This window comes from Melanerpes formicivorus, unplaced genomic scaffold (assembly GCF_026170545.1).
Source record: "Melanerpes formicivorus ecotype bairdi unplaced genomic scaffold, bMelFor1.0.p_v2 SCAF_83, whole genome shotgun sequence".
Classification (NCBI taxonomy): Eukaryota; Metazoa; Chordata; class Aves; order Piciformes; family Picidae; genus Melanerpes; species Melanerpes formicivorus.
This window is the reverse complement of record NW_027142435.1, coordinates 58,190-197,090: the sequence shown is the minus strand read 5'-3', so window position 1 is coordinate 197,090 and position 138,901 is coordinate 58,190. Positions and strand designations below refer to the sequence as shown.

General features: G+C 43.9%; 8 protein-coding genes and 2 long non-coding RNA genes across 23 annotated transcripts in view; 7 read left to right on the top strand and 3 right to left on the bottom strand.

The window, feature by feature from the left end:
* The window catches only part of LOC137454731 (uncharacterized), a 10,967-nt gene extending 5,035 nt beyond the window's left edge, over positions 1–5,932 (top strand). Inside the window, exons 2-3 of the long non-coding RNA XR_010990676.1 lie at positions 982–4,396; positions 5,845–5,932. This is a non-coding gene — a long non-coding RNA (uncharacterized lncRNA). The remainder of the gene's footprint in view (positions 1–981; positions 4,397–5,844) is intronic.
* Positions 4,437–9,473, bottom strand: TMEM38A (transmembrane protein 38A). Its single transcript, XM_068164950.1, has 6 exons — positions 9,282–9,473; positions 8,474–8,630; positions 7,760–7,944; positions 6,993–7,080; positions 6,771–6,888; positions 4,437–6,463 (listed from the first exon to the last, which is right to left on the bottom strand). Exons 1-6 carry the CDS (start codon positions 9,403–9,405, stop codon positions 6,239–6,241), a joined length of 897 nt encoding a protein of 298 aa, XP_068021051.1. The 5' UTR covers positions 9,406–9,473; the 3' UTR covers positions 4,437–6,238.
* Positions 9,474–9,512: 39 nt separating this feature from the next.
* On the top strand, positions 9,513–11,917 carry SMIM7 (small integral membrane protein 7). The gene is made up of 5 exons (XM_068164952.1): positions 9,513–9,730; positions 9,813–9,854; positions 9,949–10,001; positions 10,659–10,749; positions 11,290–11,917. The coding sequence occupies exons 1-5, from the start codon at positions 9,705–9,707 to the stop codon at positions 11,303–11,305; spliced, it is 228 nt and encodes a 75-aa protein (XP_068021053.1). The 5' UTR covers positions 9,513–9,704; the 3' UTR covers positions 11,306–11,917.
* Positions 11,918–13,573: 1,656 nt separating this feature from the next.
* MED26 (mediator complex subunit 26) lies at positions 13,574–35,659 on the top strand. Of its 3 annotated transcripts, none has more exons than XM_068164768.1 (3): positions 13,574–13,903; positions 31,750–31,824; positions 32,830–35,659. In XM_068164768.1, the coding sequence occupies exons 1-3, from the start codon at positions 13,829–13,831 to the stop codon at positions 34,522–34,524; spliced, it is 1,845 nt and encodes a 614-aa protein (XP_068020869.1). In that variant the 5' UTR covers positions 13,574–13,828; the 3' UTR covers positions 34,525–35,659. The 3 variants fall into 3 exon arrangements, with proteins under 3 accessions (XP_068020869.1, XP_068020871.1, XP_068020870.1); XM_068164770.1 differs by lacking the exon at positions 13,574–13,903 and adding an exon at positions 20,213–20,690; XM_068164769.1 differs by lacking the exon at positions 13,574–13,903 and adding an exon at positions 21,266–22,587.
* Positions 35,660–37,845: 2,186 nt separating this feature from the next.
* Positions 37,846–46,358, top strand: SLC35E1 (solute carrier family 35 member E1). 2 transcript variants are annotated; one of them, XM_068164771.1, is made up of 6 exons: positions 37,850–38,361; positions 38,854–38,924; positions 39,319–39,456; positions 40,116–40,241; positions 40,706–40,951; positions 41,534–46,358. In XM_068164771.1, the coding sequence occupies exons 1-6, from the start codon at positions 37,959–37,961 to the stop codon at positions 41,765–41,767; spliced, it is 1,218 nt and encodes a 405-aa protein (XP_068020872.1). In that variant the 5' UTR covers positions 37,850–37,958; the 3' UTR covers positions 41,768–46,358. The 2 variants fall into 2 exon arrangements, with proteins under 2 accessions (XP_068020873.1, XP_068020872.1); XM_068164772.1 differs by lacking the exon at positions 39,319–39,456 and having other exon boundaries at positions 37,846–38,361.
* Positions 46,359–47,547: 1,189 nt separating this feature from the next.
* Positions 47,548–59,418, top strand: CHERP (calcium homeostasis endoplasmic reticulum protein). Of its 3 annotated transcripts, none has more exons than XM_068164926.1 (18): positions 47,548–47,632; positions 47,738–47,911; positions 48,463–48,644; positions 48,909–49,046; positions 49,257–49,408; positions 49,761–49,872; positions 50,209–50,298; positions 50,840–51,074; positions 51,407–51,582; positions 51,987–52,383; positions 54,257–54,495; positions 55,323–55,456; positions 55,750–55,836; positions 56,119–56,268; positions 56,372–56,488; positions 56,948–57,042; positions 57,372–57,557; positions 58,721–59,418. In XM_068164926.1, exons 1-18 carry the CDS (start codon positions 47,608–47,610, stop codon positions 58,723–58,725), a joined length of 2,694 nt encoding a protein of 897 aa, XP_068021027.1. In that variant the 5' UTR covers positions 47,548–47,607; the 3' UTR covers positions 58,726–59,418. The 3 variants fall into 3 exon arrangements, with proteins under 3 accessions (XP_068021027.1, XP_068021025.1, XP_068021026.1); XM_068164924.1 differs by lacking the exon at positions 58,721–59,418 and adding an exon at positions 58,297–58,710; XM_068164925.1 differs by lacking the exon at positions 58,721–59,418 and having other exon boundaries at positions 57,372–57,565.
* Positions 56,464–66,172, bottom strand: CUNH19orf44 (chromosome unknown C19orf44 homolog). Its single transcript, XM_068164927.1, has 9 exons — positions 66,043–66,172; positions 65,137–65,773; positions 64,070–64,445; positions 63,431–63,507; positions 62,621–63,092; positions 60,789–60,884; positions 60,492–60,658; positions 59,875–60,032; positions 56,464–56,999 (listed from the first exon to the last, which is right to left on the bottom strand). Exons 2-8 carry the CDS (start codon positions 65,635–65,637, stop codon positions 59,946–59,948), a joined length of 1,776 nt encoding a protein of 591 aa, XP_068021028.1. The 5' UTR covers positions 65,638–65,773; positions 66,043–66,172; the 3' UTR covers positions 56,464–56,999; positions 59,875–59,945.
* Positions 66,173–66,432: 260 nt separating this feature from the next.
* On the top strand, positions 66,433–67,432 carry LOC137454722 (uncharacterized). 2 transcript variants are annotated; one of them, XR_010990674.1, is made up of 3 exons: positions 66,433–66,510; positions 66,808–66,899; positions 67,038–67,432. It is a non-coding gene; the product is annotated as an uncharacterized lncRNA (long non-coding RNA). The 2 variants fall into 2 exon arrangements; XR_010990675.1 differs by having other exon boundaries at positions 67,027–67,432.
* A 1,369-nt stretch (positions 67,433–68,801) lies between these two features.
* EPS15L1 (epidermal growth factor receptor pathway substrate 15 like 1) lies at positions 68,802–117,194 on the top strand. 8 transcript variants are annotated; one of them, XM_068164916.1, is made up of 26 exons: positions 68,802–68,846; positions 73,297–73,342; positions 73,569–73,654; positions 74,005–74,052; positions 75,146–75,241; positions 77,223–77,285; positions 78,155–78,280; positions 79,493–79,552; positions 79,883–80,119; positions 80,936–81,093; positions 81,542–81,698; positions 82,588–82,650; positions 84,141–84,226; positions 84,919–84,991; positions 85,390–85,551; positions 86,367–86,564; positions 86,802–86,966; positions 88,027–88,153; positions 88,288–88,338; positions 88,701–88,837; positions 90,359–90,419; positions 90,791–90,873; positions 92,094–92,226; positions 102,307–102,512; positions 107,321–107,441; positions 115,511–117,192. In XM_068164916.1, the coding sequence occupies exons 1-26, from the start codon at positions 68,817–68,819 to the stop codon at positions 115,636–115,638; spliced, it is 2,901 nt and encodes a 966-aa protein (XP_068021017.1). In that variant the 5' UTR covers positions 68,802–68,816; the 3' UTR covers positions 115,639–117,192. The 8 variants fall into 8 exon arrangements, with proteins under 8 accessions (XP_068021017.1, XP_068021018.1, XP_068021019.1 ...); XM_068164917.1 differs by lacking the exon at positions 88,288–88,338 and having other exon boundaries at positions 115,511–117,194; XM_068164918.1 differs by lacking the exon at positions 82,588–82,650.
* Positions 117,195–118,348: 1,154 nt separating this feature from the next.
* Positions 118,349–120,762, bottom strand: KLF2 (KLF transcription factor 2). The gene is made up of 3 exons (XM_068164928.1): positions 120,649–120,762; positions 119,623–120,514; positions 118,349–119,233 (listed from the first exon to the last, which is right to left on the bottom strand). Exons 1-3 carry the CDS (start codon positions 120,721–120,723, stop codon positions 119,058–119,060), a joined length of 1,143 nt encoding a protein of 380 aa, XP_068021029.1. The 5' UTR covers positions 120,724–120,762; the 3' UTR covers positions 118,349–119,057.
* Between the last annotated feature and the right edge of the window lie 18,139 nt (positions 120,763–138,901).

Below are 138,901 nucleotides of genomic sequence, written 5' to 3'. Positions count from 1 at the left end.
TCCAGTGCCTCCTTCTAGGGTGCTGATTGTGCTGCCTCCGGGGTGTGTACAACTGAGGTGCCTCTCTTCACTCATCTGGGCTGTCTGGAAAGAGTGGGCTCTGTTCTAGCACCACACAGGCCTGGCAGCACCAGTGTCAGCCATGGTTCAGGCACTCTCAGCCATTTCAAGCATGATTTTTAATTCCCAGGGCATTTGCCCTGGCACTATTTGCCCTTTGTCAGGCTGTGCAAGAGTGAATTTACTAAAAGGCATTTGAACTGTGCACAGTAAACACTTGCTGCATTATGGCTGTGCTTGGAGTGGGGCATCATCCCTTCCAGAGAAGCATGGGTGAAATGTAGAAAGAAAATGCTGAAGATGTATTAAAAACCAGCACTGAGGTAGAAATCAGAGAGACTGAAGAAAAAGGCTTCCTGAGGGGTACTACAGCTAGCAGCAGAACCCCAGCAGCAAGCTGTTTGGCTGTTGCTCCTGGGTTTGAGTCTTAGGGTGCAGGACAACCTCCATGACCCACCTGTTTACCCCCCCGTGCTGAGGGGGCTCTCTCTCTGCTGCTGCACTGCTCACCCCATTGTTGAGCTCAAAGGCAGGAAACTGAGCTGTCAATAAAGAACAAACAGAAAATTAAAATCATTGCCCAAATGCCCTTGGAATGCAGAGGGAGAGGAGGTAACTGGTGCAAATATCTCAGCACAGGCCCTGACACACTCGGTGTCTCCACCTCACCTTCTCAGAGCATGCTTTCAGCACCTCTCCTCCACACTGCTCTGCTCTCCAGCACCGGCAGCGTGTTGCTGTTTCAGTCTGTGCTCAGTACAGTTTTTTCCTGAAGAAATACTGCTTTCTCCACATCCTGCAGAAGCAGGGATGGTGCTGCACCAGCTGAGCAGATTCAGTGCCTTGGAAACAGTTTCTGCTTCCCCACTTTCTCACAGAAGACCATAATCTCTTACTTGTGTAGCTTTTTGCCTTTTCCAGGAAACTGAATGGGGCATATCAGAGACAAACAGTATCGGCCAGAGCAGCTGCTGTGTTCTGTTTCTCTCATGAGATGGAATTTAAGAGGCTGGTGTCTATTCTTGTCTGTATTCCTTTTGCATACGGAGCAATAATTAGAGAAAAATGGGGTATGTGTCTTTATGGGCTCCTTTTTCAGACACTGCTTGATTAATCCCCACACTCACCCAGCCAAGTAAGAAGAGATTAACCAACATCCTAATCTATCATAAATCAAATAGGGAGATGAGGCATTTTACCTCCAGAAGCAAACACTGCAGAGAGCCTACATTAGGGTTTAGCCTACATTATTCTAAAGCTAATTTAAGTCAACATTAGGACTCTAAAAATCATGGATTTTGGACTGTTTTTCAAGGCACTGCATCTGTGCTATGTTACAGGCATCTCACACACTACACGTACCTGTCGTTATTACTGATCACACCAATTCTTGTCACTAACCCAGGAGGTTTAGCTCACTTTCTGACTCAAGCAGTTGGTGGCAGTGAGACCAGAAGTCCCCATCTAGCAGATCTGTTTTTGGAAAGTCAGGATCTGCCAGCTCCAGTTGGGAAGCTTCAGGGGCTGAGATAATTGGAAAAGCAGCACCTTGCTTTCTTCAGGAATGCAGCAGGTGTGTTACAGTTTCTGCTGAGCTTTCTGTGATTTGCAAATCAAACCCAAATCTTTTCCAGGGACATTCTGGATTTCCTCAGGCTACAAAAATATTCAAGCCTCTAAACATAGCAGACCTGTTTTCCTGCATTCCACGGCTATAGCCCTACCTGTACCCTGAAGCTAAGATGAAATCACTATCTCACACTAACTCTTCCTTCCACAAGCTCTCTGAAAAATTCCCTCCCCCAGTTCTTTTTTGGAACACACAGGAGACAGATAAGGATCAGGATAAAAAAATCTTAGAAATGGTACTTCTTCTAGGGATAATGTGTGAAAGATGCAAATACAGAAGTGTAAAAGAGTCTGGGCTCCAAGATACTCACTACCAACATCTTTTTGTCAAAAATGTCGTCACAGAGGTGAAGCAAATAGCAGCTGTGAGTCATGAAGGCTCTGTGGGCTCTGGCATGACAGGGAACTTGTTTTCCCACTGTCTGTCTGTTCCATGAGCCATTGTCCCCCCATCAGCTTGCTCACAGACTGCTGCCTTCACAGACCACATGAGAGCAGGATTAAACTCTTAGCTGGGAGGTAATTTTGTGGGTGCTTAACAAGGAAGAACCACACTGATGTCTGATGAAATTCCTTTCCTTACAGTGGATAGGCATGCAGGACAAACCAGATGTCCTTGGGGCCAAGTAAGAGCATCCTGAACAGGCCTCTGCGTGCAGTGACTGTCTCAGTTTTATTAGCAACAGCCTGTGTCCTCCAGTAGTTTGCTTGTCAGTGTCCTGTCTTCCTGGTAAGAGCTGAAAGCAGCTTATGCTAAATCCAAATTATCTTGGTGAGCTTTCTAGAAGATCTTTTATAAGTGTATATTCTGAGAGAATATAAGTGTATGTATCTTGAGAGAAAACTCTTTGCTGCAGCAAAAAGCTGCACCAAGCGATGCCCACCTTACCGTCCATGTAATCCTCTGTTGTACGTCTCACATTCGCCAGTTAGGTCCCTCAAACAATGGCACAGAAACCATAGACAGTTACAGCTAAGGGCCCAAATAAAGATGTGCTGCTGTGAAAATCATAAAGCTCTGGTTTTTCATGCTCCTCTGTGTCCTACGTGCTCTTTGCGCTGACACTCGGCACTGACCTAGTGCTTTCTGCCTTTAAGGCAGCACACAGCCACACAAGAGGCAGTAGGAAGAAGTAGCAGGCATTTGGCAGCTAATCAATCACCTGGCAAGTGTTAAAAGGAGCAACTTGCCTGTTGCTCGGGAGATGCCAGGTAACATCCATCTTTATTCTCTGGGTCTTTCTGCTTTGCTGGATTATATAATTTGTTTATTCTTTGGACAAAATGTGGAAGAATGTACCTACTGCAATTAAGAATGAAAGGAAAAGGGGAAAAGGAGCACTTTTGCTCAGGCTTTGTGCCTCGTGTACTGGCTTTGCCTTTTCTCATGCTGGCTTTTTAATACACAAGTTCTTTCCTTTTGCCCCCTGGTTTTTTACTTTAGTTAATTTACTGTGAAAAATTCAGGGTTTTCCCCTTCAAATACAGAGCTTTCCCTCTGAAGCTGATCTGCCATGCTGAAAAGCTGTAGACTCTGGGTTTAGCTCATTCCATGTAGCAGAAAAGGGAAATCTTGTTGCTCAACAAGAAATGCTGAAAGCAGCAATTGAAACACTTTGCTTTTTCCATCCTGCAGCCAGGGCCCCTTGGAGGATTAAACCTGTTGCTAAATTTAGCCGCCTCTCACTAGAGTTTGTGTCAGGAGTTATCCGATCAGGACATCTTTGGAGGGAATGACGTCTGTCCCGTGAAGTCTAAGCCCTGTCGGGCTCCTCTCCTGCTCTGGCGCAGCAGAGCTCAAAGCCGGGAGCACTCTGCAGGGCCAGCACAGCCTGGGACTCTGCACACGTTGCAGTGTTCTCCAATGCACTTGAAACAGCCCTGCACCAACCTGAGTGTTACTGTTCTGTTCAGGTCCTGAGATAATGCTGAGGAGAGCAGAAGGCTTAAACCATGTGAAGCGTGCTAGTGCTTTTCACTGGTGTTTTCACGTGGTGTGTATGAGGCTTACACTGACCCTGTGCCATTCCTTGGGTCATACAAGACTTTAAATCCTACACTCCAAGGCAACTTATCGAGTTCTCTGAGGAATTAAGGGCTATTAATAAACATTTTAAGAGAGTTAGATCTGGGGGGAGACAAGGGAAACCCTTCAGAAAAACAGACCTTTGCAGGTCCATATTTGGTGAGCCAGGTACCCTAGAATCACAGAATCTCAGTGTAGTGGGGGTTGGAAGTGACCTCTGGAGATCACCCAGTCCAACCCGCTGCTCCAGCAGGGCACCCACAGCAGCTTGCCCAGGATCACAATGTCTGGGTGGGGGCATTATATGGGCTTCATACTGAACCTCCATGTAAATCTGCTAGAACTGTGTGTGTGCGTGGCTGTATCTGCAGGTGTACAGTCTCCTCTCACAGGTGAATGTCATTTTTGCCCATCTAGTGACAAAGGAAAGATAAAATCAACTGCTACAAACACCACAGGAAGTTAGTTTCCTTATTTCCCTCCCTGAAATTTTGGTCTAACTGGACACTAATGCTACAAATAGAAGAAAAGCAATGGAGCTTTCACCGTATTACTTCATTTTTAACATGTTCAGGTGTACTTGTAGGATGTATCAAAGTCTGATCTCTTTTCAGTTGGAATCCTTTTGACATCGGGTCAAGGAGACGTTAAGCAGTTCGAGGAGTGTGGCCTCTGGGACTGGTGAGAGCAAAAGAAACACATTTCCTCAAGTGCCAGTGGCCAGAGTCACTTCACAATTTTTATTTGTTCACAGCTTTTGTAAAACAAGACTCCCCTTGAATCAGACCTCATAAAACACTGATTGTTGCCTGCATGCTAGTGATACATCAGGTTTCAGTAGACCAGTGTCTGCAAACCTAGAGAGCTAACTTGTCAGGAAGAATTCCTCTTTTTTACCAAAGGGGAGTGAAACTCACAAAATTAAGGCACTGTCAAAACCCAAACCAAAGCATTTGACCTTTTGCACTGGCTTTCATCTGGTTGTAGACAAGAATTTCTTTTAATTAACCTTCATTTTTAGTTTTGAACAGGGAAATACATACACACAGAGAACACTTTTCTTAAGTCCTCCTATTTATATTCCCAGTTGCAAGATGATATCAGCAAACCTTGCTGCTAGGGATGGCAACATGCTGCTTAACTGAACACCACATCCCTATGCACACCATTCTCACCACAGTGATCCAGCCCTTGGATGAGGACACTTATAAGAACAAATCAGCTTCAAACTACTCTAAAAGGCAGTATTCACAAAGCAGCACATGGACAGACTGACAGACTCCTCCCTGAGCCATGCAAGGCATTTCAGATTCTTCACACATTGGGCACAAGCTGCTTTCACAGAGCAGTACTTCAGCCACAAGGGACATACAGAAGATAATCAATATCCTCAGCTGGTGTGGTTTTGTCAGTCCTTTAAAAAGAGTCTTAATCAGCTGGCGTGAAATCACTTCTTCAGCCTTTCTATCTTAAGAGTATAGGAAATGTTCCAGCAAGAGCATTCAGGCTGTCCTTCAGCACACCAACAGCACTCCTTCAAGCACGCACCAGCATGTAGCTATGGCCACAGACCACACTTAGAAATATCCAATTCTCTACATAAAGATGCTGCCTTTTAAAAAAGCCAGTTCCAGGTCCACGAATTCAGTGCCCTGGCAATTATAAATAAATAGTAATAAATACTTATACTCACACCCCTTTCCTGTATCCCACAGAACTGCAAACAAATCAGAACCATGCTTGTTCTGTAGTTAACTATGATCAAATCTGAGGTGGAACACACCAAGTGACAATATGCAGCAATGCTACGCAACAGTTCATAGGAGTAACAGCACCAATACACAGCACGTGGAGCATTTCACAGCATCAAACCTCTTGTAGACACAAACTTAAGAAAGTGACAATGTTCTATCCATTCAGGATCAGAGGAAACTTTGAAAGAAGCAGGAGTTTGGCCAGGACGCCAGAGCTGCTATCCTTATTGCATACAAAATGTCGCATTAACTGGAGATATGGCAGATGTGGGAGCTAGGATAAATGAGATCAGGCTCATGTGAGACTTTAATTTCCTCAAGTATGAAACCAAATTTCCACAGTGATTGTGTCTTACCAGTTTGTTGTTTTGGTAGGGCTCAAAAAGGTCGATGAAAACTCAAAGGAACTTCAGCCCTGCAGGAGCACAAACTTGGCTCCATTCAGAAATAAACATAGTGGAAGATTTTGCATCAACTGAAAATGCTGCATTGTAACCACTGACAGCTTGGAAACTGGCACCCACTTATCATTCTGGCACAGAACAGCAGATCCCTGGAAACGTGATCAGAATAGAGAAACAGAGACCAAGAAGCAAGCAGAAGCACATCGAGCACAAATGAAATTCAGAGACTGCCTGACAATGTCCTGGCTTCCACCTCTCCTCTGGAGTCTGACAGAGAAGGACTGGAGGATAAAGAAGGTCACAGGTGGCTTTGAGACTCAGCTCTGGAAGAAGTTTCGTGGCCTATTTACCGTGTGTTTGCTTTTTTATTCAGCTTTTTTTGCTTTCCGTTTCCTTGTGCCTTCATTTAGCTCCTCTTTTGACTTTGCAGGAGGAGGTGGAGGATGGGAAACCTCATGGGAGGGCCCATGGTGATGATCATGATGGTGACTAGTGTGTCCACTGGAAACAGAGCCAAAGAAAACCGGGCAGAGGAAGTTTTCCACTGGAGCAAAAGGTGAGGCGTGAGAATGAGTTGCCGTCATGAAAACCTGCCAGGCAACAGTGAATACTTACAGTTAAAGAGCACACACACCAGCCATGAAATACCAACTATAAGGAGCACTCTACTTACTCCAGATAAAAGCCCCTATTGCTTCATGACTCAAGGCTGTATCATAAATATCTTCTACCATAGTGCCTACGTGATGTAAATTTTAGCCTGCAATTTCCAGAGCAGATCTGTCATGGCGTGTACAGCCAATACCTCAGTGCTAGCTCAGGAAGGTGAACATCTCTGGGTTTTACGTATGTGCCCTTCCTCTGGTTTTGTTAGCAACAAACCTGCTGTAAACTTACTTTGCAGACTATCATGAACATTGTGAAAAAGAAGATGAGGTTGGCTTCAGAGATAGGGAGCCAGTGAGTTTGTTGCAGGGTGAAGAGAATTGTGCCATACAGACTGGCCTTTGTAGGGCTAGAAGAGAAATAAAAACCTGTTTTAGGAGGTTTGTATCCTTTCCTGAACGGTTCTTTATTTTCCACCCTGGGTCTGACAGAATTTGCAGGCTCTGTACTTACAAGGACATATGAAGAATTTCATTTGTTTCTGGCTTCCAGACCCCACGCAGTAGCTGCTCAAAGTTAGACATCAAGGCAACACCAGAACCTGTGAAATAGTCAACATGAGCAGCTAGAATTGCCACAGCAGCAAAGAGCTCTGCTGCCTTTTCTGAACGCCCAAGAGGCAAGGATAACCTAAGCAAAACAAAAGGTCAGGACAGTCTTCCCAAATTTCAAAACACTTTCTAGACTTCCTATAAAGTGCAAGGAAAGGGAATTTGCCTCTGTTCCATTTACTGGTGCTCTAATACTTGCTCAACCCAAAAGCAAAAGGAAACCTGACTGGGCTGTTCCAACACAGACAGAACCTCCCTGGAAAGGGACAGGTGAGCCAGAGACAAGAGCATCGGGAAAACAGAATCACAGAATGGTTTGTGCTGGAAGGTATCTTGAAGATCATCCAGTTCCAACCCTCTCCCATGGGCAGAGACACCTTCCAGTAGACCATGTTGCTCAAAATCCCCAAATTTTGCACCTGTATTTCATACTGACTGCAGCTCTTCACACCTCCATTAAAGTTAGATGATGATTCAACTGCTAACCGTGCTGCAAGCATGAATAAAAACCTGGGGAACTTGACTGAAACCAGCTGACCACATCCACTGACCAGCCCACTGGTCAGCACTGAGTGACATATTCACCACAGGCTTCACCCGCAGATTCTCCCATCCCTCCCCACAGGGCTGGGTGCCTCCCTGCCACATTAAAAATATCTGTCATTTCACCTTTGACCCATCCAGTAGCCATCATGATGAACCACCCATGGTGGTAAAGGTGATGAGCATGGTGGACTCCGGCAGCAATTTTGCGAACTCTGACCACCTCCTTCATTGCCACAAAGATGAGTTTCATAGGCAGAAAGCTCACACACTTGTAGAAGAGGTTCATGGGACAGAAGAATATCAAATACCTGGAACAAAACCACAAAGAGTTTAAGGACACGTTTGTTTGTCCTGACCTGGGACATAGAGAGGATTTATTAAGAGTCCTGTGGTTAGTTATGTCAGGGAGAGGGAAATGATAGTTCTGTCAGTCTAAACCATATATAACCATGAGGAAATTAACTGTGGAATAACTGTAGTTAAGTTGTGCACATTACACTAACACAAATGCCCCCAATCTCCAGCATGTACCACTCCTCTGCTAAATGTGGTATCGATGCAGGGCATGGTACTCGTGTGGTTTGGCCATAGTTCAGCTGCAACAGCTATGAATAGAATGCCCAGCTGGTGGACTGGACCAGCATTAGACAACTGCTCAGAGAAACTCGATCTAGGAATACAGAAGACTGCAAGACTCTGCCCCCTCCCCTCGTTTCCCCCAGTTAATCCACACATGATAATTCATACACGTGTGTCACACCAGCAGAAGACCTCCCTTCACACCAGGTGGCTTCATAAGCAGCCAGCAGCGTCTCAGGTGAAGGGCAAAAGACTCACCAGACTGCGGTGGCCAGGATGACACTGGAGTTATTGCTGAAGTAACCAATGGGTGGTTCTCCAAGTAACAGATCAGCAAGTATGTAACTTCCAAAGCAGTGGAGCATGGCACAAAGCCAGGAGGCAAAAGGGCTCTTACGAGACATCTCCACGGCTCCTGTGAAGCAAATGCTCCATGAGAAGATGGATTCAGCAAATAAGCAGAATCTTTAAGACCATGTAAGAAAGAAGCTTATGGTGGATGTTCTTCAGGAAAATCGGCCAAAGGAAGGTGCCTGTAAAGCAAATACATGCTCTGAAATCTGGACAAGTACTAGAGATTGCCCAGAAATGGCCTGTGTGATCACAACTCGTTTCCAGTGCACTGAGTCGTTAGAAGTTAAGAATTGGTTAAGAGTTCCTCCTGCATCTGCTGCTACTTACTGCAATGGTGGGGGACAACTTTTCCTTTGAAATCATTGTCCTGAGATAGCAGCAACGAAGTAGCTGCACCTAAATGTTTGAATGTGGTTGAATCTAATCTTAAACAAAACTCAAAGTTAGTTTTCCAAAAAGGAGTGAGGAGATCTTGATTTTCTGGTTTTGTATTTGGACACAAGTGTCAGAGCTCCGAGCAGCGGCGCAGTGAGGCTTCGGGCCACACTGGCTGCGAGTACAGCCCAGGGCGACCTGCGCAGGCACCAAATGTCACCTCTGTGCCTGCAGAAACACGACAAGCGCCGCAGCTGCTCCCCGCGCAACAGCCCGGGGCCGGCGCCCGGCCCTCCCCGGCCCCCGCTGACGGCTCCGGGCGCGGGGCGCTGCTCACCTGGCTCATACTTGAGGTACAGGACGGAGACGATGAAGTAGGCTGTGTCGAAGAGCGGGAAGATGGGCAGGGCGGCGAAGGCGGCCGCCAGTTCCCCGAGCTGCAGGGCTCCCGCCAGCTCCATGGCAGCCGCCCGCCGCCGTCCTCCGCCGGTCGCCTCCCCTCTGGCCCCGCCCCCGCAGGGCCGGTCACGGGGTGTGGCCTGGCGCCCAGCCGGGCTGTGACGGTGTGGGAGGCGTGGCCGGCGCAGCCCAGGCCTGCGGGGCGGGTTCGTTCTCCCGCGGCGCTGCGCGGTCGCTGTCCGGGCACGGAGGAGACCCTCACCCCTGCCCCGGTGCCGCACCCGGGGCGCGCCGGCACCGCGCCGCTGCGAGCAGTACCCGTCCGTCCGCCCTTTCCGCTTCCGCCTCCGGAGCCGCCGCCATGATCGGGGATCTGCTGCTCTGCGGGTAGCGGGGCCGGGGCCTGGGGACGCGGCCTGGGGCCGGGGCCGGGGGACGCGGCCTGACGCGCTGTTTGTCTCTCTCGCAGGACGCTGCTGGTGAACGCTGGTGCCGTGCTCAACTTCAGGCTGTGAGCGGTGGGAAGGGCGGAGAGCAGGGGGGCGCCGGGGGTGGGGGGAGCGACCGGAGCTCATGCGCTGTGTGTGTCCCTCCCTTACCCACAGGAGGAAGAGGAACACGGAGGGATTCGGCGAGGAGTCGAGGGAGCCCACGACCGGTATCGGGAGCCGCAGAGCGGGGTCTGGGCACAGCCAGCCTGTGTCCTTGCCCCTGGGCTGCCTAAATTTGCTGGCTAAAGCATTTTCAAGGCGCCAAAGTACAATAACCCAAATCTGTATGGATGTGAATTACTCTGGGGATGGAATAACTGGTTTACTAAACTGGAACCTAAAATTTTCCTTGATGATGCTGATATACAGGCATTGCAGCCCAAACTATTGATCCCAAATTAGTGGTTTGAGAAGAAATGCAAAAAAGGCACATTTCCTTCTGCAGTTTTGACTGTAGTTGCCTGTGCTGTGGAGGCAATGCTCTGCTAACAGCCTGATTCTCGTTTTGGTGTGTACCTGCACTGCTCCTTCCTATCTCTGCTTCCTGCTTAGAAGTCACAGGAAATTGCCACAAAATGTGTCCTTTCCTTTTTAATAGCATGATCATTTCATATCAGTTACTGTTTTCCCATCTGCCCGTAGTAGGGATGCCCTGAATGCAGCATGGATCTTTTACTTAAAACTTCAACTTTCAGGCTGTTGTTCTCTGACCTATTTGGTTCTTTTTCCTCTGTCTGTTGCTTAAGTTTTTCCAGTAGTGTTGAAAATGTGACTTGCCAGTGTATTGGGTATTTTTGACATCAAAGGTTTCTTCTGGTTTTTAGGTGATAATATCAGGGAGTTCTTGCTGAGTCTCAGATACTTTCGAATCTTCATTGCCTTGTGGAACATCTTCATGATGTTCTGCATGATCGTGTAAGTAGCATCGTGTCGCTGCACCAGTCTGCTGGAAGCTGGATGTTGGGATTTTTCGTGATGTGTATTTCTTTTCAGATCTCTTTCCCGCTGTCTTCTGCCATAATGTGTTTTCATTTCACTTATTTCAATCTTCAAAGAGGTGCTGGTTGACCTCACACAGTTTTTGCTAATGTGGGCACCTGTTGTGCATGAAAACCTCTTCTGTCAGTGTGAGTCATTCAGCCTTAGAGCATTCCTTGTGGTGGGTTGCTGAGAAAACATCATTAGACACTTTGGTTTGACTTGCGGGATGTTTTCATTTTAGGGTAGGAAACCCCCAATTATTAGAATGGAATCCGCCCTGAGAAGCCTCTGGAAACCAGAGGGTTTACTTCTGGTAGGCAGGCAGGCTTCATCCTTTTGTGTAGTTGTATGGTGTGATGTATGGGGGAGCAAAGCTGAGGCCAGGGGTGCACTGGTGGGCTGGAGGGGTGTGGGCATCTCTGCTCACAGCACTACCCAATTCTCACCTGCTTTTTTTCCTGTTGTATCTGCCAGGATATTTGGATCTTGAAAGTCATCCACAAACATGCCTATCACCATGGAAGAGACACTTGGCTGTAAACATAACTTTTCTATAGAGTAGAAGATTACAATGCTTTCAAAACACAGCCCTGGGACCGTGGCCTGTTCTGCGGTGCAAGCTTCTATCGTGCTCCAGGGACGGAAGACATCCATCCTCTTCAGACAGTTGTGTCATCATCTGGTGCACACTGAGTCACTTGCTGCTGAGGGGATAGAGCCTTTAGGCCCCCAAGCCCAAATCCTCAAAGTAAGATTATTTCAACTTTCCTGAAAGAAAGAGTACTTCAAGTTGTTTTGCTAGGCTTAGAGCACAGTGCCCAGCACACAGAATAGAATTGGAGCATGACTGAAGAGCAGTCTTAAAGCTCTGTGTTGTTGGTCCCTCCCAACTCTGATGTCTCTGCTATCACCATCCTCTAGGAAACCTGGAAGTTGCACTTTGTGATTCTGATTTTTATAAAGCTGAGCAAAGAATTGGTGTAACTCCACACTGTTCCATTTAGTTTTGTTGGAGAACTAGAAACAGATGATCAAATGGAATTCTCATCTTTTGCTGTTATTCCAAGAAAGTGCTTTTTAAATTAAAATTTCAGAGAATTGGTTTTGTGTTGGTTTGTTGGTTTGTTTTTTTTTTTTTTCCTAAGCAATATTTAGGGCATTTTGGATAGGAAACATAGCAAAAATAATTATGTAAGGCAATGCTAAGGAATAGTTTTGGAATGATTTTGGATTTGGTTGAATAAAGTTGTTCTATTTAAGGCTAAAATGTTTATTAGATGCCACATTCATTCTGTTACAAGAGAAATCAATTCAGTGTAGGGGGGTTTTGAGACATTTGAGCTAGGCTTGTAATTGTGTCTGGCTGTTTGAATTTTGTTTATGCTCACTTAGTCTCTTTTCACCAGCACAGTGCTGGGTGTCTTTCACATCAAATGAAACCATTAGTGGAATTTCCTTGGCCTCAATTTTCTTAGCTGACTGTTGAGGAGGAGAGATGCCTCACTCAAATGATTGAGGGTAGCTTTTAGCAAAGACCTTGAATTTTATTTGGATGCTATCAAGCCAACCCCAAATCTCCCTGCCAGGGTAAAGGGGAGGGGTGGAAATAGCCACCACCAGCTGTGCATAACCCATGAGAAGCCCCATGACTTGTCACCACGGTGCTCAGGCTTGGCTTCAGACTTGAGGATTTTGTTGGGAAAAATGGCTGATGCTGTGTGGATCCAAGTCTGCTTTCTGAGCAACACTGAACACAGCAAAAGAAACAGGATGATCAAGCTCTACTGATACAGAAATAATGAGTATTTTATCACTCTTAGGTAGATGATGTGGCTTGCAGCATGCTGTCACCTCAAGATTACAATTGCCCAAAATAATAAAAGTTGTGATGCAGCTGCCAAGCAGGTGCTTTGAAAAGGGTTAGTTTTGAGCTATTCTTAAAGGCTGTGGAAGGTTTAAATGCTAGGCTGGTCATTTGGCCAGGGTGATGTAGGAAACCTTTTGCCTTGTTACAGCTGCTTAGGTACCCAGTCCCTTTTGTCATTCTAAGCTTATCAAAACCTTCTTGGTATTTGTAGTTTCCTCTGAATCAAGGGAATAAGAAATGTGACAAGGTAAGTATGTCTGTACCAAGAACCATTTATTCATGTTGTGTAAGATTAGCCCTTTCCAGGTAATGCCCAGAAGTATCTTTATCCAAAAACACTGAGGTGAGGTCCTGCTGCTCGGCAAAGGCCTCCCGGGCTGCCCCTTTGTCCCACAACTCGGGCTTTTCACAAAAAGACGCCGGTACCTTCCTGCGGGCCTGGGGCAAGGCACCACTGCCTTCCGTCCATGCAATCTGAGTCGCGATGGTTTATTTCCGATACTTATTTTCTCAGACCTTCTCTGCCCACGAGGTTCGGTCCCACCAGCCGTCCCGGACCGCCCCTCACCCGGACCGCCCCTCACCCAGACTGCCCCACAGCAGCGCTGGTGGCCGGCAGCAGCCGGAGCGCTCGGGGTGCTGGCACTCGGCGGGGACGCAGGACTCGGTGCTCTCCCCGCCGGACCAGGCTCCGGGGCTCCGTGCTCTCTCCCGAGTGCTGCGCCCGCCGCCCCGCTCAGCGTTCACCACACCCCCTCAGCGCAGGTGCGTCCTGGCTGAGCCAAGTGCGCAGGCGCGCTCCGGGCCCGCTGGTGCGTTTGCCGTGACGTCAGTGTGCGGCGTGACGTCAGGGGCGCGCCACTCGCTACGGCGTCGGGCGTGTCCCAGGGTGCCCTGCGCGGGGCTGGCTCCTACCCACAGTTGAGTTTGGCCCCGAGCGGAACGGTCGGGCCTGGCCCGGTGGCGCGGTCGTGGTTTCCAACGCGCCCCTTTTCGACCACCGCCGTCCCCGCCCCGCGGGGAGCGAACATGCGACTCCGGCTCCCAGAAGAGGCCGCCGCCGGCGAGTGAGGAGCCGCCGCCCCGGCCCGGCCTGGCCGCGCCGCCCGCCCGCCCCGGCCGCAGCCGCCCCGCTTCGCCCAGGCAATGACAGCGGCTCCGGCCCCCTCCCCGCAGCAGATCAGGGACCGGCTGCTGCAGGCCATCGACCCGCAGAGCAACGTGAGTACGGCCCGCCGGGCCCCAAGGCTCCCGTACCGGTAGTGCGGGGACGCGGGCCGCCGCCGCGGCACCCCCCCCGTAACTAACTACCCGCCCGGGACACTCGTCTCGCCGTCCCCCGTCGCTGTCTGAGGGGCCGCTGGGGCCACGCGTCCGCCGCCGTCTCACCTCCCGCCGGGAGCGCAGCTGCGGCCGGGCTCTTTCTCGGGCACCGGAGGCCTCCGCTACGGGCGGTAGCGGGGAGCTTCTCGGTGTCCTGCCCACCCGGGGTCCCAGCGCCAACGGTGCTTCGCCGCCCGCTCCCCGGAGTTGGGACCGCGGGGCCCGTCCGGCGGTGGCATTCGAGGCTTATCCCTTCTTGCCAGGGGACTGTGTCCGCCCCCTCGCCGCGCCGCCTCCCGCCGCCGCACGGCACCCAGGGTCCCGGTTAGCGCTGCCCGGCCATGCGGTGTGCGGCCCGGCGGCCTCCCGACGCCAGGCCGCGGCTCGGGCGCGGCCTGCAGGGGGCTCTGGGCCGGGCTCCGCCGCAGCTTGCTGGGACCTTCCGGGGCGCCCACCTGTTCCTCGGCCTCTGGGGCCGCCTCTAGCCCTGCCGTGGGGTAGGTACCTCGGATTCTGTGGACGCCAGGAGGGCTTCGACGGTGGCCTCAGGGCTCTGGGGCTGCTCCAGCAGTGAGCAGCCTCGGTCTTTGCTGTTACCCTTTTCTGTGGTACGCTAATGAGCTTATCTGCTGCCTCTGCGATGCAGTGTAAGCACAGAAGTTGGCGTGTATTTCTCCTCAATGTGGAAATGGCACTTACCTGAAACATCGTTTACTCCTTTTAAGCTTGCGGGGGGGAGGGGGTTTGGCACGTTAAAGCAGTTTTCTGCTTAGGTGTTTATTACTGTGAGAGGAGTGCAGAGCCTGCAATCTGTCAGCTTGTTCCATCTTAGACCAACAGTCACCACAGCAGGATGCAAAGGTGGGTTTGTCTTGGCCATCTGCAGTTTGTGGGACAGCTGTGGGCACCTCAGGCTGAACACACTTGTATGTGTGTTACTCCAGGAGGCTGGCAATGTGAAGTGGTGTTTTGATTCTATTAAGATTGTACCTGCTTCTGTCTGAAAAAGTGATCTTTTGTAATGGGCTTCTAATGAGGTCTTATATTAGCTAATAAAATTATTGCCACGTGGAAACATTCTGGAGTGGCATGTGTGTGACATGAGAAGTGAATAAAAAGCACCCTCACCTTGTAGCTTCTGTAGTAATCCCCGGTGGTGTACCTTTGTCATGAGCTGTGATTACACAGTCAGGTAACAGTAATGGCTTACAGTGGTAATTGTGAGCTTTTAGTGCCTAAGTTGTTTCAGTTTGTGCTATTTTAATGGCTGAAAGGTCAGTGTGCTTCATGGATTTTGTTTGCTGAATTCTCTTTGTGGCTTCAGATTTTTCACTGTGTTAGACCAAGTTTCAACCTATGTAAAAGAAATCACAGATCTGTTAGAATTTTATTAAACTTCAGAACTGTCAGTAGGAAGAGTTATCCTCATCCTGATGTTCCCTTGTAAAATGCTGTGGCTGTGCTGAATTAAGCCAGGAAATAGAACAGAATTAACCAGGTTGGAAAAGACCTTTGACATCATCGAGTCCAACCCATCACCCGACACCGTATGATCAACTAAACCATGGCACCAAGTGCCTCATCCAGTCTCCTCTTAAACACCTCCAGTGATGGTGACTCCATCACCTCCCTGGGCAGCACATCCCAATGGCCAATAAATGTGGTGGACGCTTTTTCTCTGCACATTAAAGTTACATTATGTTTTGAACCTGTCACAGTGGGGTTGTGATGAGGCGACCAGAAATAACCACACAGCTGCCAGAGCTCTGCTGAGCTTTCCACAGGTCGATAGTCTCATATGTTTAGGACTAATGTATGTTAGATTACAATTCTACATACTTGTCCAGGGCAAAAATTGGTGTCAGAAAAATCAGTTAATTGTTCAGAAATGCCTGCAGGCAGGTGGCTGTCTTCCATTGGAACCTTTTCTTGGAAGGAGAGCAGAAGTGGTGTAGTGGACAGTTGTGCCCACAGAGGTCTCAGACATTTCTGGGCTACTTGGCAAACTATCATACAACTACCTGTTGTGACACTTCCACAAAGAGAAGGAAAACTTACACCTTAGAGATGCTTAAAAGCAGGTTCTGCAGTGAGTTGCTTGGGCAGCTGTGTAAGCACATCACGTATCCCGATGCGTTCCTGCAGCACGAGCTGCTGTGCTCATGGCCGCTCACAGAAGACTCTGTCTGCTTTCTTCTGGCTTTTAGAATCTTCTGAAGAAAGTGGTTGCATCCAAAACTTAAAAGTATTCATTATTGTGGTGGACTTCCTTGTGATCAGGACAGACAAGTTTGAGGCCTGGATTTCACTCAGGCTTTTCAATATAATTGTCAGTGTGTGTTTCTGGAGAGGGTGAAAACTAGTGTTCCAAGTGTGTCAAAACTAGTCCACTTTAGTGAGGCTGAGGAAGTGGGATGATGTGATTCTTTGCAGTGCCTTGCTGCAGGGTGCTGTGAATTTAAGCTTCACTGATACATGTTCTAATACAAGCTGTGAATATTCATTGTGGTGTGGCTGTAAGGGTCTTTGTGGGACCTACAGTTCTTGATTAACTCTGAGCTCCTGCCTTAAACGAAACAAAGAGAACATTTCTCTAACCTGCATTGAGTTAAACTGGTCAAAATAATCTTGTCCCCAAGCTTTCAGAACCTGCTTGCTGTGAGAAGCCGTCTTCTGTGCTGTTCATCTTTGTTTGAACTGCTGGCTCCAGAAAGATGTTAGTTGTACACATGTGCTCAGTGCTTGAGCCTTCCCCCAGTAGCTGCTGCAGAATGTATTTATAACTTGGTTTCCCACACTTAGGTCAGAATTTACACAGGTAACCTCTATTTCAAAGGAGACCTACAAGAAATAAGCTATTTTTAAATCGTTGCCTCATCTTGGGAGCCCACTGGGATGTCTGGGATTGTATCTTCATTTATTCTTTTTTTTTCTCTGGAAAAACATATGGACAAGCTGCTTCTGCTGCAGGACTTCAGCACTAGCTATCAACATGATCTTCCTTCCAAAGCTAGTGTGTTAGGGAGGACATACCAAGACTTGTGCTGGAGTGAAGTAGGACTTCAATGGCATCACTCACAATGATGGCTGATTCAAGTCTGTTGTAGGAAAATCCTTTTCCTGGAAGAATCGTGTGGAAACGGTAAGTGGCAAAGGGTGTCCAAAACTTTACTGCAGCGGTTGCCTGAGGCCTTACAGAGGAGATATTCCTTGTTTCTGGGAGAGTGATGCTTTTCCCTTTGGATTCAGTGTGCTTAGAAACCTCCTCTTCCACCCAGCAGAACACCTTTACCTTGTTAGATTCTGCTCTGTGCTCTTTGGGGAATTTATTACCTGCTGTCAGGAATAGTGGGGCCTGTTTGGTTTTCCTGGTGTTTCCAACTGGCAAGAGTTAAGAGTTGTGCTTGAAATTAAATGGTTTCTCATACTGAACATGCAGCAATCTGTCCCTTATTGTAAATATTGGGCAGTAATTTAATTATTTGCCATTAATGGCTCTCCACACTGCAAACCCAGCTTTGGTTTGAGTAACAAGCCATAGTATGCTCACAGTGTGCTTGGAAGTGATTGTAAGTCAGGCTGCCATTCCTGCAGTATCTCATCCGGCCTTGCTGCTCAGACCTTCCAGAGAGGTCCATGGTCTGAACTATTAATGATAAATTGTTCCCTGTCTTAGTAAGCAGCGTGTTGGCTTGGGATGATCTACCAGTTAATGCCTGAGCTGCAGCTGAAGATGCTTCCGTGGCTGGTTTCTGTATTGACTGCTTTACCAAAGTCCTAGAAACAAAAGCCTGGATCAGCAATGGTAAATGTGCTTTTGAGAACTGGGTGTGAAACGGGTGCAGAGGTGTCAGATGCTGCCGTAGTAACAGAAAGGTAGAGAGTGGAGGACAACAGTGGTGATTCACTTCAGGAGGGTCTTGGTGACTTCCTTGGTTGCAGGGAACTGCTATGTGTGGGTGAAAGTAGACTGGGCATGGCTTTTGCTTTAACTTGATCCTTTTCTGTGAGGCCTTAATAAGCTTAGCAGTTTTGAGGAGGCTGCAGTGTGCAAGGCCTGGAGCCTGTAGTACCTCTCACCTTATTTCCTTATTGTAGGTTGTCTTGGTTCGAGCAGTGTCATGTTTTGTGCATCGAGGTTGTGCTTCAGGTATGTGGTGAAACATGCAGGTGGTCGTGGCATTTCTTGGTGTGTAGAGTCTGAAGTGTCGTCATTGAGTCAGTCCTGGCTTCCGTGTGAAGGTTTGGGCCTATTGCACTAAGTTGCATTGCATTCAGGTTCTTCATAAGTCTAAACACTCTTAAAAGAGGGTGGCTGCTGCTTTTGGTGCTCTGCCTTGTAAACTACTGGATACGCTTGCATTCATTTGCCAGATTGAGAGCGGTAGTGTAGTTGGTTTCTTGGCCTTCCTTTGGAGTTTTGCCATCCACCTCTTTCCAAAACAGCTTTTTTGGCTTGGTGGGAGTATATTCCAACAGTGCCTGTGGTGCTTACACAGGTACTGAGTTCTACCAGTCTGAATTAGCCCTAGTCTGGTTAATCCTGGACCTGTTCCTCTGTGAGAGGAGATGTAAAACTTTTCACATGCACAGTACCCCTCTGCAGGAGTGAGAACTTTACAATGGTTGAGGCTGCTTAGACGATTCTGAGCAAACAAAAGTAGCTGGTGTTTGGGTCAGAGCAAGGAAAATGCCAAAGTGCCTTTCTGTTGTTAATTCCTTGGGAAGGTTGTAGTGGTGATGGCAGGAGTCATTTGCTCCTAGCTGTAATCTGAGTGTTTGTTTCAGCAGCAGGGACAATTTCACTAACACCCACCTCTTATTCCTGCCGCACACCCATTTCGTCTGCTGCTGCAGCAGTTTGCAGGATCATTGGGTGAACTGAAGTGGGGAATTGATCAGGGTTTAAAGATAATGTATTTTATTTTTTTTTCCCCAAGTAGTTTTCATGTAGCTCGATTGCCTGATAAAACTTCTGGAGCTCCACAAACAGGTGTGTCACCAGAATTTGGTGGTAAAGTGTTTAAATACAGAAGGTAAGAGGTGGAGTATCGTTTGCTGGCTTCATTGTACTTCCCTGATGCCTTGTCAGGCTAGTATGGGACTATGTGCTTTGAGAGGAGAGTGGAGGCTTTATGGTTGGGGTTTGTTTGTGGAGGCATTATCCTCACTGTCACCTGTGTGGTTCGGGGGTGTCTGGGGATTGCTCCTGGGCTTGTGCTGATGCAGTATTGGGAGAGCTCAGCAGGTCTTCCTGGGTAAACTCTGGGAAACTTCATGGATAGCCAGGAGGATGCTCCTTGCTAGCTTTGCAGCTTGGAGAGTGTATCACCTTTCACTAAAGGCTGTATGTCTCATGTTCCAGACAGTCAAAAACTGAATTGATTTGGCTTAAACATGTACCAGCTGAAACTGCCAAGGGAGCCACACCCGCTAGGAGAGCTGCTGTGGTCCCTATCCAATTCCCCACCTAAAGCTGCACATTCCTGTTCCCTCTCTTGTGCCAGGCCAGCCAAGGAGCAAACCTGGCCAAACCCTACCTGGAAGGTGCCCTCTGGTGCCTCTTTCTATGCCCCGGCTCCTTATGGGCTTGGGGAGGTGGTGGTTTGGGCACAGAGCACTGTGTGGTGGGGAGAGGTGACAGTGTGGTAGTGACAGCCCCAAGTGGTACAAGCTCAAGCTACTGTGGAGCAGCTCCATCCATCCATCCCTTTGCCTGTCAGGTTGTTTCATTAAAGGGGATCAGATGTTTTTAATACAAGTGATAAAACTGTGCAGCAAGAAGCTGTCTGCACATGCTGCAGTGTGGAATCTTGTTGGGGAATGAACACTTGGAGTGCCAGAGGGAGGAAGTGCTGTGAGGTTTGAAATAACCCATCTCACACATTGAGATGAAGCCATTTACTGAAGGGAAGAACCAACTTTTTATGTATAGTTCTCCTGTCACAGATAATCTCCAACAGTCACCATGAGCCAGTGTGGAAAAGACACTGATGCAGGATGTGCAACCTGGCAGGAGAGCACTGCTGAAACAAACTTCCCAGAGAACAAAGCTCCTGAGCTGGGAGCAACCCAATCTGTCCTGTGGAAAACACAAAGCCTTTCAGCTCAGCCTGTGTTTCATGAGGCTGGGCTTAGGAGAGAAGCTCCAATCTGTCATTTGTTAGAGGTTTGTGCGGTGAGTTGAGGATGAGCCCAGCTTAGGTGTGTGTAAGAGATGAGTTGTTGCCTCTCTTGAAGATTTTTGCTGTGGCCAGATGACACAGCACTGTCATTCTGGCACCTTTGGCTCCCCATCAAAGTGGTTTCAGAACAGCCAAAGCACTCTGAGGAAGGGGAGCATTTTCCAGTTTCTTCAAGGAGCTGTTAAGGTTGACAAGTGGAGGTTTTTCTCAGGAACCACAAAAGTTTCAGGAAAGAAGGAATCTATTCTGCCTGCTCCAGAAATTTGGTGTTAATTAAGCAGCAATTCTTTTAACGCATCATTACTCCAATGTATTGGATTTGGAGTTCACATTAATGTCAGTATAATAAATACACCCCCCACCTCCCCATCTGTTTTGGCTGATAACGTTACTGCTATCTTGTCTCACCCATTTGGGGCTTGGTGATAACTTCCACACTCTGTGATGTGGTGTGTTATGGCCTCAGCCACTTGGTCCTTAGAGAAATACTGAAGGTAAAGGTAAGCACATCACATTCATTTTAATGGAGATGTAGGTTTGTTTATTCAGTCTTCTAACAGCTAAGTTATTCTTTCTGCTGGTAATTCATGCTTTCAATGTTTAGAACAATATTTAAGAGCCAGCATATTGCTTTAATTTGGGGCATAATCTGCTAAACTTCAGCGTGTCAGCGTTTTCTGGGGCATGGCTTTCACAGGGCAGTGATGTGTGCTTGAGTGGGATTGTGAATATCCAAGAAGACAATTTTCAGTGTGCCTGGTCAGTGGTGGAAATGTCTGTAGAGGAACCCCTGGAAGTAAAAGGTGATTAGTTTGGTTTTACTGAGCGGAGTGGTTTTCTAACATAGCAGCTGGGGAGGAGAGGAATCCTATGTCTGAGTCTGTCTCTGGTACTCAGCAACATACTCAGCTGGGCATATTCTGAAACTTGGTGCTGTAAAGATGGTTGTGCAGAGGTGGAAGGCTTGTCCGAGAGTGACAGCCAGCACTTTTGGAGCTGCTTTCTTACATGCTGTTCTCATGCAGAATCACCTTGCAGAGTATCATGATTCTACTGCAGGTCTAAACTGCTTCTTTTATTTAACGGAGTGTAGCGCTTGCAGAGAGAGAGCAGCATGGGCTTTTCCCAGAGTGCTGATGTGAACATGCAGCTTGCCTTCAGTGAGCAAACTTTCAGCACATCTCCAACACCAGCACTGGGTTTCTGTAATGTGAGCTGTCAGGGAGCAGAGCTCCTGGAACTGGGTAGCACAGTCAGCAGGCCACACTCCTTGTGCTGGGTGCATTAATTCCGTGGGAAGGAATGTGGAATTTTTAGGTCTCTCTAAGGTACCATCCTGAAAGTCCCAGAAATGCATGTGCCTGAATAGTACAGTTTGTCCGTGGAGAAATTGCAGTTGATTCTTGAACAGCATGGAGAGATGGAAAAGAGGACACAGGAGGTGATGTATATAAACATCTAAATGGTGGAAGTCATGAGGATGGAGCTGGGCTCTTCTCAGTGGTGGCCAGTGATACGACAAGGGGCAGCAGGCACATACTGGAATCCAGGAGGTTTCACTCGAATTTAAGGAGAAACTTACTTGGTGTGAGGGTGCTGGAGCCCTGGAGCAAGCTACCCAGAGAGGTTGTGGAGTCTCCTCCTCTGGAGACTCAAGCCCCACCTGGCCATTGTGATTCTGGGTAACCTGATCTAGGCATACCTGCACTAGCAGGGGGTTTGGACTAGCTGATCTGATGTCCCTTTCAACACTACCGTTCCATGATTCTGTGCTTCAAATGTATTTGCAAAGGGGTGCCTGCAGCTTGTGTGTTTGTGGGATAAGCAGGCTGGGCCTGACCGCATCGTGGAAGCTCTGTCACATGTGCAAGAGTGCCGGTCTGTCAAAACAAGCTACTGGGTTTTGACTTTGTGTAGTATTTTCTTCACTGGCTTTCAAAGGCTCCCAAGGGACTTGAGCACCACTGGGGCTTTCTTACATGGAAATCATGAAGTTTTCTGCTACCGGGTTAGAAATAACTAGTGCCAGGTGCAGCTTCCCCAGTGTTCTGTGTTTAAATAAAATGCTGATGAGAGACTGGGGTTTTTTTTTGTCCTCTTATGGCCATATTGGCCAATTTGTTCTGTAGTGGAGCTGGTCTTAAAGTAGCCCTCGAAGGAATAAGCCCCGAGATGAAAGGTGCTGTGCTTATCTCCTCTAGGGAAGGATGTGGCTTTTCTTCCAGACAAAGGTAGAACACTCTTGTTTCCAAGTAGCTGCTAATGATTGTGTCACCGAGTGGAATGGCCCAGCATTCTCGACTGATGATCAGAGGGGAGTCGTCCCCTTCCTGACAGGAGCTATTCTCTGAGAACTTGCACAGTCTTCAGAGAATGTGGGGATCTGTTTGGAAATGGGTGAGTTGCAGCAGCGTTTTATCTAGGATTTGGTGATCAGCAATTCTAGGGAATGGGTAAATGGATTGCCATTTTTTTTTTTTTGGTATGTTCATAAAACCTCTCTGTGGTATGTGCTGATGTGAATTCTTCTAGGAGCTGCTGTGCAGAGGTACAGTGACTTCTCCCAGACTTGCTATCTAAAACTTTCCCACTTGGTGAGAGTATTTTTCTCAGGTTTTGTGCAGAAGCATGCTGTGCTTCGGTTCTCCTGAGCAGTCACACAAGCATAGTGTGCTTCACTCTTGATGGATTCTGAAATTCCTCAATGCAGCATATTCAAGAGGCTCTTGCTTAACCTCCTTTATCATTTAAAGTACCGTCTAAGAAGCTTCCCTAGTGGGGCTGCTCCAGTTAGAAGTACACCAGTGCAGTGAAAGTTGGCTTAATTTTTCAAGAAAAGAGAGAAAAGCTAGTATTGTGATGACATTTAGTAGCCCTTTTCTGTATTACAGTCAGATATAAACAGCTCTAAGCAGATATTCCATGTGGTGAGTAACATATTTAAGAACTTCAGGAAGCTCTTGACCCCTTGAAGCTGTTCTCATCAAGTCCTTAAATGTGTGTTGCATAACTTTAAATCTCCACTAGTTCTCCGGAGTGCATTAAGATGAAGCAGGTGATTGCAGAATGATTCTGTCCGGGCAGTGCTTTTAAGGGTCATTCTCGTAGCCCAGCTGGGGGTCTGTGCTGGTTCTGTAACAGGTAGATAGTAACAGGGGTTAGGAGAAGTGGAAGCTGCCGTATGCCTGCTCTGCATGAACTCTGTGTTGGCTTTTCTTTGCCCCAGACAGCTGCAGTCAAAGCACAGACCTGTGGCTGAATGAATGAATCATTCCTTAGCCCCAAGCTAAATTAGAAGGGGCACATTTTAAGCCTGATTTTTTTTTTTTCTGTTCTGTGATGTTGTTGAAGACATTGGATGAATGTTTCTGTGGCTAATTTTGGTTTATTATGCTTCGTTTTGGTGGGATCATGCTGCGTTAGAAACGTGCTCAGGTGGTGGGATGTTGAGAGGCAAGTCAGTGTGAGGTGATTGAAATAATGCCACGAAGTGACTACAGAGCCTGAGTGGTGATGAGCTGCCTGTGAAGGCTGGGCCAGCCTTGGGCATCTCTCCTGCAGTCATGGTCACTGGGCTTGTGGGGCTGCAGGGGCCGGGGGCACGGCCAGTTTGTAAGTTTAGGATTTTTCAAGTCCTTTATAATACTAACTGCTTCATAATTGCCTATTTGTCATCTTTAAGAGAACATGTTTTAGGATTCCTGTTTTGGCCTAGGTAGAAATGGATGCTCTCTACAACTACCTGAAGGGAGGCTGTAGCTAGGTGGGGGTTGGTCTCTTCTCCCAGGCAACCGGCACCAGAACAAGAGGACACAGTCTCAAGATGTGCCAGGGGAAGTTTAGGCTGGAGGTGAGGAGAAAGTTCTTAACTGAGAGAGTCATTGGCCATTGGAATATGCTGCCCAGGGAGGTGGTGGAGTCACCGTCCCTGGAGGTGTTCAAGAGGGGATTGGATGTGGCACTTGGTGCCATGGTTTAGTTAGTCAGGAGGTCTTGGGTGACAGGTTGGACTTGATGATCTCTGAGAGCTTTTCCAACCTTATTGATTCTATGAATGTATTCCGCCTACTTGCTGCTCAGTATCTGTTCCCTAGGTGTTGATAAGAGGGACTTCAAGAAGCTATGTGGTCCCATCAGCTTCACTGAAGTAGCATCACTTGTATAAAGCAACTGCTTCAAGACTTGTTTAATCTGTTCTTCAACCTCTGTAGTGACCAAGGGAGCTACTGGAGGACTGACTTGAGTGCATTGGTAGCTCTCTGGTTCTGTCTTAAGGGGTTATCAATATTTGTCTTGTTACGAATGAGGCCAGTGAGCATGAAAGAGTCAATCACCCTTTTCTTCATTATGACTAATAGCTTGAAATAAGCCTTTGTATGAGTTTTATTTGTCTCTTCTATTTTGTTCAGCACTCTGTGAACTGAGGACTCAAACTTTTTTTTCTTGTTAACTGTGTTTTCCAAACATCTTATCACTGCTCTTCTCTGAACTCCTTTTTGTATACGTTCTTCCTGAGCTGTGGTGTCTGGAAGTGAACATGTAATTCCAGCAAGATTTGAGTCCTATACTATTCCTTATCAGCTGAGTGAAAAAACAAGACTGAAATTAGCTTGCTTGCAGTATGCTGTGTATGTACCAGTAAGGCTCTTCTGCCCTGCTGGGACAGTGACTTCCTGGCCCTGGGCAGCAGTACCCACTCCTCTCTTCTGTTACCTTGAATTTTTGCCACGCATTTTCCCAGTGCAGTCACATTTCACATAACTCACCTTCATTTCAACAATAAATGTTCCATGTTCCCCAGACAGATTTGGCCCAACTTCATGCTCTTTCTTTTTTTTTTTTTTGGGGGGGGGGAAGGTGGGATTGTGTTCTGTTCTGTTCTAAAAAAGTGTGGAGCATCACGTTGCAGTGAATCTTCTGCTTTGTGTACAATGAGGGGGAGGCACTACAGGTACAATTAGGATATTGCACAAAATGTTTAGTGACTGTTGAAGCTGACAGACAATTATTCACTCTGCTGTAAGAATGTCCTTCCAATTACTGATTAATAAATATGAATGGAGAAAAGTGTTACACTGTTGACTGTTCTCTTTGCCTTAAAGACCTTTTCCTGTAGTGCAAGGAGGCGTCCCTCTGTGTGCCACCACTGCTCTGTGAACTGATGTATTCTGCATCTGTCTTGTGTCCATGATCTGTGTTACTACCTCTTTTCTTTCTAATTGACTTCACCGAAGGATACTCCTTTCATTGGGGGTTTCCCCTGCGTTGTCCAGCTGAATCAAGGACCTCTGCCAGGGTGAGAAGTCTCCTTCGGAGTGGACCATGTAGGGAGGAGCTGAATGTTGATGGCATGAACCAACCGCTTGATTTGTGTCTCTGGGGTACCTGTCAGCACAAACTGTTTCTCCTGCTGGCAAGCTCCTCTTGTTCTCTCAGCTGATGTAGTCTCTCTGCACCTCCCCTCTGTGTGTACCTGCTGCCAGAAGGTGGCTGAGGGTGAAGTGTTGTCTCTTGCTCAAGTATTTCAGATCTGCCGATTTCTTCACAATGAGGAATTCTGTTGGAATCTGACCTTACTCTTGTGTGGTGAGACTGTTTTTGTCAAGTGTATGTGGGAGGGTATCTGGACGATGGTACTTTGCCATTCAGTGAAGCACAAATAAAATACATACTTTGTTTTGATTCCAAATCCAACTTGGAAACTAAGTCCAGAGGTAAGGATCAGCACCTGCTGTGCCCAGCCACCTCTCTGGCTGCTCTTGGCAGTCAAGGAGCATTTCTTCTACCTGTTGTTTTGCAGCACAAATCCCTGATCAGCTTTCAAACACAGACTCCAGGTGAATTTCTCTGCTGCAAAAGATACTCGGTGAATGACTTTCAAACAAATAATTGATACCTTCCTGTTTAAAGATCGGCTTTATTAAATACAATTAAAGGTCACCTCCACCTTTCAGAATGCCTTTTGTGTAGTAGTGAATATTTGAAGTCTGCAAACTGACTTCCATGTCTTCAGTAATGATGAACAAAGCAGCACATGGTCATCTTCTTGGTCTGTTGTTTCTGAGAACGGTATATCATGTAGCAAGTCCTGCGACAATGTCATGACACACCGAGAGGCAGGGTGAAGTGTTAGTAGATCAGTTGCAGGGGAACTGAACTAAATATCAGCAGGTTGTAACTTGAATTCTAAATGTTTGCATGTTTAGTCTGTCTATGAGAAAAGACATTGTGGCTGACTGTTGCTGATGAATATTGCTAGTATCTGATACCTACCGCAGCTCATGTGAGGTGCTAAATAAACACCAAACTGCTATGTTTTCATCACCATGTTTAAATAAAGCCTAATATGAAGAGCAACTTCTCTCCTCTTCTTATTCCACTTTTCAGGTTATTATGCAATGAAGTAGCCTTTTGGAGGGTCCAAACCCAGAAGTGTCCAAGGCAGTTGTACTGCCTTTGGAATGGCTCATGATGCTGCTGTTGCTGGACCTCCGTGGGAATCTGCTCTGCCTTGCTGGCAGTGTCAGCAATAGTGACTCGGAGCTGGAGTTTTCTTGAGCGTTAACCCGAACTACAGAGGGATAGCCTTGGCCCCTGGATATATGACAGTTTTTATAACTATCCAGTAAACTGCTGCTGTCCCTAGGGGTGGGGGGAAGTCAAGAAAACGGGTACAAATGATCCTGTGAGCCCTGGTACAGACCATCCTGTGGTTCTTACTGACTGCCAGCAGAAAACACCAGCTTGGCACTAGAGAGCTGGGTTTGTATCTGCAGATGGAAAGATCTATTTGGTCTTCCACAGTGGATCCATTTCTGTGCTTGCTCTTGTGAAATTGCTTTAATACCACAGGTGGGAAAAGGGTACAAAAGTATTTGAAATTGGCAAAATTATGAGTCTTCATGGGATGTTCTGAGGAAGTCAGTCGAGGTATGATGACAGGAGCATTCTCTCAAAGCTATTGTCTTTTGATCTGCATTGTCCATTTCCAAATGCCTATGAAGGAGTCAGATTGCTGATGATTGTAACTGCTGAGTTCAGGAGGATACCGGTGTTACACTTGGGTTTAGAAAAGCATCTGTAGTTAGTGACTCCAGACATACCCAGCCAAGTTAAATATTCTTTAGAAACTTCTAAAGCTGCAGATGTGACCCTTTGGATGATGATGCTGTGTCAAAAGATGTCTTTTATTGCTCTTCTATGAACTTTAGGTGTGAGAGAGTCAAGAAGATCCTTTCTAGCCAGAATCCCCTCAGATAGCAATCGGTATTGGGCATTTCATGGCAGTTTTGTTTGCAACCCTGCATCTCACTCCCAGATGCTTCCTTTACAAGGAAAGAGCTGCTGCTCCTTCTCCTATTCTAGGCCTGTACAACTGTCCCAGCAACATCATCCCTGCTAACTTGGATCTGGTTTGTCATCTCTCATAGTCTAATTGTGTGCATTTTAAAGAAACAACCCCAAAACCAAGAACAACAAATAAATTGCTTTATTCGAGTGACTGCAGTTGCATGTTTCTCTTAACACTTGGTTTGTAAGACAGCAGTATCTGAGAGACTGCTGCAGGTTGTCCTTTGTGGTGAGGCAGTCCTGAGAAAGAAAGAAAGGTGTTAGACTTGGAACTTTTGTGTTTTGTATCTGGACTGGTCTGAAAATAGAGACTCAAAGCATAACATTGGAGTGTGCTGGTCCAGCATAAACCACATTGCAGCAGGCTGGTGCTCACAGCCTTTCCTCACCCCTGGCATGTGGAAATAGTGATTGCAGCTCATGTGTAGATGCTGTTTTCAAATCTACAGGCCAAGGAGGCAGGCAATAGCTGGACGTTAAACCTCTCAAACACACTTCTTGTCCTTTTAAACACCCTGAACTTAGTAACTGAGTTGTTCTTGATTTGTAAAAGCTAAAATATCATTAAGATGGCAATCAAAAAAGGAAATTAGGCTGCTTGATCCTTTCCAGAGAGTTCAGAAACCCACATTTTTGTCCAAGGCAATAGCAAAAACATTTAGTGCTTAACTTGGCAAAGGTCTCTGATAGCAGTTGTAAGCTCCAGAGCATGGCCAAATGACTTAAGGAGACTTACATGAAATACATAAGATTTGTTTTCTATGACTGTCATTAGGGTTGCCTGGGAAGGATTACCAGAGATGACTCAAAGCAGATGTTCTCCAGTAAACTTTTGAGTGAATTAGTCTGCATGCCAGCCAATCTCCCCAATGTGGAAACAGCACTAGAGAGCTTCCATAGGGATTATTCTTAGCTGTTTTCTGCAAGCTCTTGGGGTTGCTTCATAAAGTCTTCTTTTGGGGTGATAGTAGCAGGTTGCAGTGTTAATAGACAAACAGAAACTTGAAATCGTGCAAGTTCTGAGACACTGACTTAGACTATTGTACTCCTGACCAGTGTCTGAAGAGAGCAAGAGCTGCCAAACTCCCGTGTCCTACTCTGCCTTGTTACTTTGCCTACCTGCCCTGTGGCAAATAAGCATTTTTAATAGCAGCCTTTGTGGGTGAATTCTTATTTCTGGTGCTGCTCAAAGTAGGATGATGTCCTGGAAGGTTTTGTAACTTCAGTCTGATATCAGTTATGTGACAATATGTTAATCTTATGAAACCAATAAAGATAAAGATACTGATGTGCTGCTGCTACTGAAATAGGTGTCATCATACTGAGTAAATGATATTTAAGGCATATTGGGGAGGTTATCTTGGTTTTGTCATAGTGCTTGACTATACCACAAGAAATGTCACATCTGCATTATTTTGAAATAGGTGAATATCATTTTCGTTATGAGCTGCTCATTACAGCAGTTTGGGTGAGGCATTTAGCCTGGAGAAGAGGAGACTCAAGGGTGACCTTATTGCTCTCTACAACTACCTGAAGGGGGGTTGTGGACAGGCAGAGGTTCGTCTCTTCTCCCAGGCAGCCAGCACCAGAACAAGAGGACACAGTCTCAGGCTGTGCCAGGGGAGGTTCAGGCTGGAGGTCAGGAGGAAGTTTTACACAGAGAGAGTGATTGCCCACTGGAATGGGCTGCCCGGGGGGGTGGTGGAGTCACCATCACTGGAGGTGTTCAGGAGGAGACTTGACAGGGTGCTTGGTTGCATGAGTTAGTTGATTAGGTGGTGGTGGATGATAGGTTGGACACGATGATCTTGAAGGTCTCTTCCAACCTGGTTTATTCTATTCTATTCCAGGGAAGCTCCACAGAACTCCTGGGAAAGAGTGGAGTTGTTGTACTTGCCTGGACATTGTACTTTATTTTTTAAGAACAGTGCTTCCTTGCAGGCCCAAAAGAAGGGAAGCAAAATGCGGAGGAGCTTGTTGCAGCTCATCTGGAGCACCAGCCTTGGTGCTTGTGGCGGTGGCTGCTTCAGCGCAGCAGCAGCTTTTCAATGGGTTACAAATGTGTGAAGCCTGAAAGGGATGTTTTGTGTTTTACCCAAAGCTGCGGGACTGGCGCAGACTCGGCAGTGTCAGGCAGCTTTCGCTGTCTGTATTTGGCACCGTGTGTCCCTCCAAGCAGGGAGCGAAGTAGCAGTTCATCAGTCCTGGAGCAGTTGGGTCCCTGGCAGGTGATTTAGCATTTGGGGGCATCCATCTCTGTGTGTTTGGGTGTATTGAACAAAGGCAATCCTGTTACTGGAAATCCCCTGACCACTTTCACCTTTCTGTAGGCCTGTGTGGGTATCGCTTTCCCCATCCTGACCTTCTGACAGGTTAATGATCTTTTTCTGCCATCAGTTTGTCATTTAAGTAACAAATATTTGGGGATTACCAGTAACTGCAAAAATAATTGTACCGATTATTGGTGTGTGCGACACACGGAGCCTCGTTGCACCCTGGCAATTCATAGGCTGAAGTACGTGTTGGGAAGGGGAGTATCGTGTTTTGCAAGTTTAAAAGTGTGTGTCTGGAAACTCCCAGAATTGAGCAGTAGCTATTGAGTGCTCTGGTTCTAGAAACAAACCAACCCACTGGTGTTGTGTGACTTAAATTGTGGTGCTAAATCACCCCTCCTAGGCACTAGAACAGCGTGAGAGTACAACAGAGAAAAGCAGCGCACTGAAGTGAAATAGAATTAAAGTATGTCAAAATATGTTACTGCTGCTTTATAGTTTAAGAAGAGTTTTAGCAGACATGACTGGATGGTAGAATTTTAAATATCTGTAGAGACATTGTAGTTCAGTGAAGAGAAGATCATGGCAAATTAATTCATCTTTGGTCTGAGGTTGGTTTGACTACCTGTAAGAGTTCCGATCATCCCCATCTAGACTTCGAACAACAGTTTGATAAAAGTAAATCTAAAAATGGAGCAGAGTTGTTTGTTGCTGGCAGCTTGATCCAAGTATTCCCAGTCTTAAGCAGTCTGGCTGTGGTGGAAGAAACGTTGTAAGTGCACAAGGTTTTCTGGAAGGAAGAGACTTGAGCTCCTGATTTTTCCTGCTGCATTTTATCAGAAGGGTAAAATTGACTGCAAAAGCAAGTTCTTATCCATGTGGGGCAGACTGTGGTGGGTAGGGTAGGGCTACCTGATTGTGCTTCTGAGAAGACTTTAGGATAATGTGGGATCTCTGCAGGGCTTCTTGCTCCAAGTTTTTTTCTCAGATGCAGTTCACGTCCAGTTGACTCATAAATGTAATTAAGCAATAAATGAGACTGTGATTCAAGTTTTCCTTTGCTTATCATTTAAATCTACATATAAAGGGGAATTAGAAATTCCTGCTTTTGGTGCTTGTTACACCAGGTAATGGAAACCTGGATCTCTGTGGTTAGGAGTTTCTCATAGGAGTCATTAAACCAGCCAGGCTTGTGCTTGACATCAACAGACTGTGTCGGCCGCCTTTGCGTGGCCCTTACTCGTGTGTATGGAAAGGCTGCAGTGAAGCCCATCAGGAAACCTGAGGCAGGTTTAGTGCCATGGGGCTTTCTGCAGCCACCTTGCACGTGAGGAAATGTAGTCCTAGAGCCATCGCTGCTGTGGAGGAGCTGTGGCCATAACCCTGCCTGGTCCAGTGATGGACTGAGGACACCTACTGGGCACAGCACTTGCTTCCTCCACTCTTGAACTCGGAGGAGTTCATTGCTGTGTGGGTGGGCTCTGATGTGTAGCAGTGGGGCCATCGATTCTTTGAACAAAGCTGTAGGGCAGTGACTTCTGTCAATCTGAAGCAGTTCCTAGGGGAATAAATGCAACTTTTGGCCTGTTGCTTTTCTTGGTCTACTTGGCACTCATTTTTCCAGTTTGGGTGCAGGACAGTAACATACCTTGGGGTAGGGGGTCTCAGAACTCTGCTGAGTCGTGCTGAGCTTTTTGCTAACATTTCTTTTAGTTTTACAGAAGAACGTTTGTTACAGCTTCTGCAGTTTCCAACTAGGTCAGTGGAGTGTCCTTGTCCCTATTTTTTGAACAATCAGCTCCCTAAAGCCAGACAGTGTGGTGACAATTTTGTGATTAATGCTTCCAGCAATTATAAAGTGGAAGGTCTTGAATCACATTTGATAACTTAAGACCTGTAGGTGAAACATAAAGTGACTTTGTTTTCCTTGTTGCAGATCCATAACATGGTGGCAGTGCTGGAAGTGATCTCCAGTCTGGAGAAATACCCCATTACCAAAGAGGCACTTGAGGTATGTCACCCTCTAAACATTCCTTTATTTCTGTCTGTATAAAAGGACTTCCTCTGCCTGATATCCATCAGAGCTTTTCTTGAAACAATAGATTGATTGCAAAGAGTTTGCAGTTAAGATATTCTTTTGTCCCTCTGGTGCTGCTGCTGCCATCTCACTGCAGGCACAGAGCTGCTTTCTGGTTTCAGATCAGCATTCTGTGCAGCACAGTTTCTGTTTGTGTGGGGCACTAAATTAATCATCACTTGCTATTGATGAATTCTGTTGCATTCATCAATGCTGCTCTGCTTGCTGAAGCACTGGTCACTTTTTTAGGTGCTTGGTGACCAAGCACCAAAGACTCCAAAATAAGAAAATAGTTCCTCTGTGTCTGTAAGATGAATTTTAAGCTCGATTAAGCAAGTTTCAGGGCCTGGTCTTGTTGTTGGGACGAGGTGTATCAGGTGCAGCCTCGCTGCATGCTCTCGGAAACAGCCTTAGGAAGCTTGTTTAAATCAGTCTTTTTTGCCCCTTCAAGGTACTGAGGAGTGAAGGGAGAGGAGAGGTGGAGGAAGGTAGGACATAGGCATGCCCTGGCTGGGCGGGGTTGTGAAACAGATTTTTGTCAGCGTGCTGCTGTGACTGACAAAGCTTCTGGAAGTTTTTTCCATCTTGCTTCTTTTTACGTATCTTACACTTTCATCATGTAACCTTTTCTGCTTTGGCTGTTATATTTCCTCTTGAATCTGAACTTATGTCTTTTTATTTAAGGTTCTTGCTGATTAAAGGAATTCCTTTCTGATTTTTTTTTGGTCACAATTCTGGTGCTTTAGCCAGGGAATAAAGACAGGGTGGCTCAAAACCTGCAGCAGGTTTCATATTGTGTGGCAGAACACTGGGCCAGCTGGCCTACTGCTAGTTCTTCTCTGGGTGTTTCCGAGGGCAAGCATTACGAAGCAGAAATGTGCCTCAAGAGTGTTGTTTACAGTGACACCTCTTTGTAAAATTACTTCCCTTTCCTTACAGGAAACGAGACTTGGGAGGCTTATCAATGAGGTGAGGAAGAAGACATCCAATGAAGAGCTTGCCAAACGTGCCAAGAAATTGCTGCGGAATTGGCAGAAGTTGATTGAACCTGTAACCCAGAATGACCCTGTGCCAAGAGGGCTGCCGAACCCGCCCGGCTCAGCCAACGGTGGTGCTCACAACTGCAAGCCAGAAGCGCAGCTGCCTGCTGTGGCTGGCTCAAAGCCGATCAGTGAACTGAAGAGCAGGAATGATATCCAGAAACTAAACTCTCCAAAACCAGAGAAACTGGGAAATCGGAAAAAGAAAGGTGAACACAGGGATGGGCATCAGGGCCCTCTTCCCCCAAAGATCTCCAAAGCTAGTCATGAAGTATTACAAAACTCTTCACCCCCTCCAACAAATGGAATTGGAGGTAGTCCTGAAAATTTTCCCAGTCCTGTAGACATAAATCTACATGCAGGGCCCGAGAGCAGCAGGACAGAACTCAGTGAAAACGATAAACACAATAAGATCCCAGTAAATGCTGTCAAACCTCACACCAGTTCTCCAGGACTTGTAAAACCTTCAAGCACTTCCTCATTATTAAAGACTGCAGTGCTTCAGCAGCATGATAAATTGGAAGAAACCACGGGCCTGCACCAACCGAAGAGTCCTCGCTGTTCCTCCTTTAGCCCCAGAAATGTCAGGCACGATACTTTTGCTCGGCAGCACACCACATACTCACCAAAGGATTCCATGCCTAGTCCATCTCAAAGGTCTCAGTTCTTGGATACCGCACAGGTGCCATCACCGCCACCATCCTTGATGCAACCATCAACACCTCCCATGCCAGCAAAGAGACTGGAGTTCTCTCAGCAATCAGTGCCTGAGGCATCTCAGCACTGGCAGGAACAGCAGGTACCTTCTGAAAGCCAGCACAGGCACACAGCAGGGACACTTCAACAGCACACATCTCCTGGCTGCAAAACCAGCTCCCATCCTGGGGAATCTCTTGTACCACACATGAGCTTTTCACAGGACACTTCAAAAGTGGACAGTGATGATGCTGCTTCAGGTTCTGACAGTAAAAAGAAGAAAAGGTACCGACCCAGAGACTATACAGTCAACTTGGATGGGCATATGACAGAAGGGGGTGTGAAACCAGTGAGGTTAAAAGAAAGAAAACTCACTTTTGATCACATGACAGGACAGATAAAACCTTTAACACAGAAAGATCCTTTGCAGGTAGAAATCCCTGCACTTACTGAACAGCACAGGACAGAAACAGAAAAGCAGGAGCAAAAACCCAACCTGCAAAGCCCCTTTGAACAAACGAACTGGAAAGAGTTATCCAGAAATGAAATCATTCAGTCATATTTAAACAGACAGAGTAGCTTGCTGTCCTCATCAGGAGTACAGACTCCAGGAGCTCACTACTTCATGTCTGAATATTTAAAGCAGGAGGAAAGCACTAGAAAAGAGGCTAGAAAGACTCATGTTCTAGCTCCTAACAGCAAACCTACAGACTTGCCTGGGGTCACAAGAGAGGTCACGAGTGATGACCTCGACAGGATACGTGAACATAACTGGCCAGGTGTGAACGGTTGTTATGACACACAGGGTAACTGGTATGATTGGACACAGTGCATATCCTTAGATCCACACGGGGATGATGGTAGATTGAACATCCTGCCTTACGTCTGCCTAGACTGAGTACAGTTGTGCTAAAAATGCTTTTACACCCGCAGTTAGCAGAGAGGGCAGACACCGTGCCACCTAACGCTGGAGAAAACAGCCTCCTGTCCTGGACACACAGGCCCAATGAGCAGAGGGTGTGAGGGAGCTGGTTCCTTACAGCTCTGTCCTTTCAATTCTCCTTTTGTGAAATGCTGCTACCAGTTTACTAACAATTGCAAAGGAAGGCATACGAAGGTTGATAAATTGAGTTCAAAACTCTATAGCGAGCCAGCTCTAAAAAGTGTTAGTCCCCAAGAAGTGAAGAGGATTTCCAGCACTTTCTGAATGCCAGAATCTGATTACAGGCAGGTACAGAGAAAATTGTGGAAGTTACCCTAAGAAAATATGCATCTATTTATTTGACTTGATTTGGGTTTTTATTTGGCAGTGAGATAATGGGAGAGACAACGTGCAAAACCTGTAGTTTTATTTGTATCACATCCCTGGACACGATTGTGTTTGTTTCCAAGTCAGGGGGTACGGAGGTTGGGGTTTAAACGGCAGGTGTTGCACTGCAGGCCGGGCCACCGGCTTCAGCTCAACATTCCATAGGCATCCACATCTTTTAGTCTGGTTTCAGTTTAAATCCAGTCTCTGAGAAATGCTGCAAAAACTAGATGTTTAACAATATTTTTTGATCCCACCAGCCAAGTATTTTTCCTTCCTTTTCCCTTTCTGCAAACTTCTAGAAAAACAAAACACAGAAGAAAAACAAAACAAACAACACAACAAAAAACCCCACCCCACAACCAAAAAAACCAACACAACACCCCCCAAAAAAAAAAAAACACACACAAAAAAAGAGCAAGAAAAATCACCTTTTCTAGAATCTAAATGTAACGAGGGTGCTACAAGTTTGTAACTGTACTGTGAGAGGGAAAAAGGAAGCCTGTTTGTATGCTGGAAGTATACTTGTTACCATTCCTTTAGATATTGTTTGCCTTATGGATATCCATCATAAACGCAATTTGCAAAAACAAAGAGCCTTAGTGAATGTACAGTACCTAGACTTCTGTGTTCTCGGGATGCAGAAGGGAGCAACTTTGCTATTTGGTCCTTTAAGTGGACACATTGTGATATAAATGTGGAAATAAAAAAAAATTTGCACAAACCAGTTTGTGAATTCTTTATACAGATCTGAGTTGTGTCAAGTTTTGCTTAGTTCAGACCAGCTGAGGGATTCCCAACCCCATTGGAGTGGCATGGGGGAGCCAGGTCCCATCTGACCCAGCAGGCAGCTGGCTCTTAGGGATACCCAAGATGTCTTCCAAGTGCGTTGGTACTTTTTCACTCACACAGGTTGGATTTATTACGTTTGGGGTTTTTTAACTCTGGTTGCATTCCAGAGTCTGGAGACTGATATAAACCAATTGCTGTTAATGTACCTCAGAGTCCAAAAGAGATCCTAGGTTGTCTTTTTTCCTCAGTAACTTTATAATATATTATTCCTAATTGTTCAGATGCTTTCTAAGGGAGTCTGGCTCAGCGTAGGAAGCGAAGGGTTTCTATTAACTGGAATTGTTTTAACATTTGGGACTGGTGGTTTTCCGCAGTCCCCAGCACTGGGCTTCTGTTCAGGGGAAGAGGGGAGGGGATGCAATACCAAAAATAGTTTCTAGGTTTAGTGATGTTAACTCTGTTAACCCATTTGTGCTGGATTTCACTTCGACACTGAAGAGCCTTGGCAGGAGTTCTCCTGCCTTTGAGAGCGGAGTCAAGCTCTTTGGTGAGGCTGTTCCTCACCAGCTATGTGTTAAGTTGGTTCATTTCCTGGAATACAGTTGGTTTGATTTAAGTCATTCCTGTTCAGACCTCCCGGTTTTGTGGTCTGACTGCTGTTGAAATGTGTGGGTGTCTCCAGTTCTTCACTGATGTCTATTTGCTTCTGCTGATGAAATCTGAGGTTGAAACCAGAAACGGTGGTTACCAAAAAATGTTGCCAAGTACATTTTCAGTTTACTCCCGTTTTGTCCTCCTGCGGCTGATGAAGTTGAGCAGTGTGGTTTACTGTCTCACAGCTCAGAGAGGTAGATTTGATGGTGGAGGACTGAAAAACTGCTCATTGGAACGTGCTTGGGGTTTGTTCATGTAAAAATATTGTGCATCTGATCTCTCCCTGCTCCTCCTCCTGCTTTCTCTGAATGGTCTGTGCCCTTCTGAGGGCAAGTTTCAGGAAATTACAAAGGGTTGCATTATGAACCCCTCTTACGTTTCTGATGCAATCAGTGGCCCCTGTGGACCACGCTCGGTGAGGTGATGCCCAAAGCAGATCACATCTAGTGCCAGGTCACAAACTGACCGTGCTGATGCTTGCCTTGCTTGAGGTAGCAGCAGGTACCAGAGCCAGCCCCTTCCCTGGTGGGACAAAATCCCCAAAGAAATTCATTCGACACAGGCTTTGAAGCTTGTTCATACCAAGTTTGTTTCTGCTGTAAAGGTCAACTCACTCGGATGTCTTCCAGGGTGAAAGGAGGCTTGACAATCTTTATTTCAGCATGCGAGTATAACCCATTCTGTGAGCAAAACCAAATGTGAATAAGTTTACAAGGTGGTATTTTTTTTGTCAATTTTGTAAACAAGTTCAAATGAAGTTTACCATGTGCGTATCTCCTGTGTACTCTCATTTTTGCATGAACTCAATTTCTCCGCTGCTGTTTTTTCCTATCTGCCTTGCCAAACTTATCTTTAATTCGTACTGTCCGTTCATGTCAGCGGGTGACATGCAAAGGCTCAGTGCACGTCTTCTGGGAGTCACCATTAGCTAAAGTGTGGGGGGTTTAGGGGTATATGAATGATGTAGAGGCTCCAGAACCTACTCCGGCTTGACAGGTGCTCCCTCAGCCGCATTGAGTTGGTATTGAAAGTCAGGAGCAGCTGTCCCGTTGCCTTTGAGTACGACCTTTGCTCGGTCGCTGCACCCACCGCCCTTTCGGTTTCCTGAGGCAGTCTGCAGTGGCTGCACCGTCATTATGGCACATCCTCTGCTTAGGAGCACGCCCGTCCTGTCCAGCCACAGCAGAAAAGAGGGCTTTGTGCGCCCGCGCTCTCTGCTGGGTGCTTTTAATCCCTCGCGCTCCCTCTGGGCCTCGACTCGTGCACCCCCAGCGAGCAGCGGTGCGGAGGGCTCGTGCCAAGGGAGCCGCGGCTTTGAGCCGCCTGGACAGCAGCCTCTGGGCTTGGCCTCTTCCCGCTCTGGCGGCGCGGATGCAATCCGTAACTGGGGGTTGTGGGGCGGGCGGCGCTGACGTCCCGCCGGCGGACCGGCGCGGCTCGGCCCGCGGCGGAAGTGACGCACAGGCACGGTGGCTCCTCCCGATTCCCGCAGGCAGTGAGGCGGCGGCTGCCCGCCCCAGGAAGCGACGTGTTGGCGGTGGTGACGTTTCGGTGGAGGCCGGGGGGCGCAGGGAGCTATGGCGGCCCCGCTGGCGGCGGCGGGCGGCGGCGGCAGCGTCGGGGGAGCGGCGTCGGGAGCGGTCGGGAGCGGGGGCCGGGGGCCGGCACTGCGGGAAGGGGCGCGGGTGTCGGCGCTGTGCCTGGCCTGGTACGGGCTGAGTGCCGGCGGGAACGTGGTGAACAAGCTGCTGCTCGGCGGCTTCCCGCGGCCCGTTACCGTTTCGCTTTTCCACATCCTGGGGCTGTGCGGGCTCCTGCCTCCGCTGCTGCGCGCTTGGAGAGTGCCGCCGGCGGGCCCGGCCCAGCTGCCGCCCCGCGCCTACCCTCGCTACATCCTGCCGCTCGCCTTCGGCAAGTACTTCGCCTCCGTCTCCGCGCACGTCTCTCTCTGGAGGGTTCCAGTTTCCTACGCGCACACAGGTGAGACCTAAGGGACGTGGGGGGCAGCCCCCGGTGTGGTGTACCGGTATCCGGTGCAGTGTCCTTATACCCAGTGTGTGCTCACGCTAGTGTCCAAGGTAGTGTCCTAGGGCCTAGCATTTGCTTGTACTGGTACCCAGTGTTTCCTCCTGCTGGCGTGACCTGAAGCCTGGTATGTGCTCATCTGGGTGCCCAGTGCAGTGGCTGGGCGCTAGGACATACTTGTACCTGCTGCAGTGACCAGAAGCCTGGTGTGTGCCCTGTGTGATGCCCAGCATGTGCTCGAATGCTGCCTGGTGCAGTGTCTCAGAGCACTGAGAATCTGTCCAGCACAGCGACAGGGAGGGGTGACCCAGCATGGACTGAGGTTGTGGCTTTGATGGGACCAGCTCTGAGCCCCTCCTCCACCCCCAGAACCCAGCCTCTGCTGATGGCAGTTCATGGAACCAGCCCAGGTTTGCATCCCCACTGATGTTTTCTTCCTGTTCTCAGTGAAGGCGACGATGCCGATCTGGGTGGTTCTGCTGTCACGGATCATCATGAAGGAGAAGCAGACAACCAAGGTGCGGACAGGTTTGCTGCGCTTTCTTCTCTCGCTGGTGTTTGTCGTGGGCTCAGGTGGCTAGGATCCAGAAAGCTCAGGCTCTGGCTGGCTGATTTTTCTAATTGAAACTAGGTTGTGGAGATTTTACAAGTTCCCTCTTATTTTATTGTCAACGTGAAGAAAATGTGTTTGTGCGCTGAGCAGAGTGATGCTCCCTGATACACTGCAGCTCTTACAGTGTGACTTGTAGTCACTGAATGTCCTCAGACTACAACAGTATGAAAGTTAGTCCCTGGTTTTGTTGCTTTACTCTTCCTTTTCTTTTCCTCCCCAGAGCGGTGGTTGAAATAAAACTCACTCAGCTGAAATGAAAGTTCAGAGACATAAGCTACTCCCCTTTGTTCCTCCTCTAGGTGTACTTGTCTCTGATCCCCATAATAACTGGTGTCCTGTTGGCCACTGTCACAGAACTGTCCTTTGACATGTGGGGGCTTGTCAGTGCGCTTGCTGCTACTCTGTGTTTTTCGCTTCAGAACATCTTCTCAAAGAAGGTAACAATTCTGCTGTTTGTAACGCTGATGAGTAGCACAATTCTTTAGCAGGGCAGTTAAATATTTTCCAGGGCATATACTTTTTTTTTTTTTTTTTTTTTTCCTTTTTTAAGGTGGCTTTCTAGCCAAGCCTAAAGTAAGGCTTGGTATTTTCCATGTCTGTTCTCTATGGCTCTTCCCATGTGTCAAAGCTCTTACACTGAAAATTGGACAGAACTCAGTGTTTATCCTGAACTTTTTCTTTACTCTTCAGCATGGATTTTTTTTGGTCCCCTGACAGTTTGATAGTGCTTAAATTTAACAGTTTATGTGAAAGCTCTCAATGTATCTTGTGTCAAAACCTTTCTCTCTAGTGAGTGAGTGAGTGGCACTGACAGGAGCAAACTTTAGAAGGGTATCTTGAATCCTTTCAGACTATTTTGTAACTAGTTTGCAGAACACTTTAAATGTACTCTTACCTTGTTAATAGGAAAAGGCACTGCTCAAGGTACCATTGTTTTTCCAATGGACATCTGTTTTCCTTCGGTTATCCTTATAAGAAATTCCTACTGTAGCAGTATTTATGGTTCTCAGAATTTATCTGTCATCTGTTACTGTTATGCGGCCCCCAAATTTCTGCAGCAGCTGAAGAGAATTGTTCCATAACCTTTGTTTGTCAGGTGTTAAGAGATTCCCGGATACACCACCTTCGGTTGCTGAACATTCTTGGGTGCCATGCTGTTTTCTTCATGATCCCCACCTGGGTTTTGGTAGATCTCTCATCCTTCTTAGTAGAGAATGACCTGGTAAGTATTGTGTTTGGGAAGCTGCTAGTGAGGAGGGGAAAAAAAAAAGGCACCTCCAGCCATACCAAAAAAGTAAACTGAAGTGTTTCAGTGTAGTTCCTCCTCAGCCTGGAAGGAACTGTTGTGAAACACCTGCAAGCTGTTTCACAAAACAAGTGCTGTGCTCACCTGTCTATCTTGCTGTGAGAATTCCTGTCGGCGTTTGGAGAGGGAGCACCAGTGGCAGCACAATCTTGGGAATTTTGAGCTGGAGGCAAGAGCAGGTGCACCCAGGATGTGTGTTACAAGTTCTCAGAGCTGATAGTTTAAAGATGTAACACGCTTGGGTGTCTCTTAAGAGTGAAGCTGCAGAGGTTTTGCCTACCCAGTAGCAGAAGTGACTCAAGCTGTGTCTGTGTTTCTTTGTCTCGTATCTGAAACATGAGATAGCTTTTTCTTTCTTGACGTGTTTGTCTTTATAACAGAGCACGATGTCTCACTGGCCCTGGACCTTGATGCTGCTTATAATCAGTGGATTCTGTAATTTTGCCCAGAATGTCATTGCCTTCAGTATCCTGAACCTGATCAGCCCACTCAGTTACTCTGTTGCAAACGCCACAAAAAGAATCATGGTTATCACCGTGTCCCTTATCATGCTTCGCAATCCGGTTACAAGCACCAATGTCCTTGGAATGATGACAGCAATCTTGGGGGTCTTCTTATATAATAAGGTAAGAACTTTGTTCATGAAACTCACTTGGAACAGTCCAGTAGCTTTGAATTATTGTCTGTACAAGAAGTTAATGCTTAGAACATAAACACGGAGGGCATTGCAGCCCTCTAACAAACATAAATCTTCAACCTAATGTTTTCTTGGAAAATGAAGATTGAGAAGTAACTCACCCAGATCTTGAGCAAAAGAGCAGCTTCCTGATTTGGCATTTGAGAGGAATGAGAGTTTTATATGAAGCCATTAATACTTGAAGACTCTAACAGGTATAGATGGTGGTGTAATGGTAAACTGTGTGCTGCTTCTTCATAAGGAAGACCATCTTTGGTGTGAGGGTGCTGGAGCCCTGCAGCAGGCTGTCAAGAGAGGCTGTGGCATCTCCTCCTCTGGAGAGCTTCCAACTCCACCTGGCCATTGTGACCCTGGGCAAGGTGCTGTGGGTGCCCTGCTCTTTAGCAGGGGGCTGGCCTGTGTGATCTCCAGAGGTCCCTTCCAACCCTCAGCATGCTGGGATTCTTTCTACCTGTGCCTGTTGGTAAGATGATAACGAACAAAAAAAATTCTTTCTTTTCTTCTTTCCTAGACAAAATACGATGCAAACCAAGAGGCAAAGAAGCAGCTCCTTCCAGTCACAACTGGAGACCTTGTGAATTTGGACCGGCACCGAAACACTCCTGAGAAGTCTCAGAACGGACTCACAGCATTTGCACAGCATGGAGACTACCAGCACAGCCGAACCAGCGTCTTAACAGACCACTTCCAGTACAATCGGCAGAACTATCCCACTGCCTACAACTTCAATCGTTTTGATATCTAGAGTCCTGGCAGGCAGGTATATAGACTGTGATACCCAAGTGTCCCCAGCATTACCAGAAACTTTTTAGTACATCCATGAATGTAAAGCCATTTATTGTACAGCTCTTGCGGAAGGGAAGATGCATGGGGAGGGGAAGCGGTACAGACCCTTGGCTTCTGCTGAGCAGGCTGTAGGTGTGAGCAGCTGGGGCCACCTCTGGAGCTTACTGCAGAGTGCAGCCCTTGTCCAGAGATCCTGGGGAAATGCCCCTACAAAACCACAGAGTGAAATACCTGCTGCACTGCTCCTCCTTTTCAGAGTCTGTCAACTGACTATTCTTTTGGCAGATCAGTTCTGGCCAGTATTTTGTTTCCACACTGGTAACATCACCTTTAATTTGTTCTTTCCTTTGTTTTAATGATAATTTCTTCTAATGAAACTTACAGAAACAAGTGAAATTTAAGGCATCCTTCTGGTCACCAGGATTTGTCTGTTGGAGGAGGATGACTTATATCAGTTGCAGATAGGTAGACCTGAATTTGTCTCCAGCAACTACAAAACTCCGTGTGGGTATCAACTGATTTGTGCCTATGCCTTCAGGTTATGATGACAGACCAGAAGTGTTGCTGAAAGAGCGGATGATGGGATGACTGATCTCATCAAGAAGCATACTTCAGGTGTAGAGAAATGGAATTCTCTAAGAACACTGATGTCCCAGTCACTGTAGATCACAAATGTGGCTTACAGTCATAATTGTTCTCTGAACAGTCCTGTAACTTCACTGTTGCTCTTCCTCAGCCATACAGAAAACGCCTCCACAAATAAAGTGTTTGGAATAATGTGATTATTTTTACCGGCTTCATGCCTGTTCTTAGAAAACTCTTCCGTTGCTTTCAGAATGGAATGGTTTCAGCTGTTTTCCTCTCCACTTCATGCATAAATTATTCTCTCTTTTATAATTCATGTATTATGAATGCACTGTTTTGAATAATCATGATCTCTAGTTGTTTCCCAGGTCTTACTTTTTTAGCTTCTGGTTGGGTTAAGTTTCTCAGTTCTTGCTGCTGGATTTGCTGGGTGCTGTGCAGCCTGACTTCTGCTTTCCACTGAAAGAAGTTAAACGTTGTGTCCTGCTCTGTTCCTGCAGCTCTCCCAGCGCAGAGGAAATTGTTCAGAAAATATGATTTGAATCGGCAGTAAATAGATAATTTCCGATCAAGAACTGGTTCTGTTAGTTAATTCTAGACAGGTTGGTGGTTGTGAGTCAGATACTGCATTTGTGCTCAAAGGAACAGAACCAACTGTGAATGTAGGTTCACTGAAGCAGGTGGTTATTGTCATTGCTCTAGCAAAATGAGATTTTGGAGGCCTTCTTAATAGAAGAGCTGTTGTACAGTGACACTTCCGATAGCTTGTTAGGTTTTCACTAGAGAGGTCTGATGCTGACATCAGTGACAAAATTTGGGGCTTGGTACTGAACCCTCCCTTCATTTATTTATTGCTTTAAAAATGACCAATGCAAGCTGATGGTTTGGCTACATTCTGGATGATAAATTCTTTTTAAGTGCAAAGTCAGCTGATCGTGCCCTTTTGGCTGACTGTGGACATAGTTCCACCACACAGTCCAAAAGAGGAAATGGTTCTTCTGAAACTTCACAGATGGGTTTAAATATGCTGCTAATGCTTGTAAACAGAACTTCTTTGGCTTGGTTGTAGTTGAAACTGTTCATGCTAGTTTAAAACCTGGGATTTTAGCTTAGAAACTCTAAATAAATTATTCTCTAGCCCAGGTTAACAGGATCATGAGGATTCTTGCAAGCATTCATGCAAGCATTCTTGCCGATTAAATTCCTTTTGCCTGTCCAGTTTTAACTGGTGTATAGTTGTTTCTTTTCAATATGGGAAAGTGCAAAATGTGTATTTCTGAGGCTTACTTCCCAATATTTAAGTGCTTTTACATACAGGGAAGAAAAGGATTGTCTGAACTTTGGGCTTGGATTAGGTTCTGGCTCTGCATAAGACTGATTTGAGGGTGAGATGTTTCTGCTCAGATTTTTAAGAGGGGCTGAAGTTCTCTGGCTGCTTTCAAAGGGAGCTGGCTGTGAACTCTTAGACTCCTGCAAAGGCTTTGTTGTGTTCTTTGTGCCTCAGATTTCCATTTAGAAAAAGGGGGTGATTCTTCCCTGATTTTTAGGGGGATGAAATGCCAGAAAGAAGTAGCAGTGGGAGCCCCAAGGATGTACAGCCATGCTGTGAATTCACCTGTACATGTTCTGCTGCTGTACCATCACCATACAACTTGAACTGTTACCTGAAATAAAGCTTTGCATGCTTTATTCACAGATAGAGGCTTTCTTAAATATATTCAGATGGTTTCCTTTTAAAGAACACAACCAGATCTTTTTTGAGACTGTTTTCAGAGAAAGCTTGCACTGCACACTTACTGTGGCAGGACTTTAGCTTGTTTTTTTCTGTCAAAAGAACAACAGCAGGTGAGGGCTTTCTGTTAAAGATACCTTGTCCCAAATTCCAGCCCATTCTCATAGTCTCACTGTCTCTGAAATGAAATCATTTGCAGAGCAAAAAGGGGCTGACCCAAAAGGAAGACACCATTCCTCTGGGGCCTAGAGAGTGAATCTTTTCCCTGGAGCCTGTCTGACAGTGTTCATGTTCTTCTAGTTCAGGTCTGTGGTCACCAGGGATCATTTTGTATGATAGAACATGTCATTGAAGCAGTGAATTGGTTACTGAGGTGGTTTTGCTGAGTCCTTAAGCAATATTGCCCACATTCAGGTAAAGGAAGCTCCTTATACTGTTGAAATACATATTTTAATGCTGGACCACTTGAGGTTTTGTTTGGCAAGGTGAAGAGTTTTTTCTAACATGGTTTGTAAATTACTGATGTGTACATAGGTCTGTAGAAAGAGTGGAATGTTGGAATAAGAAGAGCATCTCTAGAGAATCATGTGCAATGACCCTGTCACTAATCCAGGACAAGGGCTGGGTGGGCGTTCTAGTTTGGAGGAAGCTTTGAGAGTGCCACATGAGATGGTCACTCCAGAGGAATGGGATTCCTGTTTGCTGTGTGGGTGTGATGCTGGACGATGACACAGGCGGAAAGGATGCCATAAGCAGCGTTAGGACACTGGTTGCTGGTATCCTTAGAAATGTTTTCATCTCCATTGTGCATTTCTAACATTGCCTGTAAATACTTTACAAAACTAGGAAATGGATAGAACCGTTTCAAGGAAAAGACCTTGATGATCACCAATCCAACCATTCTCTACTCTTCCCAAACCAGTCCTAGATGTTTCTAGAAAGACCAGAGTCTCTCCGGCTGCTGAGCGTTTTCTGTTGGTAGCTCCACCAAATATCTGGTGCTCTTTGAAGATCCCTTAAATATTTGCCCTGCAGCTTCAATCTTACTACCCAGTAGTGATTAGAGCATTATTACCATCTGGTAAAATGTGTGAGTGTTTAAGATAACTGAATGCTAACCAAAACTGAGGCAACACTTGGGCCTTGTAGGTATACAGTGATTTGTAAAAGCAGCGTTGGGAATTTGAGGTCAACTCACAATGGTTCCTGAGGCTCAAGACCTTTTCTTTCGCCTGTGTATCCAAATCCACATTTTCCTGATGTAGCATTTTGCAGCAGAAGAAACTTCTGCCATGTAGCTCTTTGTGAAAAAGGTGCAATATAAATAAAGGGGAAGTTTTGTTTTTCTAAGGCTTCCATTTCTGAACCATGCTGTAAGTTGTGACAAGTAATTCTGAACTATCTTTGTGGTGATGATACAGGCTGGTAGCATTTGTTTGTGGTGAGATGACAAGTGTGTGATACAATCACACCATGAAGAGATACACAAGTGTACATTTGCAGGTGGATGTCACCAGCCCTTGTTTTATGGTGGTGTTGGGTTTGTTTAATGTTGGTACTCTAGAAATGGAGGTGACTATCAGTGGGTTTACCAGAACCACACTGCACTTACTGTATGAAATCTGGTGCTGAAACACATGAACATGTCTGTGTTGTTTTCCTGTTCTTTTTTCAACTGTGTCATTCTGATGTTGTGGCTCTTAACTTGGCCAGATCACCTGCGCTGCACCACTCCAGCCTCCATGCTACTGCCTGAGGATTCCTCAGGGGCTGACGGGAAGCAACCATTCCAGTGACTTTCAGCTACTGGGACTCCTTCCTAGCTCAAATAAACAGGTGTTCGGATTTGGTTTTGGCAGAGTTTTCTGTCAGGTAACTAGAGCCTTTGGGGCATTTTGTGGATAAATCATTGCTGTGTGCTGAGGAGAATGGCATGTGGACTCCAGCGTACAAACCTCTAACGTCTCTCTTGGGATGGAAAGCAGCAGCAGGACCTTTGGGAAGTTTAAGGATAAACTAAGATTTGAACTTAACCTGGTCTTCTGGGATCTGTGTTCATTTTCAGGACTGCCAAGTGATGTAGAATCACTCTTAGTGTCTGTGTTTGTTTGTTTTTTCATTTGTTATTTGGATATATGGAAACCTCCATCTTTCTGAGTTTTCATTCTGTAGTTATACAGAGGGGTCTTCAAGGTACATCTTGTTAAGAATAAAAAGTTCTGCCTTTTTGTGAGGATGCCTTTGAGTGTTATCTGTGTAAAGGAGATCTGGTAAAGTGTAATTTAAGGCCTGAAACGCGAGATAGTGATTATAGCTCCGAGTGAGCATTGGGATACTCAGGTTTGCTTTTGGCCTTATAATTCACAGACAATCACTCCCTTTGTAGATTGTTTTCCTAGAATAGTCAAGGACAGCAAAATAATTTGGACCCCACTTCGAATTTTGATGTTAAACTCTCATGTAAGTGGTCTTTCAAGTGTGATGAGGTTTTATGGGGTTTATTGAATTGCTTAAGTAGAGAGAGATGAACAATTTCTGCTATGCCTTGTATGTTGTGACTTGGATGTGAAACTCATCAGATCAGTACCTGCTTGTGAAGGAGTGCTTTCCTGAATCCAGCAGGTATGTAAATGTGGTGTAATTTGAATCCCATTTTGAAAAAGAATGGAGTTTCATTTGCAAAGGGAGAGTTAAGAAACAGAAATTACTTGAGTATTTTAACTGTATAATTACCTTTAACCAATTACCTTAAACCACTTCACTTAAAGGAAGCAACACTGCTTCAGTAATGCCCCTGCATACCATCTGCACTTCCTTCCTTCAACAGTTGTCGAGATTCCATTCCCTGCCTATTGAGCTTCCTACACATCCGTGTTCCTTTTTCCCCCCACGCCAAGGGCCTGCTCACCTTAAGTGCCACTGCAATGGCTTGTACCTCAGTATAAAACAGATGTTAAATGCCATGCTGTCTTTTAATGCTGTTAGAATTGCAGCTTCGAGGTGATGTTTTACACGTAAAGGAACCACATGCTTCTCCCAGGGGAGTGCTCTGGCGGGGCGGCTCAGCGCGCAGCGGGGAGCGGAGCTGAGGAGGAGGTCAGCATGAGAAGCAGCTTCTCCTTCAGGGGCTGCTGCAGGCCTCAGCTCCTCCAGCGGTGCTGGGGAAGGACAACTTACGAGCCGTGATGGCTCCTACCGCACTGAGAGAGCGGCCTGAGGTCTTTACACGGCCTGGCCCGGGCCTGCCGCCGGTTCCGGGTCTCCCCTCAGGATGCCTCGTCCCGATCGCCGCGCGCCGTAGGAGGAGGCAGCGGGGGGGGGGGGGGGCAGGGAGAGGATGAGAGAACGGCTGCACGTGCCCTGCGCCGCGCTCCGTCTCCATAGCGACGGGGCCGTAAAGCGCGGCCGCGCGTGTCGCCTGGCGTCCCGCGGCGCTTCCGGCCGGTGGGGCCTAGCGGCGGCGCCCCGTTGTCCGCGCAGCCATGGAGATGCCGCTGCCGCCCGACGGTGAGAGCAGCCCGGGTTGGGCCGGGAAGGGAGAGAAGGTTGTGGGGGAGAGCGGGGAGGCGGCGGTGGGACCGGCGGGGAGCTGACGGCGTTGCCTCTCCACAGACCAGGAGCTGCGGAATGTCATCGACAAGCTGGCGCAGTTCGTGGCGCGGAACGGGCCCGAGTTCGAGAAGATGACGATGGAGAAGCAGAAGGAGAACCCCAAATTCTCCTTCCTCTTTGGAGGCGACTTCTACGGCTATTACAAGTACAAGCTGGCCTTGGAGCAGCAGCAGCGTGAGTGGGGCCCGCGCCTTGTGCGGGGCCGGCACAGGGCCGCGGCGGGCTCTCTTCCCCTCCCCCGCGACCACTGGTTCCCGGCCCCGCTCAGCCCCGACTGGCAGAGCCACTTTTCTCCCTCCTGGCCTCGCTCTGACCCGCCAGCACTGATTTGCAGCCTCTTCCTGTCCTCTAAGTTTCAGGTAGTGGGCCCAGCGCAGCCTGCGGCTCTAAATGATTCCCCTGTTGCGGGTCTGGAGGTAGGCAGGGCTGCACCACAGGTGATAGGCGCACGACAAAGCCCAGCACCTGGAGGGCCCTCATGAATAAGGTGGTCCAGCACAGGAGCTCTGGGCCTTGACTTGTGTTGGAGTCACTACTTTCAAAGCGTGTGAAGAGTTGCTGATGCTCCTCTTCTGCACTGTCCCACCTTGGTGCACAGTTTTAATTTTGCTTAGGCAGTTACACAAGGAACGTGGGTCTGCTTTGGAATCATCACTGTTTTCTTGTATGTGGTGGTGGCAGATTTCTCTGTGAGGCTTACTTTGAAAGTTTGCTTTGTCTGATAGTGTTGTGCAAGCAAAGTCAAGACATTGAGGCTACTGCACAGATCCAGCCGCTGCCACAACCATCTCTCCCACCAGCTGCACCTATCCCAGCTCCTCAGGGTACTCCTTCCGTAGAAGAACTTATCCAGCAGAGTCAGTGGAACCTGCAGCAGCAGGAGCAGCATCTCCTTGCAATGAGACAGGTTGGTTTAAGATAAGCAGTCGCTGTCCAGTTTGAAGCCATGACACCTCCTCCTGTCACTCCAGGCCTTTGTAACAAGTCCCTCTCTAGCTCTCCTGTAGCCCCCTTCGAATACTGGAAGGCTGCTATATGTGGTCATGTTGCTTGTTAAAAGGTCTTTGAGTTAGCTACTGATGGCTAAGATAGCAGGGATAGAGAGTCTTAATTCTTCAAAAGAATGTTGGGTGAAACATAATGTTTTCTTTTTCATCCACCTGTTATCCAGGAACAAGTCACATCAGCAGTAGCCCTTGCTATTGAGCAACAAATGCAGAAAGTTTTGGAGGAAACCCAGTTAGATATGAATGAATTTGACAACTTGTTGCAGCCAATAATTGACACGTGCACGAAAGATGCAATTTCAGTAAGTGACCTGAATCTGAGCAATTCTTTTGTGATACTGTGGATTAAGGATAATTTGAATATTGAGGTTCTCTGTTGTGTCATGCAGTAGGTGAGATGGTAGCTGTGTCTTCAAAGCTTTCCTCCCCAACATTATTTCAGAGTTCTAGGAAGTCTGTGTGATGTGAACATGTTAGACTAACTTAAAATGTTTAAAATTTGCTTTTCTGAGGCTGGCAAGAACTGGATGTTTAGTAATGCCAAATCTCCTGCACACTGTGAGCTGATGGCCGGGCACCTGCGAAATCGCATAACGGCAGAAGGAGCCCACTTTGAGCTTCGCTTACATCTCATCTACCTAATCAATGATGTATTGCATCACTGGTATGAACTAAACTACGGATTTCAGTTTGTTTTGGTGAATTTGGTAAAGTCTCTCTCTGCTGGATACATTGTTAGTCTGGCTAGCCACTTTTTAATGTATTACTTTTTTAGCAGTTGCCTTAAAATGTACATAACTGGTAGAAAGAGAAGTGCATTAGCAATCAAATTCGGCTATTTCCTACTTTGTGTTTTTTCCCTCCAGATGAGGCTTTACAGTAAAAAATGGAAAGGGGGAAAAGTCTCCATTTTCTGAATCTGCTACTTTTAGTACAGTGGAAGTTGGGATGGACTGACTCTTAGGATGCCCTTAGCGAAAGGCAGTAACTGTTCTCTTCCCATTCCTTTTCCGAAGCCAGCGGAAGCAAGCGCGAGATCTTCTGGCTGCTTTGCAGAAGGTGGTTGTGCCTATTTACTGTACCAGTTTTCTAGCAGTGGAGGAGGATAAGCAACAGAAAATTGCCAGAGTGAGTATCTGGGTTAGGTTTAACAGTATACTTTGCTTTGTTAGGTTGGTGCTAGGCAAATTAACAAATAGGATGGAAGAGGAGTGCTGAGAATATTCTAGTGTGATTGTCTTCATGAAATCTCTTATAGTCTGTGTTTCAATTCATGCTTACACTAGAACTTACAAGCATTTAGGCTTTATTTAAAAGTTGTGATGGAGGCATTGGAATTTTCGGTGGTTGAAAGACAAGGGCTGAAATCCTGTGTCTTGACAAAGGTAGAGATATCAAAATGGTGTGCCTCAGTTTCTTTTTATTCCTCATTTCTCAAAGACTTTCTCTCTTGAATTTATGCAGCTTCTTCAACTATGGGAGAAAAATGGGTACTTTGATGAGTCAATTATACAGCAGCTACAGAGCCCAGCTCTTGGACTTGGCCAGTATCAGGTTAGCCACAAAAGAACTCTTATTTATGTAAATACTTTGAAAGCAAATTTAGGGAATGTTTTCCTTTTTTGAAAGGTAAATACTAACAAAAATAATGTGAAACAGTCTTGTGGTTCCAAACATTCAATAACCCAGCTGCTGGATTCCACCTGCAAAGTCTGCTTGGGTTTGTAATTGCTACAGCCGTGGCAGTGAGAATGAACATGTGGTGAAAGGGAAACCAAAGAAATTGTTGCTTTAAATTGGATACACTGAGCATAAAAATTGTGGCAGCAGGAACTATTTGTTTTTACATTAGTAATGAATGCTGTTCAGCTTCAGCTGTACTTGAAAGTTGGGTAGTAATGCAAGCAGTGGGTTCCAGCCTTCAGATAATCATTTAGAAATCTTCCCAGAGCTCCCTGTCTCATGGCTGGGTTCTGCCTGCAGGTCATCCTGCATTCTCAGGCATTTTTTGGGAGGGAGCTTCTGAATGAGCAGGGAGGATAATGGTGTTAGGTACAGTGTTAACTTGTTATTCTTCATTATCTCCTTTTCTCAGGCAAATTTGATCACTGAGTACGCAACAGTAGTACAGCCTGTACAAGTAGCCTTCCAACAGCAGATCCAGAACCTGAAAACTCAACACGAGGAGTTTGTAAACAGTTTAACACAGCAGCAACAGCAGCAAATACAAATTCCACCTCTAGAGAACGAGGTGAAATCAACACCCCCACCTCAAGCCCCCACAGCAGCACCAGCCTCTGCTCCACCATCTGCTCCGGTTACACAAGCAGGTACTAATGTGTTCAGGGGACCTGTGGAGAAACCAGTGGGTGGCAACACTGAGGTATTCTTGCTCCTTTTTCAGTAGAGAGGTGCCAGGTTATGCAGGCTTGGTTCAGGTGAAAGCCTGAAACTGTCTGGAGTCTTGCAGCTGGTGCAGTCTGATGCTCGAATGTAAAAATAAACAATGCTAAAGAGATCAGAAACCCTTTCTCCCGGCAACAGATTTCTGCAGAATGTTTACATACTGAATAGAATTAAGATGGAGCCTGTTGTAGGTGTGCTGGCATTTGATTAATCATATGTGAGCTGGATGCTTATAATGGTCCCCAATTTGTTCCAGATGATGGTAAATCCCAACTGCCTCTAGCTGGTTCTACAGACTATGACACAACAGGGTCTGGAGTGCAGGATTCTGCCTCTGGACCACGTGGCCCTGGATCTCATGATCAGATTCCTCCAAATAAACCACCCTGGTTTGACCAGCCTCACCCTGTTGCACCATGGGGCCAACAACAGGTAAGAAAACCAGTTCTGAAGCAAGATGTAGAGGGAGGTGGAGGCTCAGAATGACCATCTGGGTTGTGGCAGTGTGGTGAAAAACTGTTGAGAGTTACACATTCAGATTCAAATGCCAGGCTTTCTCATTCTGAGACAATTTAAAGTATAAATAATACGTCACTTTGTCAGCCGTCAGACTTTCCCTGTGAACAGGGAGAACAAGAAGTGCTGGTCTGAGTATAGAGCTGCTTGCTTCAGTAGCAGTTTGGCCTTTCCGGTCTTTTCTTTGAAGCTACAGCTGTTCAGACTTTGTGTTTGGAAAGTACTTTTCACTTGAGCATGCTGCTAACAGGCCAGATTTACTTTAAAACATAGCTTCTTTGTTTTTGTAGCCCAATGACCAATCTTCTCTTCACTGCTAGGGTCCACCTCACTGTCCTCCATGGAATAACAACCATGAAGGAATGTGGAATGAACAGAGAGATCAAGGCTGGAACAATCAGCGAGAGACACCTTGGAACAACCAGCCCGATCCTTCGTGGAACAACCAGTTTGAAGCACCATGGAACAACCAGCATGAGCAGCCTCCATGGGGTGGGGGTCAAAGGGAACCTCCATTTCGAATGCAGCGGCCACCTCACTTCAGAGGCCCATTTCCTCCACATCAGCAACATCCCCAATTCAACCAGCCCCCGCATCCGCATAATTTCAACCGCTTTCCACCTCGCTTCATGCAGGATGATTTTCCACCTCGCCATCCCTTTGAAAGGCCTCCTTATCCTCATCGTTTTGATTACCCCCAGGGGGATTTTCCTCAAGGTAAAGTGTGTACCAGGCCAGGTTTTCTTACCTTGCAATGCTGGTTGCCATTACAAAAATTCTTCAGTGCTTTGGGGTGACAGCTGTTTTGTGGTGGACTTTGTGGTTCTCCCAAGAAATGCTGAGGTTGGGGGCTTGGGCAGCACTGCTAACAGCACAGGATGAAGTCAGATGCTTGCTCGCTTTCCCTAATGGATGCGGGTAACAAGAAACTCTAATGCCAGCTCCAGTCAGCATCTCCACACACGCCCCTTTTGTGACTATTTCACTATAAAATAATAAGCTTGAAGGTGAGAAGTGGTGTTTGGTGTTTGCTTATAAATTCCATCTTCTGCACACCAGACCAGGGCTCTTCAGCTGTGCCCTCCACAGATGGAGGAAGTTAGAGGAAGGCAGGCTGGAAATATTTGGTGTGTATATACTCATCCAGGCTCTTCTTTTATTTTTACTGACAAGCTCTCTAAGTGTCTGCCTTAATGTTGTGTGGCTCGATGGTATGTGTTGAAACGATCCTCACCCCCAGTTCTTCTTCCTGTTTGATTTGCTCTCTTGCTGGAGCACAGGAATGTCTTGAGTGCAGCCAGCGCATCGCCTGCCTGGCCTTTGTGGCTCAGGTTCGGCTGTGAGCTCCCTGGTGCAGTCTGGTGTAGTTCTGCCCTGATGTAGTTTTGTGTTTCACATGCAGAAGTTATGACTATTTTGGAATGATCCTTATCAGTGCAAAGGACAAACCACTTACAAAAGCAGCTACGTTGTTGTGCAAGACTTTGATACTTCAAGCTTAAAAGATTCTGTGCCACAAATCTGACAAGCATTGAAAACCAATTAATAAGACCCTAGATATTTAGGACTGAGTTTAATTTTCTTCAGCAGAGATTGTTCTTTTTTTTTTCCCCACCCTTTGGATTTGTTGTTCGTTTAGGGTTTTTTAAGACTTGTGGCAGGGAGAACAACTTGTTGTCTTAGGGGAAATGAGGGTTTAAGCTCAGAAAAAAAGATGCTCCATTTTGGATTGTAGTGGTGATCTCAAACATCTGTTGTTCCCGGGAAAGTTGTTGGAAGAGACAATCTATTAAAAGAGATGTCTAAAATTAGGAAGTGCTGAAGCCATGCTGACACACTTGCTCAAGTTTTGATGAAGAGAACTTGGGTAGATTGGGCAGTGGCTATAATGGCTTTGCCTGGAAAAACTGTTGGTCCTGCTGCAGATGATGTTGATTTTCAGTCTTGCATTTTCCTCTGTGTAGTGCACTGAGTTCAGCAGGGCATCTTGGCATTGATGGCAGATGGCTCATCCATCAGTGATTAGGTGGATGTCATTCTCTTCTCTGTTTTAACAGGATATTATCTCTACCTCTTCTCAAAATACTTCTTTAAACAAAGTATTTTCTTGTCACCTACTCATGTGAGTTAATTCCTGCCATATTTATTTCTTTACATATGGTGATTTGGCATCGAGTCAGAACTACTTACAGGTCTCTGCTGAGATTCAATTGTGTATTTAGGCTGCAGAAGCAGATCCTATCAGTAGCTGCCCTGCTGCATCTGAAGCTTTTATTCGTGAGCATCTCTCTCTTGTGGTACCCTGTGACCATGGTATGGCCCAAAGTAAGCAGTGCCATAGAGTTTAAGTATCCTGATGTCTTCAAAGCAGCTGTTCTGGCCAGGGAGGGAGATGCACTGCAAGATACTTGTGACTGTGGACTTGTAGTAGCCAGTCTCTAGTTCTCCACTTGTGTTGCTTTTCTCTATCTGCAAGGCTCTGGGTGCCAGGATTTGGGTTTTAGGATGAACTCACTAATTGAAGTACATCTCTGATTTGCTTTCCTTTCTCTGTAGCTAAATAAAGTGTTTTAATCCTCCCACTCTGCAGAAATTGGACCTCCTCATCATCACCCTGGTCACAGATTGCCTCATCCTGGAATCAGTGAGCACCCTCCTTGGGGAGGGCCGCAGCACCCCGATTTTGGGCCTCCCCCGCACGGGTTTAACGGACAGCCTCCGCACATGCGGCGACAGGGCCCCCCTCACATGAACCACGACGATCCCAGCCTGGTGCCAAACGTTCCCTACTTCGACCTTCCTGCTGGACTGATGGCTCCACTTGTGAAAGTAAGTGCTTGCAATGAGCCCTGACTAGTAGGATTCAAAGATCAAAATAAAATATGAATAACAGGAATGGTCTTAACATGGACATTATAATTTCAAATCTTTCCATTCCTCAGCTTTCAGCAGAGGTTGTCACAGGGCACACAGGGGCAGGGTTAGGGGGGAGAAGGTAATGGAAGTGTTAACGTTTTCAAGGGTCGTGTCCTGAGGAAAGCTGTTTGATCTCACATATGTGAAAGACTAATCTACTCTTGAGAATCTTACCCATGGTAAGATCCCCATGGTTTTCAGGTGACCAGAGGGACCTTGCAGCTTTGATGGTGGTCACTGTGTACTACTTTTTGGTATTCAGAGTTCTTACAGAGATGTTTTGCAACATTAGTGTTACATATACAAGCAGAGAATGATAGAGAACAGGAACTGTCTCTGTCCCAGCATCTTTGGGGATATACATTTATACATTCTGTGTTTGAGGTGACCCTTCCATCTCAAACTTCTTGTCACTCTCAGCATGCACCAACTTTTGCCAGGCTTCCATCCAGCAAATTAGCACAAAAGTGGATAGATGAGATCTGCCTTTTATCTACCTGGGATCTGGTTAACACAGCAACCTGTGCAGTGCTGGCTTTTCTCAGAGAACTGATAATGATGGTGCTAGCACAAAAAGGCATTGAGTCAGCTACAGAATCTTTATTTCTGGAGGATTTTTCTTTTCGTAGTAGTGAAATGTGAGGTCCCTACAGAGTTAAAGGTGTGTTTTTTTCTCTTCAGGTAGCCCCTCCCCCCCCGCCCATGACACACGATACTAATGTAATTTTTGTTTCTGGCAGCTTGAAGATCATGAGTATAAACCTTTAGACCCTAAGGATATTCGTCTTCCACCCCCAATGCCCCCCAGTGAGAGACTACTGGCTGCAGTTGAGGCATTTTACAGTCCACCATCTCATGACAGGCCTAGAAACAGGTAAGACTAGGTAGAGCTGACAATATATGATAAAGAAAATCCCCTGAGAATCTCTCTGAAACCACAAAGTGTCTTTCTCTTCCTTCACCTGTGTCTTGGTTGTCTTAATGCTGAATTCAATGCTCTTGTATTTTAAACTGCACTGCTCTTTGATCTTAACATGGATACTTGCAAGATTTTTTTTTTCCTGGGCCCTTTGTTCCCTACAAAATCTAGTGGAAATCCTGAATGTCTCTGTTGATCTAAGTGAAGTTTTACAGATGTGGGCTCTGTGTGTGGTTGATTTGTTGCAGTGAAGGCTGGGAGCAGAATGGACTGTATGAGTTCTTCAGAGCTAAAATGAGAGCAAGGCGGAGGAAAGGTCAGGAGAAGAGAAATAGGTAAGAGATCCTGTCCTTCTGGTGTATGCTGGTTGTTTGGAAAGTGATAGGATTACCTGGGGCTAAATGGAGAGGAAAAGTCTGGTCAGCAACATGCTGATGGAATATCTGAGCTGGAATTTTTGTTATCTTTCAGGAAATAGTTTTTGCTGCACTCAGGTTTTCACTGGATTGCTGCAGAAATACAGTGCTTGTGTGTGATGCGAAGCTGATGAGAAGTGTGTACATTTGCCATGCTTCTCCCAGAAGTTTCAGGGGTGTGTCTCTGTTTTTTTTGTGCAGTGGGCCTTCTCGGTCTCGCAGCCGGTCCAAAAGCCGAGGGCGCTCGTCCTCCCGCTCCAACTCGCGGTCGTCAAAGTCATCTGGCTCCTATTCAAGGTCGCGCTCTCGGTCTTGCTCTCGGTCACGATCCTATTCACGCTCTCAGTCCAGGTAAGAGTGTAGTGGGTGGACTTCTGGGAACCGTGGCCAGCCAAGGAGCCTTGGGTGCTGCTCCGGTAGCTTGTCTGTCTGATCTCGTGCTTTCCCTCTGCAGAAGCCGGAGCAGGTCCCGCTCTTCTCACAGCCGCTCCCGATCACGCTCCCGATCGAGGTCAAAATCGTACTCGCCAGGAAGGCGGCGCCGATCCCGGTCTCGCAGCCCTACTCCTCCGTAAGCTTGTTTGGTTATTTCTCTTTTTACCTGGGTTTGGAGAAGTCCCAACAAGGGCCTTTCTCATCAGCTGGGTGTAATAAACATTTCAACGAACAGGAGAAAAGCAGAAGCAGAAATGATCGATATGTTCCGTGTGCTTCGAGCGAGAATATTGCTCTGTTGTGGTGGCTTTTTGTTGTGACAAAACACTGTGCAGCTCTGAAGGCTTTGTACGCCTTCCAAGGAAGCAGGAGGAGTCCTCTGGGTGCTGTGTAAGGAAACTGTAGTGTTTGATTTACCTTGTACTGAGAAGCAGGTAGAGGGCATTTCCATCACCTTTGTAACTCCACCATCTAGTAGCTTTACAAAATATTATTTAGCAGAGTGGACAGGATTGCATTGGATGTTAATGTTGAACAGAATATACCGTCAGAACATAATCACTTGTTCCTCAATTTGTTGTTTTTATTTCCTTAGCTCCTCTGCTGGCTTGGGCTCCAGTTCTGGGCCTGCTATCCCTGAATCAAGGCTGGGAGAAGAAAACAAAGGCCATCAAATGCTAGTGAAAATGGGTAGGATGCTGTTGTGGAATCTTGCTTGGGCCAGGAAAGAAAATCAGGCAGTACATTCTTTGAGACATTTAATTAATGCATATTCATAACTAGTTATTCTAAGGTCAGTGTGAAGTTACTCAGAGTACGTAGAACATGAAGCAATGTTGGTATTTGCCTTTCTGGGAAGGAAATGGAAGACAGGGTTGAGAGTTTGGCATCAGTGTAAATCAGCAGGGTTGGCTGGACAGGTTGGACTTGTGCTGTCTTTCCTCTTGCCCTCCTAGAAGTTATTAGGGGTGATGCCGATGTAACAGTTACAGGACTGTGCTGTCATGCCCTTTCTGCAGGGTGGAGTGGATCTGGTGGATTGGGAGCCAAGGAGCAAGGAATTCAGGATCCAATTAAAGGAGGGGATATCCGAGACAAATGGGATCAATATAAAGGAGTGGGAGTTGCATTAGATGACCCCTACGAAAACTACCGAAGGAATAAAAGTTACTCATTTATCGCACGCATGAAGGCCAGAGATGAATGTAAGTGAATGTTTCTGAGCAATTTAAAACGTGTGCAGCTTGATATTTACTTGTAGAGTGGAAACCCAAATCAAAAGACTGGTAACTCTTTAGTTCTTTCTGATGTAAGGGGTAGGATGAAAAATTGGTAAGTGGACGGGCTGTGATGAACAGGGCATCTTTTCATTTTGAGTTGTTTTGTAGTCGCATTTCTGAAACAGTAATTAATGAGCCTGTGTTGTGTCAGCCACTTCCTGGCTGCAAACCTAAAGCCTGCATCTTCTGAGTGTTACCCTCCAAAACCTAGGAACAATCCCAGAGGTAGCAGAGGGAGCCACACCACAAGAGGGCTGGTGGAATGAAATTAGACTGTGCCATCTGGCCCTGCCCAACTCTGAGTTCCCTACAAGTAGCTGTATTTTGCCAAAGCCAGAACTGCCATTAAACTCACTGCAGTGCAAGAAATGATTCAGAGAGAGTGGAGGTGCTGCTTCAGTGATGGAGACAATGACCCAAAAGATGGATTTTTGCAGAGTTTGTGTTCTGTAGAACTACACCTGCCAATGACTAAGGAAAAAAAATTGGCATGCTGAAGGGAAAGTCATTTCTGCCTGTGGCTGCAGTAGCTCTGTGCAAGGAAATACACTCAAATAAAACCCAAAAGGAAAAAGTCCTTATTAAAAGAGCTCACTCCATGAAACATCTCAGACAGCATAGGTCACTGCAGACTGTGTAAGAACTCTTTTCCCTATTGTTTCAGTGAAGCGTGAAACACAAGACCCTCCACCACCTGAATAACTCTCTGAAGAAAGATGTCTTGCATCTTCTACAAAATATTAAACTTGTATAAATCCGGATTAAAGTCTGGAGGAAGTGACAAATGAATCACATTTAGAACTGTGGTGAAAAAATGGAAAGCTAGGACACGTACTTCAACAGTTGGGGTTTAGTGTTTAACAAAGGGCAGTCGTTCCTCTGACATGTCTAGTGAGTTTAAGAACTTCCATTTATTTCCCAACATTTTAAAATTAATTACCAGTTTTCTACTAGAATTAAAGCCTATCCAAACTGTCCCTGGTGCAAGATTGTGATTTTGTGATCATTCATTCCTATGGTATACAGACATTATCTGATATGGTTGTGTATTCTCTAGTTCTATAATGTATGTTTATTTCTCTCAAAAGGTTAATTCTATTTGAAGTGGAGGGGTGCTGCCTTGGGATCAAGTCACACTGATGCTGAGCAGTGTATCCTAATGTCTAAAAGGGGAATGAAGCATCTAGTTCCAGTACAGGTGACCTATGAGCACTGTGCGAGCTTGTTAGAACCTACCATACAACTTGCGCCCCTACACACCAGCTGCTGCAGTCCCACCTCTGGTCAGAACACAAGGGTTCACTGCTCTAGCTTTTCACGCGCTCTAAGGGATGTTCAACGCTTTGTAACGGAAGACATTCTTTAAGCTTTTTATATTTTTGTATATACCCTTTAATAAAAGCTACTTAGACTTCAGTAGAAGAGAATAATTTTCTCTGCTCTGCAGGTTTCTAACAATGAAACATTCTCAGAAACTTCCTTTACACTAAATGAGAAACAAAACCCTTTTGTAACTGTTTCCAGAGACCACCAGCTAAAGATGTTAGACCCTGACACTGCATTCCACTCGAGGTCTGCGTGGTGGTAACCTCTTCCAGAGTCATTTGTTTGTATAGCAGAAGCCCTCTTAAACCCATCCAGTTACTATGGTGAAATATCAGTTTGTTCTAGATCTGCTGTAGCTGTGGAACTGTAACTGTCTGTGAATCAGCATACAACATCTGTATGTTACCATCTTGTGAATTTTGTTGTTTTGCCTTCCAATAAACACTTTTCTAGAAATAAATTGGTGGCTCGTACTTGGAAACAAATGGCTTCCCAGATGGTGTTTGTGCCTTGCAGCGAATTCATCTTAACTTTCCTGTGCTTGGTGTTCTAGTAAACTAACCAGGTTAATTATACACAAAATTGTTTAAATACAGCCTGCCCTGGTCTTCTGTTTACTATGATCACATTCCTTGGCTGCAGTAGTACAGAGACTTTGACTTCTACCATGATCACAGATGTGATCACAGATCGCACGATCTAAGTGATAAACATGCACACACCACTCTCCTTGTAGTAGGAAGTGGTTTCTTGGTTTCTGTATTGTTGAACACTGGCAGAGTCTGGCTGAAAAGTTTGTGCCTGGCCCTCTATCACGCACGTTGGTTACAAAATTCAGATACAGAAAATAAATTACGTATACTAAGATACATAGCACTTAAAAAAACTCTGTACTGGGAAAATCTGTAGTAACTACCTGTGCAGTTTGGATGGGTTTCTTCTTCTAGCTTGAGATCTGTAAATGGAAATTTGATTTAAAATCCAGAGTCAAGGCAGCTTTTCCTCCTGTGCTCTCCTACGTTCTTCACGTGTTTCCTTGACTGTCAGAGGTGCAGATCTGTGAGCCTTGATGTACTGCAAAAAGGGTTAATACATGACTTTCTTTATGTAGGTAAGTACTTTCAGGTATTCAATAATAATCTTCATGTCAGGACAGCTGCATTTTCCTATACTAGCCACAGAAACTGATACTCTGTCACTGGTTTGAGCACAGCAGCTCAAGTCTGTCAAAACTGTGGCTTCCAGGAAGACTTTACTCCTTTCTGTACTGTATAAACTCCTGACTTGTTACTAATACAGACACAAACATGACATGAGTCTATGAATCATAGAATCAATAAGGGTGGAAAAGACCTCAATGATCACCAAGTCTAACCTGTCACCTAGGACATCATGACTACTAAAATGAAGTAATTTATTCAGTGATAATACGAACTTTAATGAATGCAACATGTTTGCTGCAACTACTGGAAGTGTTTGGGGAAGAACATGCCCTTAGTTGATTTAGGCTGCTGCCTGGTCCATGCTAAATACCTCTTTAGCCTCTTCCAGGGTATGGTAGTGGAACTTCTCATTCTCCAGTGACTCCACAATGGATAAGTGCAGGTGCTGAATGTTCTCTATGAACTGCTGAGTCAGCATCAAGTGCTGTTTCAACATGGCATTTAAAACAAGAACTGATGGGCTATATGCTGTCAGGGCTGCAAGAAATGGAGAGTATGCATCTCAGTAACATGTTACAGACTCAGAGTAAGTACTAAACAACCCGCGGGGGCGGGGGGTTAGATGCATAAAATTGAGTCAAATAGTAAGAAACATGTTTTTCAGTACCTTCTACTGCATCCATGCTGATGACATGACTGGCAATAGGTACTGGATCAACATAACTGTTTCCTACAGGTGGGTCAAGTACTGCAGAGGTGTTTGCTGTGAATAGGATAAAAAGGGAGTTACTGGGTTTGGAGGGTGGAAAGGTTGAGTGCTAGAACTCAGTTCAGCTTCAGCAGTTGCCACAGAACCATTCTGGAGCTTAACAGGGAATTTGGTCATTAAAAAAAATGCTCCAGTACTTCTATGACCTCCATAGGTTCTTTACTCTTAGGTTCATGATACATGCCACTGCAGGAGGCATCTTTTCTAACCCTGAACAGTACAAATAAAGGTTTTTTTCTACTTGAAAAAGCTACTGTTTTCAAATACACCTGAGGTGCTATTTTCTCCTTGAGCATGGGAAGAAGCAGCTCTTACCATTTGTTCCTTTAAATGAAGAGAGGGAGGAATAAAAAAGGCAAATCACCTCTGCCTTTTGTAAATGGCGCTTTAGTGCTTGCCCAAGAAATAGACACAAAGCAAGGAAGAACGCTACCATAGGTGATCACCTCAGGAACAACACAACAGGATTGTTTATAACAGGAAAGATACAACTGAAGTGTTGCATTCCTTTTGAGAATATCACTTGGGCTACCACAAGCTGTCACTAACACCCATTAGTGTTGAGTGCACCCTAAGCAAGTTTGCTGATGACACCAAGCTGTGTGGTGCAGCAGACAGGCTGGAGGGAAGGGAGGCCATCCAGAGGGACCTGGACAGGCTGGAGAGGTGGGCACAAGCCAACCTCATGAAGTTCAATAAGAGCAAGTGCAGGGTCCTGCATCTGGGTCGAGGCAATCCCAGGCACAAATCCAGGCTGGGCAGTGACTGGCTGGAAAGTAGCCCTGAGGAGAGAGACTTGGGGGTGCTGGTGGACAAAAAGCTCAACATGAGCTCTCAATGTGCACTTGCAGCCCGCAAAGCCAATCAGATCCTGGGCTGCATTAAGAGAAGTGTGGCTAGCAGGTTGAGGGAGGTGATTCTCCCCCTCTACTCAGCCCTGGTGAGACCCCACCTGGAGTACTGTGTCCAGTTCTGGAGCCCCTATTACAAGAGGGATGTGGAGGTGCTGGAAGGTGTCCAGAGAAGGGCCAGAAGGATGATCAGAGGGCTGGAGCACCTCTCCTATGAGGACAGACTGAAGGAGTTGGGGCTGTTCAGTCTGCAGAAGAGAAGGCTCCGAGGTGACCTAATTGTGGCCTTCCAGTATCTGAAGGGGGCCTACAGGAAGGCTGGGGAAGGACTTCTCAGGATCTCAGGTAGTGATAGGACTAGGGGGAATGGAATGAAGCTGGAGGTGGGGAGATTCAGGCTAGATGTGAGGAGGAGGTTCTTCCCCATGAGAGTGGTGAAGCCCTAGAATGTGTTGTCCAGGGAGGTGGTCAAGGCCCCGTCCCTGGGGGTGTTTAAGAGCAGGCTGGATGAGGCTCTGTCCAGCCTGATCTAGTGTAGGGTGTCCCTGCCCATGGCAGCGGGGTTGGAACTAGATGATCCTTGTGGTCCCTTCCAACCCTGAATGAAACTATGATACTATAACTAACACTAGCTCAGCCAACCAAAGCTCCTGTGGGGATTGTTTAGCTGAAACCAGTTCCAAGTTTTTGCACTGTTGCCCCATCCTAATGTTCTCTACAGACAGCAGAACTGAATGTTGGGCTTCAGAAAGCTTTTAATTTAATGTCTGCCAGAGGAAGCCAGTACTGAAACTACAAACTCCATAAAGGATGACTAGGCTACCATATAAAATGTAAGTGTGAAAGTTCTCTGAGTAGGGCAACATCTCATGAACTTACCCTTTGGCCAACAGTAGCTGAATGAGGGATCTACTGTTTGAACCCCAGTTTCTTTGACAGTGACTCTGCGCACCTGGCCATGCAGCTTTCTGGTAGATGAAGGTGACGATGCTGAAGATGGGTGTTTTCCAGAATAGGTGCAGCTCTCAGAATACTCCTCTGACTCTTCCAATACAGCTCCTCTGTCTGTTGCAGTGAGAGACCTTCCAAAATCTACAGCATATTCTGAGCTAACAGTTGTCTCATCATGATACAGATAATCCTGTTTGTGTCTAGGGGAATCTGCACACACTCCACTTAAATGCTCAGAGATTTCAGCTTCTGTCACATTGTTTTCACTATCCCCTTCAGAAGCACAATTCACACCAGTTATTGCACTTGTCATTTTAAGGGAAGCCTGGTCTTTTGCCACCAGGGACGTATCTTTCTTTGGATTTCTGTTTGATCTCTGAGTAATTTGAGTGTCTGTCTCCTATAAAACAAAACAGCTGTATGTTAGGAGAACCAGCAAAATCTAACCTAGAATGTGCCTCCATTCTTAATCTGGCCTGCTGCATAGCACCGAGAATCAGCTGCTGTTCTATGAAATGAAAACACTGCCCTTCTGCGGCACCTTGTGAACTCTATGGCACTGCAGACACTAGGAAAATGTGGTCAGGTTTCAGCAGACTGCAAAATTCTGATCTTCCAGCTAGTGAGACATGCCCACTGCAGAGAGCCCATGAGTAGGATGGAAATACTTACTTTAGAATGTCCACCCTCCACCAAAGACATAACAGGAATAGGTGCTAGTAGGGAATTTCCACTTACTTTCCACTTTAATTCTACTGCCTCACTGGTAGTATTTGGTGCCAAATCATCAAGGCTCAGAATATTCAGTCTGAAGCCTGCAATCAAATGACATATTGCCATGGGCATTTGCATATAAATTACAATACACTTTCTCTTAAGCAAGAAAAAGGAACAAAATAAATCAGGCCTGCAATCCTTAAAAGTGTAATACTATAAAGTGACAGCAGTCAGTCACTCTGAACATTTAACTTAGCAGCAGCTCATGTAAAGTTCAGTGGGCTCTTGCTGCCCCTCATTTACCCTTGTTCTTACTCAGACCCATTAGAACATTGTCCTGTTGATACTTAAAAACTATTCTCAATGTTGCTGTTGTTTTAACGTGATAGTTAAGCATTCCCACAGAAGCATCATTAAACTGACCCCATTAAATTAAAAGGCAAGAAAAATACAACTACACCTGCAAAAAAGAAACAGATCCATGTAATTCCTTGATTCCTGTAAAATTACACCAGTGAATCCTTTCCAAATGTTTTGTTTTTTTTAACCTCCCTATCCATGGCAGGGGGTGTGGGGTGTCCATCTTTATCAACCAATTCATCAGATTATTAGTACCATTTATGCCAGGTCTACCCAGACAATGTTTTAGAACTAACTTACCATACGAGTTGCTGCTAATGGAATCTTCTGAATCAGCTTCTTTGGAAAACAAGTCATCCAATGATTTTATTTCACTTCTGTCACTTTCAGGTGACATTTGGCATTGCATGGTGTTGCCTGTTCGAGGCAGAGTAATCTTTACAGTATTGTCTTTCACAGAGGACAGTGACCGAGATCTCATGTTATGTTGTACTGACAGGTTTCTGCTGGCCAATGGAGATGCTGGTGAATTAATTCCACCAAAACCATTTTTCATCAAGTCTTCGCTATAATAAGATGCTTTAGATACCACTGTGTTAATGTGATACTGTGATACTGTTGGTGAAGTTGCCTTCTGAGATGGAGGAGGCATTCCTGATGAAATAGGACTCTTACCCTTTTGCAGAATACAAAAAAAGAAATTGATGTGTTACCTCATTTATTATGTGTAAATCACTAAACCCAAACCAAATTATAATGGGCAAACCCCAGTAATGTTAAAGTGTGAAGTTAAATCATATGTGTCCAGAGAAGGGCAACGAGGCTGGTGAGAGGCCTTGAGCACAAGCCCTACAAGGAGAAGCTAAGGGAGCTGGGATTGAGAAGAGGAGGCTCAGGGGAGACCTTATTGCTGTCTACAACTCCCTGAAGGGAGGTTGTAGCCAGGAGGGGGTCGGTCTCTTCTCTCTAGCAACCAGCACCAGAACAAGAGGACACAGCTTCAAACTGCACCAGGGGAAGTTTAGGCTGGAGATGTGGAGAAAGTTCTTCACAGAGAGAATTGTTGGCCATTGGAATGTGCTGCCCAGGGAGGTGGTGGAGTCACCGTCCCTGGAGGTGTTCAAGAGGGGACTGGACGTGGCACTTGGTGCCATGGTCTAGTCATGAGGTCTTGGGTGACAGGTTGGACTTGATGATCCTTGAAGTCTTTTCCAACCTTGTTGATTCTATAATTCATACCACAAACAAGCCACAAATGTAAAATGTCCTGTTTCTAGTGTTATCTAAATTAAAAGTGACCTACAAATTGAACACAGTTTTCTGAAAATGTAAATTAAAATACATAATCCAGAAAAGTCTGCATTTACCTTTACACCCCATTTAGAATCGCTCACAACACCCCTCCGATTCTTATTTCTACAAGAAAAATCCAAGGAACCGTCCATCAGTTCTCCAATTTCTTCCTCAACACCATCCAAACCAAGCTGCTGTTTAATCACAACATTCTTTTTAAGGCTTTGGATGGTTTCCTCTTCTTTAGAGCAGGCATTGCTGTGTGTCATGTTCCCACTGGGAGTAGCGCAACTCTTCTGGTATTTCTTGCCCCTTGCCCTGTGTTCATGACTGGAAGGAGATGAAGAGGACTCTTCAACTAAAGACTTCAGACCCAAATCAGTGTTTTGTGGTTCCATCTGCTTTCTTCGATTCATGAGTTTACTTTCCAGTTGTGCCACCTTCCTCAGAATTGAGCTCGACCCCGTGTGAAAAGCGCTACCCGGAGTGCTCCTCGCTACGTGTCCGCTAACTGCGTGCGCGGCATTTCCCGACGTCTGGCGCCGCTGGCTTCCATACACATTCTCGTTGCGCATCTCTAGGAATCTGCTGCGGCTGAACGGAGCTCTTCCAGTTTTCTCCAACTCTGCGTCAGTCACGGAGACGTCACCGCAGGAGCGAGGATGGAGGATGAGCCCGGATGTGAAGGTTCTGCGGGGAATCGCGCTGTCCCTGCCGAAAAGAGGATGTAAAGAGCCGTCAGAGGCGGAGACAGGCGCCCCACTTCAGCTCCTAGCTCCCCGGACTGAGCAGACACTGCCGCTCCCCACGGCCCTGCCCTCGTCCCAGCCTGTACCGGGCCACTTCTTCCCACTCTCCGGTGTGGGGCCTCCCCACGCACGGCTCAAGCACTGTCCCGGAGTCCGCGGCTGCTCAGGCACGGACCGAGAACGGCTAGCGCTGAGGCAGCACGGAGGCCGGGACGAGCGCTGGCGCCTCACCTGTCCTCCACTCGCAGGCGCCCTCCGCGCCCGAGCTACGCGGGACAAAGATCCCTGAGGAAGCAGCAGCTCCCCCAGGCCGGGGCCAGAGCAGTAAAGGCCTCGCTGTACTTCGGAGACACTAACTCCCCCAAATCCCACTCCCTCATTGGCTCGTCGCACAGCCTTCCTACCTATGCATACCAACCAATCCCGAGAAGGCATACTGCCACCAGCCCACCAGTGCGCCGACTACAGCTTCGTCGCGTGGGCTCGTGGCGACCCGCTCCTCCCCGCGGGGCGCTGAACCAATCTGTTCCCGCTTCACAAACAGTTAGGGAAGCACAGCCAATCAGATCATGTCATGGGACGGACGAGGCCCTGAAAGCGCGAAGCTGCGGGTCGATGTGGCTTGAAGGTGTGTGAGCTGCGGCAGTGCCAGGCGTGGTCCTGCACCTCGGGGTCACACTGGGCTCTATCCAGGTCACGGTGCGTTTCCAGGACGGAGGTTGAGTGAGGGTAGGGGGCGTGGAGAAGGTATCGGGGCAGCTGTCCGTAAGGGCTGTGAGTGTGGGAGCTGATGGGGAGGGAGCTCCCCTCACTTGATTGTTGAAAACAGTTGTCCAAAACGAGAGAATCTTTTGCAGAAGAAAATCTGCAAAAATCTGTGGGGTTCGCGACACAATTGCTTTACACTGAATATAGGACATAAGCATATTGTTAAAGAAAAAAATGAAAAAGAAAACAAAGAGGCATCCTAGGGCGGTTTTTACCCTGTTCCTTCAGAGGTGCGGGCTGGCAGTTTTGGACAGCTTCTTGACAAGAGATGATGAGGTCTGTGCAGAGGACTTTGGAGATGAAACAGAGGGGGGAGCAAGGTAAAACGAAATTATTGTGCCTGTTTTGATTCTTTATTGCTAGATTAAAAAAAGTCTGCCTAATCTGATCAAGAACCAAGAGGTTCATAACTGATAGCAGCAAAACCAGGCAATCTTTAATATTAAGGTCTTTAAAAGGAAATGGAGAAGAAGCAGACTGAGGAAGAGCAGGAGAAAAGAAAGCATTACAGGAGAAAAGTACTTTGAGCGACGGTATAAGGAGCTAGAGAGGAAAAAAGAACAGAAAAGATGAAGCAGTGAAGAACACAAGAAGGAAGAGCTTTAGTTGTTATTTGAGAGACGCTCACATTTCAGTTGTTACGGCTTGTAACAGCAGTATTAAACCAGGATTTTTTAACAATCTTAAACACCACGTTTTGTGACGAGTTTGTTATTTTTAATAAAATATCTTAACCCTGCTAAAATGTATTGAAAATACCCATAATAAAACACTAGGTCCTGGACTGGTTTACACTTTTATGGTTTAATATTCAATGTAAAATTCATGCTCATTCTTGCTAAAGAGATATGATAATAAGGTTTCCATTACTTCATTAAAGGTTGGTTTTGGCATGTCAAATGTGCAGAGCATGTTTCAAACTAAGAAGATAAGCTTTGCTAAGATGCTGTAGTTCTTGTACACTGATACACTTGTTTAAGGGGTTACTGCAGTTGTGCCAGGGGAGGTTTAGATTGGGTATTAGGTGAAACAGTTTAAATGTAGTCTATTTATTTTTTTAAATTGTTATTATTTTCACTTCAGAAATCAGCAATGAGCACATTCAGTACCTGGAATTTGTGTTAAAATAGTGTGTCTGTGTCCACATCCCAAAAGGGTGATGGTGGGACCATCAAGGATGTGCGTATTTTTTGTCTGACTTACTGTAACTTCTTGTCACCTGCTTCATCCCTTCTCAGGTCGTTCAGTTCTGTGTTTCCTTCCCGGCCCCTAAGAATTAATGCTGTAGATGTAGCAAAACCTGAAGATGGGCTCCCAGAAGCCCATGATTTCACGTTTACCTTTAAGCTATCCTGACAGTGGCTGGACAGTTTGTATGTCAAGGAGAGAGGAAGTGGGGGGGGATCTGTGGAACCCCCAACTTCAGCCTGGCCAGTTTCCAGCCTGTGGGACGACTGAGGTCAAATTCTTTTGTTTCTGCTTGTCTGAGTGCTGTCCTCTGTAAAACAAGTCCACTGATGCTGTGGGATGAAGGACTGAAGTTCTGCTGTAAGACCAGTCACACTTTACCTTTTTTTCCTCAACAAATTTCTGTTCATTCGGCTTTTCGGTGGCCACAATGATCTAGCCTCGTTCAGGCTGCCGTTCAATATTTACATTGTTAGCTTTGTTGTTTGTGATCGTAGAGGAATCATAGTGAGGTCAGTTTTGACAAGATTCAGTGTAATTAAGTAAAATAGGTTTGTCCAGGAGAACGTTGGATGCAGGTCATGCTGTTAGAAGGTCGATCAGTGCTTTGATTCAGTTCCCTGGCAGAAGCTGCAGTCTTCCCTAGATCTACTCTGTCCACAGTGTAGGTAGGTCCCCGCCAGCTTTGCTGGAGGAGAGCCGCGGCTGGCAGCAGAGACTGCTGCAGGACGGGACAGCGAGAGCAGCGCTAGCTTCTCGGCGTGAGGAACGGCTGCCGGGGACAGTTAAACGGCATCGATTTTGTTTCCGTTTCGTTCCCGCGTCTCCTGAGCTGCCCAACTTGCTGCCAGGCAGCAGCAGCCCGGCAGCAGCAGCCCGGCAAGCCTCGGCTGCCGCCCGCCGACGCCCGGCCCAGCGGGGTCAGACGGTGCCAGGCGCAGCCGGGCGGCTCCTCGCCGCCGCTCGCCCCGCCCTCCTCCCGCCTCCCTCCCCGCCCCCCTCCCCGCCCCCCCTCCGCCCCGGCCGCTGCTCGAATCAGTGGGAGGAAGATGGCGGCGCTCATTCCCCTCAGCCAGCAGGTAACTAGCCTGGCCCGCCGACGGCCGGACGCTGCCGAGGGGAAACGCGACTGAGAGGCGATGCGGCCCCCTGGTCCCGACGGTTGAGCACCGATCGGGGATGGAGAGCGGGCCCTCCCCGGTGCTGCTCCTGCTTCCTTAGGCGGGTGCATCCGGGGCCGGGTCGGCACTGGGGCATAGGCCCTGCCTCTCCCCGCGGCCAGGGGAGGGCTCCGCCCGCGGTGGGAGAGGCTCGGTACGCGGCGGGGAGCAGGCCGGAGCGGGGCGAGTGGTCCGCGGCTGTCTCCTGCAATCGGGCCGGGGCAGAGCCTCTGGGGACAGGCGCCGTCCGGTTGAGTGGGGGCACAAAAGGCGCTGGTGCTCTCTCCTCATAGAGGCCCTCGGAGCTGTGCTTGGGGAAGAGGCACGGCAGCACCGAGGCTTTCTGAGAGCTTTCTCTCCCCGGGCTTCAGGCTCTGGGTTTGAGCAGCGGGTATTAACCACAGACAGTGGACTGAAGTCAAGGTTTGAGCTGCGGGAGGGATAGGGCTCGCTTGTGACTCTGGCTTTGGTCATGTTTCCCTGTTTTCGTCTTTGTAGCACGGTGTTAATGCTACCTTAAGCACAGTCATGAGAACCCAACAGCTAAATGTTTAGAAGGTGTGTGGGCAGTTCAGCCATAGGTCTAGGTACACCAGTGAAGTACTCGGTAGGGAGAAACAGGAAGGACGGTATTACCCGTCAGCAGGAGAATGTCTTCTGCAGGAGGGTGGAAGACACTTGGAGCCTGGCTCATGCAAGGAGGGTGACGTGCCTCTGGGAGATCTGCTTTAATGTTTGGGATCCTTAGGTAGATTATTGTTGGTGTTAAGAGTTTTTAAATTCATTCCTTACTCAAATAATTTAAACTTAAACCGTGTGATTACAGTTTATTCTTTAAACTGATGATCTTCATAGATTATGGAACTATTTTTTGCTTTAAAACAAAAGCAAAGCAACTCCCCACCACCCCCAATGCCTTGGAATTGAAACTATTTTTTACTCCTTGGCCAGGCCAGTCAGATATTTGGAAAAACTGCTATTGGTAGTTCAGATTGGTTACATATAATGATTTTCTTTTAGTAATGGGGCTTTAATTCTAATACTCTGAAAACTTATCTTTCAATAGAGTTATACGGTGCTTGGGTAATACGTCATTTGCTGTGTGCCTTATTAAAAGAGCACACAGCTTTTTATCTGTGTCCTGATGAACATCTGTTTAATTAAATGAACATGTTCAGAAGCAGCCAAAAACATCTATGCATACACAAACTATTATTAAAAAAAATCAAATGAAGTGATGTGCAGAATACTTATGTAAAATAAACTCTCGACTTGAAAGAGTTTGTTGTTGTGGAAGTTCTCATAGATGAATTTTATTATGGTTCTCTTCTCTGGAGTTAAGTTTTTATCAAAGAGCATTTGGATGTCTAGCAGTGTGCAGATTGTTATTTCACTTCCCTGTGTTTCAACTGGCAATGCATAATAACAGTTGAGGAACAACCCTGGAAGTTAATTTCTTGGAGTTAAATGAAGCCAATTCCAGTTGTTATGTTTCTTTGATAGCTTTGGCTTTTGGAATATTGGATTGCTTTATCAGTGGTCTTTCCACTGGGCCAAGCATGTTCATCCAGTTTCTGGGCATTATGGAGAGTTACATCATGGCTGGACTTAATGATCTTAAAGGTCTTTTCCAACTGAAACTGATCTATGATTCTGTTCTAGGCTAAAGATACTGGGAGAGTGCAGATCATTTTGTAAATCAGTTATCTGAGAGAACTGAGGATACTTGGCAAGTAGATTAAGGGCCATGGTAAATATTCTGGGGCAGCAGCAGACTTCTTTTGGCTCTCATATTTGTGAGAACCTTGATTTCCCCTTCCCCCCCCCCCCCCCCCCCCCCCCCCTTTTCATGTATCATATGATGTGACAAGAGTGACCAAAAGACAGTTATGAGACAGGAGGGTACCCAGGAAAGTACGTCATCTGACCAGAGTTCTTTGTGGCCCTGAAATGACTTCAGGAGAGAGGGCTGCCATGAGCTGGCTTTATTAATTGTTCTGGTGGCAGCATCTTACTTCTGTCTTGTTCCCAGACTTGTGTTAAGGGACATGGAGATGGATCTATGTGTGTGTACTGTGTCCCACAAATGCAGTGTGCAAGTTTGAGACTTGAACTTTGAATTTGTACAGCAAATCAACTTAAAGACATTAGTGTTCTGAAGTGTCTGAGAGAGTCTGTAAAGTCATGGCCATAGCTGACATTTTGGGGAATGGGGAGTAGGCACAGAAACTGGAGGGTCATTAAACTGTAAAGTCAGACTGAGTCACTCTGTAGCAAGTTCTATCCTTTGACCACTCCCCAACTGCAGACCCTTCTAAATGTTATTCTCTGATTGCCAGGGAACCTACACTGTGTAGGTTCTTCATCAGCAGGTGTCCTCAAATTACAGAATCCTGAACAATAGTGATACAGTCAGATGTGGTGATGGTGGGTAGGCAGCTTTGCTATTTTTGTTACTTCTGCCCATTTTGTATGGTTGGCTCCATCATAGAGATACAGTCATTGAGGTAAATCAGAGGTCTTTGCAGTCTTCTGCAAGTAGAGCAGAGTGATGAAGTGCTTTCCAGCAGACTATATTGCTGTGGAAGAAACTTCACATCATTTAAGCATGTTACACTGAATTCCTGCCACTTCTTGTCAGGTAGGTCAACTGTATGTCATGGCTTACAATGTCAGATAAAGATGACAAGAATGGTTATAGGGTGACATCATTCAGTGGTGCTTCTGGAGTGGTTTGCTCTGTATCTTGGCACAGACCCCGTCTCTATGTGCTCTTGAATACTCACCCAGTTCCTTAGAGGAGTTTGTAGCTGGTTTTCAGCCAGTTTCTCTGATAACCGAGAATTTGGTGATAGCTGGTGCAAACATACTAGATCTCATTCCAAGCTGGATGGACTATTTTCTACTTCCACCTTTCATTGAATGTGTTTCCTACTTTGTTCAGGAACACAGTGCTGATTGTTTACAAGCCAGTAAAAAGAAGAGTCAGTTTTATGAGTTATGATTGCAGCTTTGTTTTGAACTCTTGTCCAGCTTCTGCAAGACTGAGAGCTTCTGGAGCATGCGGTGGAGAATGCAGTGGTGTATTTTGTGGATGGATATGTGAAGTACATTGATGATGTTTAGGAAACTCTTCTGAAAATGGATGTAATCTTTCTAGCCAAGGTGAAATATTGATCTTGAAAGAGCTCAGTGTTCACATACTTTAGATGAATAGGTTATAATTATTTTGGATGTCTCCTTAAATAAAGATTTGGTGTCTTTGTTGTAAATTCAAAGGAAGATTCTCTTTGCACAGAAAAAAAAATCACGCTCTTCACTGGTCTTCCGTCATGTTTCTATTTCCCTTTCCCTCAGTGCAGGCAGAACATCTGGAAAACCGTGTGGATGGCAAGGAAGAAGGTAGCATTCGGGAGGTGACATACCAGTAATCAGAATTAGTGCAACATAATGATTTGTTAGATGTCTGGCTGGTGCTCTGTAGGTGGAGAGAAGTTGTGTGGCTTGTTTTGTTGCTTGCTTTTTAAGGCCTCTGGCTGCTCTAAGGGGTGACCTCTTGGAGACTGGATTGTAACATTTTTGCTTTTGGCCTATAACCTGCACTTGGCTAGGTGATAGGCCAAGCTTGTGTTCCAGTTATAGGAGGCAGCTGAGAAGATGGGTGTTCGGACTTCTGCCCTCTGTTGGCATTTCAGTTCCTGTTTGCTTGGAGCACCAGCAAGAGGGAAGAGGAATCTGTTTGTTCAGCTTTCTGAAAAGGCAGGGCCCACCTTTGTGTCTTCTGCTTTTGTGCAGTGCAGTGGTAACACCAAGTTGAAATCCTCAAACATTGTCAGGGAATTGTGACATTTTGTTTATTAACCATTCTGCTGTTACTCTATTGTGTTTCAGCTAAGATCTGAGTCCTGAAAATGCATAAACACAGGCATATTTTGACACCAGGGCTCTGTCTATGTGTAATTGTCTGCTGAAAATACCCCATAAGTATATTTACAGTGCAGGAGGTAGGTCAGCCTTATGTTGAGAACTCTGCTTTTGATATCAGTGATCATCAAACTGATGTGAAACACCTTGGCAAATACTTCAAAGCTGTTTTGAAAGCCTTATGACCACATAATGTTGTTAATTAAAAGTGCAAGTATGAATACTGATGAATAAGAAGTATTAAGAGTAGTCTGATGCTACAAGTTCAGGAGGAGATCTCTGTTACCTAAACTTAGATGTGAAGCATCCAGTTAGGAGCACTGCAAACTAGCGTACTTCCTTAACAGAAGTGATATACAAAGTACTGTCCGCTCCTTTTCTGCTGGTCCCTAAGGGTGGGCTGATTGCAGTTCGTTGCTTTCTTAACATCTCTCTTCTTTTTCAGTTTTCTACTGGGAATCCATTATATGAAACGTACTACAAACAGGTAGGTTCTTAAAAACGAATTTAAAATTTAAGTGCAGTTTCCTCCTCCCCAAGATTTCCTTCTTTTTGACTTCCCCATTGCAGTGCTAAACCTCTGTTAATTCTCTATGCTGGGTGATAATGCATGCTTGTCTAGCTGCTTTTGACCTAGACATGAGGTGTTTAATTTCTCATCTCTGCTTTCATGACAGACATGCTTCAATAAACTGTGAATTTTTATCTTTCAGGTAGATCCAACTTACACAGGGAGAGTTGGGGCAAGTGAAGCTGCACTGTTTCTTAAAAAATCTGGTCTATCTGATAACATCCTTGGAAAAGTAAGTTGATGGAATTAGGTAATGCAGTAGTTGTTTGTACAATTGATTACCTGCAGCTATCATTGAGAAGGGCTTTGCAAAATGGAATTGAGTGGAATGCAAAGCAGATCTATGGAATGTTAGGTTAACCACAGATTGATGATAGCTCCAAGGCATTGTTCTGAGGTTCATAGGGGGCTAAAAGAAGAAGCTTTTGTGTGACATGTTTGCTAACTTCAGAATTAAATAATGTTGTATGTCATAAGCTGAAAGTTGCAACAAACAGTTCAAGAACGCACACAATACAAGCTATTCAGGTGAGTTAAGCTTTATTCTAAAATCATAGTGGCTTTTATTTTTTATCCCCACAGATATGGGATTTGGCTGACCCAGAGGGTAAAGGATACTTGGATAAGCAGGTAAATTAAGTTATAGGATTGTTTTGGTTGGAAAAGATGTCTAGGATCATGGTCCAACCATTGACCTAACACCACCGTAGACACTAAACCATGTCTGCAAGTGCGTGCCGTGTCCACATGTTTCTGGAACACCTCCAGGGATGGGGACTCCACCACCTCCCTGGGCAGCTTGTTGCAATCCCTGAGCACTCTCACAGGAAAGAAATTGTTCCTCACATCCAACCTGAACCTCCTCTGGTGCAAATTGAGCCTGTTTCCTCTTGTCCTATCACTTGCTGCTGGAAAGAAGAGACCAACCTGTATTATGCTCCAACCTCTTTTCAGGAAGTTGTAGAGAGTGAGAAGGTCTCCCCTCAGCCTCCTTTTCTCCAAGCTGAACAAGCCCAGTTCCCTCAGACACTCTTCGTAATATTTATGCTTTAGACCCTTCAGCATCTTTGTTGCCCTTCTCTGGACCTATTCCAGCAACAAAATGTCCTTGGAGTGAGTGCCCAAAACTGAATCCAGTACTCAAGGTGTGGCCTCACCAGTACTGACCTTAAGGATAAGCTTATCCTGAGCTTGTTTTTCTAAAGCTCTCATTTACAAAATGATTTTTTTCCCAGCACTGCCTTGTATCCTAATATCTTACTTAGTGAGGCTGCTTGAGAAATGTATACCTAAATTCTGTCTCAGTGTTTGTGATACATAGATGGTTATTGTCTTGCACCAGTGCAAACTATGATTTTAAGGTTTATTTATAAGTCTTTCTTGCATGAAAAAAAATACAACTTGCATTGCGAAATGTGGCTTGGACTATCACATACCAAATTACTTGCAGATGTGCATAATGTACTTTAAAATATTATTAATTATTTTAAAAATTAAATGTTGATCTTTACTGCGGGAGAGTCCCTCTTAAAACATAGCTTTGAAGTCATCTTCTTTGTTCTGTGTTACTGTAAAGATTTGTTTGAATTACCTTTCAGAGCAGTGGGGTAGTTGTCACTGAACTTGCTGTTGTTGCTATACTTCCCTGAGCTGCACATGTACATCAGTGGGTCATTGGAGACTGACTCAGGCTGGGTTTGACAGCAAACATTGTTCTTTGCAGGGTTTCTACGTTGCGTTGCGCCTTGTAGCATGTGCGCAGAATGGTCACGACGTTAACCTGAGCAGTCTGAACTTGACTGTGCCACCTCCTAAATTTGTAAGTAGCACATCGAAATGTTTGTATGTGTTATATGAGAACTAAGGCTTTAGCTGGAGTGTCGGAACCATGGCATCATAGAATGGTTTGGGTTGAAAGGGACCTTGAAGATCATCTAGTTCTAGCCCCCTGCCATGAGCAGGGACACCTCCTACTATACCAGGCTGCTCAAAGCCCCATCCAGCCTGGCTTTGAATACCTTCTCTGGGCAACCTGTTACAGTGCAGAATTATCATCTTCATGAATGTCTTGCTTCTGAGACCTCAGGCTGCTAATCCTTATGATAACTGCAGTCACAGCTGCCATAGCCCTGGCTTCCTGAGTAAGATGTACCAGTCCCTTCCTGCACTGCAAAACTGGTGCAAGTTTAACTATAGTCAGTGTGGTCAGGAAGCTGATGTGGCTAAATTCTATGTTTATAGAGAAAAAAGACATTTTGGGCTAGGTCAACAGGAGTATGTAGGAAAGGGTATAGAATAGTATAGAATAGAATATACCAAACCAGGTTGGAAGAGACCTTCAAGATCATCGCGTCCAACCCACCTAAACAACTAACCCATGGCACCAAGCACCTCATCAAGTCTCCTTCTGAACACCTCCAATGATGGTGACTCCACCACCTCCCCGGGCAGCCCATTCCAATGGGCAATCACTCTCTCTGTGTAGAACTTCTTCTTAACATCCAGCCTAAACCTCCCCTGGTGCAGCCTGAGACTGTGTCCTCTTGTTCTGGTACTGGTTGCCTGGGAGAAGAGACCAACATCCGCCTGTCTACAACCTCCCTTCAGTAGTTGTAGAGAGCAATAAGGTCACCCCTGAGTCTCCTCCTCTCCAGGCTAAGCAACCCCAGCTCCCTCAGCCTCTCCTCCCAGGGCTTGTGTTCCAAATCCCTCACCAATTTCGTTGCCCTTCTCTGGACTCGTTCCAGCAAGTCAACCTCCTTCCTAAACTGAGGGGCCCAGAACTGGACACAGTACTCGAGGTGTGGCCTAACCAGTGCAGTGTACAGGGGCAGAATGACCTCCCTGCTCCTGCTGGCCACACTGTTCCTGTTCCAGGCCAGGATGCCATTGGCCATCTTGGCTGCCTGGGCACACTGCAGGCTCATGTTCAGCCTACCATCGACCAGTACCCCCAAGTCCCTCTCTACCTGGCCGCTCTCCAGCCACTCTGACCCCAGCCTGTAGCAGTGCCTGGGGTTGCTGTGGCCAATGTGCAGAACCCGGCACTTGGATGTGTTGAATCTCATGCCATTGGATTCTGCCCATCTGTCCAGCCTGTCGAGGTCCCTCTGCAGAGCCTCTCTACCCTCCAGCAGATCAATTCCTGCCCTCAGCTTGGTGCTGTCTGCAAATTTACTGATGATGGACTCAATGCCCTCATCCAGATCATCAATAAAGATGTTAAAGAGCACAGGGCCCAGCACTGATCCTTGGGGCACACCACTAGTGACTGGGTGCCAGCTGGATGTGGCACCATTCACCACCACTCTCTGGGCTCGGCCCTCCAACCAGTTCCTAACCCAACACAATGTGCTCCCGTCCAAGCCATGGGCTGACAGCTTGGCCAGGAGTTTGCTGTGGGAGACGGTGTCAAAGGCCTTGCTGAGGTCCAGGTAGACCACATCCACCAGGTGGGTCACCTGATCATAGAAGGAGATCAGGTTGGTCAGGCAGGAGTTGGTCAGGTATGAGTGCAGCTTTGCATGTAGTGGCTGCTGTGGAACCTCTTTTAGCTTGTCTTAGTTCTCTTCTGGGGTACCTAGTGCACCTAATGCCCTTATCAAAGTACTGTCACAGTATAAATCAGTATGACTTACATTTTTTTTTATTTGGGTACATGGGTGCCTTTCTTATGGGTAGTTAAATGTCATGTCTATAAAAATCTCTTAAAACAGTAAGGATTAGAAACAGAAGTGTATGTGTTTTATATATGTGTATATATATACACACATATAAATGAAAACTTCTTTGATTTTTAGCATGATACTAGCAGTCCTTTGCTGATCACACCACCTTCAACAGAGACTCACTGGGCTGTTAGGGTAAGTGTGAAAGACAAAATATTCCATCTGTTCTTTAAAAGGAAATATTTTCCTTGCCTGTAATTTTGACAGTGAGAGAATTTAGTATCCAATGCATTTCCCATTTCAGAAGTGCTCCCTTTCTGATGCCAGACTTGTGCACAATCGACAATATTGAGCTGTAGTTTTAGATTTGAAATAAGTGTAGACAAGCCTCTGACAACCCATGGTGTGATGCTTTTAGGACACAATGAATTTTAATCCTCTGCCTGGATTTCATCCAGAATCCCAGTAGCAGGCACTTTCACGTGTATATAAAGGAACCCCACTGAGAACAGCAAAGCATTACACCAAATCCAGCCTGAACTATTAATTTAAAGTTTGAGTTCATGTGTTCTAATTAGTTTTCGGTGATACTATATATATATATATATATATATATATATATTTTGCTGGATAAAAGTGACCTTTGATACATAACATGGGGATATTTAATGCTGATTTCTGTATTTATTTTTGTTCTTAGCATGTCGTACTTTAAAGTGGGAAGCAAATTATTTGGGAATAATAGTGTTTAGCTCTACAGAATTTTTCAAAGTTTGTTTAAAATCTAGGCAGCAGTGTTTGAGTCTGAATGCTTTGTCCTTTAGAAAAATGCAGGAACATATCTTGTATGCTCTTAGCTCTCATTACTTTAGCCTTGAAGTTAAGTTCTTAAAATCTAGCTCCATGGGGTTTAAATTTAAATACAGTGTGCTGGCACTTGCAAGAAAGCTTGGCAAGTTAGGATCAATACATTACTGACCAATCTTAACCTCTTGAAAATTCTCATTTTCAACACTCACACAGGCACACTTTTTTACTTATTCAGGCTATTTCTTACCAACTAGGTGGAAGAAAAAGCAAAGTTTGATGGTATTTTTGAAAGCCTTTTGCCAGTAAATGGTTTACTTTCAGGAGACAAAGTAAAACCAGTACTGATGAATTCAAAGCTACCTCTTGATATCCTAGGAAGGGTAAGTATACTGTTTACTTCTGTCTAGCGTCTCATAGTTGCAATGTTAAATATTTAAATGTAACTTACCAGCATAAGATCAGGTTTTGGCTGGGATTTTACATTGAGTCCATGCTGTAAAGCAAGAATGTTAAGCAGGCTCTGAAGTCTTCCACTTCGAAATAAGAATAATAGTAATTTGTGCCCTAGAGTAGATTTGCTTAATTATGTCTGTATTCATTTTTTAAGAGCTGAAAATTTTTCTTTTTATTGTTTAAAACAACCCTAGCTTGCCTGCGCCATAGTAGCTGTTACAGCATTATACTCCATCGTGTTGTCCTTTTTCCAAACACAAGCAGATGTGGCTCAGTTGGTAGCGCATAAGACCCTTAACGAGAAGGTCGTGAGTTCAAGTCTGCAGTGGGCAGTAGTGTCCTCCCTACTCTAGTCCATGAGGTCTGTGGTGACAGGTTGGACTTGATGATCTTTGAGGTCTCTTCCAACCATAGTGATACTGATACAAGTGATAGGACTTGCCATTACATCTACCCAGTGTTTGTACAAGAGAACACTTTAAAAGAGCCCAGTTTACTGTAGCTGTCAAACTGTCAAGTATTTTTTTCAAGTGTATTTATAAATACTTCTGAGATCTGAGTTTAATGCATGCATTGCATATTAGCAAGGGAAGCAAACCTTAAAGCATTGATCTGCTTCCATTTAAAACACTTTCTTTAATGTTTTGCCTATTGATATGACTGAGAGTGGATACATTCTATGTAAGAGATTTATCTGCATGATACACTTTCTTTAGGAAGAGCTACCTCTTCTCTGAGTTAACTACAGAATCTAAGTATGACTTGTTTCAGTTCTGTACTTGACTATTATGGAGTACTCAGTCTTGAAAGGCTTTGTGTTTATCTTGTTATTGTCATTGTAGAAGTTCAGGAAGCATGTTCCTGTTCCAGAAGAGTTTGTCAACAAGATAGGGGACTGAGGAATTGGGCAAAGGACTACTCAAAGAGCTTAAATTTGTACAGTGATAAAGCTGGGAGCAGAGTTCAGATGGTTGAGCCTCAGTTCTTAGCTTTCTGTCCACTCTTCTTGGCTGTCTCCAAGTCATATTGATGATTCAACGGGGATAGCTGATTGCTAAGTATTAGAGTACACAAAGTTTTATATCCTTCTCAGTCTCCTGTAAGTTTTATTGACTGTACTTTTATCATAACTGCTGTAGGTCTGGGATCTCAGTGATATTGATAAAGATGGTCACTTGGACAAGGACGAATTTGCTGTGGTAGGTTGCTTTAAATTCCCAATTCACGGTGTGCCTGATAGAGCAAATAGGTCGTCATTTTCCTCAGGAGCACTGCAGGTTTTTTCTGCTGCAGTTGACTGTTGTAAATGGTCCACATGGAGCTATTAAATAACCTTTCTCAAATCCATGTATTAACTCTTCCCTGTGTCATCAAGACTAAACTTTTTGGAATTACATGCAAAATTGTCTGCTCTGATTTTAAATCTTTGATCTCAGTCTTTGTTTTACTTACATGTAAATGAAGCACTGAAAATCTTACTGCTTTTTTCCCTTAATTGTTAATGTTATCTGACCTTTTTGCCTTTGCAGGCAATGCATTTGGTTTATAGAGCCCTTGAGAAAGAGCCAGTTCCTTCACTATTACCCCCTTCTCTCATACCACCTTCTAAAAGAAAGAAGATGTCTGTCTTTCCTGGTGCAGTTCCTGTTCTCCCTGCAAGTCCTCCGCCAAAAGATAGCCTCCGTTCTACCCCTTCTCATGGTAGTGTCAACAGTCTAAACAGCACAGGGAGTTTGTCTCCCAAGCACAGCATCAAGCAAGCACAGGTAATTTCCACACCCCCACACCCCCCCTGGTTTTTTGTATCAGTAAACTGCATGGAAAAAACCACTGTTTTTTTTTTTTTTTTTTAATGTAAATTTCTGCCTCATGAATGTTTTTCTGAGAATATGTTGTTGGGTGATTTGGGTGGAAGAAATGAAATGAGAATGCTAAGACTTGGAAGAATCGAGGAAGGAAAGGTGAATTTTAGGAGGAGGGACCTTGAGGTGGCAAATCTAATGGGAATTTTCACTTTTCACAGAAAGTGAAACCACGGAAAGGTTTTATTCATCTATCTGCTTCTATACCAAAAAAATCATTAATCTATCTCTTAAAGCTCCTGCATTATTAGCATAAGGACTTATTATACCTAGTTGGGTCCATATTTCCAAGGAATGAATGCTTTTCATAAAATCACAAAATGGATTGGGTTGGAAGGAACCTTGAAGATCATCTAGTTCCACCACCTTGCCATGGGCAGGGATGTCTCCTACTAGACTAGGTTGCTCAAGGTCCTTAATATGCCACACCATCCAACCTGCCTTTGAACACTTCAGGCTTGGAGCCTCCACAGTTTCTCTGTGTAACCTGTTCCACCCTCATGGGGAAGAATTTTTACCTGATCAATAGCTGTTCATCAGCATTTCTAATTCGGATTGAAAGGATCAAGCTAAAACATTATTGGGAAAAGCAGAAATACATGTTTACTAATCAGATTTGATTTTGCAAGGTGTTCAGCATATCTGAATGGTGTTGTGTACACTCTGTGTGTTGATAGGGATACTTTACCTTCTTTTGAAATCTACAACCTTGTCTTCCAGCCCTCTGTGAACTGGGTGGTACCAGTGTCTGAAAAAGTGCGATATGATGACATTTTCTTAAAAACAGACACAGACATGGATGGGTTTGTGAGTGGCCAGGAAGTAAAGGACATTTTTATGCATTCAGGTCTGTCTCAGAATCTCCTAGCACATATATGGTAAGAATTCCCTGGTAGCTGTGTTTTTGTAATGTGCTGATCTATTCATGCAGAATTGTGTTCCTAATGTTAAAAATCCCACAAACTAAAGCAAAGCCCAACGTCTTCTGTTGCCCTACTACACTATGTGGACTTTATGGGAAAACAAAGGCAAAACAATTACTCACTTTGCTTTTCTGGGATGGGAGTATAGGTCAGTCTGTGAATTGTGATTGTTTTTTTGAGTTCTAATGCTCTAAATATTTTTTTCTCAGAGTAATGCTGTTCTATTCACTTAATAAGTCTAATGAAATCCTGCTCTGTTTATGGAACTCTTTTACTAGGATAAGCAAGCTCTGATGGGGCTGAATCGAAAGGAAATTCCATGAATATCTGTATTTTGGGCTTGTTGGTAGAGAAGAAACAAGCTTTTCTTGTTTATAAGTAAGTATGATCTATTTTTCACTAGGGCTTTGGCAGACACAAGACAGATGGGAAAGCTGAGCAAAGATCAGTTTGCACTAGCAATGTATCTCATTCAGCAGAAGGTCAGTAAAGGGATTGATCCTCCACAAGTGTTGTCTCCAGATATGATTCCTCCCACAGAGAGAAACACTCCAATACAGGTAAGTCATGGATTATTTGTGGATAATACTGAGCTTTTGTGCTTTGAAGGTAATGAATTTTGAGTATTAATGTTACAAATAACAGTTTTTTTGTAGTTTTATGGTAAAAGATTGCCTTTTTTTTGTTTCCTCTTACAAAATCTTTTAACATTTGAAAATATACACAGATGTTTAACAGTGCAAGACAGTAAAGAAAAATCAGTAGAATATTTAATAAAGGAAAAATAATGCTGAGAAAAGTCTAGCATGACTCCTTTGTCAGAGAGAATTGTTGGGAATTTTTTTAACTTTCACATGATCACAGAATCTAGGGGCTGGAAGGGACATTGAAAGATCAACCAGTCCAAACCGCCTGCCAGAGCAGGATCATCTAGGACAGGTCACACGGGAACACATCCAGGCAGGTTTTAAATGTCTCCAGGAAAGGAGACCCCACCACCTGCCTGGGCAGCCTGCTCCAGTGCTCTGTCACCCTCACAGTGGAAAAAGCAACTCTTAAAAGCTGTTTTAATAGTCTGTCCCTGACCATGATCAGAACTAAATTCCTCCCTTGAAAACAGAAATTTTTTGAATGGCTAAATGAAGAGTGCCCAGTTTCTGGGAACTGGTGGTTGATTCACCCCTTGCGGCATGACAGTCCATAGTCCTATGTCTATTGCTGCTAGTACTGCTTTACTGAACCCTGCTTTGTTCCTGTCCTCAATAGTGTGTATGTCTGAAATTTAAGTGAATAAATATCTCTGTCATGTCAATGTAATTTTTTTATATGAACTATAAGGTAATTTTTTTCCCCCTTTTTGGCTTTCCCTAACCAGAAAGCCTCTACACGTACTTTAACTGTTGTTGTTGCTGGTCCTTTTAAGGTTTTTCCTATATCCTTTTCCTGTAGACTCTGACAGGTTACTTGACCCCTGTAGGAACTGAGATCTCAGCACTAACAGAAATGCGTCGTGTGAGTAATTGTTAATGTCCAAAAGAATTTTGTTTGTATGTGCTACTTGTAACATCAAGGGGTTTATTTCTTCATGTTCTGCTGTCTCTTTGCTCTTGTGTTCAGTGGCACTTGCTCTTGGCGTGGTGATAATGTCACAGGAGTGTGAAGTTACCAGGACTGGCCGTTGACCTGGTGATTCTGCTTCCTTCCACAATTTGACATATGCTGTTCTGGCTGGAAGTTCTTTGACAGGCAACTGAGCCTTGGCACATAAAAGTTTCTCATGGACTAGTTCTCTGGAGCTGTCGGCCATAAATACCCCACAGTGCAAGAGCTTTAAACCTCCCATTATTTTCAGTTCACTGTATCTCTCTCTTTGTTTTTTGTTTTTTTTTTTTTTTTTTTAATCTGCTCTGGTTTTAGCTGACTTTCACATGAAAGAAACCGTGCTACTCTTCACATAGCAGATCAATTTTCTGCTCATGTGGAGCAATGACTGTGTTTTCCCAATCAGTGTAGCCACTCAATTGAACTTCACAATCAAATTGAGTAACACTTTACTATGGTCCTGTACAGCTTACAGTACAGGTCTCAGCAAAGCTGAGCTTGAAAATAAAGAACTGATAGTATAAGCTTTTTATTTGCTATCTTGAAGAATTAGTATGGATTGCCATTATTACTTATAATTACTTAATGATATATTAACAAAAGAAATGCTCACCCAAAAGAGAGGACTTAATGAACACATTTAAGCTGCAGATTCACCTATTTTTGCATGAAAAAATTTTATTGTGCTGTTTGTGGTTTGTTGGCTTGGTTCTTGGGGGCTTTATATTGAATAAAGCTAAACTTTCTGTGATTGTCACAGCAATCTCAAGGTGAGCAAACAAGCAAGCTGTGTTTCTTCTACTCAAAATGCTATTTTAAAATGATAGGTCTCCTGGTTTGTCCTAGAAGTGAGTTCAGTCTTGTAGTTTTTGCTCAGTTGCAGTGATTATATTTTTTTTCAAAGAAGTTCTTGTGCTGCTGATAAAATTTGTACCAAATGCTGAGATCCTTTCTTAATCACTTCTAATGACAACTTTTTTGCCTGAAATGCAAGGGATACTCTCTGCATCTTCCCTGCTCTACGCCTGAATGGCTGTAGAAATGATGTGCTGGGAAGTGGTTATAATAGCAGACGTTTGCATGAACAGAAGGTGACTGAAATTACAATCTGACTTCTTTAACTCTACCATTGCCTGCAGTTTTGCTGTCAACATTGTGCATGTCCTTTAACTGCTCTGTTATTTCCTGTCCCATCTGTTCCATGGGCATAGAGAAAGTTACTGTGTTTCGCAGGCAGAGTTGTGTGGCATGCTCAGTGGTTGTTGCATAATTACCTGATGCCTCCAATAGACTTTTCCTAATGCACATGATGAGGATTGTTTTCCACCTCTCTCCTCAGCCTTTGCAAAGGAAAATCTCTGATGACTTGGCCTTTTAACGGAGTATTCTATTCTTAACAGGATAGTTCAAGTTCTGTTGGATCAGGAGAATTTACAGGGGTGAAAGAACTGGATGACATTAGTCAAGAAATTGCACAGCTCCAGAGGTACTGATGCGTCCATTACTTTTGGTTTTTTTTAGCCAGTGTATTATTGCTTGTGATTGAAGTTCATGGACTCACAGAATGGTTTGGGTTGGAAGGGACCTTAAAGACCACCTAGTTATAACCCCACTGCTAGGAGCAGGGACGTCTCCTCCTGGACCAGTTTGCTCAAGGCTTCATCCAACCTGGCTGTGAACACTTTGAGGCTTGGAGCCTCCACAACTTCTCTGGGCAACCTGTTCCAGTGCCTCACCACTCATGGGAAAGCATTTCTTCCTAATGTCTCATCTAAATCCAACTTCTTCCTGTTTGAAGCCATCACCCCTCATCCCATCATTCTAGACTTTGTAACAAGTCCCTCTGCAGCTCCCTTGTAGCCCCCTTCAAATACTGAAAGGCTGCTCTCCCTAGAGCTGACGGCAAATCTCCCACTCCTAACCTACAGTTAATACTGGAAAGCCATCTTAGATTCTATCAGGTAACTTAAGAAGATGGGCTATGGAACAGAGTATTTTATGAAGAATAATTGACACATAGACACATTTACTCCTTTAAAGAATATGGATATGGGCTGTCATTTTTGGCTGTGTGGTGTTTCCAGAATAATAGTGAATTGATTTTTGTGTCTGTATGTATGTGTTGTATTCTTTAATCATTAAGCCCATGAACTAATCTTGTGCTTGAATATCTTACAGAGAAAAATATTCATTGGAGCAGGACATTAGGGAAAGGGAAGAATCAATCAGACAGAAAGCCAATGAAGTTCAGGTAAAAACTGTTTATTATTTTTCATTGTAATCTAAAATAACATACAGGGAATTAAGCATTCTTTCTTTTATCTTTCCTTATGTTGCTTCTCAGAAAGTCTTTCCTCTGATGGGATTTTACTGTAACTTAAAGATCTGTTTGACTAATGCTGTAATTTAGGAGACTGTTGATAATTAGGATGGCTCTGTGCTGTGTCACAGTCTCTGTCCATCATGTGGGCACTGATTTGTTTCCTGGTGTCTCAAACAAGTTTCTGCAGAAACAGAACATGCATGTGCAGGCAGTAGCCTATAAGACGTAGAAAATCTTCTGGATTTTGCTAGCCACTTTGTCTGTTGTTGATCATTCCTGTAATACTGCAGCTAAATGTAAGTAACAAACTGTGGAATTTTCCTCAGGAACTGCAAAATGATTTAGATAGGGAGACAAGTAACTTGCAAGAGCTAGAGGCTCAGAAACAAGATGCCCAAGACCGCTTGGATGAAATGGACCAGCAGAAAGCCAAACTGAAAGATATGCTGAATGATGTGAGGCAGAAATGCCAGGAAGAAACACAGGTGGTGAGTGTGCATTAATGCCAGACATGCTCAACAGTCTTGTGTCTTTTGGTGAAGGAAATTCTATTTGTTTAATGAATAAATGTGCTTGGTTTATTCATTTTTACCATAAATAGCAATTTCTACACAAATACAGAGGTCCAAGAAAGGATTTTGCTAATCTAAATACCTTTCATAGCAGTCATAGAAGGGGAGTTGAACCAGGTGATCTCCAGAGGTCCCTTTCTATGTAGAGCATTACTGTTCTTTGGGCATATGAAACATTCTACCTAATGCAGTATTCCTGACTCAGGAGACAATCCCTAGGCAATGGTGCCTATTTGGTCATTAAACCTCATCAATATTGTGAGTTAAAAGTGAGTTTTCGGGGAATACAATTGCCAAAGTAGCTGATGTATTATTTCAGTTTAGAAACGTAGTGTGTAAGGTCACGTAAGAAAGTGTATGAGGAGAGGCCTATGCAGCTGTGTAATTTTGACTCTTAGAAGCATTAAAACTCTGTTGTTTTATAATAATTGATAAAAGCTTGGATGGAACACAAGCCAAGTTCTGAAAATTACAAAATAACCATCTAAGAAACATCTTTTAATTACCTTTATAATTAGTGTGGTGTTTCTTTCCTTTACTATTTCTTGATTTTACTGAGTGTCCTGTGTAGTTTTTTCAATGATTTTGGATAACATAAGGAGCATGCAGTTACATCAGGTTCTTCCTTAGCAGTTGATAGGTTGCTTTACAACTTTCCATATAGTCCTTATAGTTTATTAAGTTACATTTATTTCAAATTTCACTCTGATTATTTTAACACTTTGTTTCAGATTTCATCACTAAAAATGCAGATTCAATCTCAGGAATCTGATTTAAAATTACAGGAAGATGATCTTAACAGAGCAAAAGCAGAGCTGAATCGCCTCCAGCAAGAAGAGACTCAGCTAGAGCAGAGTATCCAGGCTGGAAAAGTGCAGCTTGAAACAATAATCAAATCTTTAAAGTCAACACAGGATGAAATAAACCAGGTATTCACTGTAGTTTGTTCAGCTTCTCTTTTGCTTCTTAAATGGCTAAGAGTTGCACATCACCTAGAAAGATTATTTTTTCAGAAGATGAAAAATAAACCAACAGGTAGTTAATGGAAAAAGAGGCCTTTTTTTGCTTAGTAGATTAAATCCCAGTTTGAGTTTGGTGGGGGGAAAATTGCAACTGTCTGGCAACCATGATTTGAATAAGTTACCAAAGCATTTTTCCCTACTTAGGCAAGAAGTAAACTTTCTCAGCTTCAAGAGAGCCATCAAGAAGTAAATAAGAGTATAGAAGAATATAACGAAGCTCTCAATGGGATTCATGGTGGTAGTCTGACGAATTTAGCAGACATAAGTGAAGGCCTTGGGCAGACAGAAAGAAGCAATTACGGAGCTATGGTAAAAACCTACTATTTTTAATGTCTTTTACAATAATTAGGTTCGCATCTTGCTCTTATTCTGAACTAGTTAAGATGTTTCTTTAGTTGGCTTTTGCTATGGTGGTCAATATTGTGAGCCCTGGAGGGCAAAGCTTTTCATGCTGGTGGCAAACCCTAAGCTTTGGGTTAGGTCTTTTGTTAGGATTTTGAGCCTATAGAACTGTAACAGCAGGGAGATGTAAGCAAACTGTGGGTTTTGGAACTAAACGTTCATTTGTAACCTGTCACACCTTTAGTTTCAGGAAGTAGCTTTAAATACAAAAAGTGTATACCTGCTTGATTATATTTGGACATCTACTTGGTGCTTCTGCATTAGGGAAGCATTTTCCAGATTGCTTGCAAGCACAGTACTTACCATGGGTTCAGGATGAAGTTAAATATGTGTAATCCATGGTATATTAAGAAATGTTCAGCAGGCCTGTTGCTTTTATGTACTATGTTACACTTTAGTTTTATAGAGAAAGTGCTCAGAAGAAAAGTGCAGATTGAAACCAGCAAGACATTGAGAGACACTTCAGTGCTTAGTTTCTATGCTTGCAGGGCTGGCCTAGGCATGATTTTTAATTTCCAGTTGCAACTTCCAGATCTTTCTCTTACTTGCAAAAAACTGAGAACCACTTACTAGGCAAAAACTCCAGTACATGTTCATAGTAAGTCTCTTTGTCAGTCATTCTGTCCCTTTCCTGATGCTTAATTCTTTCCTCTTCCTCCCTCTCTCCCTCTGTTCTTTCCTCCCTCCATTCCTGCTGTTTTGGAAACTTTTTAGTTAAGACTTCTTCAGCAGTTAAACTTTATTGTTTTATATATTGTATCTTTTCATGTTCTGTGTAGCCTCAGGCTACATATTTCTTTCTACTGTGTAATTACTTTTGCTTAGAAGCCACTTACTCTGAAAGTTTAGGAAGTAATTGTTAAGATATTTAAACAGGAATCGAGGTACTGCAGATTTTCTGCTGAATGAATAACTGAGGACTTTAACCATGGTGAGCTGCTGTAATGTTTCTCCCCTTAATTTTTAGGATGATCCTTTTAAAAATAAAGCCTTGATGTTTACCAATAATACACAGGAGTTGCGTACAGACCCATTCCAGTCAGAGGATCCTTTCAAATCTGACCCATTTAAGGGAGCAGACCCTTTCAAAGGCAGTAAGTGACCAATGGCTTACCTGAGACCTCAAAGACCAATTGTTGAGTAAATTATATTTTAATCATATTAATCGCAGACTTTAATCACATTACTAAATAGTGGATAAAACAAATGTTTTTTCTGTTCTGCATAGGTGACCCATTCCAGCATGATCCTTTTGCAGAACAGCCACCTGCTTCAGCAGGTAAAAGCCCTTTTGATGACAGGACAGGTGTGATCTAAACAATTTCTTGCAAAACACAAAAGGTTTCCAGGATTTCTCTGGCTTCAGATTTTTGGTTTGCATGTGGGCATAAAGAAACCTGACAGGGTGTGTTCAGGATCAATATGTTAATGTCATGCATTTAATTCTTTAATAAATTTGTAGCCCTAGCATAAACTTGCTCAAACTTAGTAAATACCCTGTTTAAATAGATATCTAGAAGTTTATCCAATTTACCAAGTTGTTACATGTTTTAATTAGAAAAATTACAGGTCAATTACAGAACAGTTCATGATGGACCCACAAGGTGTTACATTCTACTTACCTTTTACTACTCCTCCTAGACCCATTTGGAGGTGATCCATTTAAGGAAAGTGACCTATTTCATACTTCTGCCCCTGAGGATTTCTTCAAGAAACCAGGGAAGAGTGACCCGTTTACCTCAGATCCATTCACAAAACCCCTTGCTTTACCCTCCAAGGTCAGTATCATGAATGAATATTCACACCACTGCCTCCATCTCATCAATGCTTTTGCTTGTACAGTCATGTAGTGAATCGGAGAGGGGGTTGGACATAGCTAACAGCAGACTTCTGAAGGTGGAGAGAACTGAACACTGTCTATTTAAAATAAAGAAGTGATATAGAGACTCTCTGAATTAATGTAAATGGCTGATCTTTAGAACAAGAAGAAATGGCCTTAAGTTGTGTCAGGGAAGGTTTAGATTGGATTTTAGAAGAAATTTCTTCACTAAAAGGGTTTTGAAACACTGGACCAGGCTCCCCAGGCTGAATCCCCAGCTCAGGAGGTGTTTAAAAGCCACAGAGACAGGCTGAGGAACCTGGTTAAGCACCAGATTTGGTAGACTTGATGATCTTAAAGGTCTTTTCCAACCACAATGACTTTCTGATGCTATGAATATTCAGTCTCTGTTGTTCAGAGACTGGACACACTTCTTATTTTGCCCTGGAAACTAATACTGCTTCTGTTTCAGTGTGATATCATAGTATCAGTCAGGGTTGGAAGGCACCACAAGGATCAGCTAGTTCCAACCCCTCTGCCATTGGCAGGGACACCTCACACTAGATCAGGCTGGCCAGAGCCTATTCCAGCCTGGTCTTAAACACCTCCAGGGACAGGGCCTCAACCACCTCCCTGGACAACCCATTCCAGGGCTTCACCACTCTCACGGGGAAGAACTTCCTCCTCACCTCCAGCCTGAATCTCCCCACCCCCAGCTTCATTCCATTCCCCCTAGTCCTATCACTACCTGAGATCCTGAGAAGATCCTCCCCAGCCTTCTTGTAGGCCCCCTTCAGATACTGGAAGGCCACAATTAGGTCACCTGGGAGCCTTCTCTTCTCCACACTGAACAGCCCCAACTCCTTCAGTCTGTCCTCATAGGAGAGGTGCTCCAGCGCCCTGATCATCCTCGTGGCCCTTCTCTGGACGTGCTCCAGCACGTCCATATCTCTCTTGTAATAGGGGCTCCAGAACTGGAGGCAGTACTCCAGGTGGGGTCTCACCAGAGCTGAGTAGAGGGGGAGAATCACCTCCCTAGACCTGCTGGCCACACATCTCTTAATGCAGCCCAGGATCTGATTTGCTTTCTGGGCTGCAAGCGCACATTAAGAGCTCATGTTGAGCTTCTCGTCCACCAGCACCCCCAAGTCTCTCTCCTCAGGGCTGCTTTCCAGCCAGTCACTGCCCAGCCTGTATTTGTGCCTGGGATTGCCTCGACCCAGATGCAGGACCCTGCTCTTGGTCTTGAAATGTGTTTCACTTGTAGATGCTTGGTGTTCTGTTCAAGGATATCAATAGCCAAATGCACTAATAATGCAAATTTCATATAATCAGCCAGTTTTATCCTACTATATGGCCACTGAACAGAGTGATCTGAGATTGGAATTCATTTATCTTAAAGCAAGAGATTTTGATATGCATAAAAAGACAAATGCACAGTACAGCAGAACAATAATTATGTGTATCTGTTCTTATTTAGCCTGACCCTTTTGAAAGCAGTGATCCTTTTACACCTTCCAGTGTCCCTTCAAAAGGTCCAGGTAAGAAGAAAAAACTTGCTTTTGAAGATGACTAAGGAGGTATTTCTTTATGAAAGAAGAATCAAATGTAAAAGTTGAGAATGAAGAAAGTGTCCTGTGAACGGTTGGCAAAAATCATTGTGGCCCTATTACGGATCATGAAGATTAAGTCTTCACATACACTGTATACTCCACTCTTCTTTTTTCCTCCAAACACCTGGTAGAAAACCTATTGTGTGATGGTGTTCTCTTTAAATATCTCATGCCAGGTCAAAATGCAAGTGCTTTTTAATTACCTGCCTAGTTTTGTGCTTCACTGGCACCAATCATTCTTTGTAGTTGTTAAATACTATTTTAAATAACATTGTGGGGGGTTTCTGTATCTGTTTCAGATCCATTTGGAACACTGGATCCATTTGGCAGTGGTGCTTTTAGTGGTGGTGAGGGATTTGCAGACTTCAGGCAGATGTCAGAGGTAAAGGTTACAGGGAAAGCATCTGTCCTTTTAAAAATGTGTGTACAGATATCTCTTTGTTTGTTTGTTAGGGGTGTGATACAGCTGTAACTTTTCAGGGTTGGGTTCATTTGGGTTGGGTTGTTTGGTTTTTTTTTATAATCAACTGCACCAATTACTTAGCAAAGTGTTTTCCCTCCATCTCAGATGTGGCAAAGTCTTACCAAGGCTGGTAGATTCAGGAGCAATGAATCAACTTTTCACAAATATTTTCAAGTACCAGAGAAGCTAAAGAAATAACTTCTAGTTCTCACTTGTAAGAAAAGGTTTTTGTTCCAGATACTAATATATTTTCATGTCTGACCTTCCTCTAAGTCCTGAAGTCTGCTTCTTAGGTACTTCATCTCTGAGAGTATCCTGACTTGTTCTGAAACTTCTTTGTGAGTATGGGGAGCCAGAGGAAGGTGGAAAACAAGTTGTGCTGACAATTCATAGCTCTTTCTTACCAGCTTTGATGGGGGTTTTGATCTCCACGAGGTGGCAGCAGCCTTTGCAAATATTGATGCGTTTGCCTTGAGCTTGGAGTTTTAGTTCTGAAGGTCCAGCTACAAGTTTTTGCTTTGCCCACAGAATTCTTCTTTCTTCTTTCTAGAATGATAAATTTGCCTGCCTGGCATACTTTTTTGTGCCTTTTTTTTTTTTTTAAGATCAGTATGAGAGTCCTTCACATGAGCCAACTGAATACAAGAAAGATGAAACTTTAAGTACATGGGATTGAAATTTTCCCTGAGCTATTGCAAAGAAAACAAATAGCTGTGTGTAACTTAAGGAAAGCTTGGGGAAATGCTCTCCATTCTGCCATCCACCACGGTTTTGAAGTTTCTGTTATGGTGCTGTTTATCAGAGTAAAGGCCAGGCTGTATTATGACTGTTCATTGCCAAATAGTAAAAAATAGAGTTTTGCTTCCTTTTATTTTACTCATCAGCTTTTTGCTAGGACTAAAAGTTCAAGAAGTATTTTAGCGATGAAGAGTATTAGCAGCTCTGAATGTAGTGAAATCTGTGCACCTCTGTCAGTGGGTGTCAGCCTATCACACCACTGACACATTTCTGGACAGCTGTCCTCATGTTTTAAAGTGAATGTTTTTACTCAAGTTAACTTGTAGCTTTCATGAAACAACAACTATTCCACAATGTGCTTACATTTTTTTTAATCCTTTTTTTTTTTTTTTCTCATCTAGTCAGTAGCTTCAGACCCCTTTGCTGCCTCTTTTGGAGGGATGGGATTTCCAGATGACCCTTTCAAAAGGAAATCAGACATGCCAGCATTGCCACCGAAGAAAAATGTCCCTCCACGACCCAAGCCACCCAGTGGTAAGGAGGCTTTCTTCTTTTAATAGCCAGTTCCCTCCATTACTGGGAACATATGGGCAGTCTTCTATCTCATTATCTTACCTTCCTACATGGTTGAAATAAATGAGAGAATCAGTTAATTAACAATAATTGTGAGTAAACCAGACTGGAACTCTTCAGATTGGAAAACAGATGATCAGGGAGTGGTCTGACAGCCATAAAATCACTTGTGGCAGAAAAAAATGGGGGTGGGAAATGCTATCTTTTCCAAGCAGGCAACAAATGGAATTAGTAAATGGCATCATTGCACCTTCAAAATGAACAAAGAGGTTTGTTTTTAGACAATACTCTAAGATTTTTTGTTTGTTTGTTTTCCCCCAGAAAATATGATGCATGCAAAAATATTTAAAAGGCCCTAAAAAAGAACTGGGTAATTCATAGAAGAGACATCCATCAGGGGCAGTAGGGTTTGCCAATAGCCAAAATACTCTCTCTGGCTCCAGTGTTGCTGGGTGTATGCAAGGTGGTCTGATGTCTGGCTGTATGTTTGTATCTTTATCTTGTACTGATGGTCTTCCTGAGGCATCTGCCTCTAGATACCAACAAGAACAGGGTATAGGGCTAGGCAAACCTTGCCTGATCTGTCCAGGTATGATTCTTCTTGCATTCACATATTGCTGCACTATTGAGATATAACCCATTTTCTGAACATATGGCTTGTTCCTGCTTCAAGTCCATGATGTCTGGAAATTCTTAAGAGAGGTAGGAATCTTCTCTGTTGGAGAGATTTAGTAGAGAAGAATGGAGATTCCTCTTCCAGTGGAGATTTAACTTCTACTTGTTGGCCCTACCTAGAGCTGATTTCCAAAACATTCAGATACCAGTGAAACTGTCTTAAGAACTAAAGCTACTCTGAGCTGATAGTTTCAAGACTAATTTTAAAAACAGTGATATAGTTCAGTTAATACTAGCAGTGAATGTTCAGTTGGATCAAAAAACCCTGATTATGCTAATGAATAGGCACATAATTTTACATCCAGCATGGGTCAACATTAATGTTCTCATGTGTCCACTGACAGTGTTAGGAAGCACAATAGGAAGAAAACACATCTATTACTAGCGTCTCCCTGTCTAAATATGTGGTTTGTCTGCCTTTCAGCTGTTGCATTTTGGAGCAAAGCAGGCACCCTGCACCCATCCTCTTTATAACAGGTGGTGTTAACCTGGCGGGTTTTCAAACCAGTTACACTGGAACCGTCTCCTTGGATACGGTAGAAAGTGCTTTCTATTACTGGGGTATCCTGACAATTTCATTACCTCACCCACAGATTGGAAAAATATTATCTAATACAGGATACTTCTAGGCAGGCATTATTTTGCTCCTATTACTGTGATTTTATTGCTCAAGAGATGATGATGCACACTGCAGCCTTCAAATTAGGGGGTTCTTTGTAGATGAGTATTGATGAAGGTTTGTCAGGAAATGCTCTAGAACTGTGGAAAACTCCTTGAAGCGATCTGTTCCATTCTTGCTTCAGGTAAATATTTTCCACTATTGAAGTACTAGAGCGCCTTCAGTAGTTGAAAAAAACACATTATATGTAATGTTGAGAAATATCAACTAATAGGACACAAATAAATAAAAGCAGAAATATAAAAGCTGAATCTAATCTTATTGCCATTATGAACAATGTTCTTTATTTGGTTTTCAAGGAGAATATGTAAGTAGCCATCTTACTGAAGAAATGTCTGCATAAAATTTATTGTTTAAAGGGCTTATGTAAAGTTGAAAGAGTCAAATACTGAATATACCTATATTATCTCTTTCACGTGGTTGCTTTCTATTTCTTGTTCAAAACATGGTTATTTCTAGCAAACACAGTGTGGTAGGAGCAGAGATGAGAAGTACATGCTGTAGGGTTGACGAACATACATGAGTTTTGGGCATTTGTCTCTTGATTCCCTCTTTTGTACATATGGAGGGATTTGGGGATTTTAGCTTTAATGGTTTGTTTTGAATTTAGATTTGTGCACTCAGCCTTCAATCAGCTTTTTGAAAAATCAGTTTAAACGTGTTCCTTCCCCGCTGCTTGAGAGACACCAAAAGCAAATGTTGTTATGATAAAATAGGCTGAGGAGGAAACAAAGCAGGGGTGTTGTTTTTTTGGTTTTTTTTTAAGCAAATGGGCCTCCTGTGCTTATGCAGTTACACTCCTCCCTTCCTTCCACAACTAAGACAATCTTCAGTGGTTACTTCAAGCATGAGAAATTATATAGTAATAAAGTGTGATTCTAGCAAGAGATACAGGCGTACAAGTGGCTGTTAGAAATGGGAAAGCTGCTCAGAAAACAAACAACAGACAAGAAACTTCCGTTGTTTCTTACCTTTCTCATTGGTCTGTCTAATTAAAAACCAAGTAGGTGATAAAGATCTCACTAAAGGATGGATAGATGTAAGTTACTACCAGGCAAATCTGTAGTTTGCCTTTCTGTTCCCAGTAAAACTCTCATTTCGGTTAAAAGGTTTTGGTTTTTTTTAATATTGAAAAGCAGTTGCATGGCTTGCTTGCATTTTGTTAGGCAGGTGCAAAGAAGACCTGATAGAAAGCTTCACTTGTCCTCAATATTCTGCTGTCAAGTAGAAACTCCTAACAAATATTTTCGTTGAGCATTGAAAGATGTCTGATTTCCTAAGGAGGAGATAGAATAGAATAACCCAGGTTGGAAGAGACCTTCAAGATCATCGCGTCCAACCCATCAACCAATCCAAACCCACCTAAACAACTAACCCATGGCACCAAGCACCTCATCAAGTCTCCTCCTGAACACCTCCAATGATGGTGCCTCCACCACCTCCCCGGGCAGCCCATTCCAATGGGCAATCACTCTCTCTGTATAGAACTTCTTCCTGACATCCAGCCTAAACCTCCCCTGGTGCCAGAGGGGCTGTGGAGTTGTCTTCTGTGGAGAGATTCCAAACTGACTCGAACATGGGCAACCTGTTCTGGGTGACACTACTTTAGCAGGGGGTTGGACTCAATCGTCTCCAGAGGTCCCTTGTGACCCCTACCATGCTGGGAATCTGGGTTTCTGTTGATAGGGGAAACTGGCAAAAATCCACCAGACATTATTCCCAGTTCAATGCTTTTCTTTGTGCAGTTTTCCAGATGCTTGTGTGTCACGAGCCCCCTGATCAGTTCATTGAGGTACTGGAGGGTGTCCTGGACCAGGGCATGGCCAAAGTGTGCCACAGTTCCCACCTGGCCCATGTGCCTGAGGAGTTGTGTGTCAGATCTCATTTCTTTATAAAGGCAGATGCAACTTTGGAACTGATAATAGGGCCAGGGAAACACTTCAAACAGAGCCTCTGTTTACCATTAGTGAAGGTCTGATCAAAAGGCCTGGAAAACCTGTCAAAAAGGTGTATGTAGTTCAGAAAGGCTTTGGATATTTAAGGGAACTTCCCTGCTGCTACCATCTTTGTCAGTAGCAGAATTGCAGTGGATAGTCGTTATTTAGCCTTGTAAACCATGACCTGTTTGCTGGCTGCTTGTCAAGTGAAGACTGCTTGATTGTTTTGGTTTGATTCGGTTTAGTTAGTGTTTTAGTTTTTTTTCAAAACTTGGACACTGAGAAGCAGCTATCATCTGACTGTATTAGCAGCTGCTTCACAGCTGTCTGTGGTTGTCATTGTCTGGAATAGGCAAACACTTACTGGTGGCATGGATTAGACACCCTTGAAAACTAAGGTTGAGAGAAGATGACAATCATGGGATAATCCCCTTAAAGCTGTATCTTGGGATGAATCTCTGTTCTTCATAAATCATTTACCTTCTTCCTCACTCCTCTTTGAATGTCTTTCATGACCTTTTAGATGTTACAGAGTCTTAAACTGATGCTTGCTTGGTCCAAAAGAAATTTGATTAAATGCTCTATTGTGTTTTTTCAATATAACTAAAGGTAAACTGCAGAATTTTTAAACAGAATTGAAGGAAGGCTGATAAATCAATGAACAAAACCAGAGAAAGGCAAAGAGAAGGTGTTTCAGAAGCAGATATGGGTGTACATCAGAGCTCCAACATACCTGTTGGACTCCAGGATCTCGAAGGTCTTTTCCAACCTGGTCTGGTCTATTCTATTCTATTCTTACATGAAAAGATGTGAAAAACCAGCATCTCTGTCCTTTACCTGCTTTAAAATTCTCTTTTTAGATTGAGGAAGAGCGGCTAAGCAAGAGCCCCAGTTCTGCTGACTAGACTGTTCTAATAAAATCCCCGAGGCAGTTTGTGCATGTTCTTTCTCTTCAGGAATGCATTTGCTGTCCGTGCAGTTCCTAATGGACATTAGGTTTCATACAGCTCCCATGGGACTTGGCTGAAGTAATTTGATATTCACCAGGTGGTAATGAAAAACTTGAAGGTTTCTTGGGAGAGAAGTGAAAGGTTTTCTGTATTTATTGATGCAGCATTTTAAATAATGCTTAGAAAGCACAAAAAAAGGATCCAAATATAAACAGGCTTGTGCTTTGTGTTTGGAGTTTGATAGCATGACATTAATTGCTTGTACTAACAAAAATAATAGTAGTCTATACTGATCTGCTTTAGAAAAGGTGCCCTGTGACAGGGATCTAAATTCCAGTGCAAATTATTTTGTCACAGCTGAGTTTTGTAGATTTTCAAGGAGGTGTTACTTTGTCACAGAAGATTCCCTGTAGTGTTTAACACCACTGCACTTTTATATGTCTTATGCTAATTGTTGGGTTTGGTAGGACTTTTTTGTAATTAAAAATAAAAATATCTGAAAGAGCTGACAGATGGGAACTTGTCAGTTAAAATGGGTTTTGTACGTTCTCACAGATGAACAATTATGTTTTCTGCCCAGAGCTGCAGATTGAAATCAGTCAGAGCTCACCGCTAAGTAGTTTCTAGGTAAAAGTTGTTGATTACAAAAAGAGAGAAACAGATTTTTATTTTTTTTTAATCTCTCTCTCTTTTTTTTTTTAAAGTACAGGAAGTTGCTGTGTGGGTGTCAGTGATTGGGTTATAAGTAAAATTCAATGCTCTAGTGCTTTGATCGTGAGACCTGCTGCTTTTGCCCCACCCTTACCACTTCCTTTCCATGCAGCACCATGCATTCCACATTGCGGTTATAACAGTGCTGTTAACCAGTGATATTAGTGGGAGAACCTTCACCACTAACCAGTGCGTAACCTTCAACCTCCTCTAAATTCTTATTGCTTGCTTATAGTGGTTTTGACCTTTCTAATCTTGAAAGAATATAAAAGTCCTAAAAACACAGGGAGAAAACGTATTTTCCAATTTCAGTGTGTTTTCTGAATGCAGTGATTATTTAATCAAACCAATTATTTTTACCACTCTAGCTTTTTTTTTAATCTGTGTAAATATTAATTCATACTAAGTATATTGTATATTAGTGACTCATAGAATCATTTTGGTATGAAAAGGCTGTTAAGATCATTGAGTACAACCATTCTGTAACTCTGTCTGGTGCTAAACCATGTCCCTCAGCACCACATCTCTGAGGCTTTGAAACACCTCCAGGGATGGGAACATAGACTTGGTGTTTAGTAGTGTTTGTTTCTCTATGCTGTGTCTTCAATATCTCCATTAGATGAAAATTAAGACTTTGTAGTTTGTTCAGTGTCTTGCATAAAAAGCCATGTTAAAACCAAAGCTTGGTTGCTTTATTGCCTGCATTTGCCCATTTCATTTCTTGAAAGAAAATTCTGTCTGCTGAATACAGAGTGCTTAAACATGTCACATTTTTGTGGCCATTCTTCTTGGCCTGCACCATGTGCAATGTGCCTGGTATATGAGGCTGCATACAGCATTGCATCATGTATTTAGCCACTCGATTTTTGAGAAGCCAGAAGCCATGTGTAACCAGGAGTGATGAACGAAAGCGCTGTATGAATCAGGAAAAAGTGTGCACTAATTCTCTTGCATGGGCGTGCAGGAGTGTTATTTATTTCTGAGTGGTACCACACACCTGTTTCCTCAGCACCTCTCAAGTACCCAGAGTTATTCACCAGTAGCACAGTGCCTGTTTACCTTCAGGTTTTTGCCTCATCTGCAGCTGAGAGCGAAAACTTCAGCCTCAAAGTTTGACTGACGGGAAAGATTTCTTTTTTTATTTTAATTTTTTTTCATCCTTTCTAGGAGCCCTGACAGTTGCATTAGAGCACAGGCATCCTGTGTTGGGTAGGATAAATGACTCATGGGTGGAGCATCTGCACAGCCACAATCTAAAAATTCCATTCACCCTTTGATTCTGTTGTTTTTGCTGATCTCTCACAGTAATGGTATTTAAGAAGTGATTGTGAAAGGTTTTTCAGAATCTGTCTCAATGCAGGTTGTTCAGCTGGATGTGCAACGATTTATCTTCTCCCTTTTCAAGAACTTTGTACTTTTTAGAATATTTCTTTGGGGCAAAGGTTTTCACAGTAGCTCAAGATGCAGATTTTGCAAATATTAAGCAAAAACGGTTTTAGGGCTTTTTTGCATAGGAAAATATTTTTTCCTTCTGTTACTAAAAATACATGATGTGATTTCGTGCAAAGGGCATTACCAGCAAAGAGGTGAGTTTGAAATACAGTGCAGAAATAGCCCCTATTGAAGACAAATACATCTGAGTATTCTGTAGAAAATTGGTTTTAATGTAACTAATCTTCAAGCACATTTTGAAGGCTGGTGATTATTTTTCTATATGTTCTAAAGCTCTCAGTTTATGCATTTTCTATTCCACATTAGTGGAAGAGCTAGGTAGTGGATAAAACATGCTGAGTAAGGTAGGAATGATAGATAAATTTGGTAGAGCGCTGAGGGAAGGAGGTGCTGGGAGGCACCTCACACTCTACAGTCTCCGGAGTTCTCTATAGTAACACTTCCTCTGCCTGAGAAAAGATCTAAGAGGCGGGAGCCCTGGTATTGTATGTTCAGGTATAATTGCAGGTATGGGGTGAACGCACTGTCAATATTTATCTTTTATAGCACAACTTTGTCTTCTTCGAGCATATTTTTCACTTCAGAAAGTTTCCTGGAAAGGACTGTGTGTTCAGTGAAAGCTTGAAGTTGTGCCGTCTCAATCTGCCCCCATTTGCTTGTGAGCATGCAGAGCCCAGTTTGCAAACACATGAATACAGGCAGCTTCTCATTGTTCAGTAAGAGGCTCTGGAAAGCAGAGAATTAGGAGCAGTGTTGAAACATAGAACATAGAGAGGGCTGTCCATGTTTCATTTAATTTTCAAGATCTTGTAATTCAGTATGACAAATTCTGTAATTGCATTCTGCTAGTGTCTTGAGCTAGAAATCTCAACCTTCAAGTTTGCTGTGGGGCATGAAATTAGATAAAGCCTTCAGATGGGTGGAGTTCACTCCAAGTTAACAGCATTTGCTGTGGTAAACCATTTTGTTCATCATCTCTTTTTGCTGAAGTGAGTCCTCGGTGTGGTTTGGGTGCACCACTTGGGTAACTGCTGAAACTGCTGTGGTTTCAGATTAAGACCTGTTTTGCTTTTTTCTGAACTTTTTTCCCCCTGAAACTATTAGCAGAAACATCAAATAAGTAAAGGGTTACAACTGTTTGCACTTTCATACTGCTGTGCCTCAAAAACAATGAGCAGTCTCCTGTGAAAATGTAACATTTTCCAGTGAATACCAGATTAATGCAATCTCAGTTACTGCTAAGAGCATATTGTGCAATATTACGATTTTACTGATGTCCTTCAGTTCAGTTGGTGACTTTTTAATATGATTTGGTGGGTTTTTTTTGTGTTACATTATAAAGATATTTCATCCACATCCTTACATACTAAATGTGGAATACAAAAGTCTTTGTGTGCTTAAGTGTACACTTAGTGTGCCAGGAGGTTCACACTTGATGCAAACCAGCAAGGATGTCAGAAAAGATAATTGTGGTGGTGGTGTTTGTGGGAACCCAGGGACTAGCTGATGGGATGTTTAGCTGGCCTTTATGACTGTGTGGGGCCCTGGAGTGTGATAAGAGATGTTGTACCCCGAACCGTGTGAGAAAGGATGGGAGTAAAAAATAACAAAGTGCTGCATCCTTGAAGCAGGTGGGAAAGGCAACTGGGGAGAAAAGCACCTGTTAAAAATAGAGATAAAACAGTGGGCTTAAGGGGGGTAGGCTGCAGGAAAGTGGAACTGTACTGTTAATGAACTCCTCAATAAAATAGCCACCAGCTCCACAGATCGTGGCCATTTGTCCCACCCTGCAGCCATAGTCATCTCCTTGCAGACTGCTCTGTCAGTTTGTATCCTAGCTCACGGTGGTGGGGCCGGCTGGATCAGCACCACTGTATTTGTCACAATTCTCGTGGGCACACTGCAGTTGTTACTCATTAGCTAGTAAATTAGTAAATTTGAACATCTGTCTGAACTAACCAAGTTTCTGCCAGACCTCAAAACCATATTTGCTGCACGTGGCAGGATACAACAAACTACAGGCAATGTACAAAGTGTAGTGAAGAGAGCTTGTTCAGGACTCTGTCCTGAATGCCAAGATTGGTGTGTTCAGAGTGGGCACCCTCTTTCACTGTTTCTTCAAAGTAACAAAATTACAACCTTTCCTGTTTGTTAACGTAAAAACCTGAAGAAAACTGCACTTAGGATGTAAAGTGGAAATCTGCAATATTATTAGCAGTAACTGTAGTATTCGTGGTGAATTTCCTCTACAGCAAAGTTATTCTTTGTGATCTCTTTGCTGAGCAAACACAGTGCAAATGCCACATTTAGATTAACAGTCACCAGTTCCACAAAGTGGTTTCAGCGGCAACAGGTTTAACTAAGAAAAGGGCAGCTTAAAAGGTGTCATTTGGACCTCTATTTTTGGGACAATATAGGGTGAAGGATGCTAGGGCATATTTCCCTTCACAGCAGGTGAAGGAAGGCTACTGGATAGGTTATTGTAGTGCAAGGTTGCTGATCTGTATTTCTCTTTCACGAATGAGGATTTCCACAGGTTTGAGCAAATATTACAAAGTTCACCAAAGTACCTTCCTGAAATGTCTTAGGCATGCCAAGCACATCCTCTGAAATTCAGGGTTTCAACTAATTTTCTCTGTATTTTCCTAGTAATCTGATGTGGATAAATTATATGATTGCTATTGGAGTTCAAAGAGTTGGGCGCTTTAAAAAACTCTATTAATGCAAATTGTTATGCAGGAACTTGTAAATACTTGTTCCTTTTAAAGTGTTTCTAGATTCTCCTTTTATCATTTGTCAAGTACACATTATAATCAGTACTGTTCATCCAAAGAGGATGTCCATCCTTGAGGCTAGATTGTGGCCCTTTCAGGAGAAACACAAAACTACATTTCTGTTTAGTTGTTTGACCTAAAAAATTGTCCTTTTTGCAGAGGAAATTAAAAACTTTGAGGTTCTAATTTTGGGAAATAAAATATGTAGCTATTATTATGAGCATCCACAACATTTGCTGTGATTCCATTTGTTAGTGGGGTGGAAAGCAAGAACAAGTAGTCCCCTGCAAAAGGTGGGTTGCAAAGAAGCACCCCAGAACACGGATATTTCTTCATCAGTCTCTTTTCCCTTTTGTGTGTGATGCTAGAAGGGGAAAAGAGTTCCAGGGGAAAAAAAAAATCCCTTAGTGTGTTCTGTGGAGTCCCAGATAAGTTACTCTCTGACTCTATTTGACATCATTGATTATGTATCTTTAGTGATAGACATTTGTAACTATTTTGCCTTTTGTATAATCCCAAATTTAAATTTGAAATACCTCAAATCCTGGAAAATGAGCAATCATTTTAGTCAAATTCTGCTGACCAAATGTCTTTGTATTGTGTTTTATTGTTTAAAATCTTAATGCTATCCATAATGCCATGTGTATGAGTGAGGTAATAAATCAATTTAAATGAAAAAGTGTTTGAGATGATGTGCATTGACAGATGAGTACCATTGTATTTGGTTACATTTGAAACCACTCCAGGAAGAATGGATCATACTCAAGTGTATCAGCACAGTTTCCTGTGTAAAGGGTTTGCAATGTCCCTGGTAAGTAACTTCTCTTTTTCTCCTCTTGTTTTGTTTTTCCTAAACTTTCCAGGTAAAAGTACTCCTGTAAGCCACCTTGGGTCTTCAGATTTTCCCAAGCCCCATGATCCATTCCAGCCATTTGGGGCTGACAGCAGTGACCCGTTTGAAAGTAAAAAGGGGTTTGGGGACCCATTTAGTGGAAAAGATCCATTTGCTCCCTCCTCTTCAAGTAAAACTTCTAGAGACTCTTCCTTGGGGTTTGCAGACTTCAGCTCTGTAAGTTAAGTTCATTGTCTCTGAGCAAACCACTTTCTGCTCTGCTTGCAGGAATCTATTGGGATTTTGTTTTAACTGCAAACCTACTGTTGACTGGTTTCTGTCTCTTAGTACCTTCATGCTGTCCTCATTGTTTTTGTATGATTAATAATTCTGTAATAAAAGGTATTATTTCAATAAAAAAGAAGTTTCATACTAAATTTTAAAGGGTTTACTTGCATTTAAGTTATTTTAGTGCAGTGTGCCTTTACTCACAAATTCTTTGTAGCAGGATCTGTGTATTGTTTTTGTTGCATGGAGGCTATTTTGTAAACTGATTTTTGGAAGCCAATGCTGTAAAGATTGAAAACCAATTGTTGAAAATGTTCCTATAGAGATTTTACTATCTCCTGAGAAGCAAATCCTTAAAGGGAAAATGTTTGTAACTGCTTGTGAAAAAAGTTCTCACAATCCTGTCACAATATTTGCTGTATGTGATGGAGTGTGGTCATAAAGATGCATGTCTGAGACAGAGACTGAGTTGATGAAAAGACATTACAAGGGGCAGTGGCTTCAAAATGAAAGCTTGATTTAGATGAGACATTAGGAAGAAATTCTACCCCATGAGGGTGGTGAGGCACTGGAACAGGTTGCCCAGAGGTGTTGCCCAAACCTGGAAGTGTTCAAAGCCAGACTGGATGGGGCCTCAAGCAGCCTGGTGTAGAAGGAGGTGATCCTGACTCTGGCAAGGTGTTGGAACTAGAAGATCTTGAAGGTCCTTTCCAACCCAAACCAGTCTGTGATGATTTAGCTGTTGAATTTTGTTTCAATTACTGATATTGTGGAAAAGCCCTTTTTAGGCAAAGAAAACAAAATTGGTTTGTAGAACCAATATAGAAACACCCATACTGCACTCCAGAAGACATTATCTGAAGGTTTGAAAGCAAAGCCAAGCACCCATTCATTTAAAAAGTAACCTGGCTTTGATTTTAGTGCTGGCAGGTGTGTTACTGAACTGGAAATTGTTGTAAATGTAGTAGCAGTGTGGTTCTTATTGCTTCCATAAGTAGATAGAAATCTGTTCCATCCGTAGCCTCAGGCTTCTTTCTCCTTTCATGTGTTTTCATTCTGTCACACTGCCATGCAGTGAAATTGCCAACTTAATCTGTTACTTAACTGATGGACGAAGTTCAGTGCTCAACAAGTGGAGATCTTTAAGCTGAATCTTTCAGGGTGCTTATTTTTAATGTCTTTGGTTTGTTTGGTTCCCAGCCACCCCTAGTTAATAGTAAATGTATCACTTTCCTATTTCATACTGTTAGCTGAGGTCATCTGTGCATACTTTTAGCTGGCCTCAGTGCTTTAATTTATCTATGATACTGAAGACATCGAAGTTCCAGATCCTGTGTATGCTCTACCGCAGTTAGTACTAGCCTGTTGAGTTTGCACAGTTAAATTCTGTGATTGTATACAAAATCGTGACATTCTGAATAAAAACAAGACACAAAACTTGCTTTATCTGAAATTTCTTGAACCACATCTAATTACTTCCTTCAGAGAGAGACAAGAATGGAGTGACTGTTTCCCAGTTATTGTCATCTTGCTTTACAGGCTGCATGTCTTACATTGAAAGTGTGGCTCATACTGATCCTCATCTCACTGTTAAATTTGCTGTGCCATCAGGTGTTCAGGAGATGAGGTTGGCTTTAGAAGATAAGGAAAAACTAGGGAAAATGAGATCTTGGGCAGCAGCCACCAAGAATCACTATGAAATAGCACTTCATCAAATGAAATTTTGATGGGTTCAATTGCTTTTCTGAATTGCATTCTAATGCTATGAGAAAGGAGAAAAAAAAAAATGTGTTAACTGAACTTGACTGAAAATATGGAGATTTGATCCCTGTTCTTTTCACTTTGTTGGTTGTTTGGTTGGGTTTTTTTTTTTGCTTGCCTGCAACACAATTATGTTTCTGCACTTGGAAATTCTTAATCCTCCCATATGAAGTCTGAAGTGCACCAGCTACCTCAGCAGCTGCAGGAGTACTCTGCTTCTCTTTGCCTTATGTTTGGGAAACTTTGGTCATCATGGAAATTAAATCAATTTTATTTACAGACTTGGTTTTGACACCTAGTTTGGAATCTGAGAACAGAATCATGGAATTGTGTAGGTTTGAGTAACTGGATAACCTGATTTTTTAATTGGAGCTCATTACCTCTGCAAAGAAAAAACATGAGGAACTTCACTAGTTTTTAGTTGCCCTCTAGGAAATTTGGCTTTTTGTTGAGTGGCTAGCACTGTCACGCACCCAGAGTTCAAGTTTATTCTCATTGCATTCTCCACTTTACCACTGGCATTAATGATGGCTCTTTGGAACAAAGCAAAGTCTTGTGGTAGCTCATATTTCAGGTATTTCTAGGTTCCAGCTTCAGTTTCCAGAACAACAAGAAAAGCAGTCTTTCTGCCAACAGAAAGCGTTTAAATTTCCAAGAAACAGAGCACTTGGAACTAAACTAAAAGTTTTTCTTCATATAAGTTGCTAATTTAGTAAGCACAAGTCAGTTTAGCTTTTTGTGTGTTTGATCACTTTTGCTGCAGTCTGCTTCTTTTCTTGCATTTATTCCTTCAGTCTAACTGTACTGCTGAGAAAGGAGAAACAAAAAGAGTTTTTTTTAACTAAAATGACAGATGTGGTACATACTTACAGACTTGTTTAAACATGCAAGATCAATTGTTATTTTATTCCATGTCTAGTTACTTTACCTTCTTATAGGAAATCTGTGCAAGGATCATTGACTCTAGTGAACTGTTTTGCATTTCATTATCTAATGGTCTGAGTTATGCTCCTGAAAATTTGACTTTATGATGACCTCTTGGATTAATGCACATCCAGTTTTGTTTCCAGTGAACCACTTGCCTATTTTTCCTTTATTTGTTTATTTTCCTCAGCCCTTTTAACCACACAAAAAAAAATATAATCTCATTTGTGTATCATAAACAAGTCAGAATTGGGACTCTCATAATCTTTGGAATACTTACCCTCATATGTAAGCTGTAGAAGTATTTTCTCAATATGAAAAAAAGAATCCCTAGAAGGTTTGACCAAAGCTTACTGTGTTTCTGAGAATAGGAACTGTTATTCTCTACCCCAGCTATAAGATCATCTTGACTTCTTGATCCTCCTTCCATTGAGTTTGTTTTTCCTGTATCTTGAAACCAATTGTCTATTTAAAATCTTATTGAGCTCCTAAGTCTTACCTGTCAACTGACATTATTTAAATGAGGAATGATAGAAGGCTTCCTTCTTTTTAAAAGTAAAATGCCTTAAAATGTGTGGCACTCTTACCTTATTTCAGTAATGTTGAATGCAAACATTCTCATTTAAATTTTGCTAGCAATGAAAACAGAGGTATTGTTTTGTTTAAGGAAGAGTAATTTTAAAATAGTCTTGTATTCGTGTATCAACGTCTGAGGAATCATATTGACAAAAGTCAAATGGGAATTGTGAGTGTCCAGAAGTAAGTAGATAAAGCATAATTTAACTGAATGATGAGTAGATGAGAATTGGCCTTGGGTTGAAATAAATTCATCACCTTTAAAGTGCAAACTACAGCTACGGTGCAGAGTGGAAAAGGCTGGTGTAGGGCCGTCACACAGTGTATAGGCAGCCAGGCACTGATTTAGCACTTAAAGCTGCATTTAATACTCAGTGTTTCAGGTTTGCTCGGGAAGGTGTAGCCATAGCCTTGCAACAAGAGATTCTGCTGAGTTCAGAGTCACTCTGCTGTGGACTGCAGGGCAATTTTTGCAGTGTGTATTCAGTGGGAACTGAAGCTATAAATTCCATATAGTTTTCTCTTTCAAAAGCCCCAAATACTATGTTTGTCTGCACATTCAACAAAATAATTCAAAAGGTAGCACAAAGCAAATTTTAGATATGGGATATGATGCAAACATTTGCCTGCAGCCATGAAGGCTTCTGTTAACATCATCCTCTTCAGCCAGTGCAAAAATTAAACTGTCTCAGATTAGATTCTATTAATTCAATAACATATTTCAATACTTTCTGCAAAGCGTTCAAACAAGCAAGCTTCTGCATGCTGCCGTGGTGAATAGCAGAGTATAATAAGGGAATGGTTTTGGAGTGGTGCAGTTAAATGGGTTTTGGGCGGGGGGCTCAAACAGGCTTAGGCATCAGCTGTTAGAAGGCCTTGTATTCCTTTAGTGTCTTCTGCTGAGGTAAACTGGATTCTGTTACATTATTTTGTACTGGAAAAACTCTACACATGTTGTTCTGAACAGTGACAGAAGCACTTTTTGTAATTTCTGATGTGGTGATGAAACTTCCCACAAATCCACAGCCATTATTAAACCCCCTCACCCTCAGCAGGAAATCCTACAACCAAACTCTCTGCAATGGAGTTGCACAAGAGTAAATAACTTTTGGATTTTACCAACCATTTGCTAGTTTTAAAAATGGATGTAGGTTGCTATGCTCCCAAACCACTAACTTCCCTTTTTTGTGTTTGTGGAGTATTTGTTTGGCTTTAGTCCCCTTGCCATTTTCATACAAAACTGAAACATGGATGCAGGGATGTGCAGCCCAGATGGGTTAGTTTCCTGGTGGGAGGAGGGAAAAAAATAAGGAAATAAAGGATGAAGTGAGGAAATCAGTGAGTGAATTTTTATTTTAATCTAGAAGAACTACCCTAGGACAACTTGCTACACTTGAGTCATATATTTACTAAATCTGATTCATTATATTTTTCACATAGTTTCTTCTAAGCTATTTGGTAAATTTATTAATTTATTTTTCATTTTCATTTTTTAGTTTGGAAATGAAGAGCAGCAGCTGGCGTGGGCAAAGCGTGAGAGTGAAAAAGCAGAGCAAGAAAGACTAGCTCGGTTGCGGAGACAAGAACAAGAAGACCTTGAGTTGGCTATTGCACTCAGTAAGGCTGATATGCCAAACTCTTAAGTAGAGGTTCTTTGACTCCACCCTGTCCAAGTGAAACCTTTAAACATGACTTTTATAAAAATACTAAATTCTTGGGTTATGTCGTGAAAATAATTTTAGTCACCTTCAACTCTAAACAAGACTGGCTGGTTACGTCAAACTAGGCTCTGTGTGGCTTTCCAAGTGCATAGTATGCAGGAAACACTGTATAAGCTGTGTTATGTGTTCTGGATACAATTTACTGCTTGTAAGAAATTTAACATATGATCCTAAGATACTGAAAGCAAATTTCTTTATCTGGAAGACAGTGTTGCATATAGGAAAGTGCAGCTTGTGAACCTGGCTTTTTATTACCCGAATTCTATTGGGGTTTCTGAGGCTGCAGTTTGAATTTCAAAGAAAATGTCATAAAAATAGAATGTTTATGGAATTACATGTTGCATTCATTTAATAGTTCACGGTATGCTAATCAGTACATCATCTGCATCATCTGTGACAAAGCCTTCAGCGTAAATTAATTATTAGATGGTTCCTTTTCGCCCAGGAGGTGTGGCTTTTGCAGAAGAGTCTGGCGGTTTATAGGTGATCGATGCAAACGTAGTGAACAGCACAAAACAGTAGGAATTTGAAGTCTCTGCAAATGAGGAGTTCTAATTTTAACTTTATTTTTAACAATTCTGATGATGTCCAAGAGGGATTTAATTCAGTTATAGTAAATTGGGCAAATCATTTGGCAATTAATTCATTAGGTAAAGTCTTGCAAATCTGATTACAGTGATATAGGTTTGAGTGCTGCTTTCCTCTAAAATCTAGCAGTGGAAAACTTACTACGCTTGTTCATCCCTACAACTCGTTTTACCCTCTTTAGCGCCAGCCACCAGAACATAGACCATGTTATTTGTGTTACCCAGCTGACTGCATGTGACAGTCCCTACCTCTGTTTCCTTAATTCCACTTGTCTTTTATTGTGTGCTTACAAATCAAACATAATTTAGCTGAAATAAGGCCAAGTTGAAGCAGATTTCATTTGCCAAATACATGTTCATGTGTGACTTACAGAAATACTGGTAGGCTGCAGTGGCTTTAAAGTATGGCTTGAGGTAGTGAGTCCAAGCAGGAGCAGGTTTTATATACACCTGTAGAACTCAGTGCTTCCACCTGGTAAGGGTAATACAGAGTGTTTTGCATGTTATATATGCAATAAGTCCATATGAGGAGTCTGAATTACTTGCTTACTAAAAAAATGCCTTTTCTGAGGACAAGAATTGTAAAACTTTTATGTCTGAGTAGAGTAGGCATCTATCACAACAGTTTTTAAGTGTTCTTAATATATCTGCTTTCCTGTCCTTGCTCTGTAGGAACGCTGAAGTCTGAGTTTTTACTGATGCAGCCCTGATCTTAAACATTTTCACTTTTTTCTTGATAATGTGGTATTTCACCATCATCTTTCATGCATTTGTATTTTTTATGTCCTTGCTTTCCTTACTTTTATTTTTTGTTATCCAATGATATTGCCTGTTCACTGAGTGAAAATAGTCTTCCCTGTTCTGTTGTAATTGCCTTACTCTGGATGCTTTCCTTACACAGGGATGAGAATCAGATTGGATCATTTTAATCTCCTCAGTAGTTTTAAGCTCTACAATGCAGCTAAGATGTGGAATTTGTTGTCTCAGGCTGTTGTGAGTAGGTGTATGGGTAAGCATGTGTCTGTGTCTATGCATACACCCCCGACCTTCCCCCCTGCATCCACTTACAACTGCAGCAATACACAGGACAAAAGTGAAGCCCCAGATCTCAAAATGCAGTTTTACAGCCACAATTGCCTGAGTGCTCTTCAGAGACAAGCAATGTGGATCTTTCTTTCTCTGCAGAAGTGGAGAAGATGCATTCTAGTATGACAGCCAATCACAGATGATCTTTAAGACCCTCTTTTAATGACCTCTTTAGAATGCAGTAGAAAATATTTCTGATTTTACAGAACCTGATTTGAAATCCCTTCCCATTGTGGTAATTTTTGTCTCTAAAATACAGGACTTGAAGTCTCTGAGAGCAAACTTGGATCTGTCTCTAGCTCATGTGAGATAAAACTTTTGCTGTGGAAGAACAGTTTTCAAAACGGACTGGCTGCAGGATTCTCAGTGAAGTTAAACACATTCTATCCGTGTCTAGGCTTCTCCAGTTTATTTTCATTTGGGCCAGAATCTTTGTGGCGTCTCTCCTACTCCAATAAACCCCTTTCATATGTAGTGCCATTTTAGAAAGGAAAACCACTTCTGGGCTACTCCTTGGATGATGTCACTCCAGTGGGATGGGGTGGATGAGCTAAGCATCCTGACTCATTTTCTGAGTTATGTACCATAACTTGCTGCTTTGTCAGTGCTCTGAAATGCTGTAATTTATCATGCTTCTAAGGCAAGGGGTTGGTGTTTTTGAGATATCCAGCAGGAAGCCAGAAATGTGAATTGATGGAGCATTCCATACAGTGTTAGAACTAATTGCTCATTTTCCTGTTTCCTTATTGACTCATTCTTCATGTTTGCTTGGACAGTAACAGAAGATCAAGCAAACTGAGATGTCCTCTATGCAGCGTATTAGATTTAGTAACCTTCGGTTTACTGAAACATTTGAGTCAAAATTGTTGGCACCGCAGTAGAAGAAAACTTAGATGTGATTTCTCCCCATCTATTAACGACAGTTTTCCCTATAAAAAGGGAGATTATCCACCTTCTCTTCTAACTCCATATTTTGTACCATACCTGCACTTGTCCTTCTAAGGCAAACCTTCCACCCCAAGATGTCAACCTTCTTCCTCCAGAACAGTGAAATTTAAAGCGCTAAGTGTTGCTATGTAGACAGAGAAAATGTGTACAGTGCAAGGTATGCAAAATGTGAGTATACACAATGCATAAGGAGTGTGCATTATGAGAGCCATATGATCTGTGTCTATGTGTGTATATATGTAGAGTATTGTCTGATATAATAATGGTGTGTGTATGTACCATACATGTCCACACACTCTCCTAGTCTAGAGTACCTTGTGCTGTACATAAGATCTGTATATACAGACAATATGTGGAATGTGCAGATATATTCTATATATTAAAGCTCATGTGTATGTATTCTCTAAACAGGTGACTACAGAAATGGATATTTACCCAAAAGCTGATTAGATTGTGGCTCTTAGAATTTCAAAGTTCTGGTGAAAGAAAACAAAGGCAAAATTGCTACTTCTGATACATTTGTTTCTGGATTACTTTCATTGTCATGAAAATCTGTGTTCACTGGCTGTACTAAGTGTGAGAGGGAAGCCTGGAAGAAAGTAGGTGTCATCTGCACCCAATGTGATTTCACATTCTCCTTGAGTTTTTGAAGTGGGTTCGATTTCTGATCTTCTTGCAGGTGATAGTCATGCAGTATGATACCTGCTTTTTTTCTCTAGGCTGAGGCAATGATTTTTCTCCTACATTTGCTTCTAGTTTCACTCCCCCCTCCCCCCCCAAATTCTTTTCAAGGAGCTTTTCCCATATACCCCTGCCCCTTCCATCCAGTCACAGGCTAAGGTGGGAAACATGTTTCTCTGGCTCCATTATATTTCTCTAGGCTGCACATAATTGTCATCTGGATTTCAGCTCTCTTTTTCTTCCATTTCCACCTAAGCTTTTCCTTCAGGAGGAAGGACTGTCTGTCACATTCTTGACTTTGAGGGAAGAATGGATGTAATTCTAATTCCTATTCAGACAAAATTGCTGGACTCTGGTGCAGTGAGCAATCACAAAGAGTTGAGTAGCCTTTCATAGTGGGACATGTGTGTTTTGTGCAGAGCATCAGCACTGCTGGAATGACTCACAGAAAAGGGTGAGTTGCACACAGCAAGTAAAACAGGATAGACAGACAATTATCCACATGAACCTGTGCACACAAACTGCACATAGGACACAGGTATTGAGTTACCCACCTTGTCCTCTATAGACCAGTATGTCTGCGTTTGCCTTGAGTGGTTTCCCTTGGTTATATTCTCATAGTCTTCTTGTGAAGCATACCAGTCATTCTGCAAGGAGAGCAGATGCTCATAAAAGTAGGACTTCTGCAGTAATGCTGTATGAAATACTTTTATATTGGGAAACTTTTCCTCATGAATCTCTGCCCTTGGAGGAGCTTCATCAGTCCTTGCTGGATTTTTCCTGTAACGTACTCTCAAAGTGTAAGAAATTCCAAGCTGTGTCTGACTGTAACTATTTTTTTTCCCTAATCCCCATTTGTGAAATTGTGTAGAAATTATTTTGTCATCTTATGCTCAATGATAATGCACTTTTCTTGGATTCTTCTTATAATCCTTTTGGGGTTACTATTTCTTCTTTAGTGTTTCTCCATTGAGAAGAGTATTTGTTCTGTAGAACTAAGGCCTAAGGAATTTTGGTCCAAATAGAATTGTTGTTTTTCCCTTGTGTGAGACTTTTTCTTCTTCCTTCTTCTGTGTTTTATTCCTTCCTCTCAGAAATTTGATTTCTGCTTAATCCTTATTTAGAGTTGGAAACTGTTCAAGGTAATTGATCTGTGCTAATAATGATCTGGTCCCAATATCTCCTCCCTACACCAGTGGAACAGCTCAGTTTTTGTTGTGTGTCAGCCATTGCCTGTCTGTAGTCTTCTCCACAAACACCTTTCCTTAGCATTTTGCTTGGAGTATGGCAGAATTATAAAAGATTTATTTTTAGAGTAAATCTGTTAATGATAACTCATTGATACACCTGTTGTCTCAGTTTATAGACTGCTCTTTTTACTTGAAAGTTTTATAAATAAAGGCTAATTTGTTATAAAATGGAATTATCTTTCCAGCTTCTGCCTGCCCCTTTCAGTTTAACTCCAAAAAGAAAACTCCTAGTGACTCTAGCTCCTTCTGCTGTTACAAGTACAGAGAGCTCTTCTGGTGTCCCTTTTAACGTCGCATTCTTTACTCTGACCTAAAAGAGGTGGAAACACAAAGTGGAAACTGCAGTGTTGACTTAAATTTGACTAATATCTCCAAATATGTACATTATTGTAGCTATATTTATCTTTCAAATATCATAACAAATCGAAAAGTATTTTAACCCATCTCATGTGTTTATTGTTTAATATAATAAGATAAATGTTATTGTTTAATATAATAAATGAAAAGTTACTTTTTGGAGCTATGAGACTTCGGCAATCTTTCTTGGTTTTGTGTCCATAATTTCACATGAATCCTGAATTTTCATGAAACCTGCTTAGAACAACTGCTTGATTCTCTGCATTCAGATCTTTTCTTCTCTTGCCTGGTGCCCTCTGTGCACTGTTTTCCCTCTGGTCACTCCCCTTCTCCCTTGTCCCAGCCCTGTTTGGTCTGCACCGACCAGTCAGAAAATCCAGTGCCGCACCCTTTCCAGAACAATTTGTGTGCCGCAATGCTAAACATCCAGGCAATTTATACTGGGAGGGGTTGGAGAGATCACCAGAGACAAGCCCTTGCAGCTTGCTGGAAAAACACACCTCACTATCATAGTCTCCAACATTATTCACTTCGACTCATTATTCTCTTGTCTGTTTGGCTCTGCATTGGCATGGCTGAGGACAGATTGCTAACGCAGGTTTCTCTTGAAGTTGCTCTTCAGCAATATTCTTAGTGTGTTTACATTTTGAAGGCAGGATTTGAGTCTAGCATGTCACAGGCAGGCACAACTTCTTACTCAGCTCCTCTCAGCGTGTGCTGCCCACCTCCACTTACAACATGGGCCACTGTTCCCTGTTTTGCTCGTGGTTGAGTTTTTGGAGTCTGACATGCATAATGTTCTTGTCCTTATGCCTTCCCACATACTTGCCTCACCTGCAGTGTCTGTGCCTAATCCAAAGGGACTCCCTGTACCAGGCATTGCATAGAGGCCAACAGGCCCTTCATTGGAAAGAGAAACATTGAGAAGTGGGAACTCCGACATAAAGGTGCTCAAAGATATGAGCCTGGCTGTTAATCCTCAGAAGTAAATTTGCATTTGTTGTATGACTGCCTAAAGACAACCCAAGATGACCTTGTGCTGTGGAAGCCTAAGCTGGTGCCTTTGTTGCCATCCGCATCTATGTAATCAGTCATATCTTTCCTCGGGAGGTACTACAGGGAGAAAAAGGCTGAATCTCGTGTCTGGTGTACATGACTGTCAGTCTAGTCACCCAGAATACCTTTTCCCTCCTGTCTGGTTAGCATTTTTTTCATTTAATGATTGCAGTTAAAACTCTTTATTGGTGCTGATGCAGCATGTCTTCCAGACACTATGACCTTCCCTATTGATAAATTCTCCTAATGTTCTTTGCCAGCTGCAAACATATTTCTTCTGTTTAACATCCCATAAACATTGTCCTCAATCACAGCTTTTCAAAAGGAAACTGTACAGAAGAACAAAGCCCTCTGTGCTCTCCCTGCCTGTCCCTTGTGCCCACAGGAAGGGCACCCAGGCATCCTGTAGCCCTTGTTTGGCAAGTGCTTGTGATATAACTAAAAGGAGGTTGCAGTGACATGGCAAACAGTCTTTTCTCCCTTTTATCAAGTAACATTATGACAGAAATTGGCCTCAAGTTGCAACAGGGGAGGTTTAGGCTGGATATTATGAAAAATCTTTTTACTGCAAGAGGGGTCAGGCACTGGACCAGGCTGCCCAGGGAGGTGGTGGAGTCACCACCCTTGGAGGTGTTCAAGAAGCCAGTGGATATGGTACTTGGGGATGTGGTTTAGTGGCCAGGGTGACATTCAGTTGATGGTTGGATTTAATGATCTGAAACAATTTTATGATTCTATAAAATCGTTCATATCAAAACCCACTTAAACTGTCATCCTGCACAGGCTGTAAAGACAGTGGTTGTAGGAATTAGAGGATTTTTCTGTTTGGGTTTAAGTCTCAGGCTTGGTCGCTTCTTACCTAATATATTAAATCTCATGGAGGATGTCCAGTGTGATACTCCAGGTATTCCTACTGCCATAATGAAACTCAGAACTCCAGAGTGGTCAGAGCTGTAAGTGCAAGAAACCAAAGTAAAAGTTACTTAAATGGCTATTGTATCTAATTACCAACTGGTAATAGGTAAGTTCAGCTGCAGTTTCTGTGTTGCTTGGCTTTATGGTCACTACAAAGGGCAGAATCTTTTTCATTTGTTAAAAGGGGTTATATTTGAAGCATGTTTAAAGACTAAATGAAAACTTTGATGCTTCTGCTCTCCTTGGGTTTGGAAAGGTGATTTTTGGTAACGTTAGTACATCTTCATTATATGACCTTTCCCCCCTCCCTCTCCCCCTTGTCTACATAAAATATTATAAGATGCAATAATTCTGGCTGATAAGACAGGCCTTAAAAGATTAAATCAAATATATTTTCTGCCTCACCAAGACACATCTCTGCCTCCTCTATGCACTTCCATTTAAGAATACTGTTTGTGGCAGAGGCTGTTCCCACTGTCAGCCTAAGTGATAGGGAATTGGTTGGTTGGGATCAAGAACACAGAGCTTTAAGGAGTCTCTGGGAATCAATAAGTTGAGCCAGTTATCTCCAGTGCCTGTGAACCGTGCATGGCTGCATGCTTTAGGTTACTGTTGGTTGGCTTGTAAACCTATTGTTTCACCCCCAAGTCTATGGGAAGCACTTTCTTGAATGGAGGTGTGCCTCAGCCTGGCAGAGAGGGGCAGCTGCAGGTGGGTTTCAGGAGTTCAAACCATTCAGCTCTTGGCATGCAGGATGAGTCCCAGGCAGGTGGGACCTGTTACAGCTCTAGCTGAGGATGGCTGCTTCAAAGACACACAGGAATTCCAAGGTTTGTAGTGGCCACTGAGTGTGTGTTTCAGACGTTAGCAACAGGGATAGCTCTCTCCCTATTACATTACATGGGGTTGGGATTGAATTTTCCTCTATGTGTTTCCTCCCAACACTACCAGTTACCATAGCAATGGCTACATGACTTTGTTAGGGTTGTTATATTTAAATATAGCAAAAGAAATTACTGGAGATTGGGATTCTGGCTTTGAAAATTCAGTTTAGGAAAAAGCCTAACAGCTACTCTGTGTTATAGGTGCACAAAATAACTTCAGAAACCACAGAGCTTCTACCACAGAAAACCACAGAACCACACTATCCTATAATTTGAAGAATGGACAAACTTTTTTTGGCACTTCTTGTGGACTGAGGACCAAAGTTTGAGAGAGCTGATGTTTTCAGGCAGTTTGGAAACAGCTGTGAGTAACCAAGGACTCACAGACTGAAATCTCCCATCCCTGAACAAGGTGAGCTGGGTCTTTTGGGTTACTTAGAATAAAATTACTTAAAAGATGATGACCTGGTGGTGATCTCTTATTAGAAGGTCTTACAGAGAAGACATTACAGAGTGTTAGTGATTTCCTGCTGGAAGAGGATTGGAAGATTGGTGGGATCACATAGATGCATTTTAGGGTATACAAATTTAAATCAATTGAGAGGAAAAAAAGGCAAGAGAGAAGCTGGCAATTACTCGTAATAGAATGTGCGAAGAATGAGATCAGCATCTCTTTCTGCTACAAGATTATCTTGTGATTCAAGAACCTGCTGTTTCCTGTAAAGACCACACAGAAATTATCCTATGTGCCCTCCCTTAAATAACATCGATTTGGTCAGGAGCTTTTATTAGAAGTTTACGTTTTTTTTTCTCCCCATCCCTCCTCACTTGCAAAGGCCTGTGTTTATATGTTGTTATATTTATGGATGAAGATGACTTGGCCCTATTTTCAGTCGAGGCACAACTAAAAGCTGAGAGGACTCAACCTCCTCATCTTTACATAGTGATCAATGCACAGCAGAGCATGTCTCCACTATTTGTCCTGATCTGGGCGCTGTTTGATACCATGCAGATAAACAAGTGTCTTATCTGAAGATGTTCTAGTGAACAGGAGTAGAAGGAGCAGAGGTTTATGACCTCTGCTAGACCATTCACAGGAGCAATGGGAAGCTTGGATGGTCCCATGCAGAGGTACTGTAGGAGGGAGAAGGAGAACCCGTTGTGGTGAGTACTACAGAGGAGATGCACAAAGGTTTTTTGGGGGTTGGTGAATGGAGTAACATCTCCTTGCTTGCAGGCACCCTGCAGCATTCAGATGCTCTGTGCTGGTTCACCAGCTGTAGCCATCTTCCACCTCCATCATTTGGGAGGACACAAAAGGGGGGCAGAGGAAGAGCCATCAAGCCCAGTATTCTCTAACAGAGAGAGAGCTGGGGATGAGCAGAGCCAGACAAGCGTGTTGCAGTGCTTCTAAGCTCACCCCTACTGATGGAGAGCCCTTCTGGAGCACTTCCTAGGGGCAACTGTGGTCCTGTGCAGTACCTGGTGGCTGTACCCACCACAGTGAGGGGTCACTGCTGTGTCCTTACATTACAAAAGAAGGAGTAGTTTGAGATTGCACAATACCACTGAAACCTGGGAACAACTAAAACCATGGCCAGTGCCTCAGAAAGAGCAAGGGAAAGCCAGGTGACTGCACAGGATAAGGCCTCATTTCAAACAGCGTGTTCTTGAGGTACTTAACACCAAAAGAAAGGTTGAAATATGAACTTCTGCTATGGTGAAAGGGAAGGAAATACCTAGAACTGTTGCAACAATGAATGTACTAATTTTAGAACATCTTTAAGTCATCTTCACTTTCTGGAATTAAATTATGCAATTTTTTTTCCCCAGCAAATAAATGAGTCTTGTTTTTAATGGAGAAGTGTTAAATCTCCCTTGCATTTCACTTTGAAGGAGCTATAAAACTGAGATGTGGAACTCATTCTTCCATGTCAGTGATCAGGAGCCCAAAATATGTCTGTTCCACATGAACAGCTGCAGCCTTTGCTTTCACAGAAGAATAATTATATTTGTAGTTACTTTAAATGTAAACCTATTGACTTAATTCCTGGGTATTCCAACTTGGAAAGTCAGAAAAAAATAATTCAGAAAATCTTGATCGCAATCACGTTCCAAGTGTTCAGATGTTACAGAAAAATGCTTCGATGTGAGGCTGACCCTGCATAGTTAATTAACAGTGATTTTTGTGCCGGAGGTATTAGGGCTCACCACTAAACCGTGGCTGTAAAACCAGAGGGTCCTCATCAGGGTAATTGCAGCAATGTATCACTTGGACTTGTGCTCTCATTTACAGCTGTGCTAAGGTTTTTGGAGGGACTCCGCTGGACTTGTTACACCAATCCACTGCTACAGCCGTTGCAGTAGCCAGCTGATTTCAGACCAGCGTTCTGGATTCCTTGCTCTTATTTTCCTCTGAAATAGTTAATATTGTTCTTTACTACTGAAGTCGAGGTGGGATTACAAATTAATCAGTGAATTTAAGTTTTGGGTGGAATGAGTTATGAAGGTGTTTTCACCTGTGTTGTGAACTGATGGTTGAATTCCACTACTGTTCTATTGGAACCCTGCACTGAGCTCTTGAGAGCAGGGATAATTTATGGACGAGAATGCCTTAAAATAAGCCTCCGTAATTACAAAAACGCAGTGTTTAAATTTATAGTAAAAACCCACACGGTGCTGGCAAAACTGTAACTGCATCTGGAAAACATTAAGGATGCTATTAAAATAGTCCAGCATAAACTAGAAAAATGAGACTGAAATTACAGTGGTGCTTACTTAACCGTTTTTAGGAAGTGTGTTTTGAATATGATCTACCTTCCTCCTTGATTTTGTGATAAAACACCATGTTGTACCTTGTTTACCACCAAGGTGAAGGATGAGCTCTGTGATGTACCTCAGAAAAATCCAGAGCTCAGGCTTTTAAGTGTCTTCTTGCAGTCGTTGATAATTTAAAACACAACCAGGTTGTTGTTGGTCCCAGCCATCAGGGCAAGAAAAGCACCAGGGAGCTCTCACAGGAAAATGAAGGAACTACCAGCAATTTAAAACTTATTTTATTAAAAAGATGTCATGTTTTCAAACATTGAAAAAATTACATTTTTATAAAACCAGAAATAGGCAAAATACCCATTTGTCTTCTATTTACATATACAATATTTCTCACTGTATAAAATTATTTACAATATATAAAAAATTACAGTAAAATAGGTTATTTTCTTACAAGACCTCAAGCCCTGTACTTATAGTGTAGATCATGGCAGACAAGAATATTATTGCACCTGTGAAACAAACAGTCTAACATCGGAGTGTTCTCTTAGCCATGCCTTCAACTGAGATCTAAAATAACATCATTAGCCACAGAAACATTCATTTTATCTCTTCTAGGGTCAACTTCAGGCAGTTTCCATACAAACATTGTCTTGTAAAGCTTAGGACTGGGCGATTAGAATCAGGAAAAAACATATTTACAGCTCCTTCTATACAAGATGTATGGAATTTACCCTTCACAGAAGCTGCATAAATAACCCCTGTTCCTCCCACCCAAGACAGGGAGGTTCACTGATAGAGTCACATTAGATTCTCTGCAGGAGATGGCTGGCTAAGTCTCCTTGTGTCAAATCCTCCTCAGCTTCTATCACGAGAGCATCGGTGCCTTCCTACGTAGTACCAGCTACAAGTTTTTATCACTTCTGCACCTGAGCAGTTTAATAATATGTCCACTGTTGGCAGGTCAGTGTCTCTCACGCTACATGTGCCTCTTCATGTGCAGTGCCAGGTGGTCTGACCTGGAGAATGCCCTGTCACAGAGGTGGCATTGGAAGGGCCTGTGCCCAGTGTGCTTGCGATAGTGACGGGTGAGCTCGTCAGAGCGAGCAAACTTCCAGCCGCAGCCTTCCCAGTTGCAGTGGTAGGGCTTCTCACCTGGTGGAGAAAGCAGAGCGAGTGTGACTCAACGCGGCACTCCCAGACAGGCAGCCTCCCCCATCTATCTCTGTGGATCCTTTTACTTGCTACCAAGCCCTTCTACAACAACATCCAAAGTGCTTTTAAGCCAAACAAGACTGCTCTAGCAATTCCCTTACTACCTCTACCTTTTGAGAAAGGGCATTAGAAGTGCTTAGAAAAGCCTTGACCTCCATATGCCCAGGAAAAAGACATTCTAGATCTGACCACTTGTCATAGCTCAGCCATGAATACTCCTGGAGTTTAGGAGATCACAAGGTTAAAGCTCAGGCTGCAAATGGGTTTGCACGGGCTATTGCAATGGGCCAGCAGCATCTCTCTGGGTGAAGGCAACCAGCTCTATTTACCTGTGTGTGTCCTGAGGTGGGCCTTCAGGTGCGAACTCTTGGTGTAGGTCTTCCCACAACCGGCGTAGGTGCATGTGTGAGTGGCCGTCCTCTTCCGCGGCCAGGACCGGCGTCCTCTTTTTGGTTTGGAGTCCAGTAGCTCCAGCGGGGACGAAGGAGGGGTGAGCATGCCTCTGGGAGCAGAAGGTTGTAAGGGCAGGCTGTCCTCGAAAAGCCCAAACTGGGAGGTGTTCTGGTACTGGAGATGGGTCTGTGGGTGGTGGTAGCTGGAGGCTGGGTGGTAGCTTTGCTGGAAGGACATGGATGAGGGGCACATCATCTGCGTGTGGCAGTCATTCACCATGAGATCGTCAGGGCTCAGCGGGGGTGTCTCTGCCCCGGGGATCTGGGGAGAGCTGGCCACACGGGGCTGCTCATAGGCCATCATGCAGGTTGCACTGCCCTCTTGCTTGATCTTTGGGCAAACCTGGGGCACTAGACCCAGGACAGGCCCATAATTGTCCATGTCAGGCTCGGGCTTAACATTGTCAATGAACTGCGGGCCCCCAAAGCTGGGTGTCACAAAGAATCGCCCATGGATGTTGCCGGGAGGGCAGTAGTTGGAGTCCATCTCGGAGCGGATCATCTCTGGTATGATGCTGGCATTGTAGGGTGGGGGGCTGCCTTGCTCTGGGGCATTGTAGCATCCCGGGGACGGGTTGGTCTGGTAAAAGCTGCCAGTCTCCCCTTGGGCAGGGGGATAGTCCCCACCGGCCGTGCCCTGGCCATAGCCATCACTGCCCATGGAAAGGATAAAATCCAGCACGTTGTTGAGATCTTCATCTTCCTTGCGTGGCGAGAGGCCACCCCAGGAACCGGCGGGGGTCTTGGCCTCCTGGTCACACTTCCACCTCTGGGGTAGAAAGAAACGGGAGAAGGTTAGAGGTGCTGGCTGGGGGAGGGCTGGGATTAGAGAGAAGCGGGACGGCGGCACTGCCGCCCACCCGTGAAATGAGCCGCGGCGGCGGGAGGGGGATCGAGACTCACTTCGTGGAGGGTTTTCTCCCGGCAAGGGCTGGCGAAGGTGGCGAAGGAGGGCAGGATCGTGTCGCTCAGCGCCATGGTACGGCCGGGCGGGACAGCGGGACGGCGCCGCGAGCAGCCCTCCCCACCTTATAACCCGGGCGCGGGCTCCCTCAAGCCAATTGCAGGGAGCGAAGGAAACGCGTCCCGGACGGGGCGGGCGCCAGGCAGCGGCTCGGGCGCAGCCTAAATTTAGCCCCGGTATAAAAGGACGCGGCGGCGGCGGTCCCAGCCTGAGCAGGGCGGAGCGGAGAGGAGGGGAGCTGGGTTGGGGCTGGCACGGCCAGCGGGACCCCCTACCCCTCACTGCTGTCCCCTCGGCGCGGGGCCGGGGGTCAGCCGTGGAGAGGAGTCCTTCGCCGAGGGGAAACTGAGGTGTCCCTGCCCCAGGCACACCGAAGGACCCTCGTGAGCTGAGGGGACACTGAGAGATCTCTGCCTTCCCTGGGGATGCTGAGGTGTGAAAGGACACAGGAGAGGGTCTCAGTCTTGAGGATACTGAGGGACAATGTCAGGACATGAGGGAACCATGTGCTGCGAGACACCATGAGGGACTTAATGCTGGATGGGGAACACAGGGATCCCTCCCTGCCCTGGTGTTTCCGGGGACTGTCCATGACATGATGGAATACTGAGGGACCCTTCCTGATATGAGGAGACCATGTGCTGACAGACACCAAGAGAGACCTGCTGTGGGGTGAGGGATGCTGAGGCATCCCTTCCCTAGAAACACCAAGGCATGGTCTGTGATGTGACGGGATGCTGATGGGCCCAAATACCAGCAGAGACTGTGAGGTAGCTGCTGAGGGATGAGGGGTGCTAGCAGGCCCCTACCCTGGGGACACTGAGAAAGCTACAGTGAACGAGGGGCTAGTTTCCCCGCACTCCTCACAGCAGCTGCCCCACGACATTGTGTCACCCCTGGGATACATGGTGAAACTGGACACAGAAAACAAGTTTGGGAGTGGAAGGTGTAACAAGCACAGCAAGGGAGGCAGATTCCCTGATTCGTGCAGGTAAATGCACTGGTGAGTTGGTAATGGAAGTCTGTCTCTGGTTGCCCTAAAGGTCCCAGACCCATCTTGATACTGGCAGAAACGTGTTTAATGCTACTTTGCTGGAGACTCGTGTTTAATGGAAATCCAGGCCTCTACCAGAGTTTCCATTTGCTGCACAAAGATTGCCAAAATCAACGTTTCCCTGTGACATTATGAGATAAATAATTCAAGCAGCTTCTGTGATCTCCTCTGGTTGTAGCCAGTTTGTGGTCCTGGGGCTGTATTTTTCAGAAGGGAAGAGTGTTCTCCTTTACCTTGGCCTCTAGCTCAGATGCCCAGTTTGAAGGAGCTATTGCAAATAATTTTTTATAACAAGCCCCTGTCTCCTGTCTTTGAGGCTCACAGCTGCTTGGCAATCATCCGAGAGTGAAAGAGAAAAAGTGGTAATTCTTGAAGGAGTAAAAATTGCGATCCTTCAGCACAAGAAAATTCTTCGAAAGCTTGTTCAGAGAAAGAGCTATGCTTTATCCTTATCTCCTCCTTGTTTCCTTTCCAATCACTTAAAGGATTTCTAAGTGAGCTGGAGATCAGAAGAATGTTGAACAACTCTCATTCCTGTGAGGTGCGTGTCTCATGTGAGGAAAGAGCAACAGCCCTTGGTAGGCTCTGGTTCTCAAGAGCACTTTGAGCCCTTTTGCTAGAATCCATCCCAGGCTTGTGGCTGTCCTCTGCCATCTCAGGCAAGTACGGTTGCTAGGTTGAGCAAATTATTTTTTTCAATAGCTCCACATGTTTCAAATAATGAATATCTGGTGTTCAACTTTCTATACTTTTTATTTTAAAAGTTCACAGGATGGCCAGGAGGAGCAGCCAAACTTCTGTGACTGGAGCAGAATCAATATACTGAATGCATGGTAACAAAGTACACAAAGATGTATGACTCATAGGTATGTAATGTCACACTTGTGTAATCTCTCAATGTAAACTCTTTTCCTCTAATAAAATGTTAGTAAGTGCACAATACATATATATGGCGCTGTGAGTCAGCCAAGAAATATACTCTGATGAATTCAGAATGAATGTGAATGTTCCCCTGATAACACACCCCAAATGTCTGTGTCAGTTTATGCGCCTGCGATTTCAGCAACAGCTACAACAAAATATTTTGTTTCTAGGATATACAACTGTGCTGCAGGTTTCAGTGAGAAGCTTCAGTCAGATGCTCTTTTCCATGAGGCACAGGATGGACTTTTGTTTATAGAACTGCACTGACTGTCACCTAACTGTTTTTTCTTTGCATAAAGGAAATGTTTAGTGGGTAGTGGGGATGAAAGCCAAGTGCACAAAATAATAAATTCACTGCCTTTAGTTTCTTTTTGTTTTCAAGTAAAGTGGTGAAGCTAAAAAACCTGAGCTGCACCAAACCTTGTGGGACAAATGTGAGAATTTATTTATACTGTGAGTCACTAGCTCTGCACAAACCGAGTACAACTTTGCCGTGACCTTCCACTTGGTCCATGATTGCTGTGCTGACGTTTTCTGTCTTTTGCTGTGTGCATCTAAACCCAAGACCCTGGCACTGATTAACCTATGGCAACACATATTAGGAGTGATGTTGCTGGTGTATTAACATGAAGAATGTGAAATTAGAAAGTATTTGTTAATCTGCTGCAGGTAGAGGATGGCTAAATGACTTGTGATTTTCCAGCCAAAGTAAACACAGGCTCAGCCATTTTTGTGCAGCAGAGGTGGTTTTTTCCTAGGTGTTGCTGCTGATCTCTTTTACATCAAGAGAAACTTTTTCAGGGATTGCACCCAAGATTCCATATATTAACAGAAGAATGGGAAATGGGCTGTGTGGTGAGCTACAGTCCTTGAAGCCTGCAGCTAGATGGGTTGGTGAGAATATCCGTGTCACCTGGCTGCTGGAACTCTCTGAGTCATTACAGACCTCAAACATACAAATAAACAAAAACGTCCTTTCTCATGGGATTGCTCTCAGAAAATCCTGGCTACACCTAGCACAAACGTCATAATAGCAGAGTAAACGAGCTGAGAAGGAGACCTCTTAGCACTACTATTCAAAAATCACAGTGCTAGGAACACTGTGACCAACCACTTGTTTAAATGAGACAAGCGTTATCCCAGTATTTCCCTGTCTGCATCTCAAACTGTAATACATCTCTTGACTATAGAATTTTTTACTAATTATAAGCTGCAGATTCCCAGTTAGTATTTTTCAGAGTCTGCTCCAAAGGAAGTTAATAAAATGATGTAAACAACCACATAGAATGACCTACCCAGGCATTTCTTAATTTGGGGAGGGTTATTTAATCTTGTAGACCTTTTATTTGATCAAAGTAACATCATGAATTAATTTTGTGAAGGAGGCTTTTTGACCAGACCTTTTATGGCTATGGACAGGATGTTATGGATTGTTCTGTAACAGAATTTACTAGACTGTGACCTAAGCTATGTCTAATAAGCCCTTGTGTCCAACAGGTGCTTGCTAGAGGTGAGAAAGTGCCATGGCTTCATGGGACAGCAGTGAAAGCTCTTCATCATGACATCTATATGTCACTAGAGAGAAAGGGGTCACAAGCTACCTCATTGTGTTATGTACCACATTTGCTGAGCATCTGGACCCTCAAATGCCTTAATGGTTGGCAAACTGAGGACCAACAGCAGTGAGGAGAGACATTGCCTGCCTCTTTGTAGGCAACCAGACTAGTGATTGCTGTAGGCAACATCTGAGGGGAAGCATGATCAGCCATTGCTCATGTTGCTGATGGTGTGGAACCTATCGAGGTGGGTCACCCTAAAGATTAATGATCTGGATGAGGTGGATTCACCTCCAGAATGGCTCCCCTGGCACCACTGCTTCACACCAGGGCTCCCCTCTCCACCACCATTGATGCAGTGCCATAGGAGTGTCTGGCCAGAACCCTAGCATGGGTCCAGCCACCATGTCTGGCATTAGCTGGGAGGTCTACCCTCTGTGCCTGGCCTCCTGCTGGATCCTCTTCCATCTCCCCAGCATCAATTATCTTGTGATCTCTTCTTTCCCACCCCACACCCTCTCCTCTATCCCCACCACATTGGGCTCGATCCCAATTCCCCCAAAGTTTGTGGAAAGTCTCCATCTGGCTTAGATGGACATTTTTACCAATCACTTGGCCAATAAAATCATGGAATCGTAGAATAGTCTGGGCTGCAAGTGACCTCCAAAAATCATCCAGTTCAACCTCCCTGCAGGCAGCAGGGACATCCTCAACTAGATCAGGTTGCCCAGGGCCTCGTCAAGTCTCACCATGGATATCTCCAGGGAAGGAGCCTCAACCACCTTCCTGGACAACCTGTTCCAGTGTTCCACTACCCTCATAGTAAAGAACTTGTTCCTCACATCCAATCTAAATCTGCTCTTCTCTAGCTTAAAGCCATTAGCCCTCATCCTGTCACTGCAGTCCTTTGTAAACAGACTCTACCCATCCTTCATGTAGGCCCCCTTCAGGTACTGGAAGGCTGCTATTAGGTCTCCCTGGAGCCTCCTCTTCAAGAATTCCCTCAGCCTGCCCTCATAGCAGAGGTCCTGCTCCAACCCCTTGCTCATTCTCATGGGCCTCCCCTGGACCTACTCCATCAGGTCCACATCCTTCCTATATAGAGGGCTCCAGACCAAAATGCCAAAGAGAAACTTATTTTTGTCTATGCCAAAAAGCGGAGCTGATTGCAGCTTTCATTTCTAGGAGCATGACCTTAAGCTTGTCAATATGGCCATGGTGTGGTATTTGGTTCTGTCTGGACAGCGAAGCAGTTATAATAATTCTATCCCAATGGAATGTTCTCATACTTCCTTGATCTTTGTCATCTAGAACTTTATCAGGATCAGTTTCTTTTTTCTTCCAGGTCATTGTTAACTACATTGAATGGTAACGGACGATAAAAAACGTCAAGGACTAATAAACATACTTGATTAAAATTTAAATTAGCTTTCAAGGTGTATCAGCCGAGTTCTTGTTTCTTGCTGTGAAAATCATTCCTTACAGAGATTGGCCTGTTGCATGAGCACTGCTGCTTCATTTAAAACATTGTTGCCATTAACAATACCATCTTTATCTATAATTATTTTAATATATTGTAGCCTTCCAGTCTTTTGCCATGTAGTGCTGACAGGCATATCTGGGTCAGTCTGTTTACCCTGTTAAAACATTGACATAATATTAACATTCTTCAAGTCACCTGGGGCTTCCCTACTGCTCTGAAATGGACTGATAATAAACATTAACCATCTGGATATGTCCTTAGTTGGTTCTTCTGAAACACTCGCTTGTAAGTTACCCAGACTTGGCAACTTAGTATTGTTTGAGATGAGTAGAAGTTGTTTTAACATCCTCCTTAGTTACTGGAATGGAAAGTATTTCAACATCATTATTGTCTGATCTGAATACAGCATCTGGCTTCTTCCCAAAGAGAGAACAGAAAATTTTTTCAGCACTTCCGCATTTCCCCTGCATGATTATTGACAGTTCTATCATTCATTGTGATGGCAATCTTAATTCATTTGAGTGGAAGCCTTATTAACTCAGCTCACAAAGATCAGCAATAGTCAAATGGTGATACCCTCAACCACAGCATCTTTAGCTTCCAGTGGTGCAAAGGAAGAATGAACTTAAATTCCATTTCAATAAATATTTCTCAGAAATATGCAAGGAAATGCTGTTCCCCCCATGAAAGTATGTTTGTGGCTCAGCAAATCACACACACACACAAAAATCAGCTGTTGAATGTATTTTAATTATGTATTGCTATTGTTGAATTTGCTGTGTGAAGAATGACAGCTGCAAATTATTTATTGTCATTTTCGATCTGGGGACTCAAGCCTCAACACACTTATGCCGTTTTTAAAATTGCCAGCTTTCATTAGGTATGTAACTCTGCTTCTGACAGCTTTGCCTGATGCGTGTGTTGGAGGCACATATGTTGTATTGCAGATGTTCCCTTCCAGCTGCCAATTAGAAACACATTTTACAGATTTTGGTTTTTTTTGACAGAACTGTGAAATGATAGCACAGTTTCAAAACCTCTGCCAGCGTGTTTAACTGTGTCAGTGAGACTGATTAAACTATCAGTCACTAGTTATGACTAGCAGATTTCAGTGCTTGCCAAATACTTTTTATTACAGATTCAAATCTCCAGTTCACAAATGGGCAATAAGGGTCTGGGACAATAGGTGCACAGTTAGAAAGTGCCTATGTAGTTTCATTCAGAAAACAGTTACTGTTACTCTACAAACACGTAACGGCCTCCACCAAGTCAAGAGTCCAGTAAAATGGGGCTCATTTAATTCTGGACTACAGTGGGTGTTACACTGTGAGATTTTGTTCAAGTCACACCTTTCCTGGTCTGCATTTTAGCAGAGAACTTCTGTGTTTGGTTGGCGATGACAGAAGGAAAAGTAAAATGCTGTCTTATCTTGCATGTGTCCACTCGGGACAATTAGTGAAATTGTAAGACATGCGAAGTCAGCTGGTTTTAGAAATAAGAACCATGCTTGAGGTTTAATTAATGAAGGAATACAATTCTGTTTGAGGGACCTTAAAAGAAATAGTCACATGCACTTTTATCTTCTTACTTTGTGAGATATGTTGCAGTCTGAGTCAGCAGGCCAGATGCAGATGGCCTTCTTGGCAGTTTTTTTTTTTTTTCCCTTTCCTTTTGTTTGTGTTGTTTTTATCACTTTGAAGTTCACAGGTTTCAATAGGGGGAGGAGGGGAGAAGACTGGCCAAAGTTTAACCCCAGCCATGAGAAGTGGGAAAGTCTTGGTTTGGTTTTTGGTTGGTTGTTTTTTCCATTATTGGCATGCAGACCATCTTTATAGATGATGGTTTGATCTGATAAGTGGAGGTTTGTTCACTAGATATACAAAGTAGGAGTTCATATAAGGTGTAGGGTAGAAAGCCTTGCTCAACATGACAAACGTGGGGTTTAGTTCTCAATTATAAAATACCTTCTTTGTACTGCACCTGTAGTATTTATTAGTCATATGTCCTGCAGTTGTGTAATGGGAAATACTAGAGCAAGCATTTCATTAACTGTGACACTGTTAATTGGTATATTACACGATGCCTGGAATTACTTTCCCTGTTTGAATACATGGAAACATGAATCAGAGCTTAGTGAATTAGCCAGTGAGGGGAAGACAGGCATCTTTGCATGACAGGCTGGATGTGCAGAGCAGCTGATATCATTTGTCTTCCTGGGCTTTTCAGACTGAGCTCACCGCAGTATTCAGCATGGCATATATTTTTTTCCGTGATCACAATTAACTCTGTCATTATGATCAAGGTTTGAAACTTCAGTGGGATATTTTGGGACAGACTTTTTTTTCCCAGATGCTTATGCCCATTGTTTGGACCTTTTCTTCCCCCCCCCCCCCCTTCTTCCCTTGAGCTATTAATGCCTGCCTTTTAGGATATTTATATATTTAAATTCATGGCTTCATCTGAGCTTGGGAACATCACAGTGCTTTGTGTCTTTTAGAAAGTGCTTTCCGTTGCAAAACAAAACTTCAGCATAATTTTTTATGTACCTGGAGACTGATTCCAAATCATTCAGCTGACATACCTTCAAGGAATGTCACACACATTGCTGACAACAAGCTCTATGGTGAAATTAAGTGCCAGTCATCAGGGTTGATATTGACCAAAATTATTAATATTTGGTGCTACAGCATACACAGCAGTTGGAGTTGAAGAGAATAATGCTGTTGAAATCCCTCAAATGGTTGCAGCTATTCTTGAGCAATAAAATGCTTTTCAAGGCACAGGCTGATACAACGCAACTTTGTAGAATGAGTTGTGAAATTTTCTTTTCATTTGGCACATAAAGTGCCAAATAAATGTTTACAATAAAAATACAAGCCCGGGAAGATTGTGTTTTACCAATTACAGCACGGTGTGGGCTACAAAGAGGTGTTCAGAATGGAGCTCAGTATATGGATGTTAGTGTCAGGTTACAGCATGGAAAAGGGCTCTTTAATTTGCAAAACAACCAATGTGGGTTTGATCCCAGATTTGCAAGGAAAATCTGCCTTTGAAAGAAAAGACATGAGCCTAATGCCATGCAAAATTAAGTGAGGAGAAGCAAACAGACAGTCTTCTGCTTGGTGAGAACCCCTTGAGTACTGAGTTTGGGTTTTGTGACCCTCACTCCAAGAAGGACATTGAGGATCTGGAGCATGCCAGAGAAGGGCAGCAAAGCTGCTGAAGGGTCTAAAGTGTAACTCTTGTGAAGAGCATCTGAGGGAAAGAGGATTGTTTAGCCTGGAGAAAAGGAGGCTGAGGGAAGACTCTCTACAACTCCCTGAAAGGAGGTTGTGATGGGGAGGGGGGTCAGTCTCTTTTCTCAAGCAACAAGACAACAGGAAATGGCCTCAAGTTGTCCCAGGGGAGGTTTTGGTTAGATATTAGGAAAAGTTTCTTTACTGAAGTAGTGGTGAAGCATTGAAACAGGCTGCCCAGGGTGGTGGTAGAGTTACCATCCTGGAGGTGTTAAAAAAAAAGTATAGACATGATGCTTAGGGACATGGTTTAATGGTCATGGTGTTGTTTGGTTCATGGTTGGAGTCAATGATCTTCAAGGTCTTTTCTGATAGAAGCAATTCTATGACTGTATGATTCTGTGGGGATGCAAAACACTGATTGAAGGTGGCCAGTCCCTTCCACTGATGCTTGCCCCATTTTGCTCCTCTGGTGGGCCAACACCAGGCAAAGTGGGACACGGGGTGGAATTAAAGCTTCTGTGGAAGTGGTACAAGCCACACTGGGCCTGATGGTAACATTTCAGGTCACTCTTTCTCCTGTTGCTCAAGAACTTGCATGATTTGCCCTGTTCCCTTTTTTTTAAGTTTCATATCACAGAAACCCAAGTTATTTTTCAACACAACTTTTATCTCAGCCTAAAGTTAGATACTGAAGCACTGTGTCTGTAGTTACTGCTACACTCAGCCTGACAGTGGTCTTGAAATAAAGCCTGGGATCCTGATGGCTGAAAACATGCAAAATAAGGGCTATCATCTTGTGCTCGACTCTTTCAAGGATGGTTTTCTGTCTCCTTCTGCTTAAAAACCACCTGCTCTGAGGAGATGGAAAAGCCTCTCGTTCACATGAAATCAGTACGAAGCAGCCAGCCAAGAGGCAGCAGCGTGTATGAGCGAGAGGGGATCCTTTGCAGCCTTTATATACCAGAGTTATTTTTAACCACAGCCTCCATGCTTATTACAGTGTTTCCTCTCTCAGACGTTCAGGAAGCCTACTTGGCTCTGTTTCCTGCTAACATGCAGCCCTGGCTCGCAAAATCTCTGAGAACAACAGGCCTGAGACTGCTTGGCTCCATTAAAAAAATTGGCAACTTTTCAAGCCCTGACAGAAAACCTTTGAAAATTCTGGATTTCCTCCAGCTAACGTATGAGGCTCCTACACTGGTGACAAATTAGACTGAAACAGCACAAAATGCTCCCTATCTAAATAGCCCCTTTCTGTGTTCACCCTTTTAACAGTTCAGATGTTATTTATAGTTATTTCTCTGGATGAAAAAATATTTTTATATTTTTTCAAAGATGGGTTCTATGAAATGTCTTCTTTGTGTGTTTGGGGGTTTTGTTTTGTTGTTGATTTGTTTTTTTTTGTGTTTGTTTGGTTTTTTTTTCCTTCAAGATTTTTGTGACAGTTTTCCTAGGCTCCAGGAGAAAATTTTCCTTCCAGGAAATCAGGACAAAACAGCCATTTTGAGTTCTTCAGTAAGAGGCCTGTGTCCAGCATTGAGCATAGATCTCCAAGTGCTGCCATTCCTCATTTATTTATAGTTAGACACAAACAACTTCTGATTTCCTCAGAGACAACCAAAGAGGACAATTGCACTTTATGAGTGCCTTTACCTGTGTGTTTTACATGTAAGTGACATCCTCCATATTGTATTTTTTTCATACTGACTTTACACTGCTATTGCAAAGGGACTCCTGCTTCCAAAAATGCTTTTGGAGGGCTGAGAATGCAATTTTCTTCTGAACTGACAATTTACAATATTCTATGAAATCTTATAATGAAGCGACTTCTCATGTCTGTCAGTAATAATGATTTAGAATCATAGATGATAATTTTGTAATATCAAACGGTCTTTTTCCAGTTTTCAAGGAGTATTTGCAGTTGTCTCATCTTTGTCTGGGTTACTGTTGCCTGAGGGGTTATCTATTGCTCTGAGCACGAAGAAGAATCATCTGTAAAGTCTACCTCAATTCTCTAGTCCCAGTATTCATCTCAGACACTGGAGGTACAAACCTGGTCATTGCCAGGAGCAAGTTTACTGCAGCAGGAAGATTTCCCTGACCTGACCATTTTCTTGTATGGGAGCATCTCCAGTGGGAAAAGTTCATCTCTATATAGCGAGGAAGAGAGTAAAGGTAACGTGTGTTTTACTGATCTTAATAATGCTGCTCAAGCATCTGTGCTTTGCTACACCAGTGACAACGAAATACTGAGCTGGGAGCTGACTGTATCAAGCATGATCTTGAATGAGTAACTTCCATCATCTCTCAGATGACCCTTGTTCTGATTGAAATCATTTTACTCCCAAAGTTGTCTACATTTCACACAGATGTGGTTAACTTTTGCAGTTGAAAATTGCTCTTAGGAGGCAAGAAGAATGTAAACAGTTTCTACATGTGAGAGAGTTGAATCCCATCATAGAGCTTTTAGCAGCTCACACTGCTGCTCATTTGTTGCTTATTGAGTACTTTTGCCTCATCTCATACCCAACAACTGGGCTTTTGGCTGTACCAAGGGCACTGTCCTTTGAATGAATCATGACCAGCAAATCTTTTAAATTCAGCATGTCCCTTTGGCAAGTGATCCTGATTTTGCAAATGGAAGTTTTGTAGTTCCAATCATAGCTCAGAGCTGTTGTCCGCATAGCAGTAGTTCAGTAGCAGATTGTCATTTATTTTCAGGCAGGAAACCAGGAGTGCAAAAATTCGTTATGAACTGATGGGGCAGGGTGAAGCCTTTTTAAACAAGAGTCAAGGTGGTTGGGTTGCATTTATCAAGTGCAATCCAGCAGTCCAAAATTGGCTTGTTTTGATGCTATTTGGAGATCACTGTAATGAAAAACTGTGCAGATTGACTTTCTGCGTCACAACCTGTCTTGGGATAGCAATACCAGCAAGGACAATTAGTTTAACTGTCACTCACAACTGCTGTTTGTACTTGGTGGTTTATGGTAGAAACTGCAGGACAGCCTTCCATTTGAGCTCTTGCCAGTGGCCTCAGTAACTGCCCACTAGTCACTGCAGGACAGACTCATCAAGGAATTTCAAAGCTAACTTACCCTCTTTCAAATATAACTGAAATTTATAGCTAGCAGCTTCTAAAATAACTCACATCACTACCACCTCCAAAAACAGCTTGGGGACCATGTGGCCTTGTGGTTATGGCTCTGGGGTTGTGGTGATGAAGTCAGAGATTCAAATCCAGTTGTAGGGAGATAAAAAGCTTCAAAGAAAGTGAAACTGTTTTTGCCTTGTTCTACTTACACCTGAAAAACAAAATCAGGTATGGTGCAAAATGTCACTGGGAGAGACACCGGGAATAAAAGCATGTGGCTGGTATGAAGAGAGCTCATTCCAACTGCCATAATACCAAGGAGCAGGGTGACAAAAGTCTGAAGCCTCTACAGGCAGCACAGTCAGGGACTAACAAGGTCCACTGTGATTTTTTAAAATGTGCCTTTTGGCTGACTGACTGTGTGCTTGGGGTTTGAGAAAGGAAAGGACTTTGCTTCTTTGTTTGCTTAGAGCTGCCCAAGATTTCTCTAGGCTCTCAGGGGCTATTTGCAGTGCATGGAGGGTGCAGAATCCCATTGATGCCAGAGTGGGAATTGTTAATATTGTATAATAATTAGTAAATGTAAATAGAAAAAAAACAACAACCCTGGAACTGTGCATTATAGAGACTCAGGGTGGACAAGGTGCTGTTAGAAAGACACTTTCCCAGACTGCAGGGCCTGTATATGTCTCACATTTTGGGGTCTTTCTGTTATGTGATCCTATAGATTCTAATGAGTTGTCACACAAAGTAGACTTGCTTCAGGTGGAGGACTTCAGAGATTGCCACTATGGGCTGGCCAGTGTATTTCAACTAGAATAGTGTCCTGAGAAACCCTTGAGGTACTGTCCTTCAAAAAGTGTGACATTGCCTTAAGGAGCTACCACCCCACTAACAACCCCCGCCCCCCCCCCCCCCCCCCCAATACCCTAAACCCCACCAAAATCCCACTCTTGTGATGTCAATTATCAGGTGTTGTATCTTTCCATGATAGCTAAATTCCCACTGTTTACACATGGTACAAACCAATTTTTAACTTAAGATGAGAGCCAAAGTCAAGTTCCTGTCTCACTTGAACATAGGATGTAAATGTGAAGGTGTATTTCAGAGCATAAATATCTGCAGATTCTCAGCTACAGATCATAACAAGGGTCCATGGTGCTATTAATCCTAAGAATAACTATTATTGTGTTATGATGACCTCTAGAAATTCCAAGTAAGTTAATCACATTTTTTCCCAATTCATTTAGTAGCATTTCAATGGGAAAACATTGAAATTATAATGAGCATCAAAGGTAGATATTGTCTGTACAGTGCAGAGGGAAAATCCAAACCTGATTCATCAGTGACAAGTGTGGCAGACTATTTCTTGAATCGCTTCAGAATTTAGTCCACATTAGAGACAAGCATGGAAATGTTTAGAGAAAGAGAACTGATGTTTCCATTGTTGGAATCCAGTGGATATCAAAGATGTCTTTGAATTTCTACAATTAGAAGGAGCCAAATAAATCCCAAATAATTTTCCAAGCAGATGGCCTTAGCCCTCAATACCAAAATAATCAATCTCCTTAAGTAGTTGTTTTAAGAGAGTTGTTAATGGATCTCTGAGCAAGGAGCATTAGTGATCTGGACTACAGCAACATTTTAATTAAGAAGTTGTACAATAACAGACTCAAAATACAAACTTCAAACCATTTAAAGTCTAAATTACCATGGGTTCGGATCTGGCACCGAGCATGTAATTTTTATCATTCCAGACTGCCTTCATTATAGTTCAAGAAGCCACAGAAACACACCGCTATAAGCCAGGAATAGTTCTTCCTTTTATTTGGAAAGAGAATTATAGAGGGAGCTGTTGGGAACTGCAGTTTAGTTCCTAAAGCAAGAGTGGGCTGCAATATTTTTATACACAACGACAACCACATACTTGCACTCATTCAAACATGCCGGACTAAACGGTGCCGGCTGTATAAATACTCAATACTAAGTTAAAACACAGGTTCTTTTTTATTTCAGCTTTGAAGGTTTATCATGCTATTTCTACTTTTGCAATATGGTTTAAAATCTATTCCTTATACACACACACACACATATATATATATGTATGAGAGCCAGCAACTTAAACCTGCAAATTAAGACCATGGCTCTTCAGCAGGTTTAGAGAAAAGCTGATTCCATTCTGGCCATTGTTGCTGGACACAATGCTCACTTTCATGTGTGGTTTTGTTGTAATGTTTTATTCCCCCTAGCCAGTTACTCTTCAATGGCATCATAATGCTCATTTAATTTTTTTGTTGTTGTTCAGAAATTTGACTCACATAACTTGTTGGTATGCAAAACATGTCAGGCCCCAGTGTGCTCTGAATTACACCCATGAAAACCTTTGAAACTTAAAAGGGAATTTAAAATATGTATGAGTAAGGAAAACAAATGGAGCTCTTAATTTGCAAAGTGCTTTGAGATCTTTAGAAGGTCATTGAACGTCTTGTTACTTGCCCCCTCAAGACAGGGAGGAGGGAGGAGCTGATACTTAAACCAGAATTTTCAAAAAATAGTTTTTGTCAGTGCTTTTGATAAATAAAAAAGGGTAGGAGAAGCTTCTGTCCCACGCTAAGGGTCTAAACTTGGTATAATGGAAAAGCTCTGATGGAAAAATATCTGAAATCCCAGCAGCTTGTCAGAAATCTACTGTTGGGGCTTTTTTATGAAGAGCAGTATAAATAAAACCTACATAACCAGACATGAAAGGACTTTCTAGAACTGGTTGGCCAAGATCATTCCACTTAGGGAAGATGGTGAAGAGCCACACAAACTGGCTGCCCTGACATTTGCCATCTCCTTCTATGTCTTTCTGGTTTTGCTTTGCAGCCCTCATTGACTTGGACACATGGAGCTGTGCTCCTGAAGCCTTGGTTCTGGGACAGAACACTTTTTAGGTACTTTATGACCTGTTTTGACTATTTTCAGATTGCCTGTTCACAGGATCACAGGATGTTAGGGTTGGAAGGGACCTCTGGAGATTGAGTCCAACCCCCCCCCCCCCAGAACAGGAACATAGAATCTAGTGCAGAGCACCCAGGAATGCATCCAGATGGGTCTTGAAAGTCTCCAGAGAAGGAGACTCCACAACCTCTCTGCGGCGCCTGTTCCAGTGCTCCATGACCCTCACAGTAAAGAAGTTCTTCCTCATGTTGAGGTGGAACCTCCTGTGCTGTAGTTTATATCCATTGCCCCTTGTCCTATCACTGGGTGCCACTGAAAAGAGTCTGTCCCCTTCCTCTTGACACCCAGCCCTCAGATATTTATAGACATTTATTAGATCCCCTCTCAGTCTTCTCTCCAGACTAAGCAGCCCCAAGGCTCTCAGCCTCTCTTCATAGGGCACAGGCTCCAATGCTTTCATCATCCTTGTAGTCCTCCCTTGGACTCTCTCCAGCAGATCCCTGTCCCTCTTGAACTGGGGAGCCCAAAACTGCACAAAATAACCCAGGTAAGGTCTCATCAGGGGAGAGTAGAGGGGGGAGGGGAACCTCCCTCGATCTGCTGGACATACTCCTCTTAATGCACCCCAGGATACTATCGTCCCTCTTGGCCACAAAGGGCACATTACTGTCCCGTGGATAACTTGTCCATCAGGACTCTCAGGTCCTTCTCCACGGGGCTGCTCTCTAGCAGACTGCCTACTAACCTGTACTGTTCAACCACAGTGGAAGTGTGTGGATTCAAGATATTTCTGGTGATTGTGTAACTGGAAAAAACTGTCCCAATTTTAAAGAATTTTTGGCATACAAGTGAAAGTAAATAAGTAATTTTAGAGTCTCACTGGAAAGTAATTGCTCCTGCAGGACGCCAGCTGTGCCAGGAACTCTGGTAGATGCACTGAGTCCTCACTATTAAGCTTCAAATGCAAAAGATCAAAACCAAGGATATGTAATCTAAATTGTAAGGAATTTGGAAGGAACAGATGCCTGTGAAGGGAAATGTCTAAACATATGCACTGTATTAGGAGGGAGTATGATGGAAGAAAAGCCTGATAAACTCCAGGCACTTGAGCTTGCCATGGTGGGAAGCATGATCTGTGGTAGTAGTGATATGGATGTGTGTCACTGGCTATGACGGTATCTAGAGCCCAAAGCCTGGTCTGGGGGATGGAGCTGCCCTCACCCATGGACACACAAACCTGCAGGGTTATCAGAGGTGTCCTTGGGCTGATCAGCTCTTCAAGAGATTGGACCAGAAGACTTTCTGCTGATGTTGACATGACAGAGCAAGAGCAAGAGAAGCACCTTGTTTTGGGTGATGGGGAAGCAGAGGGATGGCAAACTTTAGATAGGAACAGTTTGTCCCTACTCTTCTGTCCAGTGATTCATCAGTGACTACAGAAGGCTAATAAGGGCACCACTGTTGGCTAATGTGTCATTAAAGGAAATGTTCTCATTATTTTTTTCCTAAACAAGAAGTTAAAAAAGTATTATTTTTCACTGCCTTTGTGCTGTAAGCTGTCATTTCAAAGGGTGAAGCTGCTGTCATTTCAAAGGGTGAAGCTACTGTCCTTTTTAGTTACTTTCCCTGCTCATCCTGACGCTGTGATTGAATCCACCCAAGGCTGTTTTGCCGGCTTCTGGACTGTCAGTTCTCTGGGTGGCTCATCACTATGAAACTCTGCTATGAGCTCCAGCAGCATAACCGTTGATCAGTAAATCTCAAGGGGCTGTGGACAGCCCTCTGTAGTAAAGGACACAATTGGCTTTGAAACTGAAGACACCTGCAGAAAAACTTAAAGAGATGTGAGCAAACACCCACCCTCCCTACCCTCAAGTTTTGTTTTTCTTTTCACCAATATTCACTTGTACTGCACTTTTCCTGGGGTCCCAGCCTGGGGACTACGGCACAGCAATTATTTTTTTGTGGGATACATCTATCCTAGATCTTTGTACATGCTCCTTTGGCAATCCAGCCAAGCCCAAAGATGCTTGAGCCTTCCTGAGGTGCTCAGAATACTTCAGTAGAGGATGATAGAGGAAATAAAACATTTTAGTGCTTCAGGGTGTATACCTTTGTCTTTAGGATTTGTATCTGGGTTTAATCAACCATATCAAAGTACTAAATCAACCCTGTGAACATTAGCTCTCCATTTACTTTGATGGGACATTCAATTCCCTTCTGAGATGCACCAAGACAAGAGAGAAAAACCTCCAGAGAGAGAAAAGCTTCCATGTGCAGTCAGTGCAAGTGAGATATGTGAACATCTCTGGTTCCATTTCACTGAAAGTCAAGCCATGAAACTCAGCCCCAGCTCGGCTTGCTGCTCGCTGCACACCTGCTCCCTCAGAGCTGCCAAGCAATTGAAAGTTGTTCCCCGCCTTGCAAGTAATGAGTGAAAAAGATGCTTGTGCTGGCTACACCTTGGGGGTTTATATTTATAATTTTAATAATTTTTTACTCAGTGCTTTCTGGTTTTCTACAAAACACTATCACTGATGGTAAATCTAAGGTGCTTCAGTTGTTAGTATTAGCAAGGGTAGAGTTTCCTGACTAATGGAGATTTATAACACCATAATTCATCACTTATTGGTACTTTATTTTTACAGCAAGCATAAAGTCATTGCATTCTGATTAAATGATAGATAGATATTTGTGTATATATGACACGTAAAACATCTGTATAACCTGTATATACATACACATATATATATATTTATATACCCCTAAGGATCTTATCTGAAAGGTGCACTGGAGGAAGGTTACAATAGGAGGACTCTACAGACAGAGACTTTTTTGCAAAAAGAAGCAATGTAGCCATAGTATAGGGGTTTAGAATTACATACTTCAAACCCACAATACCTGTAGTTGTATAAACCAATACATATCATGTATCTATAAATACAACAGAAACCATCAATAGCTCAGAAACAAATGGCACAAAACAAGCACGTGCCAATTAAACCTCCCCCTGAAAGCTTGTCCAAGGCTTCAGTCTTAAAAAAGGTGGGAGAAGAAAACACAAAGCAACCACCACTATAAGCCTCGCAAGCTGTCCCAATGTGAGTTCATCTGGGTGGTTTGGTTTGACTGCTTTTTTTTTTTCACTTGTAAGCCAGCCGCATCCCTTCTATGATGCTGTTAGTTCAGCAATGGGAGTTGGGCGGTGGAAGGAAAACAGGCAGTTTCAGGGCTGTAATGAGTTGTTTCAGGGACATGGTGCAGGCTGAGCACAGCCTTATGCATTGTTTTTTTTTCCATCTGGCTGTTTGGCATGGGTTCTGCCAAGAGCACAGCTTAGTTTTCAAGTCCTCACAATTTCAAATCAACTGAACAAGTAGTTAGAAACCACCGAAACTCAAACCTCTCTGAAAGTAATGGTCTTATGAACTGTGAGCTACTGTAGAGCACCTGATGCATGGACTGAGCTGATATAGCATAAATCAGAGTGACTTTTAGCAACGCTCCTTTCTCTCTTTGGATGTGATGTGGAGAGTGCTGCTGTGGCCAGGGGAGATACTCTTGGAGAAGAACATCACAACGCCTGTCCTTGCAGTGGCTAGGTGCCGAGCAGTGAGACCTTGGTGTTGTCACCTCCTCCTGTTGGTTTTCTAAGAGCTCAAAGAGACTTTTCTGAAGAAAAGCACTTCTTCAAAGTTAATGTCATCTTTGAAACTGCACTTTGAGCAGAAACAAAGCTCACTGCATCTCACCAGTGGCATTGCCTGTCCCCTTGAGCTCTCAGCCTTTGCTGTCACTGACACTTCTGTGTAAGGTGGATATTGTGCAGATGCTGGCCCTACAAAAGATTAAAACACAGCTAGTTTTAACAATGAGTGATCAGTGTGAGCTCTTTGGGG

Coding starts and splice junctions, on each gene's coding strand:
- CHERP (XM_068164924.1), top strand. CDS start 47,608: ATGGAGATGCCGCTGCCGCCCGACG. Junction 51,075..51,406: donor TGCTCCGGTTACACAAGCAG/GTACTAATGTGT, acceptor AATTTGTTCCAG/ATGATGGTAAATCCCAACTG. Junction 54,496..55,322: donor TGATGGCTCCACTTGTGAAA/GTAAGTGCTTGC, acceptor TGTTTCTGGCAG/CTTGAAGATCATGAGTATAA.
- TMEM38A (XM_068164950.1), bottom strand. CDS start 9,405: ATGGAGCTGGCGGGAGCCCTGCAGCTCGGGGAACTGGCGGCCGCCTTC. Junction 7,945..8,473: donor ATCCTGGCCACCGCAGTCTG/GTGAGTCTTTTG, acceptor GTTTTGTTCCAG/GTATTTGATATTCTTCTGTC. Junction 6,464..6,770: donor TGTTCATGATAGTCTGCAAA/GTAAGTTTACAG, acceptor GTTGCCTGGCAG/GTTTTCATGACGGCAACTCA.
- CUNH19orf44 (XM_068164927.1), bottom strand. CDS start 65,637: ATGCGCAACGAGAATGTGTATGGAAGCCAGCGGCGCCAGACGTCGGGA. Junction 63,508..64,069: donor CATTAGCAGCAACTCGTATG/GTAAGTTAGTTC, acceptor ATTTGATTGCAG/GCTTCAGACTGAATATTCTG. Junction 63,093..63,430: donor CAGTAGAATTAAAGTGGAAA/GTAAGTGGAAAT, acceptor TTTGTTTTATAG/GAGACAGACACTCAAATTAC.
- EPS15L1 (XM_068164916.1), top strand. CDS start 68,817: ATGGCGGCGCTCATTCCCCTCAGCCAGCAG. Junction 75,242..77,222: donor CTGTGCCACCTCCTAAATTT/GTAAGTAGCACA, acceptor TTTGATTTTTAG/CATGATACTAGCAGTCCTTT. Junction 88,838..90,358: donor CCCTTGCTTTACCCTCCAAG/GTCAGTATCATG, acceptor GTTCTTATTTAG/CCTGACCCTTTTGAAAGCAG.
- KLF2 (XM_068164928.1), bottom strand. CDS start 120,723: ATGGCGCTGAGCGACACGATCCTGCCCTCCTTCGCCACCTTCGCCAGC. Junction 120,515..120,648: donor GGGAGAAAACCCTCCACGAA/GTGAGTCTCGAT, acceptor TTTCTACCCCAG/AGGTGGAAGTGTGACCAGGA. Junction 119,234..119,622: donor CCACCTCAGGACACACACAG/GTAAATAGAGCT, acceptor TTTCTCCACCAG/GTGAGAAGCCCTACCACTGC.
- SMIM7 (XM_068164952.1), top strand. CDS start 9,705: ATGATCGGGGATCTGCTGCTCTGCGG. Junction 9,731..9,812: donor GGGGATCTGCTGCTCTGCGG/GTAGCGGGGCCG, acceptor TCTCTCTCGCAG/GACGCTGCTGGTGAACGCTG. Junction 10,002..10,658: donor GTCGAGGGAGCCCACGACCG/GTATCGGGAGCC, acceptor TCTGGTTTTTAG/GTGATAATATCAGGGAGTTC.
- SLC35E1 (XM_068164771.1), top strand. CDS start 37,959: ATGGCGGCCCCGCTGGCGGCGGCGGGCGGCGGCGGCAGCGTCGGGGGA. Junction 38,925..39,318: donor AGGAGAAGCAGACAACCAAG/GTGCGGACAGGT, acceptor TTCCTCCTCTAG/GTGTACTTGTCTCTGATCCC. Junction 40,242..40,705: donor TCTTAGTAGAGAATGACCTG/GTAAGTATTGTG, acceptor TCTTTATAACAG/AGCACGATGTCTCACTGGCC.
- MED26 (XM_068164768.1), top strand. CDS start 13,829: ATGACAGCGGCTCCGGCCCCCTCCCCGCAGCAGATCAGGGACCGGCTG. Junction 13,904..31,749: donor CCATCGACCCGCAGAGCAAC/GTGAGTACGGCC, acceptor TCCTTGTTGCAG/ATCCATAACATGGTGGCAGT. Junction 31,825..32,829: donor TTACCAAAGAGGCACTTGAG/GTATGTCACCCT, acceptor CTTTCCTTACAG/GAAACGAGACTTGGGAGGCT.